This window comes from Pelecanus crispus, chromosome Z, assembly GCF_030463565.1.
Source record: "Pelecanus crispus isolate bPelCri1 chromosome Z, bPelCri1.pri, whole genome shotgun sequence".
Taxonomy (NCBI): domain Eukaryota; kingdom Metazoa; phylum Chordata; class Aves; order Pelecaniformes; family Pelecanidae; genus Pelecanus; species Pelecanus crispus.
Genome location: NC_134676.1, coordinates 66,764,544 through 66,882,922, shown reverse-complemented (window position 1 = coordinate 66,882,922; position 118,379 = coordinate 66,764,544). Strand labels below are relative to the sequence as shown.

The 118,379-nt window shown below is 39.2% G+C and overlaps 2 protein-coding genes across 4 annotated transcripts; one reads left to right on the top strand and one right to left on the bottom strand.

Annotated features, from left to right (window-relative positions):
• Positions 1–6,533: 6,533 nt before the first annotated feature.
• SNX24 (sorting nexin 24) lies at positions 6,534–101,834 on the top strand. 2 transcript variants are annotated; one of them, XM_075726819.1, is made up of 7 exons: positions 6,534–6,602; positions 54,708–54,791; positions 62,102–62,206; positions 94,476–94,570; positions 95,708–95,740; positions 96,659–96,723; positions 101,718–101,834. In XM_075726819.1, the coding sequence occupies exons 1-7, from the start codon at positions 6,543–6,545 to the stop codon at positions 101,786–101,788; spliced, it is 513 nt and encodes a 170-aa protein (XP_075582934.1). In that variant the 5' UTR covers positions 6,534–6,542; the 3' UTR covers positions 101,789–101,834. The 2 variants fall into 2 exon arrangements, with proteins under 2 accessions (XP_075582934.1, XP_075582935.1); XM_075726820.1 differs by lacking the exon at positions 54,708–54,791.
• Positions 101,835–104,540: 2,706 nt separating this feature from the next.
• PPIC (peptidylprolyl isomerase C) lies at positions 104,541–113,192 on the bottom strand. Of its 2 annotated transcripts, none has more exons than XM_075726312.1 (5): positions 113,025–113,192; positions 108,750–108,863; positions 108,166–108,259; positions 106,329–106,513; positions 104,541–104,924 (listed from the first exon to the last, which is right to left on the bottom strand). In XM_075726312.1, exons 1-5 carry the CDS (start codon positions 113,190–113,192, stop codon positions 104,796–104,798), a joined length of 690 nt encoding a protein of 229 aa, XP_075582427.1. In that variant the 3' UTR covers positions 104,541–104,795. The 2 variants fall into 2 exon arrangements, with proteins under 2 accessions (XP_075582427.1, XP_075582428.1); XM_075726313.1 differs by lacking the exon at positions 113,025–113,192 and adding an exon at positions 110,117–110,174 and having other exon boundaries at positions 108,750–109,176.
• Between the last annotated feature and the right edge of the window lie 5,187 nt (positions 113,193–118,379).

Genomic DNA, 118,379 nt, shown 5'->3' with positions numbered 1-118,379 from the left:
CTTCAGTGGTCTCAGGATACAAAAACAAAAAAAAAAATTTGCAGTAATTCTGGTAATCAGGGAGGAAGAAAAGTAGGTAATGCAGCTGAGGCAAAGCTAGTTGTAAGGGCTAGCATTCTGCTTGGATTTTCTTGAGTAGAAAATACATTCGCAGGGACTGGTTTTATCTTCTGTAAGAAATCAGAGCAGCTAAACGTTTTTTTCTGAAATACACAATATACACATAGAAATATACAATATACACAATAGGAGGTGCTGCTTTGTCATTTTAATGACATACTGAGCTTGTCAATGGAATGTATTAATACTAATGGCAGGTATTAACAAACTTTAGACAAATGTTAATCATACAAAATACAAGAGAAGCTGTTGCTTTCAGCTAATTGTAAGACTGCAGGATAAGCCCTTGAATTTGTATTGTTCGTGGTCAAGCATAAAGAAACACCCAATACTGTTTCTGAACAGAATGGGAACCTAAAGTCAGCCAGATCATGCACTCTGATTTATGCAACAAAATTAGTATAAAACTTTCCAGATTAGCATCTCCTGTTGTTTCTGTACAGAGTTCTGTTGACTCAGTATTTCTAGGAATTTTCAAGGAAACTACTAGAGAAATTTATTTTTAAAAAATTATCAAGCATCTTTTTAAATGGTGAAATGTTAAAACCTTAAGCTTGTAACACCTCATGTATCCGTGTTTGTTAAGTCATTTAGATTGTGACTGCTTTTTGAAAAGCTCACCTATGCAACAGGTTTATGATGAAGAAATTGATCTAGGCATAACACTCTACTAAGTGTTAAGATATACTTGACTTTGGCTTGCTTGGTGCTAATGACAATTGTCCAACAGCTCAACGTTAAACTTCAGATTTGTTCCAGTGAGAATGAAAGTGGGTGCTTCCAGAATTAAAAGACTCAATTTGGACATGCAGAGCTCAAAATGGGTAAATACATACTTTCATGATCTTTTTTCCATGATCTTTCTTCTTCAAGTGTTTTATCCAACTTTCTTAGCTCTTGATCTTTTTTTTTTTGCTTCTATCAGGATTAGAATTCAGTTGAATTACGCATGAGATTTCTTTTCTCTGTGATGAGAGAATGAGAAATAGCTTTCACCTTAGTCTCCTAGCAGGGATTAGTGTGACTCTGTCTACATGAGACAACTGAAAATTAGTTGTGTAGGTTTTTTTTTTTTTCTTAAAACCAGAAGCCTGTTGGAGAACAGAAGGATAATAGCATTTCTGGAGTCCAGTGTCACAGAAGGTTGCTAATACAAAAAAATTCTAGTCTATTTTTGCATCACAGGTTAATTTGAACAGAAGACCCAGATCAGCTGTCATATTTGGCTAGCATAAAACTCCTGTTGTTTCAGGAATCTGTTAATTTATTTTGCGTGTATTCTCCTACATTATGAAAATTGAAGGTTTGCTTATCATCTTTCCTAGTATGATTAACATCCATATCAGCAGACGTTTCTCAAACCAAGTGAATGGAGGTGTTGCCAAATTATTTTCTCTGTGGAGCTCACTGCAGGATCTTGTACGAAATTTAAGTGTACACTCCAAGCCAGTGTACCTCTGAAGAATCACTAGCATGAACAAAATGAATGTTTGCAAAATGCTGAACTACATTTGGAATGCTGTATAAAAGACAAGGTGCTACTGAAGTCTAGTTTACTTTTTAGGTTAAAATAAACTCTGTGGATGTTTACAACAATTTTAAATCATCCCTGTTCTTGTATCCATCATGTCCAAGGTGCATTTTGAATTAAACATATATGATTTGATGTGGCTCAAATTGAAGACATTGTTACCTTTTTCTTAAACTGATGTTCAGTCTACAGTAAGTCTCTTATTCTTTAGTCACTGAGCCTTTTAAAATGGAATATTCTGCTTCCCTATCAATTATTCCTTCTTTTACCTCTCCTTTCCCTCTGAAGGCCTCATACGGGATTTTGTGTTTTGGCATTTCTGGAGTTCATGCCCCAAATATGTCAGTTTCTTTTAAATTCTGGTGGAGATGAGCTGCTGGCTAGTATATCCTGTGCATTTAAGTGAACAGCCAACATCCACTAAAATTACGTTTACAGTGAAATGATTGTCTTAAAGAAAAACAAAAGGAAAAGAAAACTTACATGTCCTTCCACTTTAGAGTAGAACAGGCTGTGTAATAATTTGAATCTCTGGTAAAAATATGAGTCCATTACAACTATGTGAGGAAAAAGAAGTTCCATATTAAAACATGTAAGGAGCTAAACTTTCAGGTTGTTCAAAATGTTACTTGTTACCTGCTAAGGGGATTCATCCTTTTTTCAAAATTTGTGTCTTCCCTAGTTGAATGGGGGGTGAGCTTGTGAATAAGTAAAATAACTTTTTTCTTCACTGCTAAAACACTACTTTTTTTTTCCAGATCAGTGAGGAAAGGACTAACATAGGGAAGGGATATAAAATAATCCAAATCTGTTTTCTGTCATGAGGAAAGAGGGTCTCAGGAGAGTATGCAAGGCAGTTTAGGCAGAACCCTTCTAGCAGGATATCTGTATGAAAACTAAAAGAAATATGCAATGAAAATAGAAGTGTGAGAAAAGGCTTGAGATAAACCATGTGTCTGTGTTTTAGAGAGATCAAGATAAGAGCACAAAGAAGGAAGATAGCACAAATCATGAGAAAGAAAATGCTTTATCTTAGCCTCACATCCAACGTGGAACTTCCAGGGGAGGTCCCAGCAGGGTAGAGGAGCACTGCATTGTATGGAAACCTGCAGTTACCTTACGTCACACTAAAACATGGATTTTTCCTCCCTTGCCCCACCCACCCACGTGCACACACACTCCTGCTGTTCAGAAAGCTACCTACTTTCCAGCTCCAAAAGTTGTGGCTGTTAGGAGAAGTACTGAGGGTTTTATTTGATTCTGTGAACTCATGTAGATAACTGACTGACCTTTCTGGAGTTACGATTCTGGCTGTCTTCTTTCCAAGTGGTCTCACTGGATGATGAAAGTGCTTTGTGATGTTTTAGAAACAGCTACACCACTTAAAAAAAAAAAAAAAAGCAGCTAAATCTTTAGAGGAGTGAGGATGATGTGAACCCCTTGAAAAGCAAATGCTGTTTTACTCAAAGTTTTATCAAGTATGTTAAATTTTGCCACTATTTACTTAGGAGACCAGTATCTGTAGGAATAGGGTGGGGATGCAAGTTTCCTTAAAACCAGTCTTTCTGGTAGCAACTGAGAAATCAGCAAACTGAGGTTGTGATCTTACTGAGGACTCTCTCTTTTTCTAATGTGGCCTCTTGTTTTGATGTGTACTTTACTTATCACTTTGATTAGAATTTCTGTATGCATTTCTTTGCCTACTTCTATTCTGGAAATGAGCCATTCAGGAAGTCCTTGAATCACGACGGTTAGTAGAAACTGATCTTTCAGAGTTGCCTGTGTTCATTCCTTTTTGTCTCCCATGAATCATTCTAGCATGATGAATGCTGAATCTCCTCCACAGGAGGAATTGCAGAGTGACAAGTGTGGAAAAAACAGAAGTGGCCAACAAAGGCCTTTTTTTGTTTTGTTTTCAAAAATATATTTCATTTTTATATAATCTGAAAGTTTGATTGTAAAAATGCCACATTCTTATTCAATTATTTAAGTGTGGCATACATCACCAATTGGACCTGATTCTAACCAGTGATGATTCATAGTTTCTGTAATCATGGAAGGTTAAGCTAGAGTCTAACAGTAGGTAACAGTTAAAACTGGAGTATATTTATTAATTTAATTTACATTTTGGATGACGTTAACTTCAGAATATAACCCAAGATACTGATACCTGTAACAAAAACCAGCATTGAAGACCAACATCTACAGTTCCTAGAGGACCTTTTGGGGCCTGCTCAACTGATGAATTTGAAGGCAGCCTATGTAATTGTTACCTGTAAAGCTCAACCCTTTTACAGTTTTGCTTTTACGATTACTAACATTATTTTAATACATGTTATACTGGTTCAAATCAAGCTACATTTAAAATATATTCTCCTTGCTTTGTTTTTTACAGGAATCATTGTATCATTTGTGCAATTAGCTTTCAAAAACAAGAATCCTGGATGGTTTTCAACGCATGTTGATAGCATTTTATGAATTAATGTTTCTTAAGTTTTTGCTCCTCAGTGTATGAGACAGAAGGACAATCCTTGGCCAGTCAGCCATGTGGAGAAATCCTGTTTTTTTCTTTAGACATAACTTTAAAGATTAGCCAACTAATGATGATATACTGTGCAAATTAAGTATTTAACATTCCAAAACATATTGACGTATTTGAATTCAGCTCACCATGTAATCTTCCTTGTTCCTCTTGGCTGATGCACAGTCAAAAGTTCCATTATGTACTATTGAATTTGAAACCAGATTAATGCCTCAAACTTTTCTTTGTTAACAAGTTATATGATATTAGGGAGAAAAGTAGCTTTTTGAAATAATTGGTTATTAGATTGCAAACAACCACAAACAGTGCCCCTATGAAACTCTTCTACTGGCTTCTCATCAGCATAAATGCATTACGGCATAAATGCTGTCATTAGAATTGTCCATCCATTTTGTATTAGTGGAAGAACAGAAACTAAGCTTAAAGACTGGAGTCTTCACCAGAAACTAACAATAATTGATAGCATGATAATTATTGTCTAGCATGCCGACATTTCCCAGACTGATTAGACTGTTATTATATGGCCTGCCTTTCCTTGGGATGATTATAATGTCTTTATCAGAGTACACTTTGGGGGAAACTGGGATTCCTTATTCACTCCCTACAGTCATCGCTGTGTTCCAAGGACATGGTCCCTACAGCGAGAGCACACGGGGACTGGAAACCTGTTTGCTCTTGTCACCACCATGGACCAGCACTGGGACTGTCCTGCTGCTCGTCAGCAGTTGAAGACACTGGCACAGGAGCAGCATTGTGCAGAAATGAATGCCCGAGGACTACCTTGCTTTTATTTCTGGTCATTTTTTATTATGTATGGTTGTTAACTTTGCTTTAGTTTAGCAAAGTGAACTACTGTTACTTTGCTTTAGTCCTCTTGGTTTTAGTCAAAAGCTTTCTATTTTGTATCGAATTCTTCAGGTCACAGGTCTTTGCTTAGAGCAAAATATAATTAAATTTGGCTGGCAGTAAAACAAAGAGAAATGCAGGGAAAAAGAGCTTGTAACATTTTTTTCCCCTGATGTTACTAGTCTAGAAAGAAGCAAATTAGTTTTCAGAAGACATTTCAAAAAGCTGATCTTAGAAGCACTGAGATAGCATAACCACAGAGGTCAGATGAAAGTAATCATTTGTTTTCTGTCCATTTTTGAGGTATGTTTTTATACTTGACTGCTTACGCAAAATCAAACCCTGCATATGCTTGAATTTATAATGGTAGTTAGTCTTTAAAAAGATCAGCCACAGATGCTGAAGTTGCACATCTTAACCGTTTAGTTTCCGAGACTCTCCAGTATTCATAAAACATTACAAGCTGAGTTTTAAGGTACTGCCATCTAATACAGCTGCCATTTGTTGTCATTTTGCAGTGCTTCCAAATGGAGTGAAGTTTGGGGTTAGCAAAACTCGGTGAGGTTGGGAGAGTTACCCTGTGCAACAGCATTGCCTACTAAATGCATCTAACATTCCACCTTCTGTTTCTGCCTCTATTACTTTTTAAGTCATCAACACAGCTGCTTATTTTGGGGAGTAAGAGTTTCATTTAATTTCCCCAATGACTAGAACTCATCTGCACTTCTTTGAAATTTGGTTTGCTCCACTAAATAATGAAGTACAAGGCGGCTTCTCAGAATAGCCACAATTCAGGCAACTTTCCTCAGTGCTGAACGTTCTTATTCCTTCATTTCGTAATCGGTTCACAACAGGTATTGTGAAAGGCACTGTATTTGTACACCTGTCGGGAATTTGTTGACCAAGCAAGCACAGGAAGTGGTTTGAGCCACAGTGTTTGTTTAGGACTGGAGCAATTCATCCCTTTGGAAGTTACCTTCTTTCCCCCCAGTTTTTCTGTGCTCTGACGCAACACCGCTGCCCTGGCATACTGACGCAGGTGCTCTCAAGCTTTGTTTTTACAAATACGGTCTTTTCGGAGGAACCTGCGCTCTTCTCACCTCACAGCCCGCTCCCCAGAGCTGGCCACCTGACGGCGGCACGGCAACTCCGCGGGCCTGCGGGCAGCCCCGTCCCTGACGCGGGGTAAGGCCCCGTCCCTTCGCCCCGCCGGCACCGCTCCCCCGCCCGCCTCTGCAGCGGCTTCCCCCGCGAAGGCGCCGCGATCGCCTCCTCCCTGGCCGCCCCCGGCCGCGCCCGCCGCCGGCCGGGGTAAGGTGAGGGGGGGGGGGGGAGGGGCAGCCGCGCCTCGCCGGCCGAAGTCCAACGGCCGGGCCGCCCGCCCCGCCCCGCCCGCCGTCACGTGCGCGGCGTCACGTGCCGGGTGCAGATGGCGGCGGCGGCGCCGCTCGCCGGGAGCCCGCGGCCCTGAGGGGGGAGCCGGCGACCCCGGCCCGGCCCGCCATGGAGGTGTACATCCCCTCCTTCCGCTACGAGGAGAGCGAGCTGGAGCGGGGTTACACGGTGAGGGGCGGCGGGGCGGGAGACCCCCGCGCCTCGGGGCGGGGGCGATGTGGCGGGGGCCAGGCCGCCGTGCAGGTGCCGGCCTGAGGGTCCCGGGGGCGGGGCGGGGCGGGGCTGCCGTGCCCTGCCCTGAGCCGGCCCCGCGGCGCAGGAGGGGCGGCCTCGGCCCGCCGGGCCTCTCATCCCCCACGCGAGCTTCGCGCCGTGGAGCGGGAGCGGGAGCGGCCATTAGAGCTGCATTACAGCGTGGCCGGCGGGTGGGGAGAGGTGGTGCTTCCTCCCCGCTCGGCCCGGCTGAGAGAGGCGCGGCTGGGCGCTGGGTCCGGGTCTGGGCTCCCCAGCGCAGAGACTGGGGTGAGTCCAGTGCAGGGCCAACAGGGTGAAGGGACTTGGGGCGTCTCTCGCGTGAGGAAAGGCTGCGAGCAACTTGGGACTGTTGGGCCTGGAGAAGAGGCGCCTCAGGGGATCTCACCGCTGTGTACAGATCATCTGAAGGGAGGGAATGAAAGAGAGGGAGCCACACTCTTCTCTGTGGTGCCTGGTGACAGGGCAAGTGGTGATGGGCACACATCAAAATACAGGGAGTACCGCTAAAAACATAAGACAAAACCGTTTTGTTACCATGAGGGTGTTCAAGCACAGGAAGTTGTTGGAGGTTGTAGCGAGGTGGGTGTTGGTCTCTTCTCCCAAGTAGTTAGCGATAGGACGAGAGGAAATGGGCTCAAGCTGCGCCAGGGGAGGTTTAGGTTGGAAATTAGGAAAAATTTCTTCATGGAAAGGGTAGTCAAGCATTGGAAGAGGCTGCCCAGAGAGGTGGTGGAGTCCCCATCCCTGGAAGTGTTCAAAAAACGGGTAGATGTGGCACTTTGGGACATAGTTTAGTCTAGTCTACCCTTGATTGGTTTAGTGTGGACTCGGTAGTGTAGGTTAATGGTTGGACTGGATGATCTTAAAGGTCTTTTCCAACCTAAATGATTCTATGATGCTATGATTCTAACAGGTTGCCCAGAGGACCCTGAAGTCTACATCCTTGGAGGTTCTCAAAACCTGACTGGACATGGTCCTGGGCAGCCTGCTGTAGCTGACCCTGCTTGAGCAGAAGAGTTAGTCTACACAATTTACAGAGGTCCTTTCCAACCTCGGTGGTTTCCTCGTCCCATGGAGCTGTTGGGCTGTAACACTTTGCCACATGTTGCTGGGTGGACACGGGATGCTCTGGGCCAAAGCCCAAGGCGTTTGAATGAAGGTGGATATTCAAAGCTAGCTTCTATTATTAAATGTATTCATTCATAGTTCTGAGCTATTAAGAAATACCAGGAAAAAATCTAATCCTGTAGAATTGCCAGAAGATTGATCCATATAGGCATAGTTGCATGAAGCAAGTGCATTTGTCCCTTGCATCTACCTGATGCTAATGCTGTATATTCTTTGGTCCTCAGTACTGGCAAGTATTTACAAGCCTTGTAAACCACTTTAGATGCATTAATATTTCTTCCTCTTAGTTGAACTTAAATGCAAGTGGTCCCCTACCACATGTCTGCGTGATTTTGGGGAATGAAACCAGCTTTAAAATATTCTGATTGAGTGTGGTTACAATAGCACAGACTGATCCCAACATGTCCCAGTTGGGCAAGTTAGTTGAAGAGGCAGAGTGATTTCTGAGATGTGCGTATCACACAAATAGGATTTTTCATAGCAATATATATTTTTAGTATTTATTTTTAGTGTATTTTTATTTCTCTAATAGTAATTCTGTCAGTGAATCCTGCTATCTAGAGGGTTTGGTTTTTTAAATTTTATAAATGTTAAGCTGTGTAGCCTTCAAAGAAATCAGAAATGAAACTGTATCTTTCCAGAAGTCTTTCAAGAAAATGATCTTGAAAGTGAAAATGTTTGATTACAGCACTGTTCATTATTAGTGCTGTTCCTCTCAGGTCACTGGTGATGAGTCAAACTCATGCATCTGAAACTTGCTCTAGCTCAGTAGAGTTTGGTACTTGTTCCTGCGTAATTACTTTGCCTCTTCAACTGGGGGGTCTATACCACGTCCCATACAAAAATTATCATGCTTTATGCTATCAGATGCACCAGTTCAAGGATTTCCCTGACCATGAAGTCATAGCTAAAGCTCCTCTGGGTCAGGCATGCGTGTGGGAGAGGATATGGAAGTCTGTTCTGATAATAACATGGTGTATTTCCTTTAGGTTTTAAAGAGCTTATGGACTATGCATAAGCAATGCTTATTGTACTGTAATTGTCAATTTGTTATATTGCTAAATAATTTGCTTAAGTGTTGTTCCAAGCATAGAAATTCATGACTGATGCAAATGAGTACACTATAAACTCTCCCTCCAGCAAAACTGAGGTTAATGAGAGCTTACCATTGCTGTGCACTAGCTAGGCGGATACTGTGTAGGCAGAGATATTTACCTAAGAAGAAACAGTAGCATAAGAATTATTTTGCATTGGGCTAAAAGGTGTTTTCACTTGGATGGTTGGAGCTTGTGAGTGTTTCTGTGTCCAGACCACATCAGCTCTCATTCTTTTGGGCCTCATTATGTGGAGGTTAACAGTCAGAAGCTGTGGGTTTGGTAGATACTGCTATAAAATATGGGGATTGCACCGTGTTGAAGACTTTGTGATTAAGTAGATGTTTCACCGGTCCTGTCCTACCTGAATCTGATGAATTAGAAAAGTTGCGATAAGCGGAGGAAGTGACACTGTGAAGTATTGAATCTCTTTGAAATATAACCTTCAGATTAAAGGGGATGGGTTCAATCCTGGACTAGTACAGTGTATCTGACTGAAGTATTTTTTTTTCTGTGAAATTATATAGGTAATTCAATTTCAGTTATTTTGCATCATCAGGCATATGTATGGTATTAACATTTAAAACAGTATGGTGATGAAGGTCAAAGAAAGTGTACCTGCCCACCACCTCCGATGAACACAACTGGCAAACTTGGTAACAACAGACAAGGAAAAGGCTGAGGTACTCAACAACTTTGCTGCCTCAGTCTTCACTGGCAGTCTCTCTTCCCACACCTCTCAAGTGAATAGACAGCAAGACCGGGACTAGGGGAGCAGGGTCCCTCCCACTGTGAGAGAAGATCAGGTTCATAACTACCTGAGGAACCTGAACCTACATAAGTCTATGTATGGGACCTGACAAGATGCATCGCAGAGTCCTGAGGGAATTGGCTGATGTAGTTGCCAAGCCACTCTCCATGATATTTGAAAAGTCATGGCAGTCAGGTGAAGTCCGTGCTGACTGGAAAAAGAGGAATGTTGTGCCCGTTTTTAAAAAGGGAAGAAAGGAGGACCCTGGGAACTACTGCCCTGTCAGCCTCACCTCTGTGCCTGGGAAGATCGTGGAACAGATCCTCCTAGAAGCTCTGCTCAAGCACATGGAGGACAGGGAGGTGATTCGAGACAGCCAGCACAGCTTCACCAAGGGCAAGTCTTGCCTGACCAGCCTAGTGACCTTCTATGGTAGAGTGATTATATCAGTGGAGAAGGGAAGAGCTACGGATGTCATCTATCTGGACTTCTCTAAGGCCTTTGACATGGTCCCCCACAATGTCCTTCTCTCTAAATTGGGGAGATACGGATTTGATGGGTAGACTGTTCAGTGGATAAGGAGTTGGTTGGATGGTCACATCCAGAGCGTAGTGGTCAACGGCTCAATGCCTGGATGGAGATCGTGACGAGTGGTGTCCCTCAGGGGTCCATACTGGGACCAGTAGTGTTTAATGTCTTCATCAGTGTCATAGACAGTGAGATCAAGTGCACCCTCAGCAGGTTTGTGGATGACACCAAGCTGAGTGGTGCGGTTGACACTCCTGGGGGATGGGATGCTAGCCAGAGGGACCTGGACAAGCTGGAGAGGTGGGCCTGTGTGAACCTCATGAGGTTCAACAAGGCCAAGTGCAAGGTCCTGCACCTGGGATGGGGCAACCCCCAATATCAATACAGGCTGGGGGATGAAGGGATTGAGAGCAGCCCTGCAGAGAAGGATTTGGGGGTACTGGTGGATGAAAAGCTGGCCATGAGCCAGCAATGTGCTCTTGCAGCCCAGAAAACCAATCGAATCCTGGGCTGCATCCAAAGAAGCGTGGCCAGCAGGTCGAGGGAGGTGATTCTGCCCCCCTACTCTGCTCTGGTGAGACCTCACCTGGAGCACTGCGTCCAGCTCTGGGGCCCTCAGCACAAGAAAGACATGGACCTGTTGGAGCGGGTCCAGAGGAGGGCCACAAAAATGATCCGAGGGCTGGAGCACCTCTCCTACGAGGACAGGCTGAGAGAGTTGGGATTGTACAGCCTGGAGAAGAGAAGGCTGCGGGGAGACCTTGTTGCGACCTTTCAATACTTAAAGGGGGCCTGTAGGAAAGATGGAGGGAGACTTTTTATCAAGGCGTGTAGTGACAGGACAAGAGGCAACTGTTCTAAACTGAAAGAGGGTAGATTTAGATCGGACATAAGGAAGATATTTTTTACAATGAGGGTGGTGAAGCACTGGAATGGGTTGCCCAGAGAGGTAGTGGATGCCCTATCCCTAGACACATTCAAGGTCGGGTTGGATGGAGCTCTGAGCAACCTGATGTGGTTGAAGATGTCCCTGCTCACTGCAGGGGGGTTGGGCTAGAAGACTTTTAAAGGTCCCTTCTAACCCAAACCATTCTATGAGTCTATGATTGTGTGATCACAGGAATACTACTATAGACAGTTGATCTTTTACTATTCTCTTTCCCACAAGTGCTAACTTGCTCAGAATTAAAATGTTTTCTTGGATTAGCTGAAACAAGGAACTACCAGAGATGATGTGATTAATAGCAGAAAGGGATGATAGAGCTTGGGGTAGATAGCAGATTGCTCGCATGCTGGCTCCCCACCAGCCCACTAACGTGCCAGGGGGTTATAGAGGGTGTCTGCTGCACTGTGACTGTCAGGGGCCATTGCAGAGAAACAGGGCTGAAGAAGGGCTTTTGAGAAGTGTGGTGATGGTTGTCCTACTTTTTTTTGCTATAAACAGTGATGGTGGTGACCTCCTGCATGAAATGAGAGTCTGGAAGGAGATTCGTTCCTCTCTGTAGTGGCTCTGCATGGCTGCCAAAACACACTTTCCCGATATCTCTGGATTTCTGGTTCCTTACCTTTAGCAGAAGAGAATCCAGTTCCTCTTGGATTCACCCAACCACTGTGTATTCTCACTGCCTGGAAAGGAAAGACACAAAAAGAGTGTTTGTCCTTTTCTTTAAGGAAGCTTATTACCAACTTACTGGTTTGTTTTCAGCTTGCTTTTTCTGAAACCTGTTGTTTCAGATTACTTTCTTTTTCTCCTTGGTATGCCTAGGCAGCACTGGAAAAGTGTAATGGGCAGGGACCCGTCAACCACCAGCCAGCTGTAGAAGCAGAATGGAGTTCTGGGGAGAGGGTGGAAGTGACTTGCCACAGAAACTGGAAACTTCTCCCTAGCTTCAAAGGGAAAACTACAGAGAAATTAAGAAATAGAAGGGGTGGCATCTTGGCCAGTGAAAGGTCAGTTTAGGGAAAGAAAAGATTAGAAAGAAAAATGAGGGAAAAGTCTATAATGCTAAACTTGAGAGAGGGCTCCGTCAACAAAGTAAATGGGAAACTCGCTCCTTTCAGTCTTTGTTTCAGGAGCTCAGCTTTACTCTAAAGCACTATTCCTCTGATACAAAACCTTGAAAGCCTTTTTTCTACCACCACCACCCCGCCAAAAAAAATACAGAGTAAACTTGCACTTGTTCCAGTTCTGTTTGGGGTATACAGAAAATGGTGAAACACAAAATAAAGAAAATGTCTATTTTCCTTGTGGACAATTAGATTTCATTGTCAGTTTAAATTGATGACACTAGCTTCCAAACTATTGAGCCTGTGCTAATAAATGCAACAGTTGTTCATAATTTGGCAGTGAATGACCTTTAAATGTAGACGCTTACTAAGGATGTCCCTAGGGAACAATTCAACTTCGAAATGACACCCATGTGTTCTTGTTATCATTTAAATATGCTTCCTTTGTCAATAACAGAATAATAAATACTAGTTAGATTTCTAAAGTTGATTCAGATGCTAGGAAACTTACTGAATAAATTAGTGTACATTTGATTTATATTGACCAAAAAAATTTTACAGTGGTATATTGCAGGTCAAGGTGACATACATTTAAATGTGTTGTAGAGCAGAGGGCATACTTGACTGACACATGTGCTTACTACGTTTTTAATTAACACTTCCAATACTACTCCCCAGATTGCTCCTGGAGTTGCAAATGCTGTAAAAGTAAGATATGACAGGTAAGATCCAAAAGTACTGTGAAGTTTTTGAAAGTCCATAGACTTCACCTCCATAGAAGAAGCATTTTAATTACTAGGCTATACTCTTGTTTATGGAAGTATAAAACTACAAGGACTTAAAGTTTGGTATAGCTTATGCATTTCAGCATTCTTTACTGTTAAAGTACATGTGCATAGAATCAAAAAGGGAAGTTGTTAGATGTTCTTCCATATGAAGCCTAAAAGTAAGTCACAATAGCAAGTGATAAATGTGAAAGATAAAGGGGGAATATTGATACGTATTGTAGTTGTAAAGCATAGAGGAAGTAATTATGTGAATGAGTTTATATAAAAACAGTTTGAAGTATTACTATTCTAACCCTTTCACTGAGTCTGTGGACTGTGTGAACTTGGTAGTTTTCTGTGTGCCTTGAGTATGAAATTTGCCAGTATGAAGACTTCTTGCTTACTAGTCTGGCTTGTACAAGCTCACCAAGTGTTATGTTCTGTCACAAGTCCTATTGAAATCAGTGACAGACCAGTCACTCCAAGTTAAAGGAAGTTAAACACAAATATTAGATCTATTAGATGAATTAGCCTTTTTTTTATTGTCTTAGTGTCTGCATGGAGAATTTTTAGACGTCCTGGTATCTCCACAAGGGAGTCAGAGTAAGTCTGTACAGGTACTTTTCTCTCTGACATGGGAAGATGAAGAGGGTAAAGATAATTTGAGAGATGCCAATGATTCTGTAATGTCAGAAAAATGCTGTATGAGACCATTGTTTTTTTCAGTTCCAGTGAAGGGGCATGTATTAGTGTGGAAGAAATAGACCTGATAATTTAGGCCAAAGATTGCTGTTATTGAAAATACTTCTTTTTTTGTTAACTTGTGCATTTATCAGCAGTGATGATTAAATTTCTTTCCTCCAGTCAGTTTTCCTATTGACAGACTTTAAGTCAGTGATACAAAACTGACCTCTTGGTATGCAACAGGAACTTGAAGGGTATAAAGTAAGACTCAGAGAATTTTGCAGTGCACATAAAGGCAGTTAAGGCAGAAACTGGAAAAAGGTAGAACCAAAGTGAAAAACTGACTGAATGTATAAATAACAATCAGTTAAAGCTCTTTCCTTTTATGTGGGTTTAATCTGCTTCGGGGTGTAGACAGATTAGACAGAGACATATAGCTCCAGTGATATCTAATTGCTGTGCAATTGCTCAACTCCCCCCTGATTCACAGTCATGAAATCCTAGTGGAAAGGGCCATGTAAGATTTCTCTGAGCAAGGAATCACTTTTGATGTATTCCTGAGGGGGGCGGGGAGGCGTTCAGCAGTAAGATAAAGAAGCAGCAGCGTGATTACCTATATCAGTGTAACTTCTGGGAGACCAAAAGTTGACACATTCTGTCAGTAAACCATAACTGCAAAACATTTGTTACCCAGTTCTGTCCTAAGATCTACTGATTTGTGGTTTTGATGAGGAAGTTACATTTTCAGAAAGATAGGGGGTAGCAGAGCATTCAAACATGCATCACAAAAAAGATCTATTTGAATTCCATTGAATCTTTGAGAGGTAGTAGTGGCAAAACTTTGTTAATAATATAACACTACCAATGGAATTATTTAATTAGAGGGATTCATGCTTAACTGCTCCTGCTGGTGTTTTCTGTCTGTATAGCATCAAGTTGTGACACTTGTAAAATCTTGTCAACAAAGATAGTGTTAAGCATATGCGCATTCTTTACTTCCCAGGAGCGAGATCACACGAGGCTTTGACACGCAACTTGAGGGAAGATGTAATAGATCTCTCCATTTTTTTATTACTGTAACACACATTTTAATTGGTCTTTGAACTTTTTAATTCCTGATGTAATTCATTCCAGGTTTAATTGATAATTAGTCATTATTGTCATCCCATTTATGAAGTTATCTTGGAATTTCAGTATATGGTATCATTTTTATGTTAGTTGACTGGTGAGTCCTGAAGAAGCTGAAGATGTGTTTTTCATATACAGCAGTGACGAGGTCATTAAATTAGTTAAGTTAGTATTGCAGGAGCAGTTTTAGAAAGCTGTCTTTTTAGTAATAGGTATTTTGAGAATAACTGGAAACTTTAAATGACGTTTCTTCAAACCGCTACAATTCAAAATTATCCATTGGAAAATACCACCAAATATCCACCCATTTACAGATTTTAATTTTTGCAGTCTTTGCGAAGAATGTTATCTGTGCTGCTAATTTACATGAATGCATTCTTCTTGGTCTTAGGTGTCTCTCTTTTCAAGTTCCTTTGTGAATTTTTTATATGGAGGAATTTAAAGGATTGCTTGTGTGGAGGCTGAATATATGTAAATCTCAGTGGTTCATGTAATGATTATGTTTGAATTCACAAGAAATAGGAAAGAAATTGATGGGACTTTGTACTGCAGCTTAGTGACCTAATTGTGTTTCTTACTCAATAGGCCACTGAGGACAAAGTTTAGTCACTCTTGACCCAGCTCTGGCAGTGAGGAGAACATAGAGAAGACAGGCTTGCGTGGCAGAACGCTTGGTGGTAGAATTTCAGTGCTACATTTGAGTACAGTGGAAATACTTGTGTTAAGTATGCATCATGGAAGTGTGCTAATGGAGTCTTTCCAGCTACTGCATTTTGAATACTCTTACTGTAAGCGACTCTTATTTCTCCTGTTTACAAGAATAATATGAGGACTTTTATCAACTTTCATTTTCAGTTTTCTATAAGCCTGAACTTTCTGTGGCTTGATGAAGGCTAAAATAGCATTTTTCAGAACATTCTGGAAGAGAATTTTGATGACAAAGCAGAAGTGTCATCATTCCCTTTGAAAGTGGCATTGTATTTTTAATGGGAAAGAGAAGGAGAAGTGTATGTGGTCTGTTAACAAACTATTTATTGTTAGATGTCCTGATGATAAAGATATCATAGCTAGAACATGGATACTTTCTTTCTGGGAACAGTTTTGGTTTTTTGTTTTTTTTTTTTTTAATTATTTCAACCTATATGTTACAAGCATTTCACATTTCATAAACCAATAAACATTGTGTCATTGGTTTTTTTTAAAGAAAGCATTTGGGGCACAACAGTAGTGCCTGGATACTTTTAGGCATTGAAATAAGATGGGAGAGAACAAGCATACCATGGGAAAGGAGCACCATCTCCATTCCAGGTTCTAAACAAAGTATGTTTCTTCTCATTCTTCCTCTGCTGGTGCAGTGAGAGCTCCACCTCCTGTTGAAAACAACTTTCAGCTCTAAAAACATATAAATAGGAAGTCTGAGAAGGTGCTTTTGGATATTGAAGCTGCCACCAGGGTAGCTACAGTAAGTAATTTATAAGAAATGACAGCCAAACCTCCACTGCATCTTCTATTTAGTATATTATTTATTTGTATGTCACAGTGTTTGTGGGTCCCAGTTAAGAACAGGGCCTCTAAGTGACAGGTGTTGAATTGTACGTGATACACAGAGTTTAAAAAATCGCTGTTGAAAGAGGTTGCCTACACTTGGTAGCAGTTGTTTGCCTGATGAGATGCTGTGAAAAGTAATTTCTATCCAAAATGGTGTTGCTATTGTTTGACTACTTAATTCTTTAATATAGTGAAAATGGTATAAAACTTCTGTGAAAGTCTTTCCTCTCACTAGCCTACCTGGAAAACTGTGAGATAAGAATTCTGATCTCCATTATTTTATTTTTTATATTCCTTGTCTTCTCCTGTAATTGATTCACTTTTTAAAAATGGATTCCCTTTTTATACCAGGGCAGAAGGTATTCATGTGCTGCAGTGTCTTCAAATTGGAAAATAATGAAATCTAAAGCTTTCATATCATCTTTTACGTAAGAACAAACAAAGAATCTTGATTATGTGGTGAAACAATCAATTGTTCAGCAGCAAGTTTGTATTGATTACAGTGAACTGCTTTTATGAAAAGCAACCATATGTACTTCAGGTAACTGCCTTTACTTCTGGTCTTGCACAGGGTTCTGTTTCTTTGCATATAGATTCCTTTCTGTACTCTTTACGTAGTAATCAAGCTCTTTCCAGGAATAGGACTCCCTGGTTATGCATCTTCCTTCCAGTCAAGCTGTGATGGTAATTACAATCTAACTTTCTTGTTCTTTTGAGATGTGGAAACATAAGGAACGTGTCTTCATTTTTATCATAAATTAATGGACTAATAGATTTATAGTAACATAATGGACTAATAGATTTATAGTAATGTCAGGGAATGTTGTAAAAATATTTACTTTGCTTGAAAGATATGAAGAAATGGATATTCAGGAAAAAAATGCAAAACGGATTTGGAGCTGAATGCTATGCCATTATAGAATCAGAAAATATATTAGCCTATTGCTTTTCTGATTTCTCCCAAATTCTGAGAAAAATTATGTCCCACGATGACATACACTACATGAAACTCCAAACCACTCCGTTCTTAAAAATAAGTTAGAGAACATTTAAAAGCTAGGTTTTAATTAAAGATCCATTCTCCATCTAAAAGCCAAAGACCTAGCTTCCATTTTATGTTGTAGTGAGGGAGCATAAAAAGTCAGCAAATACGGAAAACATCTATTTTTGGTATTAAACAGAAAATGTCAGAGGCCTTTCCTTTTGCTGAGCACTCAGAATGTGGATGCAAATGTATGATCAGTAGGAGCACAATCTTTGCACTGTTTCCTCTGCGTGTTTTAAAAATTCCTGTTTGACACAGGGATTACAAAACTCAAGTAGATTCTGAAGTACGGCTGAGTATGCTCTTTTGTTTTAATTTCCTTTCCATATTTCTCCTCTATATCAAAAAATGTTCCTTTGGTGGTGTGGGTTTTACCTTCCCTTGGCAGAAGTGTTACTATGTCAGACTTCCATGTTTTGCCATAAATTCTTAGTGCCATTTGGGAAGAGGGAAAGAATATTTTTAGACATGTTTTGAAACAACTTGGTAAGAACTTATTGGGAGTGTTATTGAGGGTAGGAATTGTCTTCTCTCATGTAAGACAATCCTTATGTTGGCCTTAATTAGAGACAAAGTAGGGTAAGTTCAGCACTTTCAGCTAAGAAGTCCTTTAATATTTTCTCTTTACCTTTTGGTGCCTACTTGCCTCTATGACTACATCATGGGAACAGAAACAGTTTTAAGATACTTGATAGAATAATTTTTTCTCTATGTGCATTTAGTTTTCATATTTTAATTTTTCCTTTACTACTAGAGGGTTTGTATCTAATTGCAGCTTCAGAAAACCTCTAGACGTAATTTTAAGGCTGAAAAGACCTGGTACCATCTGTGTAATACACAACTCTAAAAGCCTGATTTGTGCCTAGACAATGGGAGAAGGAAGGGAGTTTTTTCTGAAAGGTGAATGTTCTCTAAACTAAGAAAAGATGACTATAAGTTAGTTCCTTAAACCATGAAAGCCATTGCTTTTTCTTTTGCCTTTTTTTTTTTTAAGTGTGAATGTTACAAATGTAATTTCTCTCTTTAAATTCAGTGGCCGGGATAATACTACTAAAGCAAAACTTTCTTTAACTGCATAGGTGTTTAAATAATACATTTTGTGAACTGATACAGAAAATGCAGTTACTTTAGTTTTGAAGTGTATTTGGTGTCTGGGAAAGAACTGGCAACATGCTGCACATTCAAAACTGGTTTTTGCTACTTGCCAACTAAATTGTCAAAAATTGCTGATTTGAAAGGAGGTAAAAACCTGCTTAAAGTAATCACAGATATAAGTGTTATCTGTTAAGGGCTAAGAACTTAATGCCTCATTTCTCAAATAAGTTTTCACAATAACGAGATAGCTGTGTCACACTCCTAAGTGAAAAGCTCATGAACTTGCCTGCATGGTTATTTCCAACCTCTACTCTTCTAACAAGCTCCCAAAGTTGTTGCTGCTTATAAAAGTGGAAAATGGACCTGATAAAAATGTTTAGTCTGCAGGGCTGTGTTTTATTTATCATATCACAAAAGAACAATGTTTTGTTGCATCATGGTCAAAATAGAAGCGACCTTGCTTGTTCATGAGTGTTCAAAGCCTAGAGATAAGAGGCAAAATAATAGAGTACAATAGAAAGAGTGTAGTGTAATTATTTGTGGCTTGTCAAGTGAAGCCCTCTCAGGCCCCAAGTGATTCAAATCTGGGAACTCTGCACAATTCTGTACGCTAACCATAGCCACCATCAGAGAAATCTCACCCAGCTTCTCCGACAGTACTGAAATTGCATCAGTTTGTCATGCACTGAGCATGCCAGCTTCACACAATATCATTTGCTTGCAAATGGGCCTGGCCCCAACGCCCTGAGACACATTCTTTGGTATCTGACTCTTGGCCTGTGATTTGTCATGTCTCTAGTGCTATCGGCGTAAAGTAATTTTAATAGATTCTGATGGTTTGCTTGTGGAAGGTAAAGAATGCACTACAGATTGTGTCAGGTACCTTTCTATGGCATGTAGCATGGTAGAGGCTCTCATGATGGTGATAGCCAAACAAAGAGTATGGAGAAATGAGAACCCTATTTTGAGTGGTATTTAACGCTCCCCTTCTCAACACCCTGCTGTGGACATCCTTGCTAAGTCAGCAGGTTCAAGAACTTAGCAGCTCAACAAAGCAGTGTTGTTTGTGCTTAAGAGTCATCTATGGATGGAATATATAGCCAAAAATCAGTGGCTTTGTTTCTCCCTATTCAAAAGGAAAAGTGTGTAAGACATGTAAAAATGTTAATTAATTTCCAGGGACTAAACTGTGTGTATTTTTTCCTGATGTTTAACTCTGTATTAATTATTTGGAGTTTTAGTACTCTCTAAATAAAATCACTGGGTTTTTTAGCAAGTATGTTCTTTAATACTGTATTTTTTTTTAAAAAAAAAAAAAGCTTATACAACTTATACTGAAATTTATCTTGTATAAAATTACATAAATATGGTCTAGAATATAGTTTCCTGAAGAATTTCTTCCTAGATTTTAATTGCAATAGTTATTTGACAATTATTGGGTTACTAAATCTTTGTTTGGAATAGTTTTCTTGCATTATGAAGTAAGTATGTGGCATTTTTTTTACTCTTCCTTTGACACCACTGAGATGAGATTATTTTGCCATTGACAACTCTGATCTTTGCATCATTTTTTCAGCTGACTTCCTTAATTGATTACTACTTTGGTGTTGGAGCCTGCAGCATAGCTCTCCAGAATTCTGCTGACACCAATCGATTAATGTGAAGGTGTTAATGTTAGTGATTTCATCTAAGAGACATTCAAAACCACGTCACTAATCTGTTCTTAAAAACTGCCAGATCATTGACTCTTGTTATTTTGAACATGTTAGTTTGGGTTAACAAGGATTTCTCAGGAGAGCCAAAAAAAAAAATTTTAGTGAATCCTGTGGGAAGAGCAGATTTTTATTCAATTGTTGTACATTAGTGTAGCATACCTGCACATGCCTTAATATTTAACAGACTGTTTTAAAATATGTTCTTATTAATATTTATGGTATCTCTGAGGAATTTATAAAAATGCTTGAGCACGAACTATTTCTTTTTAGTTTTACCTAGGGAATTTCTGACAGCTGTGTAACTCTGAGCACCCCGCTAGCAAGTCTGTGCGAGTCTGCCACTTTCTCTCCCACTGTGGCTTCCACAGTTGCCTAGCAGTTTTGCATAGCTAAGCAAAATTTTGAAATGAGCCTGCGTTTTTTCCTTTTCTGTTCTAAATATGTTCAGAAAAATACTGTTGTGTTACACAGTTCCTCCGAGAAATTCTAGATTAGGATCAGAACTCACTGTTCAATATTGCACATAAAAAGAAAGAAGGAAAGTTTCTTTTTAAGCTTGATGTACACCAACTTTTGAAAGGAAGTTTTGCTTTTATTTCTTGGTGGAGTTTTTTGTAAGATGACTTCTTAAGACAGTGTAGATTTTTGTGATGTGCTTGCTTATGTGTATGTTATTTGTCCATCAGTAAAACAGCTCTGCCTTATTTTCTAGTTAACAAATGTGGTTGGTTGTGGAAAGTACAAGTTAGTCAAATCCAGTGAGCATGCTGTTAACACAAGTTTTGTCTGTACTGAAGGCAATCTAAATCAGTTGCCTCTAAGCAGGTATCAAAACCAACAAAGTACTGTGGTCAGTGTAATCTCCTTATATTCAGATAGAGCAGAACATAGATGCGCATGCACACATATGCGTTGGTACATAGGTGGGCACAGGTACACAGAAGCACATGAATATGTCAACAGTGGAAGGATTTGGGTTGTATTGCAGAAAGGTCTGTCTGAGGTCCCATATGAGTTGATGTTTTAATGACCTGGGTGATAGAATAAGAGTGTCCTTATTTAAATTTGCCGTCAACACCAAGGTGGAAGTGACTTTTGTACGCGCTGGAGAACAAGAGTAGAATTGAAAATAATTTTGGGGAATTGGAAAGATTATTTAAGAAAGGAAAAGGTAGTGCTAATTCAATAGGAACTGGTGCTAAGTGCTGTATTTATAAAAAATAATCAGTAGCACAGAGTAAGATCCAACAGATTAGGTAACACATATTCCTGAAACAATCTGGGGCTTATTGCGCATTGCAGGTTGGTGATGTCACTGATGTCATGCTGTTGCAGAAAAGGCAAATGCATGTTGGGGTTTCAAAAGATGAATGTAAAAAAGAGTTCAATGATGAGTGTATGCTAAGCATGGAGTACCATGTCCAATTTTAGGCACTGCATTCTAAGAAACATGTGAGCGTATGGGAAAGAGTGTCCACAGGAGAAGGCAGTGTAGGAGGGAATATGATGTGTTACACTGTTTTCTGGATCTCTGATCAGCGTGAAGAATGGAATACACCAGAGGCTGTTTAGATCGAAAAGAAAACACTGAGCAGGAACTTCATAACAATCCTCAGCAACAGTACAGGCTGCTGAAAAAAGAAAGGAGGCAGTCAGTCTGTGGACTGGAGATGCTGTGGTCCTATGCTGTGCAATTTCCTGTCCTATCCACCAGAAGTAAGAAAGACTAATTATGAAGTGGTGCTGAATAATAAAGATACTGCAGCACCAGAACACCCTTCAGGAGTAAGGTATGGAAACTCTGTTTGCACAAGGCTTAGAAATCTCTGTCAAGAGTAAGAAGTATAGTTGGTCCTGCCTGGAGGCAGCAGGGTGAGCCAGATAACTTCCAGAAATACAGAGCCAGAACAGACCTGAGTTCTTTCAGTCCTGGGAGATAATATGCAGAAAACTGATGTAAGCAAATTGGGCATTCTGAAGCCCAGCTGGCCATCTCCCAGCAAAGACTTCCTCAGGCTTCTTTTTGTGAGTCACCCTTGACATTCAGCAATTGTCCTTTGCATTATTTCAAAAGTTTTGACTGTATCCATCCCCTAATCTCTTATCACTTATAAATTCTGTGGCTTTCTAAAACAGTTGAGAGTTCACCCAAAGTAACTCTGTTCTGTTCTGCTGGGAACTGTAGGAGCATCTCATAGTGGAACAGTTGGTGAAACAATCATGAGTTTCTCCATCTCTGTCTCTGCATGCAGGAGAAGAAACGTTTGTTAGTTTGCTCAAGAGAGCCTTTTGCAGGGTCTTCCTGGGAAGTAATAATTCTTTCTGCTCCCAGCTTTAAATTTTGAAGTGACAGCAGTGCTTGGAGTGGGCTTGTTGCATCAGATTTTGTTGGGTTTTTTTCCTTTTTTAAACACTGCTAAAATTATTCAGTAAAGCATTTGTATTCACTCTGTATCTATCTTGTTTAGTACTTCAGAATTGGACCACCTGTATCTGTTTCCATAACTGTAAATGTACATAGCAACGAAGGGATGTGCAGAACATTAGGGACATCTCCCTTTATAAGCTATTCAAGAAACTGCAAAAATTCAGGACCACTCTTACCCCAGTACACCTCTTCCTATATATAATAGCTGCCAAAAAATGAAAGCTTTCTAAATGTTTAAATTGCTAGATGGGTAGCTTATTAAGAGGTGACTAGACTGGTGGTGTAGCTGTGAAGCAGAAAGCAGCACAAGGACAGGAGTGACAGGAGTCCTGATGAGAGCTCTGGGTCTCCAGCCCCAGTCCAGCCCTTTGCCCTCATCTGTCTGTTAACAAAGGAGACAGGCACACTTTTATAGGAGGGAAAAGCCATGCAGGAGCCTTTCCCAGAGTTAACACGTGAAGAGCACAGATGAGTTCCACCTCAATTCTGTCTCATCTGAAGAGGCGTGAAGGTAGACTGTACAAGTCTGGAAAGTTTGAAGGCTCTTCAAATTTACTAATGACAGAGATAACAGAACAAAGACCAAGTGGTTTGTGCTACTTACTGCCAAATATTTTCAGCAGCTGATCAAAGAATTGTATTTTTTAAAAGAGTATTTCAGGAGGATTTGTAGGGCAACTGTTGTTGTAAAGTAACATACCTTTATCTGCAGAACTTACTGTAGGTATCACCTAATCTTGTGTTTGGTTAATGAATTAGTGAAGCACATATTTTTAACTGTGGGATGAGCTGCTGCTTGTCAATGTGTGCTTTGGCGCTCAAAGATCAGTGTCATCTCCTTTTCCTGGTGTTTCTTGTGTGTTAACTGGTAATGCAGGCCTTGTCTCTTCCCTGATGCAGGAGGCATTATGTGATGACTGTCAGTGAAGTTCTTGTGTGCTTGTTCCCATGTGCTTTGTGTTGGGCACTGACGTGCTCCATTGCATCGCATACCGTATACTTTGCCAGAAGTCGCAGACAGAGCAAGGCAATACAATAGTGCTCTGCCATCCACCACTCCAGTCCTCTCTTGCACCTCTTAGCCAGAGACATCCACAGATAGTTTGTCTTCACTTAATTCATGACATATGTAATTCATTTATTGCTCATGTTTAGATGTAGCTTTTTGCCCTTAACACCAAGGAGATGATCAAAGAATCTTCTGCAGCTCCTGCAAGAGTAATACCTTAAAACACAAGGCTTGATGCAAAATACTGAGTGTACAGCAGTATGGTGATGTGCCTCTGTCCTGAACACTAAATATAAATATAAACCCCTTATTTTTCACTGCTGCCCTTGGTGTTAGCAGGATGTTTGATGCTTACTGATTTAAAAATCCCTAGTATGCAAGAATCATGGTCACTAACAAGGAATATGATTACAGTGAAAAATTTTTATTCCTCATGGCTCAGGCAGATAATTTCTCTATTTCTTAAGGTAGCAGGGTAGGGTTATGGTGGGCAGTGCGGTAAGTAGGCAACACGAGTCAACACTTGCTCAGTACCCAGTTACAAACCCATTTTTACCTTCTGCATTACAACAGTTCTTAATCTCCAGTTTGTAGATGGTAAAACATGATTCCATTTACAAATCGTGAGCAGACTTGCAGAAGAGCACTGGGGACTAATTTATCATTTCCCAGGGAAGGCAAGTTAGTAGGCAGGTAACCTGTCTAATGGGTGACATACGTTGACTGTCAGCCTTTTGGAGGCCTCAATGGTGGATCACCCAAGACCTGGAGACAGAAGATTTAACTTTGATTACTGACTAATGTCCAGGCCTCATGCATCATTTTAACCTGAGAGGTCAGTGCATGCACAGAATGCCCAGCCGCTAGCAGGGAGCAGAAGAGACAAGGTACCATGAGAAGGATCTAGGTGTGGAAAGTCACAAGTCAGCCAGATATGCTCTTACATGCATGCAGTTACAGCGTGGCTTTGCACTGCTGTACAGAGGTCAGGGCTTTGACACTAATACAGAGAAAGAGCTGTAGTTTTATTGGAGCAACCTACTGATCTAGTAGTCCATCTGGTACTGAAGCTGGCTTGGCAATAGCTTTGGCATTGCATTACTTTCTACTACCACAGAGAGGGAATTGGGGTTTCTAATAGACTTAGGGCCCTTCTCTTGGTGTAGACAGCTTGGAAACATAAAAAGTCCCCTTTCATAGAATCCTAGAATGGTTTGGGTTAGCTGGCCACGCTTCTTTTGATGCAGCCCAGGATATGGTTGGCTTTCTGGGCTGCAAGAGCACATTGCTGGCTCATGGCCAGCTTTTTATCCACCAGTACCCCCAAGTCCTTCTCCGCAGGGCTGCTCTCAATCCCTTCATCCCCCAGCCTGTATTGATATTGGGGGTTGCCCCATCCCAGGTGCAGGACCTTGCACTTGGCCTTGTTGAACCTCATGAGGTTCACATGGGCCCACCCCTCAAGCCTGTCAACGTCCCTCTGGATGGCATCCTGTCCCTCTAGTGAACCATCTGCAACACTCAGCTTGGTGTTTGGTTCAGTTCTGTGTTTAGATGGCACTTAGAAGGCCTAGGATCAAACATGACCAAGGCCGACCACAGCACTGCTAGAATGCTTGCACACTGAATAGTGTGAAGATCTTTAGAAATAAGTTTTTAATTATCTCTTGAGGCATTAGGCCCAAAGGGATTGATTAAGTTGCACATGGACAGCATTATTTCTTGAATTCTGTGAGTTTGGAGTGCTTGACTTTTAACCTCAGTGTTCTTTTGTTGTGGTTTTTTTGATGTAGTAATATCTATATTTATACTTTTACAGTGGATGTTGTAGTAGTCTGTATTTCAGTGAAAACAATAGCAAGGTTCACTGTATAGTTTTGAAAAGAACTAAAGCCGAGTTGCAGGCTCCTCTAAATGTTTTATAGCATGTCACTGTTTTTTTTCTTTTATTCTCCTTTGTGTAGCATTGTAAATATTTGAATATGGCTCCCAAAAATAAAATTTCTATAAAATGTTGAGCTCCTGTTGAAGGCTCTAGGGATTTGGTGTGCTAAGTTAGGACTGGTTGAATGCATTTTAAAAATATCTTTTGACTGTAATTGTTTGTTTCAAGAACTTTGACTAGTGGTCAGAAGTAAGAGGCAGGGCACAGTCCAGCCTGCTGGTGACCACTGAGAAGCACTGAGGTCCAGGTTTTGCCTCTGGGTTCCAGCTACTCCTGAGCAGCTGGGATGAGGAATGACTTTTGTAAGCTGCCAGTATGAGCACATATTGAGCAACAGTGGACTGACTTGGCTTAGATACAGCGGAAACTTGCAGTCACTACAGAATATTCATGTTAATTTGCAGGAATTTTGAAGCCAAAAGAGAAGGTTGGATTTCTGTTTCTATTGCTTAAGCTTTCTAAGCACAGATTTTCTTCAGGAGTGGGAATTACCACTGCCTTCTCTTACTAGTTTCTTGAAGTTAATCCTGGCTGAAATGAAGTCAGAGGCAAATGTTTGTTCTGTTTGGTCAGTCTCCTGCACACTTTATGTTGTAATCATATGCATATTATTAAAAAGCCCACTGGTCAAAGAAATGCACTTAGAATTCACGCTTAGCATAAGCTTTGCTGTTTTCTAGTTGTTGTTGATCCTAGCTGGGTACTGATTTCACATGTAAGTTTGTGTATGTGTGTCTAATATATGTTTTATAAAAAATAAGAGAACATTCAGCACTTCAAACAGCCAGCCATACTCTTATTAACCTGTGAGTGTACTCATATTAGTGTTAAGATCTTGAACTGATTCTCCTACATAAATTGTTTAAATTACTAAAATGGTGTATTAGGTGATAAAGTGTGTGTATTACAGAGCACATTATTGGTTACCTGGCTTATTAGTTAGTTGTGTATTAAAGCAGACAGTATTTAGACAAATAATTGGATACTTCTGTGACCTTGCTTTTTATGTATAAAATAAAAGAGTAAAAAGTATAGTCTGATTCATGGGGGCTTATTGTCATAATTGCTATTCATGTTTAATTGGGAAAGTACAGGAAGTATACATTTTTTTTCTCATTTAAAACTTCTAGTAGACTGAAGTTTGTTTCTCCTGGCTTTTTTTTAAGAAATTTTTTTGAAAAAAATTGAAACTCTTCATAATAATGTGGCTCTCAGGTATAGATACTGGTATATGGTAAGCATTCTTTACAAGCCATTCACTTGATTATTTTATTATTTACAATTACAAGAATAATGAATGTTTAAAAGTCCATAGAAAGCACTGGAGTATTTTTGCCTCTACTGAGTTATTAGTATTAGTCATTCTGCAACTTGAATACAGTATGCGTGCTCTTTATCTGAGGATTGTCCACGTAAGTTAGCTCAGGTTCATTCCTTGGAGTGATGGTTTTTGTCAGTTTGTATCTTTGCTGGGGTGCCTAGCAGACCAGTAGGGGTCACTCTGTGCATTGAATTTAGGAAATATGTAAGTAATTTTAATTGGTATGCCAGCACACTTGAAAATAATAAATCCTAGAAAAGAATTGTACTCATTATTTATTACGTTACTCTATTACCTTTGAGCTGGGAGTGTCTATACAAAACATATATAATAGTTAACATTTTATAAGCTGACTGCAAAGTGTGGATATGTCAGAGACTGGATGTCTAATGATGCGGTTTCAGGAGGGCCTGACTTTGAGAGAGTTTTCACAGTTTGCTGAAAAATGGAGTATGCTGAAAAGAAAGTGGTTCTGGCTGGAGCTGCTGCATTTCCATGCCCTAACACAATAAAAGAGTCTGGAAAGTCTGGTGAGGTCGGTGGGCCACGTAAATGCTTCAGTAATGTTTCCTTCCATTTCATTCAAAAAACAAACTTTAAGACCATTTTAACAAGTCTAGCAGAAATATACCAGGCATGTTTTTCCTTCTAAAATATGCATCTATTAAATGAAATAGATGGCTGATAATATCCTGCTCTTCTAAGTCAGTCGGTTAATCATGCAACTAGTCGATAATCAATGTGGTCACTTCAAACCAATATATAAGATCCATCTGTTTCCGGTTTTTCTGTAGTGGCAATGTTGTGAAATATCTCTTTCCCTCCTGCCCTCTCCTAAAATCTATGTCTTAGGATTTGAAATGTTTTCTATATAAGGTTGAAGAAGGATGAAAGGACATAAGCATCTTAATCCTTTCATAAATGGGGCATTTATCCAGTTTTAAACTAAATATGAAGACTGAGAGTTGTGGTTTGTAATACTTTCATTACTGAGATTTCTTGATGAGGATTGTATTGCGCATAATTAGATGGAACTAGCTATGCAGTTTATTTTCATATCCGTCCCGTGATATCCTCTTCCACACTTATTGCAGTAGTTTCTGTACATGTGTTATTCTGTGCCGCATTTGTGCCATCAGGAACTCATATGGATCTCAACCCTTATTTCAAAATATTTTTAAGCCATTGAGAAACTTCAGTGTAAGTGGTCTGTGGAGAAAGCCCTGTTTTCCAGAAAAAACACTCCAGTCTGGTGCCCTAGCTGAGATCCAGGACCTGAGAGCTCAGTTTCTGATTCAGGCAGGTCACAGTGATCTGATAGTTTGCTTCAGGAAGGCATGGAGAACCACGTGGAGTCAGGTGAAACTGAAACTGAAAGGTGAGATAGTAAGAGCATATTTGTAATACTATGGTCTTTGCTTCAGAGGCTCCTGTAAGGATAAAGTGATTCATTTCTGTAATACTGGTACAAGAGCAGATGGGAGCAGAAAGAAGTAATAGCAAGATAGTAGGCAGCAGTATTGCTTGTTTTTCTGTGCCTGCTGAGATTTGCTTAATTTGATTGATGAGCAGTATCTGAAAACTTGTGCTGATCACTTTGGCACACATTACACTCTGACAAGAGAACCAAACATCTGCACAAGTGTGTTCTCCCTTTTTTCAATGAATTGGTTGAAATTCTAGTTATATTGGTAATTTGTGCATTATAGTAAAGAATATGTTTGTTTCTTCCTTTCCTTAACTTTTGTCACTTTACTAAGAATTGTATATCGTGGGAGAGAGGGAATGATGGAGAAACAAGTGGTGGAGAAGAGTATCAGTCTTTTCCTTGTATTCTTATTATATAAAATTGATATTTTGCTTGATTAAGTCTTCTAAAAAGTGATACCTTACAAGCACAGAAATGTCTTCAAATGACTATGATATATTTTTGATTGGAAGAGAATAATGAATTTAGTAATCCTGTAACAAAAAGCTATGAGATCTTTTCAGCAAATGTTACTTCAGTTAAAATTACTTCAGCTTCAGTGTAGGTATTTTTTAGTGTAGCATGAGACTGCTTGCTTTTTCTTCTTCTAATGTTTGTTCTCTGCATCTCCAGTGAAGTCATTGTAGCTGAAGTGAATCACAGCTTTTCTTGATTCTCTCTGCCCCAGGTATACTGATTGTTCTGGTCATCTAAGCCTAAAATATTTTAACACCTTTATATGTAGCCCGTATTTCTTCAACACTGATCTTTGAGACAAAAGCTTGCTCTTCTTTTCATTGCAAATACACTATTATCTTCTATTATGCTTATCAAAACTCTAAAAGATTGAACATGTGAATATTTCCACCTCTTCAGTTGATGAGTATGTAGCAAAATTCTGCAGTGGCTCAAGTTAATGGTATGTTGCTAACATGGTAGCAACTGAGATTATTAGTTTCAGTTAGGTAATACTAGTAGTTACTGTAGCACATACTTCTTAACATGACCTACATATAATTTATTCTGATGGTTGCTGATAAATGAGTAGTGATAATTGGGAGTTGATAGTATGTTTTTTTAAAAGGGAATATTTGGTTAGAGCAAATGGTTGTCTTATTATTCAGTGATTAATTGTATTACTTTTTGCAATTTTTTCTTCAAAAAAGCTATCCATTCTGAGGTAGACTGAAATAAGTCTTTCCAAGAGAGTTCAGGGGTTTGATATGAATTAGGAAGATGACAAAATGTCACCATACTGAACTATACTTTCAAACAGCAACTTGGTGAATGAGATACCAGAGAAAAAAAAACCCTGAAATCCTTTTGCTTCTTCATCCATGGAGGAAACATACACTTGTCTCTCTTCAAAATATATCCAAAGAATGTTTTTTGAAGTATGTTGACAACATCACCAAATCTGTATGTTCAGACCAGATAAAGGGAACAAATTCCAGGACCTGAGAAGATAAAAATATTTTGTCACTTTATTGACTGAAACAATGTTTCTGTGGTTTTAAATGAACATGTGATTCTTTTTTTCTTTATGCACTGCTTTTCTGTACATGCATTATAAATTTTGGTTCTATTTAGGCTTTTTGTTCTTAAATCACAGATGTAGCAATTTACCTTTTTTTAAACTCAATCTCATTTTCAAGTATACTTGTACTTAACATTAAAAACTTTTAAAAAAGTAAAAATTAGTAAAAAAAACCCCAAACCCTCAACAGTTCACAGGCCCAAACAGTTAGTAATATAACTGAGGGCTGATAACAGTTGAGCCACCTAGGCAGGGTGAAAAGACTTGTTACAACATGCAGTAGTAAATGTCTTACTGGTTTTGGAAGTTACTGGTTGTACACTGGACTTTGTACAGAAGACAGATAGGTCATTTTGCCAAGGAGCAGAGTGAGAAGACTGAAGCTGGAGGAGGGAACAAAAAGTGACATACATGGAAGTGCACTGCAGGAGTTGTCACAGATCCTCAGTGTGGAACCCTTTTGAATGATGTGCCTTCAGTGCAAAGATGAGCCCCTGCTCAAAGGGGCCCTCTGAAGTGATGTGTATTCCAATGGAAAGATCTGGTTATGTGACACAGGTTGTAGTGTCTCATGCTTTGGGATTCAAGATAGTGGAGAGAGAACTGTAAATTACTGCAAATTACAAAGTCACAAATACTGTAAGTGTTTGTGCTTACAAATGCAACATGCATTTGTTTTTCTTAGTCTTTCAGCATGCCTTTTAAAAATGTTAGGTTCTTGGTTTATTGTAAACCTTTTATAAGACAACAGCCAGTGGCACTAAAATCTATACTTCTCCACTAACAAAGAAAGATACCTCTGATGCATAATGAATCCAAATATTAGTTTTTCTTTTGACTTTGACTTTAACTCCATTGAGTTTAACTGGGAAAACAGAAGAGTCATTGCTTCAGCTTAGTGTGCCTGTCTAGAAAGAACCTATGATACTGCTACAGGCATGCTTTGAGCAATGGCTTGGGCATCTACCCAGTTCATATATCCCTGTCATAAAGAGTCAGTTTCTGTTCTTTTGAAGTCAGATGCAGTGATGCAGGCTTTCTGTGAATTATTCACAGGGAAGAAAAAGTCTTCAGTCTCTTCTAAAATGGAAAGAAATGCCTGTGATATATGTTTTTCTGTCATGAAATGAAGAAATATTAAAATAATGCCCTAAATATGAGCAAGTAATTTAGATTATTGCATGCTGCAGTTAGGATCTGCTTTAGGAAAATAAAAGCTGAATCTAAAAGGAATTAAGAAGTAACATTATCAGATGTGAAAGTCATTTTATGTTATCTAAAGACTGAAAGAGCAAAGTGTGTTTATTATAATTTACTTTCAAATGCTGCATGTCCTCTATGTATCCATATGTCAGCAGCCTGTCGTATAGCCTCTGTTTCCAGTCCTCTTAGCTCCTGTTCTGTTCGTTACAGTGGAAATGTGTGGCTTCTCGCTTTTCCTAAGAGAACTCACTCCAAGGTATGTCCAGCAAAATTTGGGAACGATTAATACTGAGTATTCTATCCTTGATTTTCAGGGTGGCTCAAAATGGATTAACTTCATTGAATGAAGAGAGATGTTTCCTGTGCTTTGGATAGATACTTTGCACTTCAAATAAAGCAAACAGTTCTAGATCCAGGGTTAATTTAAAAGTAGGTTCACTTGGGTTTTTTGTTTTTTTCATAATTGGTTATGAATTGCTGCCATCATCAGTATCAGTGTCAAGGCTTTGAGCCCAGATATTTATGCATATCAGACAACTGAGATGAAGAGAATTTCCTGTTTTCTGTATAAGCACAAAGTACAAGAACCAGACTTGGAAAGGACAAAATGTAATTTGTCTGCAGCTTCTTGTCTAAAGATATTCTTCTTGATAATTTTGAGTTCTTATGAGTAAAAGCTTATGTAGTAAAGGATTTTGTGGCAGAAGTGCAGAAGACTTCTTTGTCTTTATTTTCTTTGTTTAAAAAAAAAGCCAGTGCTAAAATAAGTTTCTTAAACGTACATAAAATAGCATCCTATCTATACTGTCCATTGTCTGGAGTACTTCCTCTTCCCTTCCGACTAACTTCAAGAAGATTACAGAGAGTTTGCTTTTCAGACATTTGGCATCACATACATTGAATGTGTGACTGTTTTTTTTTCCTCTGTTATCCCCTTAGATCTTGTACATATTAAGTATGCATGGTTTTGTGTATGTGCAAACAAATGCTGACAGCTAACTGTAGTATCTGAGATGACACAGTTTCTGTTAGATGTATACCAAGCTAGCTGTGGAAAAATGTTTAAGATATATTTGAAAGCCATTTGGTAAGATTAAGTCCTTGGTTTCATTTTTCTGAATCATTGTAAATATTAGCTTCTTGGCTGAAATTTTCCATCACAAGTAATTAGTACACATTGAAATTCTTCTTAAGTTTCTGAGAGATCAATTCATCTGCTTCTGAGAAAAAAAGAACAATGGGGAAAAAAAGTGTTTTGCCAGGGTTAATAAAATAAATTCAGTCTTGTAACTGTTGTTCTGCTTCTTTTTTTTCTTTTGGAGTAGAAATTGGGAAGTTGTATTAGAGTGGTATTTTATTAGAGTGGGAAAAGTAATTGCTTTGTACCTGGAACTTGATCCAAACTTAGCCAGATGACCTCTGAAAATCTTGGTTTACCCCCGGGGGGGGGGGGGTTCTGTCTCAAAGCAAAATTATTCTAGATTTTTTTCAGCAAGTGCATTACAAGAACACCAAGAAAAGAACAAGACACTTCTACAAGTTATTCTTTTTGTCTGAAAGAAGTTTCAGTGAAACAACTGAAGTGAAAATAGCAAGCCTGCTGTCATCTTTTTCCTTCGTTAATAAGTTGTGTATAGGATAGTCCATGTTGTTTCTACTGAGAAATAGCAGAAGATGTAGTCTGCTTGCTTAAGGCATTATTCACTTGCCTTTGTCTGTTATTTTTAAAGCTTGGATTTCTCTAGTTATGTAGGACTTGGATTTAGTCAACTTCTGGTGTCATGCTGCTTGTCTAAGTCAAAGGATAGGAAATGCCTTCTCTGAGAACTGAGTCTTTTTTCTCTTTCCCCTTGAAATGGAAAGAATTTTCTGAGTGTCTGAGGTAGCCAGTAGTTTTGTTTTGAATCTGAAAATCGTGTTCAGTTATAAGTAGTTAACCTGAATATAAGACTTAACTTAGAAAGACTGAGCAACACTTGCCCATTGTGAAGATCTGCTTTTGGACCATCAGCATCTTTTCCCCCTCTGGACTTTTTTTTTTTTTTTGAAACAAAGACCTACTTGCTCCTGTCTACTGTAAGATTTGAAATGGAAAGCAAGTTCTTCTTAGGTCTGTGCTGTGATCAGTGTACCCCTAGAAGTTTCATGATTTCAAGTTACTCAGGTACTTCTTGTAACATGATGGCTTTTTTGAATCACTGCAGTTTACTTTGTGCTGCAACTGCTTTGAGTTTACCAGTTAGACTGCTAATGCAAGGATAGATTCTGTAAGGAATGGTTGTGTACTGTAATTATATCCTTACAGATTACTCTAGAAAATGAGTTTACACTGACATGGTTTTCTAGTTAAGATAACAAAAAGAAGAAAGCGATAAAAATAAGAAAATTAATATTTTAGCTGCAGGACAGTTTGTATGGAGAGCCTCTGCCCAAGAACTCTTCAGCATTTAAATCAATACAGTTTGAAAGACTCTCATGCAAGTTGATATAATAACCTCTGAAATACTAATGATCAGTTATCACTTCCATTGGGAAACTGTACCAGTCCCAAGCATAAAAACGGTCATTTAAAATGTCTTTACTAAGCAGCACAGAATTCTACAGAACTAAATCTCAAGTAGATCTGGCTCCCTAAATGGTAATTCCATCTTTTTTTAAAAGGTCAGCTCAATTAGATTTTGGCAAGATTGAGTCTTCAGTGTCTCCTAGTATATTCATCAGGACACATTGGCTGGTAGTTTGCAAGTGTTCACGAGCAAAACAAGTTAGTAATACATTGGTACCAGTACAAATAGATTGTCCTCATCACCGCATAGACAAAACACTCATGAGAACTCGACAATTCTTTAAGCACTAGTGGCATGATATAATGAAGTTGTATTCCATTAAGCACTTGTATACAAGGGAGCAAAATGTCATCACCTGAGTGTGGCTGCATTTCTGTGATACAACCTCATCTGTTCCGTCAACTAGTTTTGCTCTGATCAATAAGCAGTTTTCTGTGGCCTTTCACTACTGTCAGATGTCATTGAATGATGTAAATACACGTCAGAAACTAGAAACTTGACAGCTCACCTAGACTAAAGAGAGAAGTGTGGGAGGGGGTGTATTGCTGGGATAGACAGAAATGACAGCTGATGTCTGCTGTGTATAAATGATTTGATATTGCTACAGACAAGATTTTTCATTTTCCGTAAGCGTGCAACAAAATGAGCGTGGCTTGTACAAGTCAAATCATTCAAAAAGACTGAAGAGAAAAAAAAGGCCTTTTGTATTACAGGACAGCACTGAACACAATGTTTTAAACAGCCCACTTACAAGTTACCTCTTACTTTATTCTTGTCTTTTGATACTAAATCTTGGGTCCTACTTGCAGTTGAAATGAAGGAAGATTAAATACATACTGAAAATACTCTCCTGGGCAGCGTACAATGGGTAAATGTCTGCTCATACTAGCATACTTTTTCAAAGCATCAGAGAATTTACTTCTTCAATATTTCACCACAGAATCAAAAAATGGAGGGGTTTTGGTTGGTTGGGTTTTTTTTCAGCTGAAGCTTAAAAAAACCTTCAAAATTGACAATAGGGGAATAAAGAAGAAAGTAGTTATATTCCAAAGTGGGGAATTGTAGATGAAATGTACAATATTTTTCTCATTTGAATTTTTTTGCTTTTTTTGTACTTCATGATTCTAATGAGGATCAGCTGCCATAGGAGCTAGTACAAAGAGGAGAGAGCTTAGTACTAGTCAGTATGTCATTTATAGTTGCTGTATTATGGGTCTTACACAGTGGAACAGACTCTTGCTCCGATTTCACCAAGAGGAGCTTACAACACAAGTTCCAGATCACAATTTTCTGGGAGGAGAGGAAGTTTCTGTAATAGATGGTGGGGGCTAGATAAACATATAAGCTGTTTGAACATGAGCATGGTATTTGGCTTTTCGTCTTGAGGGTTGGTTTAATTCTTCCTATGCAGCATAGACATCTTATCTTTACCATATTTGCTACCGCATAAGAAGGAAAACATGGAAGTTGTGATTTTGCAGAGAGAGTAAATACATTAGTAAAATGAAATCTGTTTCTAAAAAATCAGTGGTTTTAGTAATCTAAAGTAACACCTGCTGATGTATTAACAGAGAGATCTGTACTCTAGCCTTCTTGTAATATCAACCTCTCTGATACCAGGTTCCCTTCCACCCTGCTGTCCCGTCCGCTGGCAAAACTGCTGAGAAGATAGGGGTGTTACCTTTGTGTGGTGGTGCGTGTGTGTGTATACCCGTATGTAATGAAGGTACCTATCTATCATTTCCAGTTGAGTCTTCGCTACCTTAATAATATTATCATGCTTTAATGTTCTTATCCATTACACTGAATTGTGATTTGTATGAAGTAAAAGCGCAAGAGCCCTCAGATTTGGTACTGTGTTTCTGCTGCAGCAGGCTTTGGGCGTGTGCCATGTGGCCACTGCTTACATACTAGAAACTTGGTCTTCACTGCTCGCTCACCATACTGCCCGTGTGTACCAGTATGTCTCAGCTGAAAGGCCTGGTCTTAGAGCAGGAGTCACATCACAATTCCCATTGACTTCTGGAGTCCTCGGTTTGGGCTCTCGGTATCAGATGGTGATTACTGTCACCTCTAAATCTCTAAGGGGTTTTCTACAGGGCTTTCAAGCAATAGTTGTCCTCAGCTGGAAAACTTAGACCAGGTTCCTTGAGAGAAGGGCATGAATCTTGGTGAAGAATAGTCAAGCAAAACCACTCTAAATTAACTATATTTTCTCAGACGTCAAGTCTTACGTGCACCTTTCCTTTACATTGTTAATTATTTGGCGTGAGTTACCTTTGTGTTGTATACAAGGAATGGCTAGGTGCTCATCTGCTGTTATACATTTGTAATGAGTGCAGTGGAGTAAAGTCAGTGATGCTAAGTCATTAATTGCTGCTCTGCTAGCATATTTGAATTAATTTACTGCGTATGATGAACTATTGTGATGAAAGGGAGGCTGCTGGAAAGCTCTGTGTAGGCTGGTGTTTATTTTAAATCAGAAAATTATTTTGAGCTGATTTCTAATTTGGCTTATGAACTCATCCAGAGCCACTATTGTTGCCTTGCAAATAAGAAACGTTGTCACTCTTTCTGATACATAAAATGACCAAAATTATTTTACAACAACATTAGTGTTTGTAGAATAGTTGTCACAAAAACAGTCGTCTCAAGGTGTAGCTGTTAAACAGAACTTTTGTTACTGACCTCATTGTGGCCAGGAAATTACCCACTTTTTTGTGGGGGAGAAAGGGAGATGATTGACTTGTGGGGTGGAGGAAATCATATCACACAAAAGGGAAATATTCTAGCTGCAGTCTTGTGTGTCTGGACTTGGATATCTTGAGAATGGTTATTGCAATTCTCTAGAAGCTAGCAAGAAGGCCATACTGCAATTTAGTGCTTTCCTGTGCTTTAGGATACTTTTTAGGTTTAAAATCATCTACTGAGTATTTTCTACCTGTTAATTATATTTTTTTTACCAAATCACCTTTATTTTACTTTGAATACTTGGTTGCTAGTACTACTGGCAAGTGAGATTACATATCTCATAGTCCAGTATAACCCTTCCAAATATTGTAACCTCCAGAATAAATTGAAATTCAGTGAATGATGAGGGTAAAATGCCGCTTTCCCGTTGTTCATGATCCCACTCTTGATATATTTTAAAAATTCTTTCTAGAACTATTTCTGCAACAGTTCTGAAATATACTTGCAATCCTAAATACCCTGCACAATGATATAAATATTAAAACTCACTTGTGATAACAAGGAGTTCTGTGGTTGCCCCAAACATATACTAATCAGCAATTTTCCATACCATTTTGTTTTTTCTCTCTGTGTCTTATATATATTAAACTAAACACATAGCCAGGGCTTTTTTTTTATTTACAGATTTTGCAGTGTTTCTGTCACTTCAACTTCTTGTTCCTTATTAAGACTTCAGAGATACAAACCAGTAGCTCAGTAATTGCTTTCTTGAATCTGCCTTTAATAATTACATTTAGTAAAGCTGTATCGAAAATTAGAAAGGCAGAGACTAATGGAAAACTAGATTTTTCACTGAATTAGAAAGCAAGACAATCCATATATTGACAACATTTCAAGTTGAAACAGATCAGGAAAACTGTTTTGGACTGTCTGTGCAAAGAGGCAAACACAGGCCTGATGTGCAATGGCATCTGCATTTTATACAAGCAGAGAAACTATAAGAGATTTCATGTAAATAGGTGTCTTGAGAGGGGACAGTACAAATCTGATTTGGAAGCAAGTCACTTGAGGTTTTTTTAGTCAGAGAACCTCTTTTTTCTTCGCATTAACAAAAAGTCTAGAAAGTACAACTTTTCACTGATTAAAATACCTTGAAATAGGAATTGAGGGAAAGAGGAAACATGCTTTAAGTTCTTATTTTAGGCTGGACCGTAATCTGCAGAAGAATGTTTATTGAGGTTGGTATGACAGCACTGTGAGCCAGCTTGTATGAAGGGGGTAGAAGAAGGAGGGTATTGGGTCATTGTTTAGTCATTACTGGGACTTTTCACCAAAAATTTAAGGCATTTAAATTCCCATTTTAAGAACAAGCAAAAACATGAAAACTATTTTCAGACTTCTATTCCTGATATGTTGAATATTTTAAATGTCTCTTATTGCAAGCATGCATTGTGGTGTGTGTTTGTTTGTTTATGAAGCGCAGTGTGTTCATTAATAAATGGATGCTTTGTGGTACCTTAAAATTAAAAACAAAACAAAACTTCAAAATGTCTACAGATCTTGTACCATGAATATATCATCTCGTAGTTAGGTATAGTTAATTGGATATAAAAGCTTGCACTCACGAGATTTGTATTTTAATCCAGGTTTATTTACTGTTTTGTCTCCACATAATTTCTCTTTTCATGTAGTAACTGAGCTGTTTTGCTGATAAAGATCATTTGGGTATCTTTGTGTCTTCTGTAGTGTTTTGAGGTTGGGCCTTGCTTCAGTTATCCTCTAAATAGACACTGTGCCTAACACAGGTTGTTTTAATACCTTCAGCATTTTTGGAGACCCTTATTTTTACCCAGCAGTACAGTCCCGCTTACATGTTACACATTTAATAATAGTTTGCTTTGACAGCATAATGCTTTCTTCTGCTGCTTTTTAGGACATATTCACAGAATTGGGCACATGTCTTGCCTGAGTCTTTGTGAGATTTGGATTGGTGTGCATCAATAGAGCATAGATCCTATGATTTTATGACGCCATGGCCCAATTTCAATAAATATGGAAAAAGAGAGTTTTGCTTATGTAAATTTATACAGTTTATTGAATATTAAATTCATTTTACTTTAAATTGCTACTGAATTTTTGGTTTTCCGTATGTTTCATTGAACATAGGTTGATGGTTTGAAAGCTTCTGAACATTGAAGAGCATTGATCTTCTCTTGCTAGAAGCTTCACCTTAACTCCTAATCACATAAGATAGAATTTAAATAGTAACTTTCCTTGTGTTATATACATGTATTAATCAGTATGCAATCTTAAGTGCATGATTAATACATGTTGGTAATCTGATAAGCTTCTTCATTAATCCAGCAACTTCTATGACATACAGAGAGCACCAGTTGTTGCTAGTTAGCTTTTGAACCTTTGTTGAGGCAGTGTGCTATACTGTTCAGTGATAACAATGAAGAAGACACTATGAGATCACCAGCAGTCTGAGAAATTTCACTCTTGTTTGTAGAACCCATAAAAGCTAATACTATCCTTGTTTGGAATGGAAATAATGAATGTATAAGAAAGCATTGCTGGAGTCACAGAGAAAACGGAGAGAACTGCAAAGGTGAGGCATGCTTGGGAGTTCCTCTTGGCTCTCTGGAATTGCCATTTGAGCAAACCAGCATTATTTCTAATTTAGGAAGGATATTGTCAATTGTGAATAAACTACTGTTTGAACAGTGAATTTTGGACCTGAGGTTTTTTTCCTGTACCTGGTGGGAAAGATGAAAGGCTCTTAAGAGAAATAGTGTGAAGCTAACAGAAATATCTATTGTCTCCCATCCCACCCACCTTCTTAAAAATACTGCAACAGGATCTTCACAGAAACAACAGGTTCAGGGTATCATTTGATAAATCAAAATAAATTTAACTTTTCAAGGTAGTTCCCCTGCAAAGCTGAAGGGTAACTTGCTGCTCAGTAACACAAAACTGTACACATTTGTGACAGAGGGAAAGTCGTGAATGTATATCCGGATCTTCTGTCTTGCAAAAAATGAGCACAGAAAAGGAAGGAATTGTTTTTGTCTTTTCACTTTTCCTCCTGACTTGGAAGGAGCTTCATAGGATCATGGAGTCATTTAGGTTGGCAGGGGCCCATGGAGGTCCAGGCACCCCCTGCCCCACCCCTGCTCAAAGCAGGGCCAACATAGATCAGCTTGCTCAGGGTCTTGTCCTATCATGTTTTGACTTTCTCCACTACCTCTCTGGGCCCCTGTTCAGTGTTTATCTAATGTGGACTTTCTTATGAAACTATTAAATAGGCCAGATTTGGCACTAGATCTGGTGTTAGTCTTATTTTTCTAGAAAAATTGAGTGAGGTTTGCATGTAGTAATTTTCCATTGGTTCTTTTAAAAAACGGATAGCAGGAGATTAAATAGAAAACATTGTTTTCAGTGCAAAGAAAGAGTGGGGAATAGGATTATACATTTTACAATAGTTATTTCTATTTCTCTGATTGGCAGAATTTTACAAGCTATTTATTTTGCAGATTGGTGTGGTGGCACATCTTGGAGGAAGACTTTTTTGAAACCAAACATATTGGGTAATATGTACATAAAGCAATAACTGTCCAAAAGCATTCAAGTCTTAGTTTTTTTCTGAAATTATTTTATAACTATTATCTTGTCACTGTAAACTACAGTAATACTTCATATCTTCCTTTAAGACCATTACAAATCCTGCCAGTCTTTACTGTCAGAAATGTCATGTTCAGTTTTAGTAGGGCGTTAAAATTTCATGTAGAATGAATGGTCAAGTTCTTACAAAGCTAACGTGTAATAGAGGAATAAGAAAATGTCACCTTTTCAACACTAGCAGCTTTTTACCTACCAGATTTTAATGTTTTGCTCTGTTTTGTGTGGTCTTAAAATATAATTAGAGGAGTTTGTTCTACTTAAAAATCCTCCACTGGTTTCATTCAGTATTTGTTAGTAATTGCAGTGATTAAGAAGTTTTGAGGAAAAATAACTTTTTTTCTTTTTATGTATTTCAAGAATACCTGAAGTATGAATACTTTGATGATTTTTCAGTTACGTAGTGTCAATGTACGCCAAAAACACTGGCTAGAGCAAAATTCTGCAGTGGTTTATGGTTTTGCAGGTTAATGTCTTTTTTAAGCCTTTTCTGCTCTTGTGAGGTAGAGGAGCAAAGAGATATTTTTCACTGAGAGTCTTTCCTCAGCTAGAAAAATCAATACAGCATTTTGAGGAATAGCTCTTCTAGTTCCTCCTCCACCTCTTTAATATACCCTGGAAGGAGGAGTGGAGAAATGTTGTATCTACGTGTAGAACAGTGGTCCCTGCAGCAATACAAATTCTCATGTTAAATTAGCTAGATGCCAACACCGGCAGTGCGTGGAGGACCTAACTTTAGGAGATATTTGGGCTTGTGTGTGCACTAGCCAGGTTTGGTGGTGGGTTTTCTGGGGTTTTTGGCATTTTCTTCCCCCCCCACATTTTACATGCAATCCTTTTTAAAAAGCCTTCCTGACAAAATCAGGAAGAAGCGAGTAAGTGTCGGGGTTAGTTTCTCATGCCCTGAAATAGGGACCTGTACAATAGGATGCGAGGTGGGATGTGTTTGCTGTCTGTGTGGGTGTAAGCACGTTGTACATCTCTGCTCTGTATCCGCTGGATCTCTGAGGCCTTGGGCTTTTAATCTCAGGCCTCTGAGTTGTGACCAAGTGGGATGTTCTAAGTAGGTTTGTCTAGGAAAAAGCATGAAATAAGTTGTTCGGTATTGCAGAAGCACTTGGGTTTTAGATCTGAAGTTTCCAAAGTGACCGTGATGTTACCATTTGCCTTAATCTCAAGGCCATACTTTCTGCACATATGGTTTTCCTGCCTTTTAAAATGTTTTTTTAGTTCTTACATGGAAGGAGTCCCTAAGGACATTGTCCTTTGCTTGTTTGTTCCCATGACACTGTCAGTCCCACAGGCTGAGGTGAGCGGACACCCAGTGGAGAAAAGTAGCATGTGACTGACCGCTGCAAGTAAGTATGTGCAGGGATGCAGGGTTGCATTCTGTGAAAAGCTTAAATGACACTACAAGTACTTAAGTTCACAACCATTGTTTTTTAATATTTTCCTCTTTTTCTACTTTTTACCCCTGAGCAGGCAACCGGGAATGAAGGGAAAGGAATATATCATCTGGATAGCTACTGCCCCAGACATAAAACCGGTGGACATGGAGCTTTTAGGTCCCTGGTATAGACTTCTAGACTAAGAGGCACCTGAGTTTTTATCAGCCAGCTGCCTCACCAGCAGTGGAGCGAGGGAGAGTGGTACCATGTGTTACCAATGGGTTTTCACAGCAGGCAGCAGCCGTGACATACATTTCTGATTCACACACGACAAAATTGTGTGTTCCCTTCAAGGTTGCAGGAGCTGGAGTACTTGAGACTAAAAGCACCTTCTCCTGTTCTTCCTTGGCCTGCTTATTTTAATGGTAACGCAGTATGGTCTTTTCAGGTGTTGTTCCCCTGTGCCATACCATAGATTCCTGTCCAGCGTCTCTCTTACAAAAACTTAAAAACCTCCTCCAATCTTTTTTCTGCTCCTTAACATGATAGTGGCTTCTGAATCATAGAAAAATATTCTGTAGGCCTGCAATTTGCCCTAACTTTGTGGAGGTGCCATAAACTTCCAGTCAGTGTGGCTGTGCTGTAAAAGTAACACCAGCAGTGCTGATGCCATTGGAAAACATACATTATGCACATACTCTGTGCAAAGTTTTGTTAGAGTTAGGCTTTTTTCCAGAAGTTCACGGGTTGGCCAAATTTGTCTCCCAGCTGTGTTTCTGGTCGTTGTGTCTGCATCTTGGGGGAAAGTGTGAAATGGTTTGGGTTTTGTTTTGGGTTGGGTTTGGGGTTTTTGATAAGTTTCTTTTGCGTGGGTAAAGTAAAATATATTTTTCTTTAAGAATGTGTTTGGACTGTCTCAGCTGTAACTTTCTAAAAATATTTTCTGTCTGAATCACATACCTGGTATGGAAAATCTAAGCCCAAAAATTAAAGGCTGGCAAAATTATAAGTAACTGAGAACAGTCTTGTAATGGAAAATATTAGATTATTCTAATTACTCCTAGCACTGCCATTAACTCCTATAATGTATTTTATTAAGGTAACTGCATCTCAGATTCTCTTGAAATGTTATTGAGATGTTAATTAAAAATAGCAGTAATGTGTGTGAGCTGCAGTATGAAACAGGAAGGTGAGGAATAAACTGATGCAAGGTGAATGTCCCTTCATTACCCCTTCAGATTTCTAACCTGTGAAAAACATATGTGGGTGAAAGAAAAGGTAAGTAGGGACAGAGGCTGTACAGGAAGATTGGCAGTTGGAGATAAGATTGCACCTTACACACATATAGGATAAGGTAAGTTGCATTTTCTCTGCCCTGTCAATACAGAAGTGGCACTTTCTGTAAATATGTAGAAGAATCAACTTTTGCTGCAACTAAGAACTTAAAGTAAACTAAGAAAAATTTACATTCCTTCTGCAGGGAGGCACTGGAGACCTACAATAATAGAGCTGTTGTAACAAAAAAATACTTGAAGAAGTTATTTATGGCAGTGTTTTGTGTGAATAAAAATGGCAAAAGTTTTTCTATTCAGTACTAAAGGTAAGAACCAGAAAAATGCCAAAATTTGATGAGGTTTGCATAGGGGAGTGAAGTTTTCACTAAGTTCATAATAAGGCAAAAAGAAAATTTGAAGCCTTAGAATGAGGGAAGAAGTGGTATCCGTGACAGTATCACATTGTATCTGTAATGACTTTTTGTTGCTCTCTGTCATTTTTTTCTTGATAGTACTTTCAGATTTGTCCAACTGAATTTAGGGGTTTAAGTCTGTATGTATTTAAATAGGGGACTTTGTTGGTATCTGCAGGTGACAAACATCCAGAGTTTTCTAGTAGAGTAAATGAAGATTTCTTTTACACCCAGGAACCAGGATGTGAAATGTGACTCTCAAAATTCAACTAAAAATGAGTATCTGGATATTGTTTCCTCACAGTGCTGTGTTTAGGAATCTACTAGCTTTTATTACTGAAGTGTTCAAGCCAAGCTAGTTCTTTGGTAGTCTGTGCTTGGTTGTGTCTCTAATTTTTTTTGTTCTTTGAGGAAGAGACAGTCACAGATTTTTAGACCGGTGAATGATACTTTTTGACTCTGATACTTCTAGTTAACATTTGAAGAGATTGGTGCATTGTGTTATCTTCAGTTCAAGCGACAGTCAGCAATTAAACATTTAGCACAGTTTTCAATCATCCGTTGCCTGTCTCTTTGTTTGCTGCATCCACGCTTTTATTTCCATGTTTCCAGCATCAGACTCAATTTATAACTTATTTAAAATCTTTCTGAAATGTGTTGGATACATAATACTTTATCTGGCTGAATACATGTGCAGGCATGTAATTACTCGATGTTTGCGTCACTATCTTCCAAGTGATTGAGAGGCCAGTTGCAAATTAACATAATTCTCACTGAATCAATTTTCATTGTCTTTGAAATGATAAATACTTAATTGTACAACCAGTGTTCTCTGATAGGTTATTCAATCTTGTATCGCAAAATTGCTAATAGGATACTTTGATTATATATATTATCCTGGATATTGGTTTGTATTAGTATTTCTACTGCCTTTGAACCTATACAATATGTTGACATAATTGCACTGGATGTAGTCTCCATAAGTGGTGTAGATGTTGCCTTTTCTCAAACATGGACGTTTGAAATTCTGTGCTGCCTTAGCTCTTCCACTAACGCCAATACAGTTCTGCCTGAAACATCTGTGATTCAGCTCCTTGCTGTGTTTTATACAGTAACCCTAAGGGATGCAAATTACGAAATATTTTTCTGTGTCCCCTGTGTTCTTCCCTTGTGTTCAAGTCAAATGCGAACCCTGCCTCCCTCTGAACTTCACACTCGTCCTGCTCCTCACTGTCTGCAGCTCCCGGGGACGTACCCGGGATAGAGCCAGTCTGGCCCCCTTGGCACTGAGCTTTCTAGACTTTGCCATGAGTTTTGCAGCTTGTGCTGCCCATGCTGCTGCTACTGTTATGCTGCCAGCAGTACCTGAACTACTTTAAATATGTCTCAGAAATATCTCTATTCACTGTGGCCACCAAGCCAACCACAACATAAATGCTCTGTTAGTCACAGCATGTAAATTCAGAAGCTTAAAAATTTAAAGCTTAATTTGGGCACAATATTTTATTATTTTTGGGCACTGTTTGTGATAGCTGCTCTTGTGTTTTCTTCAGTAGTTGTGCTGAGTTTGTCGCTTCCATTTTCTCCACCTTTGCTACATGTGAAGAACTGTCTGGTTTTCTGCAGTTGGATGTATCAATAACCACATCCGGGTAACCTGTTTCAGGTCTTCTCTCAGTCACAGCAGGCTTAGTCCAGTAAGAAATGAAACTGCCTTGTAGCTATTTGAGCTTATTTCTTTGTCCCACTTTGAATTACCATTCAAAAGAGATTAACCTTGCACGGGAAACCTTTTGTGAGCAGAATGGCATTCTTTGATAAATTGATACCATGAGTCGTCTTTTCAGAAACGAGTGCTGATGTTTGAAATAGTGCTGTCAGTTGTGTGTAAGAATAACGCAGATGGCAGGCAATAGTAGAGGTAATTGGTTACCATTTCAGAAGGCAGACCAATGCTGATTTAGTGAAAGTCTGGATGAGTTAACTCCTTGAAAGGACGTGCCTGAAAATCTTGCATGCATACTGACTGCTCATCTTCGTATTTAACAGAATAGCATTTGAATCCTCCATTTTGGGGCTGAAGACAGGCTAATCCCAATATTTAAATGTAGTATGTGAAGGATCTTTGCTAAGCTGCACAGACATTTAGAAAAGCAGCCTCCTTTAACTATGGCTCTTGAAAAATGATTTGGATGAACTACTTATGTTGACAGGTAAAGAGGAGCAGAGACTTCTCAGATGGATTACTGCAGAGACCCTAATAAGAAAAGATGCGGTGTGGATATAGAGGATTCCTTTCCCCTGGTATTTACTCACCATGAAGTAATGATTTTTAATAGCTTGGGTGTACTGTAACTTGACTAAATACTGTTGTGTTTCATGTTCATATGTGTTTAGTTAGTCACTAGCAGAGGAAAAGGCTAAATTCACATACTATTGTAGACATACCATAGAATAGGAGACAGTACAAAGCCAGCTCCTTTGAAGTGTAACGCTCATCACCCTGCTGCGTGTATACTTTTTTAATGTATTCTTTGACACCACTTGACATTTTTGTTTGTAAGCAAAACATCTGTGCTTTGGAGGTCTTAGGTGGCCCAGGTGTTCTCCAGACAGCAAATACAAGTGCAAACAAAGTAACACAGACTTAAAGTTTCTAGGAAAAAACTTAGTCTTGTGTCTAGCTTCTTGCAAAAAGGAGTTTCTTGCAACTAGTTGGCTGCAATAAGGGGGCACTTTCGTTGTGGTTAGGAGTTGCGTCCTGCCTTGAGAAGTGAGAGGACTCTACAGATAAAATAGCAAAGGGTTTTGTGACAAAATAGAAGAGTCCTTATGTTTCGTCAAACTTAGAATTCATCTGTTGCCTGTAAATACACTTTTGCCATCAGTTATTTTTTTCAATATTCAATTTTATCCCAATGCACTATTTGTATTGGGAAGTTCATCTTTTCCATAAAAAGGTTCATGATTGTTCTATTAGTAGAACACTTCTGATAAGAGACATTGAGAAGATCCAGTGGACAAATAGAGCAAAGCAGGCTATTTTTTTTTGTCTGTGTAACTGTAGGCATTAGCATGTGTTAGGAACTTTCTCCTTTTTCAGTAAAAGATCAACACATTTTTCCTCAAGTTTGATCCTAAGGAAGTTAACCAAATAGGTAACCACAATGACAATGAGATTTTAAAAGGGTGTCATCTGTGTAACAGTTGTGCTCTGCAGACCTAAAAAAGAAAAATATCAAAAGCAAGTAAGATCTCGTAGCTTCTTGGTTTGGTTACAAATTAGATTTCCATAGTCAGTGTTTCGCTGGCAAGGGAGAGGCTTTTTAGCTTGGAAAGCCAAGTAAGTTATTTTTCAGGAAATGACAGAGAAGTTCCTATGGGATTTTATGAACCATGTGTTTGGAAAAGATTGGTTTAAAGAGAGTTGAAAAAAATCAGAAAACTACTTACTCTTATATGTCAGCTACTCTTTCATTCAACAGTGACAGCTCCATAGAAGCCTCCCTCGAGCTTCCCATGTTGTAGGAAATAGAAAACTAACTGACTACGTTGCAGTATAAATTGTTTTACTACTTCTTCCTCTAAACCGTAAGAAATATGACATACACTTCTCAAAGGCCATCTTCAGAAAGAATACCCCCGAGTCCTATGCACGCCTTTTGTACATAATTCCTACCAACACTGCCATTTTATGAGTGGAGGAGGCCCATACTGCAAAAGAGTGTGGGAGAGGGAATATCCTTAATTGTTTTGTAGTATCAGTGGGAAAGACAGACTGCATGCTGAAAAGTTCTCGAAGAGACTGTAGTCTAGTTTAGGTAGGTACTGGTACCAGTAGCACTGGTATGTGTTAGTGAGGAGGCAGCTTTTTCAGTAAATAAATGGCTGAAGGTTACATAAAATTAGTAAGGAGACATTTGAAGTAGAAGCCACGTTTATAAGAACATGTGCTTGTGATTGTTCTTAGGTACACATCTTTTTTTAGTAATGAAGGTCCAAGTTAGATTGCAGTAACATGAGATTTAACAGAAGGAGTCAGTGAAACAACATACTTGTCCTCTCAGTGGGTTTATGTCACAGTAGAAAATGTATTTATTGTATTACAAAAACAGTAAGGCAGGAGAAGTCAGGTAACTGCTTCACACAGGCTGGAGCTATCAGGAATATTCTCTGGAAATCCTGCAGTGAACGTTTCACTTCTCTGGCATGGTCTTCCTCCTTCACAGACACTGGACAAAGCAACATCATAATTGCATAATGTCAGGCCTTGATTTCCATAGTTAATAAAACTATGTACACTTTTTCTTGTGCTATAACTTAATATTGTACATTGTAATTGGGACTAAGTGATGCAGTCTGATTGCATACAACAGACATGACAGTGCTTGGGGTGGGGGAAGGGGGCTGTTCGTGGGTCCAACACAAGATTTGAGCTGACTTTAGGTAAGACAAGTGCATCTTGTAATGGATAATGTAATGGTTCTGAATCTCTTTGGGGCCCTTCAGTAAAAGTAAACGCTTGTGTTGAGTAGAGCTGTACTGCGGGAGGTCAAAGCGCAGGCCCTAACAAGCGGTTGCCCAGATCAGCAGGGAGGTGGAGGTAGCTGTGGGCCCATTGCCTGCCTGTGAGGACCAGTGCTCTAGATGTCTGCACTAGCTGAGCTGCCTGTCTGCAACTCCTGCTTTCTGCCTGCTCTTGCAGCCATCAGGAAGAAGGGTTCAGCATGTGTGAAGACTGCTACTAGGAAGGACAGATGACTCTCAGCTCTGTGCCTGTTCATCCTCCCCCTCAACACCAATTACTCTCGGTTTCTTATTAGAATCTTTCGCTTCTTTTCCTTTGCTGTCTGTTACAGCCACTTTCATCCCTTCTTAGGGCCCCAGCAAAACCGAAAGGATCAAACAGAGCTCTTCAGGGCTTCTGCTGCTTTCTTTACTGTGCCCCAACTTGTTTCCCAGTTTTTCAGCAGGAAGGGGGCCCTTTCCCCACAGGAAGACTGTGCAGGGGCTTGTGTAAGGCCTGCTTGCATAGAGTGGGGAGAGCAATTGCCACAGGGAGCAGGCAAAGACGTGACTTTAAGCAACACATCTAAGGCACAGAAGGTATTAACTCTCAGCAAGTGGACATTCTGGGGATAACCCAAAGTAAACAGCGGGTGCAAGACAGGGGAGAACTAGAACTGAGGTGGATGTGGTTGGAGAGAAAAAGGGAGATTTCCCTCGCATCATGCCTCCATGACCCATGTTAGCCTCTCTCTGCACCCTTGAGGCTGCCCTGTGCCCACTGCAGAGCTGAGTTTTGCTGCCCCTCCTTCCAAAGGATGAAGTCAGAATAAGTTAATTTGTTTTCATTTGGGGGATAGCGAGATTCAGTTTTATCAAGGCTGCTATGAAGTTTGAGTTGGCTCTGAATACCGTCCCCGTCTCCGCCTCTGCTGTGGAGGGCATTCAGAAGTATGGAGCATTGCCATGAGGCACTTACACCCCTGAGATACCGAATTGCTGCTGCAGCTACATGCAGCTCTGGTTACCACCACCACCCAGCTGCTGTTACTGATTCTGTGGACTATCGTTTTCCCCCAGATCAGTTGGATGGGAATAGGTTTAAAGTCATCTTTTCATAACTATATGCCGTGGTCTTGTTCTAGTCATAGCACAACTGAGACAGAAAATGTGCCATTGTCTGAACAATAATGAAATACTAAACACATAGAAATCCTATTAGTGTTTCGTGGACCATAGCTGTCATTTCATTTGCTCTGGAATTCCTTCCATACGGCCATGACAAAGGTTTAAGGTTGAGTTTCTTGACACTCTGAATGCATTAGCTGTTCCTCAGACAAAGTGTGTCAAGCATATTGAATCATCTAAAGGGACGTATTTATTTCTGTAAGTAATATATTAAATAGAATTAGTGTTGGTAAGCTTGGTCTTGAGAGAGAAAAGCACAGTACTAGAATTTTGTTTGGTTTTCTTTCCTGGTTAATGTTAGACAAATGTATCTGTCTTTTGTAAACTTCTCTTTTTCTGCTTCTGGTTTTTTATGTCCCCTGAACAAGGCTGCCCCAAATCTCTTTCTCAACTGTAATTTTTCAGAAGTTTATATACTTTGCAGTTAATTTTTCCATGTATAAAATATACACGATAGTATAAATAAATAGGATAGTATTAGTTTACCATAAACTGTGTAGTTAATGTAGTGAATACAAAAGTGCCATCTGTGTGTTTCTCGTAATAGAAAACCAAGCTAAGAAGTTACTATTCTCGTTAGTTTTCCTCCCGTGTTTGTCATTCTTATCTGTGTTTTTTGTTAAACTGATCATTTAGGGGTTTGTTTTTGAGACAAAGTTACTGGACCTGCATATTTTCACATCAACTTATAGGATAAAAAATGTCCTTTTGTATCATAGAATCGTTTAGGTTGGAAAAGACCTTAAAGATCACCAAGTCCAACCATTAACATAACATTACCAAGTCCACCACTAAACCAACTAAGGGCAGAGTAGCAATTCTGTGTTTCCTGGCTTGGTGGCTGGATTATTTATAATGAAAGTAAAAACTAGGAATCATTAAGGTTGGAAAGGACCTCTAAGATCATCAGTCCAACCATCAACCCAACACCACCATGTGCACTAAACCGTGTCCCAAAGTGCCGTATCTACCCATTTTTTGAACACCTCCAGGGATGGTGACTCCACCACCTCTCTGGGCAGCCTCTTCCAATGCTTGACCACCCTTTCCGTAAAGAAATTTTTCCTAATTTCCAGCCTAAACCTCCCCTGGCGCAGCTTGAGGCCATTTCCTCTCGTCCTATCGCTAGCTACTTGGGAGAAGAGACCAACACCCACCTCACTACTACCTCCTTTCAGGTAGTTGTAGAGAGCGATAAGGTCTCCGCTCAGCCTCCCCTTCTCTAGGCTAAACAACCCCAATTCCCTCAGCCGCTCCTCATAAGGCCTGTGCTCCAGACCCTTCGCCAGCTTCGTTGCCCTTCTCTGGACATGCTCCAGTACCTCAATGTCCTTCTTGTATTGAGGGGTCCAAAACTGGACACAGTATTCCATGTGCGGCCTCACCAGTGCTGAGTACAGGGGGACAATCACCTCCCTGCTCCTGCTGGCCACACTAGTCCTGATACAAGCCAGGATGCTGTTGGCCTTCTTGGCCACCTGGGCACACTGCTGGCTCATGTTCAGCCAGCTGTCAAGCAACACCCCCAGCTCCTTTTTGGCCAGGCAGCTTTCCAGCCACTCTTCCCCAAGCCTGTAGCATTGCATGGGGTTGTTGTGACTGAAGTGCAGGACCTGGCACTTGGCCTTGTTGAACCTCATACAGTTGGCCTCAGCCCATCGATCCAGCCTGTCCAGGTCCCTCTGCAGGGCCATCCTACCCTCGAGCAGATCGACACTCCCACCCAACTTGGTGTCATCCAGTATAAGCATTTGACATAGTTAAGAACTGGGGGGCGGGCGGTATCAGTGTTATTTACCATGCAGTTCTTGATGTGCACTTAGAACAGTGGTCACTTACAGGAGGGCATGGGTGGTTCTTATATGTCTTATTGTTCCCATTTTTCTTCCATTTGTGCTTTCTCTCTTGGAAGTTCACAGTCATAGAGTACCAATTGTTTACCCATATGTAATCCTATTTAGTTATATGTAGTACTGTCTGGTTTCTGCAGCAAGAAGAGAAATGTAAGTATTCTTCTTGAAAACAGTGAAAAAGGATCATTCAGTTAGAGGTTAGCTAATGATCAGAAATGGGTAAATTGAGGAAAATGGCAAAATTAGGCATATTTGCTAACAATAAGAAATGAAGAAAATGGTTTCCAAGAACTGAATATAATCCATATCATTGGAACAAAGTGGAGGCAAATGAGAGAGGCAAAAAAGTGGTTTGCTTTTTTAAAAAAATCACATGTAAAGCTGTTTTGTAATTGGATCTTAGAGTTTTTACTATCTTATTAACGAAAACCTTAGGAATTCTTCTTTAAGAGTTTCCTTCACAGGTTTGATGGTTATAAATTGCAGTGGCAGTTCTGCAATTCTGCTAGGCAAAAGATCAACATCATTCATACTGATACCCAGTCCAAAGGTGTTTGTCCCATACATCATTTATGTGGGTTAAATTCTGTTGGAAGAATGCTTTTAATGGATAATGATCTTCTGGCTTTGTGCAAACATTGTTGATGACTGTTGTGGTAGTAAACACGAATGGTGAATCATCTTTAGTTTCAGACTACTCGTAAAGAGTTTTCTAATTGGTGTCTTCATATCTATGGTCCCTTGTGTCCTAGTCAGGATGAACTGCAAATCTTTCAGTGCGGTGTAATTTCTGGTATTTCAATGACTATGGGAAAAGTATTTTACTTGTCTTATTCAGTGATTAATTGTTGCATTTTTCACTTAACTAACTGTCACTTATAAAACGTCATACGTCTTTTCAGAGTTATCTGTTCATAGAACATGAACATTTTTACAAGAAAAGTAATTTCCTTGCAGTGTTGCATTTTTTTCCCCATAGTTCTTCCGTCTTTATTTTGGCACTTTCACCTATGTTCACCAGTTTCCTTACATTGTTTTTCTGTCAGGGCCTGCAATTGCTCAGTTAAATTTGTGTGAGATTTGTCTATAGCTATCTTGAATCCATGAAGAGATCCTGTCTCTCTCGTAAGCTAGTGTATCTTTCTGTCTTTCACACAAAGCCATGTCATTATACAAAATAGTGACACAGAAACTCACTTCTGTGCCTTTAGTTTGCTCTTGTGAATTGTGATCTGGTAAACAGTGAGGAGGCAAACCTGGAATTTACGCTGTCTGATGCAGTAATTTAATAATACGAAGTTCATAAGCACAATATGTGTTATTTCACTTACTTGCATTTCTGCTTTATAAGGTACTTTGTAAATCAATTTAATTTTTAGATTTGTATTAAACAAAAACATTTAAAGATTTTCTACTTATTTATTACAAATTGCTTTACATTTCTGAAATACAGGTGCCACAGTGGTAGATTAGAAATGCCATTTGCAGGGTTTGTTTTCAAATAGTAATTTTCAACTTCATGCATAGCCGATGTGTTGTCCAGCTTTGTAAATTTTAGATGGCTGCTAAAGCTGGACCCAAGGGCTCTGGACGGTAGGAGGCAAAGTTGAAGCCTCTATACTGGTACAAACAGTTGAGGGTGTAAAGGTAGCAGATTTGTGGCTTTCGAAATGACATCACTGTGCACGGGAAGCTGTGGTTCTTTCTTCTCATGTCTTCTGTGAAAGTGACTGGCAAATATATTCTTTAGTGTCATCTTGTTAGCAAAAATTATGCAAACAGTAATTAAAACTTCAGTAAGATTAAAAAGGAAGCTAAATAAATGCTGCATACTTTTTGGTGTTCTGAAGCCATTTCTGTAATTCCTTAACCAGTGATGAAACACAGAACAAAATAGATACATACTTTGACAAGAAGGTCCACAGAGGGATTTATATTTCCTTTCTTCCCCATATTCCAACTATTCTCCTTTATGAAATGACAGGTTTATAGACTTCAGAGGGCAAGACGTTTCTCTGAAGTTGCACATATATGACTAAAACTAAAATGGAACTACACAAGCCAAACCATGATTCATAAGAAAGTTACCTGTCAAGGGAGTGCTTGTAGCTGAGGCAGGAGCCCCTTAGACTCTTCCAAATTCCTTGGCAAACCCTGTAGCCAGCAAAGGTACTAAACAGTGGTGCAGAGGCTCTTAGCTGACTGAGGTGTAAGTGGGTGTTATAAGTTGCTTGTAATTGCTAGAGATTTAATATCAAGTTAATTCAAAACTGTTGCAACACCTTAACTAGTGACTCATGGTCACTTCTAACTTAACTAATTTCATACTCCGTTATCCATTCTTTTCACCAAGGTATCCTTGAAGCTCCTTCAATGCAGTGGCTTTCCTGTACAATCCAAAGTATTCTGTTCCTTGCAGAACTATTTCTTTCATACAGTGTGTAGAATATAAGATGTAAATAATGCTTTCCTCTCATATAATTAGGATGTTAAGTCTCAACTAAAGAAAAAAGCCTAGATTGATTTTTCTTTGCATGTGATTCTCTTTACAACTCTGAACTTACAACGTATTCCTAAGGGTGCCTTGGAGTTTTTTCACGTGTAGAGGAAAATTGTTTCATAGCCAATACCTGTTCTCCCAAAATAGTCTAAACAGATAGGGGGAAAAGAAAAAAAAAATCAATGCACCCAAATAAGGTTGTCTGCTTGCAGTGATTAAGACACAGAAATCGTCCTTTTCAAAGAGGTAGAATGTAGCACAAGTTATTTTGATGGATTACAATGATCTGAACTAATTTTGGTAATGTAAACATTGGTGTGAAATGACTGCAGTCCCATCCATACTTCATTCAGACAAAGGTAGATGGATTTCAGTCTGGATTAAATAAAATGCTGTCTGTTTCTAATGTGGTGTGGCTAACCAGTGAAAACCATAGCATTTTGACCTGATTGAAAGGCAGGTTCTAGTGGACAATAGAAAGTGTTTATCCAGCATGGTTTCTGTATGTTTGCTCTGATCAATGCTAGCTGGTCAGTTGTGACAGAAACCCCTTTTTTCTGCATTCAGGCATAAACACTGTTTAAAAATTTATTTCAGGTAACTTCTTATTTGGCCTAAGTCTTGGGTCTTGATGTAATCATCTGTCCTGAACATTGTCTGTCATTGTCCTGGAAATAATTATTTCCAGCATTTTCTGAGCAAAACAGAAAACAAAGAGCTCCTGGACAGGTCAGGCACCTTTTCTATATTGCTTTTCTGCTGATCTTGTCTTTATTTAATAGACTGTGTTTTCTTGAGTACTTCAAAATATTTCTCATCACTTGCCCTCAGAACCGACCCACTGACCTGAGAATCAAGAAAATGTCATGTTAGTGACTACTAATTAGTGGATCCAGAGAGCTGCTTCTCCTAGCCTTTCAACCTTACAGAGGCAGCAACAAAAGCTGTCACATGTATCATACAAAGAAAACAAGCATTTGCCATGTTTGGGTTTTTTTTTTCCTAGGGTATAGATAGTAGCACAAGCTCAGTTGAGACTACAGCTGAATTTGTAGGTTAGGAGGAAGTTAACCTATGATACAGTGTTTACATTTATTTCTCCTTTTCCATGCATAACATAGTGCATCTGTTATCCAGTTCTTACCAAACATGTGTGAGTGTTAGTATGCCATATTGTAAGAGGGAAAAAGAATTAATCTTTATTTCTTTTATATCTTTTTTTTTTGTTGTTCTTACCATCCTTTGTTTTAATCTTTTTCTTTTAAACTACTTCAAAATGTATTACATATTTCCGAAAGGGAATATTTTAATGCTTAGTTTTCAATGTACAGTATACAATTCCAGCTTTTCTTTTTGTATGTTTGTTGAACAAACTTGTTAACAGAAGATTCAGCCGTACTTCCCATTAATCATTGTACTTCTGCGCCTCATGAGTCATCATGGGTTTTTCGGGACCACCTACTGGAATGAACGTGCTAAAATGTGCAGTCACAGCCATGTCACAGAACTGTTTGTGCAAGTACATTAACCTCCTTTTTATCATTTATAATTTTCAGGTCTTTAAAATAGAGGTGCTAATGAGTGGAAGGAAACATTTTGTGGAGAAGAGGTATAGTGAATTCCATGCACTTCATAAAAAGGTAGTGATCTCTTTCTTTATAAGATGTAACTTTGTTTTGCCTTAGTTGTGATGTTTTCCTCTCTCTTGAAATTGTTACTATACATGGTTTATCTTAAATGCATCTTGTGATTCATGTCTCTGGAAATGAGTTCCCAACTAACTCAGTTTCTCCTCTATTTTTTGGAAAGGGACGATGATTTCTCAGATGTTACTAACTCTCCTTTTCTTTTTGATTATTATTTACATGCTGTATTACTAAAATGCTGTTTGTAGTATGTTTTTTTCTTCTTGTAAAATCACAAAATAAGACACATTCCTATAGCTAATAATTACATTTTGGGTTTTTATCCAATTAGGCAAATAATCTGTTAGTTCTATAAATTGCCTTGCTAACCTGCTATATGTAAAGCTGAGGAAACAACTTGTATACACCAGGAAACTAGACATGAAAAAGACCGAGTAGACCATCTCACTGTGCTGCTCTTCATACAATGAATGTGATATAAAATATTTGTTAAGCTTCTCTAATGAATCATATTACAATACATAGAAGGGAACTCAGTACTTTCAAGATTGGTTATCCAGTAATTGTTTTTTAAATTGGTTTGATCACTGTTAAAGGAGGAGTATGATTTCTCCTCTCCAGGCTGAACTGGATGTAGGAGAACTTGTGCAGCTGAAAGACAAGTTTTACATTATTTTCTGCCTATTTTCTGCCTTATGGAGGCCAAATATTGTGAAGGAGAATTCTGGAACCCATTGCCAGCAGTGGGGCTGCAATGAAGAGCTTCAGTCCTTCATTCCTAGGACCTGGTTCAACTGAACATTTGTTGGTTTGTAGCTCTCAGTGGCAGTAGAGTGTGTGCACACTCAACTGCTTTGACTGGTGCTGCTTGCCTTCAATGTGGAACAGCTTCCTCTGCAAATGGCAGAGAGGAGCATGGGCATTTACAGCTCCTGCCACTGCCGTGTCAGAGGAGCTTACCCACACCAGCATGTTTGCTGGTGGCCCTGAATCAGCTCAGGAATCATCTTACTCAGGGAAGAAGCATTATCCTGGTGGCAAAGAAGATGGATTTTGCCAGCCTTATGTGGTGTATTGGTACAAGCAAACTTGGGTCAACAAAAGGCACCTATTGACCCATCTGTGTGTTGGCCCTCAAAACTCCAAAGAACAAGAATATATTTTGCTTTACTGCACCATAATTAAGATGTGCTAGTATTTCTTGCCTTTTTGCTTCTTGCTGCAGTTGTGGTATCAGCTGCCACTTTTTAATACTAATTTTCTTGTTTATTGTTTTAATTCAGATATGTCTCAGATATTTTCCCCCTTGTGTTCACACTGAATATGATACCACATGAGCAACAGTGTCAGAATCAGTAGTACAACTCACTCACCCACTACCAAGCCTTGCAATACATGTGCTTTATTTTACATTTGAGAGTAATCCTCCAATTGAAAGTGAAGCAGGTGAGTAGAGATTATACAACTAAGTAAGTTAGGAAACATTAAGAGGGGAAGATCAGGAGTTATGTGCTTAAAACACACCCTAGCCAAGTAGACTGTCTCCTGTAGTTAGAATAGAATAAAATAGAATAGAATGTTTTCAGATGGAAGGGACCCACAATGGTCATCTAGTCCACCTGCCTGACTGACCCCTTCAGGGCTGACCAAAGGTTAATAACATGCTTTAAGGGCATTGTCTGAATGTGTCTCAAACACTGACAGGCATGGGGCATCAACCACCTCTCCAGGAAGCCTGTTCCAGTGTTTGATCACATTCTCAGTAAAGAAATGCTTCCTAATGTCCAATCTAAACCTCTCCTGACACAGCTTTGAGCCATTCCCACATGTCCTGTCACTCAATCCCAGATAGAAGAGTTCAGCACCTCCCTCTGCACTTCCCCTCCTCAGGAAGCTGTACAGAGCAGTGAGGTCACCCCTCAGCCTCCATTTCTCCAAACTAGATGTCCTGGTTTTGGCTTGAATAGAGTTAATTTTCTTCCTAGTAGCAGGCATAGTGCTGTGGTTTGGATTTAGTAGGAGAAGAATGTTGATAACACACTGATGGTTTAGTTGTTGTGAAGTACCGCTTGTGCTAGTCAAGGACTTTTCAGCTTCCTATGCTCTGCCAGGTGCACAAGAAACTGGGAGGGGGCACAGCCAGAATAGTTGATTCAAACTGACCAAAGGGCTATTCCATACCATATGACATCATGCTCAATATATAAACTGGGGGGAGTTGGCTGGGGGGCAGCAACTGCTGCTTGGGAACTGTCTGGGTATCGGTCAGCGGGTGGTGAGCAATTGCATTGTGCATCACTTGCTTTGTATATTATTATTATCATTACCATTTTACTTTATTTCAATTATTAAACTGTTCTTATCTCAGCCCAGGAGTTTTTCTCAGTCTTACTGCTCCGATTCTCTCCCCCATCCCATGGGGGTAGAGGGAGTGAGCGAGTGGCTGCAAGGTGCTTAGCTGCTGGCTGGGGCTAAACCACAACACTAGACAAACCCAGAGTGCTTAGCTGCTCCTCACAGGACATGCCTTCCAGCCTTTTCAGCGGCTTTGTTGCCACATTCAAGGACCTTCACGTCCTTAAATTGTGGGGGCCAGAACTGCACACAGTACTCAAGGCTGAATACAGCAGGATAATCACCTCTTTTGACTGGCTGGCTATGCTGTGTTTGATGCACCCCAGGATGTGGTTTGCCCTCTTGGCTGCCAGGGCAGAGTGCAGAGTCATATTGAGCCTGTTGTTGACTAGCACCCCCAGATCCCTTTCTGCAGGGCTGCTCTCCAGCCACTCCTCTCCCAATTTACACTTGTGCCCAGTGTTACTCTGTCCTATGTGCAGGATCTGCCATTTGGACTTGTTGAATTTCATGCCATTGATGATTTCACAATACTCCAATCTATCTAGATCCCTCTGCAAGGCCTCTTGTCCCATGAGAGAGTCAACAGCACCTCCCAGTTTGGTATCATCAGCAAACTTGCTAATGGTGCATTCAACTCCTGCATCTAGATCATTTATGAATATATTGAACAGAACTGGCCCTAGCATTGAACCCTGAGGAACGCTGCTGGTGACTGGTCACCAGCTAGATGTAGCCCCATTCGCTACAGCCCTCTGAGCCCTGCCGTTCAGTGAGTTCTTCACCTAGCGTACTGTCAACCTGCTCATCCCACAGTTGGACAACTTGTCCAGAAGGATGCTGTGAGGAACAGTATAAAAAACCTTACTAAAATCCAGAAAAAACTATATCCACCGCCTTCCCTTCATCCACTAGGCGGGTGACTTTATCATAGAAGAATATCAAATTAGTTAAATGGGACTTTCCCTTTGTGAACCCATGTTGACTGTGCCTGATGATTGCATTGTTCTTTAAATGCCTTTCAATAGTACCCAGTGTAATCTTCTCCATAATTTTTCTAGGAACTGAGGTTAGACTAACAGGTCTGTAGTTCCCTGTGTCTTGCCTCATACCCTTCTTGTAAATTGGAGTAACACTGGCTAGCTTCCAGTCAGCAGGGACCTCCCCAGACTCCCAAGACCTTTGGTAGATGATTGAGAGGGGTCCTGCCATAACATCCGCTAGCTCCTTCAGTATACTGGGATGAATCCCATCAGGCCCCATGGACTTGTGGGCATTCAGCTGATACAGCTGGTCCCTTACAATTTCAGTGTCCACAAATGGAAAGTCACTGTTCCCACACTCGTGGTCCTCCAACTCGGGCAACTGGGCAGCCCAAGGTCTATTACTGTTATTAAAGACTGAGGCTAAAACCACATTGAATGCCTCTGCTTTTTCCTCTTCCCTTTGTTATTGTCTAATTTCACTGTAATTTCTGGAATTGCACAATTACTCCACACACAAATCATGAATGACTGCAGTCTTGCTCTCAGATTTGTCTCCTTGTACACTGCTTCCTCTGCAGTAAATCCCTTTGCAGAGATTTCTCTTTAGGACACCAGAAAAAACATAAATGATGGTCCCTTTCTCTCTCTCTCCAGAAATAGGAGCAAAATAAACAAACCTGAAAACCAGGTATTCTAACCAGACACATTGCACCACTCTTCAATTTGTTTCATCTTACTCATCTGCTTGCTGTCTGTTTATATTACTCTGCAAACTTGATGGTGACTTTTTCCTATTTGTTCCATGTACAGATGCAAAGCACCTAGCATATTTTGGCAAGAATATACCTCTTAAGTCTTACTTTTTGAAGTTGTAGTAAAATTTTAGTAAACATCGTTGAACAGCTTGTGCTCTGAACCTTTCTTTGTGCTTTCAGTGTTGCAGAAATCCTGGAGAAAGCATTCTCTGGTAATAACAGTATGTGGTTTCATCCTTTCTTCTCTCTGTTTTGTGTTACAGCAGAAAATATCAATGCTCTTAAAAAACAGGGTGTGTACTTGAACAGTTTTTACAAGAGAAGAGTATTTTGAACTTGTATCTTGATTGTTCTTTGTGAACAATTTGTTCATATCCCATGACTCTATTTATACTCAGGTCCAGATACCAATTTGCTTTCAGTGTGCCAATAGGGTATTTCTTTTTGTTCCTCTCTTCCCCTTTAGTTTATAATGTAAGTTTCACTCTAAATTGCTGTGAGTACATGGCAATTGGAAAGGTATCTTTAGACTTACTGCATATTCAAGGTGACCTTAGTGCTGGAGATGTCTGTAGTGAGCAGGAGAAACAGCTGTAGAGAGTAACTGTGGTATAAAATAGGAATAGAGGCTGAAGTGGAGATTGTGCCTTTCGCTGGAGATTGTGCCTTTCGCTGGAGAAGGACATCCTCCACTGGCGTTGTATGGAGGAAGGAGGACTCCATTGTTCATATAGGACATTATTCATTCATCAGAATGCCAATTAATGTTTTGATTAACTTTTTTTTTTTTTTTAAACAAAGCCGTTTCCAAGAACGTGGCTGGATTTGTCTCCTTCCTGGGTTCAACCTTTCTTACATTCCAGTTGTGTAAAAAAGTAAAGCCCCACTTCCTGTGCAATCTGGCTGTAGTGGAAAAAGTTTAAAATCTTTTCAAGACTGCTGTACTACACCAGGAGTACAAATTATTCCCTTGACAGAAAACATGCACTGCTGGTGGCTCTTTTGAAATAGTTTGCATGGGCCATTATACTTTGACCTGGTTATGAACAACAAACCAATCCTTTCAGGCTATGCACCATTCACATTACAGTATTGTATTCAACTTTGAACAAAAGTTTTATTATTTTCATACAGAGAGTTTTTTAGAAAAAATTAAATTCTTTCTATGTATATAACAGTTAAAAATACAACCATTTATTCATATTTATTCCCTAATTCCTTTTTATACTTTTTTCCCTTTACATTTTTAAATATTGGTAGTTCTTTTTAAGCACCAGAATGCTAGAATGTGACAGTGTTACAACTACTGCAGTGATATCTGCAAAAATCTTAAGTTCTGTACATGTTTTGCAAGTTTTTTGTAACTTTAGAATAATTTGTGTACCCTCTAAATCATATTAACTTTTTGCACTTGGACAAATAATTCTTCACTTGAGAATTTGAGCCATCTTTTAGCCTTGCAGGAAATAGAGACTACAGTATGTCAAATAGGGATTAGGTCACTGTTATGGACAGGAAGGTATTATAGCCAATAATTGTCCTCAGATAAATATTTCTTGTGTAGAGACAGGTCTGAAGCAATACAGCTAACACATATGTAGATTTGCTTAATATGCTTTGACATTGTAATAGTTATTTGTTGCAATATATTATTGGATTGATGTAAGCATAAGAAAGCAGGCTTATAATTTATTCTTTGTACATCTGTATAGCATGTGCTCTATACCTACACACAGTACCTGTGCTTTAAGCAATTGTTTATTGGATGCTTTATATAACAGGGCCACAGAGCACAAAAGGACTGTTAATCATCAGCTGAGGTACCAGCCACAGAGTATTTATCTTGTAAGCAGCTAGGCCTTGGTGAATGCTTGTATTGTTTCAGATTTGTCTCCCCTCATCTGCAGCATTCTCCTCATTTGTTACTCATCTGCGGGTGCTGTCATAGTTTGCAACAGCTGTGGCTGTAGCTTCTTCAACATTCTTGACCAATTTAGAGAAAAAAAATGGGGTTTTATATTCTGGCTTTAAGATCAGTCAGTAAAAGTACGTGGGTTTGGGGGTTTGTTTTGGTGGGTTGTTTTTCTCACTTCATGTTTAATTGTATTTTAGCACTGTTAAGAAATAAGGAAGTTGCAAAATGTTTCCAGAGCAATTGAGGTTTCCTTGCTGCAGCTTCGTTACTTGTGATTGTAGAGACGTTGATATGTTGGCACTGCTTTTTCCTACAGTGACATCTCAGCAAGCTCAAAGATGAAATGTAAATTCTCAGTCTCCCACGGGTGTGCATGTCAAAGTCAATTTTGAGTTTCTTTCCTTGCATTCTTTGCCTTGGATTTACTCAGAGGCAATATCCAACAGAAAGAATATCTAATGTCACCTTCTATTAAAATGCAGTAGAGTATATTCCAGTTGTTATTTTTGTCTGTAGTTTTGAGGAAAATGTTAATATTTTTTGGTTTTGAAAAAATACGTTGCTTCAGCAAGAGGATTCTTAGTGTTGTCAGAATACATGTTTTTGTCTATCTACATACGCTCATGTGTATGCATATACACATTTCCGTATATATCTATAAAAGCTTTCCTGTGGGAATCTTTAGAGGAATAGTTAAGGAGCTCTCTTGGAAATATATTCAGTGGCAATCTTGCTATTTCTCTGTATAAGATAATAAACACAACTGTCAATCTATTGGTGCAATTTGAGAGCACAGATATTTTGCTCTCTTGATTGCTAGCTCTACAGAGAAATGGTTAGATCCCCTCCCTGTACTTCTCCCACCTGTTCATTGTTGTCTAAATCTAGCATTAGAAATTGTGGTGTTTTGTCACTGCACTTAGCAAGGTAATATCTGGGTACGTCATGGTGATGTTGTGAAGTATCATCCCAGGTTTACTAATGGGGAACTCATTTGAAGTATTCTCATGTAGTGGTTGCTGGTTTGTTTCATGGCTGTAAATCACAAGAAATTGTTAGTAGGGTTCTTCTTCACCGTCCAGGGCAGCTAGATGTGGAGATTTTTAACTGCAACCTGTAGGTATGAAGTCTGCTGTTATTTCAGTGAGCTGATGGTGAGTAATTTCATTGCTGTGGTGTTGTACTTTATGCGTGGTTATTTTACCTGTACTGCCTCATCTCTAACATAAATGTGTTTACTTTAAAGGGACACTATTATACTTTGTTTCTGTCTCTGTTTCTTTTCGTTTGCAGCTCAAGAAGTTCATAAGAACTCCAGAGATTCCTTCAAAGCACGTGAGAAACTGGGTCCCCAAGGTTCTGGAGCAGCGACGGCAAGGCTTGGAGTTGTACTTGCAGGTGAGTCTCTTCTTAGCACTGTGAAAATAAAAGCAGCATCCATTTTCACAGTGGTAGTATCCAAAGCATTTGAAGATACAGCAGGTAGAAGTGGGGTGTTTTACTGATAGGCAATTTTAGAGGTGGGAAATGAGCTGGATACTTACCAGCAGTGATGATTTCTCTTCACTTAGCAAGACTAGCAACTAGCAGCTAGAAATCCAGACTGTTTTGCATTTTTTTCCTGATTCTGGCAAAAGCTGCTGTCTGACTTTGGCAAACCTACTAGTACCTTGTTTTCCTGTGCCTAAAATGGGGAAAATAATGTTATTCTTTCCCAAGTTGTTCTGACTGTACCAATGAAAAGTGTTGCAGAAGAGATGCCAGGAGGCTTTGTTTAACTCACCTCCATTTAGGCAGACTAGGGAAGAATCAGGTCATCAAATTCATATCCCTCTACTGTACATGCTTGTATCTGAATTGTTCATCTAGTTGAAACAGACACCTGTCATCCCATATTCATCTCAGTCGGTTTGGAAACTTGCATATAAAGTCCCACATTCTACCTGTTTGGGTTCAGATTTTGCTACAGACTGTAAAAGGAGTCTTCAGGAATGACTCAGACATATAAACATCTAAATATACCAGTGATAAATCCCAGCCTTTTTTAATAAACAGAATTTCTACTTCTACCATGATTGCTTTAAAAATGCCCTGTGGTGTCATTTCCCAGACATTTCTGTGGTAACAAAGCCAGATTAAGGTGTTCTTCTAGATGTGTTCCCAGTTCACTGCACCTTCATCTGTACTGGTGCAAGTGCTGTTTTATTGAAGGGGATCATACTAATGATCTGAGTCAAAAGCTAATTGTTCTGAGAGGAAGGCAAGAGTGAGATTATTCTATTTTTACTCAGGTCAGAATAGTAAAAATAGTAAAAATTTCAGAGATCTGATTTATGTCATCATCCACAGTTGCAGTGGCACAACTGGAAGAATGGTGAACTGCAAGATAATGGACAGTGAGCTGCATTCATAGAAAATAGATGGTAACCTGCACCGCTCAGGAACCTCCCTGATTCTCAGGAAGGTTTGTAAAAGAAAACTGCTTAAGGAGGAGAATAGAATTATAGTGTGACAGGAGACAGTATTACTTCTGACATTAAACTTTTTAAAAGAAATTTAGAATAAGGAGAAAAACACAGCTCAGATTTTGTTTTGAGATATAGGGAGCATTTCAGGCAATATAGTTAATTTTTATTTTTTATTTTTGAATATTTAATTCGTATTGTTAAATTGAAAAATTTAATGCTTTTTTCCATCTTCCTCTATGATATTTATAGCATCTTTGGCATCTAAAAATGACATTTATTGTGTGGGTGAAAAAACGTTGCTGTTGGAGAGACTTTGGTTTTGAAAGGGAATAAGGCCTTTTTGGTTTTGATGGCTGTCAGCACAGCTTGCTCCATCATCAGTGTGTTCTTCTCTTACAGCCATTTGCTGTGAATTTTGTATTTTTTTCTGATTTTGATACAGCTGTCTTTTGGAGAGTATTGCTACTAAGGCACATGTACTAATTTCTCTTATGAGTCTGATTTTGTTAAAAAAGAAAGGTACAGGGGTAAATGGGTTAGCACTTTTTAATTGCTGATAAACTTTAAAAGGACATCTCCCCCTACTGGAAGAGTTAGTCAACTCTTGTTCTTGTACAGTCTTGTACATTTAATTAACTGTTCCCCTCTTCTATTGCCATTGGCTACCATAGGAACATGCAATGGTTTAGGCTGGAAGGGACTGCTGGACATCATCTGATTAAAACATGACAAGCCTCTAAGTTATATCCATACTAATGTGCATACTAAATTAAAACAAGAACAAAAATAATGAATATTCATGTCAAAGGCATTAATTTCTGTTTCTGCTAACAGAAAGCAGCACTAATCATCAGTGAAATTTTAACTTTTAAAATAATCAGAGTGTGATTTTAGACAATTAAAAGTTCATATTAAGGCACTTCAGTTATCAGAAGGTTTTTAATAGTGCCAAGCGTTTTCCAAGACACAGTGTAGGAACATGCTGCAATTTCAGAAGACGTGATCACTTTTTTAATTTAACACCATGTATATAAAATATTGCAAACATATTTTCAGGCAATATTAATGAGAATTAATCTGTAAGAGCAGTTTGGCTACTACCATCACTAGTCAGTGGCTGTACTAGTAGCCAGCCATCTGTGCAGCTGGTAAACTGTTATGGAGTCATGGCAGTCATTAACTGTCTTTTCAAAACCAGCTAGAATCTCATGCAGAGATTGAGCATTTACACAAATGTTACATTCACCTAATTTGTTTTATGCAATAAAATTCATAAATAAATAAAATATTCATTTAATAAATAAAATATTCATTTCTTATTATTGCACTTTGCACCTGAAAACCTGTACAGGCAAGAAGTAATATGACATGCAAATACAGACCTGTATCTGACATCGTCTAGTCATATTGGCTTCTTAATACATTTTTAATTAAGTAGTCTTCTATAGTTAAATGCAGCTAAAAATAATGATATGAAATTAGAATAGCAGAATCAGCCTGTATCAAGTAGTAAAGAAAGCAAGAAATTCCCCTGTCTGAGCCGCAAGCTGCTGCAGTTGCCAGTACCTTGTTACTTCTTTCTGACCTTTTCATGACGAAATGACCCTCTTAAATCCTTTCAGCACAGGTTGTTTGTTTCTTGGAGTGGATGGACAAGAGCTGAGAAACATTTCATTATATCTTTATGAAGAATAGCAAAATTATGACTAAGCCAAATATTATTAAATTGTGAGATACAAATAGTAATTTTCTTAAATTTATCAGTATCCACTGTCAGCTAATATTCATCAGATGGCTTATTTTTCTCTTGTTTTTAAAAGGTTCAGTAGGGATTTTTTCATGTTATAATAGACCAGTTTTCATGGAATTGTGAAAGAATGATTTATCTACATTATTTTTAAATGACTTTTGTATTTTACAAGTTTGGCCAGGATTTACAACTTTTGTTTTTAATACTGTGGTACAATTGACTAGTAAGCACTAGTATGTGTAGTAATTCAACTGCATGTATAATAACAACACAGAGCCCTTGTGAATACTGAGAACAATCAACTGACTGACAAGAGGAAAGAAGGATTAAGTTTAATTTATTAATGAGGAAACAGATGCAAAGATAAGTGAATGACAGAGTGTGGCCCCAAACATTCAAGCAAATTAGTATGAAGCAATAAGCTATTGCTCCTCTGCTGATGGTAACTGTCTCTGTGCATGATCTTAACCCACCATACACAGGACTTAAGTTGAGCTGGTTTAGTCTTCACTAAATAAGAAGACGCCTGTTACTGACAGTGGAAGAGGACTAAACCAGCTCTAATTACCTTGTGGTGGCTACCAACTAAGTTACCATAAATCAATTAGTGTGTGATACAAATTCTGACTTAATAGTTATTTATTTGTATATCTGAGCTTGTAGCTTGTAATACAGCACAGATGAGAATCCAGGTGGTTTTAATTTAAAATTTGTAAAATAATTCATTGGATTACACTATTGCTGACAAAAATCTCTCTGATAGTAGTATTAGACTGCACCAAGATTTGGACTTACCTATGATTTGTTTATGGTTACAAAATGTCTTTTCTTGGTATGTTTCCTGAAGAGTTCAGTGTTGAGAAGAAGTAGAAGATACAGATTTGAGGTAGCTAGTTGTGTAGGGAGCCTCTAATTTGAGGCTGCCAACTGGACCTGCATTGAAAGTCTGTGACTCTTGATAGTATGTTTGTGAGCCTGGAGAAATATGTTTGCTTGAATGTACCAGAAGGTAAAGGTAAGTGTGGAAGGTGATAGGGCAGACTGTTAATCAGCATTGTAGCTTCTGGATGTTTGGTTGGTTTTGGTTTGTTTGTTTTTTTTAATCCACTGTATAATCTTGGACTAACCATTCATCACAAAGCAATATAGAAATGTGGTCTGATTTGGAAGTGTATTTAAAGGAGATACAGATCACTAGAAATGCTCCCTTTGCACAATTATTGTTGTGTATGAGTTCAGTAAGTCATCTTGTGGATGGACCAACTGAACAGGTAGTTGGGGTTTTATTTTGGACATTGAAGACATTGTTGGGATTCCTAAGGGCAGCACTGAGGGACCTTATCTAATAGGTTATCGAAGTAGCTGCAGCTGTGTTGTCAATCTGATCAGTATTTGTTGCAAATAGATTTTATATGATGTACTCTTGGAGGAGCAGTTTTTATGGAGCTTATTTCCAGTGAATTGGTAATGGGGAAGAATTTGATCTAGCCACCTGCTCTCTACTGATTTGGAGTTAGGTCGTATCCTTGTCCCAGTAAGCTGACACTGGATGTTATTGCTGTCCAGTCTGTCTGCCCCAGGGACTTGCCCTTTGACAGGTCTGCCTTTTAAAGTTCAATGGAATAGATATTTTCTTACCCCCTTGGGCAGAAGAAATCTCATCATTTGCTGATATCATCAGTCCAACAAGATAGCAGGCATTGTTAACAGAATTCACTGTGAAGTGGCACCCACACCTCAGCATGAGATTGTGTAGCTGCTGCTAGTCTTCACTGAAATGATTTGGTTATGGAGAGAGATTTTGGAGGAGGCCGTATTTTTTATGAGCTTCAGGATACAAACTTGTTTCTTGTGGTCTGGGTGACCTGAAGAAATTCTTCTTGTGACTGGCAAGACTCTAATATAAAACAAAGGGCTGTAAGCCTTCTGAACTGCTCTGTATGTATGCAGGGTCTGTATGTACATATGTCTCTAACCAGAGTTAATATGTAGAGCTAATATTTCTCTCTTGGCTGAGGTCAAGAAAACATACTTGCCTTTTATTTACTCTTGAACTTTTTACAAAGAGAACAGTCCTGATTCCTGGAGATAAGATTGGTTAAAGTGCTGCTTGGCTGTGAGACTTGAAGACTTGATGAACTTCAACATTCCAGCAGTTTCAGTAATCCAAATCTTCAAAATGAATTATGGAGTTTATGAAACTAGACTAGAGATTTGTTTTCCATTTAAGGAAATAATCTGGAGATCTGAGAAGCACTTTGACCTATATTTCAGTATTCTTCAAAATGCAATTCTCTTTAAAAATATTTTAACTACCAATCCTTCCTGAAAAAGATAAATAAAACCATATCTGTTATGATTTTGCTCTTAAGAAAGTAGAGTCCAATCCTATACTTCTTAGCTGTCTTAGTTTCCAGCAGGGTGGAGTTAGGAAAACAGTGGATGGAGTGATGAATAATGTGTAGTTGCTTTATGAGTAAGTTCATCAGAAATACAGAGGAAAAAATAACCCATTATTATATTGCATTTTTTTATTCTTTTTTGGGGAACAGTTCAACAGCAACTGCAAAAAAATGAAGACAAATGAGCTATTTCTGCAGTTAGTGACTGCAGAAGGAAAACTATCTTACAGAAAAGTGTGTCATTTCTTCATGGGCTGTGATGATTTTCTTTAATTACTTCAGTAAGTGTTGATACTAAATTCCATGTGGTAAAGTTTAAATAAATAAATAAATGGCCCTTTCTGATCAGACAATGGGTATGAACAAATCAATAAATCTGGATGGAAAGATTAAAGAACCTTCCCTCACCCCAGAAAAACCCCTCAGATTTTAGTCACCAATACAAATTGTATTCTAAAGCTTTTGAACTATCGCCTTTTAAGTTGATCTAGTTGTGTGCCATTGCTTCATAAAAGTTTTAGATTCAATTAAAAAAATTAAAATACTGAACAGATCTTTTTGTTGATTTGGAAACTCTGTTCCAGAGCATTTCAGAGCTAATACAGTGTTTCATATTGCAACTGAGGATAAGAATCTTCTGTTTTCTTTGAGTGTCAGTCATTGCCCCTTTTCGCTATCATTCTGGGGAGTGAGATAATTTGATTTCGCAGGATTTTTTATCTAATTGTGAAGAAAAAGAGTTTTCCATCACCTAGTGGGAAGTTTCATTAATTCTTCACTGCTTAACTGATTCAATTTCTGTTGGCCTTTTGCTATTCTAACAAGGAGGAATGCGAACCCAGTCATGTATAACCTTGTCCATCCTCAAGAAGACTGGAGAGGTCTCTGCTCTAAGAAAAGCCATCTAGACTCCCGATGCCAATCTACAAGTACTCCACATTGTGCATTGGCTAGAGCTTTGTCTTTCAATAGCTGAATACTCCTCCTCTGTAACTGTAGCTGAAATACAGCTTCAGAGCTGTCTTGGCTGGAGTGGGATCAGAAAGTGAGGAAGACAAATCCTTGGTGATGCATGGGATTTTTCACTGTTTTCTCTTCTCTTTGTGGAGGATAAAATGTCCCACGGTAGTACATAAAAGTCAGCCTGAGCTTTGCTAGGCAGAACAAAAGCTAGAATTTCATATAAAGACAGGGAGATCTTGGTTTGTGGGTTGTTTGAAGCTGACGTAGTTCTCTAGGATCAGAAGCAATCTGTAAGTGCTTTCTAAATGGAACAGTTCTTGACATTCCATTATCAATATTAAAGAAGAAAAAAAAAAGTAATGTCTGTAGAGGTCGACATTTTTGAACCAGTGCTGTTGGAGCTGTTTAGAAATATTGAGATCTGTGTGTGTGATATGTGTACTTTTATGAGACATTAATTTGCTTTTGCCCAATAAAAGTAAATCAAGTTGGTTACTATTTAATTCTGGAAATGTAATGGCAAAATGATCTTAGAACTATTCAATGATCATTCAGCTGTTCAAATTTTATTTCCGTGCAGTTCACATTTGTCACATTTATCCACTCTGTCAATGTTAATATTAATTACAATTGTTCTTCCTTTATATTCTCAGAAATGCATTCTGTATCAAGCATTTAGTTATTCCTGTATACCTGTGTGTCTTTGCTGGAAGGTGTCGTGAATGCAAAATTTTAAATTGGTTCAAGGAAAGGCTGGAAAGTTTCACGGGAAGAGCAGTTTTCATCAAGCATAGAAGGTTCGCAAGCTGGAAATAACTTTCAAGGCTGCTAGAGTATTCAAGGAAAATGTCTCATGTTAGTCTTGCTCATTTATGCTCTCTCTTCCTTGGTATCCATTTATAGCCATTTTTGGAGATAGGATACTGTGCCAAATTGACCTTTGGTCTGAACCATTATGACCTTTCTTATATCATCCTTAAAGTAATTAAACACATACTTGTGTTTCAGCTTGTTATCAGATTTGATTAAACATTAATGCATTTTCATGAACTGAGCCCTGTATGTATCACAAACACTATTCTTAAAAGAAAAAAGATAGAATCATACAGTTAAGAAGGCATGGTTGAGTCATATTGATACAATGAAGAGGTATGCAGGTCAGATGCCACTGTGCAAAGCCTCTTGTAGAGGCTAATGCCTTTTAAGACCAAATGCTTGACACATGGGAGATAATTAGCTGTATATTTAAAAGCTGAACTCAGTGGAAGAAATTTTAAGCTATAAAACTTTTGTGCAAAATGTGGGCCTATTTTTGTTTTTCTCTACCTTATTCTGTGCATGCCTGACCTGTGGGGTTTTTCCTGCTAGGCTTCTATTTAACCATTCCCCATATCTGAGAGCAGGAGCTGGATAGAATTCATTTTGACTTCCTTGTGCCATTCATTAACCACCACAAAGATTTCTGCAGAAGCAATCCTTCCCTTTGTCCTATGTACACATTCACTGTTGGGATCTATTTCTAACTAATTTCAGACAAAATTGTGTTATTTGCAGAAAAAAAAATTCCCATCAAGTCCAGAACAGATGCTTATCTTCCTGATTGCTGTTTCTGGAAACCAGTTAGTTTTAAATGCAGGTGAATACATTGGGAAGAATGAGTCTAGCATTAGAAAGTTGCAAGTAAAAGTTGGATTCAGTGAAATAAGGTTTAACTGATGTTTTGCTGGAAAGTCTGTTGAATCACCTGCATCTATTAATCACATGGAAAATTCTTTCCATTATCCAAAATTATTCAGTGTCTTTCTTCTCTAACTCCATTTAGTCTGAAGTAATCAAGGTTGAACTGTACCTGTAAGGAGCTCTAAAAGCAATGGTATCATAAGTATAAAAAGACAAAATGTTCTTTGTCCTCATTAAAGATTGTGAGCAGAGTGTTAAATAATATTAATGGCTGGGATTGTCAGTACTTAACAGTACTTTCCTAGTACAAGTGATTTTATTGATCGATACAGTCTCAATGTAGCAGGGCAGATTATTTTACTGATTTTATCGAAACCTTAACTAAGTTTGTTAGTGTGTACCACATATCTTTAAATAGATCTAGATGATGATGTAGATTAAGAAAAGCAGACCACCATCCATCTTTTTTTGATCGGTTAATAACTTAAATCCATCATTGCTGCAACCAGCTCTTTTAAGATTCTGTTGTGCATACATGTTTCTTTGGTGGTACAGATACATAGCTGGTTGTAGATGGCTGTGGATTTTAAAGAAGCGTGCTTGACACATGCAGGATTGCATATTTGTTAAGAGGAGGTGGAAAGCAAGAGACAACAGGAAAGCAAAATAATCCTGTAGATAATTTAAAGGGGAGCAATTTATTAAGAGTGTCTGTTTGCAGAGGTGTTTCCTGCAGAAATATTCCAAGCATTTTTCAAGCATGCTTAGGAAAATTACCTGGTTTATGTATTAAGAGTTACATTTTTTGCTTTTCAAGTGGTGCTACGTTATGGTTTATGATTCATATTTTTTCCTTAATCTTCAATAATCTATTTGGTTTTGCTGTATAGAATTGTGCTGCATGAACTTCTCTCTTATTTCACTCTTACATGTTAGAGCTGATCAAAATAAATTTTACTCAGTTAAAAACAGAATTTACGTTAGAAGTCATGACAGGTTTAGAAACCATGTCTAAGTGCTCATTCTCTTTTCATTGTACTATATATCATAATGCTATTGTATCACATACCTTCGCCCAAGTTAAAATGAACATCAAACTGTACTAATTGTGCATTTACATACAATGAGAAACAGTCTCTGTCATGACCTGCATATGCTCACAATAACTGTAAGATATTTTAAGAAGCGGGAGAAGGAAATTAAGTTATTTGCCTGAGATGTTACAGCCTGTTAAAACAGAACTAGGGATATTAAAACTCCAGTGCTGGTGTACTACTATAGTCACTATAGTCTGCTGATGGCCAGTTGTTCTAATAGCCATGATTCCTTCTAGAGCAGTACAATGCGTGAGATTCTTATTTCATTTAGCCATGATGAAGGAAAAAATGGCCACCTTCCTTATCCTGAAGGAAAGTCCTCATTTGACATGTAGGCATTAAATTTTCATTAATAAATATTTATTTTGCTTGAGCTGCTTTGCAGGGGAAGTCACACAATTTTTGTCTCTTATTGTGAAGGAAAGGAGGAGGGAGCTGTAATTCTTGCAAAAGGTCTTTATTATCACCACCTGAAGTAGGCTAGAAAGACTGTTTCCCCCATCTTTTTAATCAATCTACAGCATTTTAAACACATTTTCATTTCCTACTCTGTGTTGTTTTGCATAAGCTAATTCTTATTTTTTGGTGTACAAATGACTTGCTTTTTTAAATTGGACTTTCAAGGCAAGTTAAGTCTTAAGTGCTTTTTCTTCAAAGTTAATCTGTTAAGTTACTTAATGAATTGCCAGTGAAGGCAAAAACTTATTTTCTAGTGAAAGAGTATTTTATTGTTGCATGTGTAGTGTAACACACTATGTTCTGGCTGTTCAGTAGCACTAAATTAGCATGTAGTTTAGACCTAGGTCTGCCAAATCATTGCCTTTATGCAATCTGATAGTATTCTCTTGCCTACACTCTTTGTGTGACTGAAGACCAATCATTAATATTCTTTACGCATTTATAAACTGCACATGAGGGTCCTGGAAAAAAGTTCATGAAGAAGTGAATAATTCTGTCTTTATAGCAGGATTTGAATTTGCACATAAGACACAAGCCATGTTTGGAGGTGAGAGGAAGAAAATGAAATATTGAATATATGCTGAGTAACTGAATACCATCCATTCTGTGCTTTGGATGAAGAACTGATTCTGAAGGGGAAAAGTAGTATAGGATTATGCAAGCAACATTAAATAAATCCTTATGCATAAGGAAGCTGAATTAAAATTTGATTGATGAACTTAACCTGCAATTCTTCACTTTGAAGTGTGCCATAATAACTTTAATGTTTTTATCTAATGTTTGCATCATTTAGCATAGACCATTCTGAAGGGGTGGGGGTGGGGGGGTGGAACCATCAAAAAACTGTGGAACTTATCACAAGGTTTTACTGGAAAGATACTGAATTAAATAAGGAGTAATTTTTGAGCTTCAGCTTTAGGGATGTTGCAAGGAAAAAGAGCACAGGAACCAAAAAATTCTCTGCAAGAAGGGCTGCTTAAGCAAGAGTAAGGGCTAGTCCATCGGTAGCTAAGAGGGGTGAGCAGAGGAGGAGATGACTATCTTCCTCAGATAGGTTGTGGGAAGGTGGTCAGTAAGCCTTCTCCTTTGGTACTGCAGTAAATTGGACTCGCCTGCAATAGATATAATTCCCTTGTGTGTATTCCCTTTTCTTGGCTTTTATGCAATCTTGCATGTCTCCTTTCTGAAGGATATGTTGAAGGATTTCAGAGTGAACTAAGGGGAGAAGGTCCTGTGCTCATGGGTAGCCTAGGAGAATAACAAATGCTTGTTATCTTCTGCTAACATTGTCTGTCTCCACACACATCAGCATTGTTTGCCTTTATTTTTCTTTTTACCTGCTTATTGTCTCTGTAATCCAAATATAGTATGGATTTATTTAAGTGTAAAAAAGATCATTTTACCGAAACTGTTGATTGTAGAATGTCTTGACTGAGACAGACTTGAATTTAAGTGCATGTACATTTACAAACAAATATGTATTACTGAATGATGCCTGAATTTACAATTGTGATACGGATTTTTCCTGTTGACTTTAAAAACAGGGACATTAAAATAAGAAACTTTCATAGACTTTTCTTGTTATGGTAAATACTATGAATTATATAGAAGAAAAATCTTTAAGAAGTGTTGATATAAAAATTGAGTTTTGTGATGCAGTTTCTGGTTTTTAATTTCTCATAACTATCGTTGTCTTTATCTAATATACTTTTTCTTCTGTAGATGAAAAAAGTTTGCAGCAACAAAGCGTGAAGTAGAAGTAGAACCTTTAATTTCATTAGGCACGTTGTAACTGGTGAAGATTAATGTATATATCTCTTGCTAATTCTTTTCAATTACTCAGTTCATATAAATTCCCAAACCTTGTTAATTATGCTGAAGTCAAGTGGTAATTTTTAACAGTATTTCCACAGCAAGGGAATTTTCCTGGTCTAACCTTGCCCTCCTGTAGAAACTCTCAGCAGATTAGGCATTCTGACTCTAGTCCATTCGTTTTCAGCACAAGCCTAATTGCTGCCGACTGCCTGCCACAGGTACCCTGGTTATCGTACATTTAAGGGATGCAGGTTCTTCTGAGAACAAATAAGGAAAGATTAATTGTTTGTTTTGTTTCATCCCAAGAGAAATGTGGGAGCTTAATCAAGAAAAATAATTTCTTCTGTTGATTTGGCTTATTTGTGAAAAGGGATAATTGTATAGAGGCAGGCATAGAGCTATGCATTTTGAAAGAAATTTTGCCATTTACCTGCTTGGGAAGCAAAGATACAGCAAAATGAATGTAACATAGCATTGGAATTGATGGGGATGGCTCACATTTCTCATAGTAAGTAATTTGGCTGCTGGGCTTTTATTTGAACCAATATTGCTAGGTGGTATTGTCATTTGTTTTGTCTGCTTCTTTGGAAATCTAATCAAGGAGACAATAGTAGGGGGAAAAACGCTTTTCCAAATTGTCCTTAATTGCTAGAGCACGAAGTGAGCTAAACACTCTGGTATTTCCAATTAAAGAACTTGTTTCCAGCAAGCACCATTAAATCTATCTTTCCCAATCTGATAAATAAGCTATCAAAGAGTGGAACAGATTAATTGGGAGCAATTAGTTCAAAGCCTAGTATAACAGTCAGAGTAAACCAACGTTACCAATGAATGCAAATTTTACGTAAAGCAGTAAGAAGCACTGATGCAACAAAATAGAGTTGAGAGTAACCACTAAGCACAAAGCAAAATTTTATCTGTGATACAGAAATTAGTCTTGTTTGTTTCTCCTTGCAACAAAAGCACTAAAAGCCATTTCTTTTCAAGACTACTGTTATGGGAATGTTAATTGTATTTGACACCTTTGCTATGTACATTTCTCCTTCAACATGCTGCAGGGAATAACAGACATGGCAAAATCATAGATCTACAATTCAGAGCCAATCACAAGATTTACTCCAGTTGCATCTAAAGCTCAAGAAAGCCCTGCTTATACTACAACATTTGTGTTTGCCACTGTCTGGTAGACATGGTAATCTCTAAGTGTGGTTTGCTTATGTTAATAACCAGTAGCCCCTGTTTTTGATAGACACTTAAGCCTAGCACATTGGATTTTGATTCCTCTTTAATACAGGTGGGTGTCCCTAATGGTATGTATCTAGACATTTTTGATGGGTGTTCCTTTCTTCCAGCTGTCTGTGCATGCCAAATGGTATTGACCCACATGGTGTAAGCATCATTCTGCACATGGGTCCTCTGAATATTTCACTTAATGACAAACCATAGGAAAAGTGCACGGATACTCCCCTGAAGTGCCAGCCTTTTGCCTTTTGAGAATGAGTGCATCAGCATGAGGAGAAAGCCTTTCTGTCACCTTAGATATTGAAATAAATGTATAGGCTTTGAGTTCATGTATGTTCAAAGAAAGTATTGCATGTTGGTTCAGTTGAAATATTTGTTGTATATATTTGGCTTTGGAGTAATGTGCTCCATCAAGAAGGCAGGAGAGGATACATGTAGTCTGTTACATGCTAAACAGACTAATTTCTAAGTCAGTTTTTCCAGAACTACCTTGGCTAGGTAAGTTGTATCACTGCTGTGCATGTTGGCATCACTCAAGTAAACTGACAGCACAAATATACCAGCTGCCACAGCTTTTAACACTTCTCTCTTAGAACAGCAGTTTGTGTGGTGCATCCCTGGGCTTTACAGCAGCTATGTCGCTGGAGTCTGCTTTTGCAGAATTACAGTTTTAAAATGGTTGGATAAAAACCTTATTTCTTATGCTGTTGCAACCCACTGGGTATGTCTATTCTAGGAAAATGAAAAGGTCAGTGATAACTTTCCCAATAAAACCTTCTGAGAAAATGTCATTCCAGTTATGTGTGTCTGACTGGGGAAGTTCATCCTCCATTCTTCAAGCGTCTTATTTTTTATTTCCAGAATATCATCATCAGTAGGGAAACACAGTATTCATAACTGTGATAGTATGGTGTCATATCAGCTCATGAACTGATGATAACAAGCTGTGCTGCAGCAGACGTAGCACTTGGAACACAGGTCATTTACAGTATTTTTCTTTATATCCTTGCTGGCAAGTCACTAGGAGATCACTAGTTGTATTCTGAGTAACTGTGGTTTTCTGAGCAGCTTCCCTGTAATGTTGGCTTCTGGAGAATGTTCAGAATATCCCCAAGAAATCATGAGCAAGTTAGACAAGTGAAACCTCTCCCAGTTTCTCCAGATGTCAGGGCATCCAGATCTCCAAGTGTGCTTTTCAGCATGGGATCCAGCTCTCACACCTGGTTTAGTAGGGAAGATCCTAATGTAACGTTTCAAAAGCACTTGTAGAGCAACAGGAAATTACAGAGGAGCAAGGACCATGCACAGGATTCACAATCATCAGTCTTGTAGCCACCAGCATTTAAGAAGCTGTCTCTACATGATCGCATCAGATGTTTTTCTGTGTATTTGGACTCATTCAAGGTCATGCAGTGATACATGCTAATAGTTTTGAACACCACAAGTTACCCAACTTTAAATGCTGGAATGATGAGGACATGCACTGCAAGAGTAAGTTACCATAGGACATTGGGGTCTCTTTGTAATATTGGAAATAAAGGTTAGTGGGGTTTGTGATTAATTTGTGCTCTAATGATGCAGGAGGCTGTTGATAACTGTGGTCCAGTGCAGATACTCAGGAACAGTATTATTAATGTAAAAGTACAGACAGCATTTCAGTGAAGAGGTCTAGCAGCCAGGCTTGGTATCTCAAAAAAACCTGGATGTGGCCAAAAAAAAAAGGAAGAATCCCAGTTGCTCTAGTTTGGTCAATTATTTTTGCCAAATTTTACGAAGTGGTGATGTTCACCAAGGAAGTCAGAGGGAAGTCCACCATCGGACCATTGATTGACGCTGAAATATAGAACACATGGAGAAGTAGGGCTTGTTAATGTGTGGACAGAAACATCTAAATTATCTGTAGTATATTTACCAGTTACAACCAGCATGTCATCATTTTTATATCTGTAGGTTGTCTCAACCACCGTGTTATCATTGTTATATCTTTCAACTGTATATGTCACTAGCATCTTCCCACCTTTTCTCGTTTTGGGGCTTTTTTCCCCAGAAATTTCATTTTGTGTCTTTGACTGATTTATTCAGTCTACATAAGAGTCATAGTGTTGTCTTCTGGTGATCATGTGTTGAAGGCCAGTCAACAGAGAATGTAAGTTTTTTTGTAGACTTCAGTTCTACCATAAATCCTTTCTGAACCCATATACTATATCCACATCCGCTTTGATTTTGTGGTAGCACTTCTCTAGACATACTTCCACTGATGGCATACTGTCTTTTATTTGCTTATGTCCTGGTTTTGGCTGGGATAGAGTTAATTTTCTTCCTAGCAGCAGGCATAGTGCTGTGTTTTGGATTTAGTAGGAGAAGAATGTTGATAACATGCTGATGTTTTTAGTTGTTGCTGAGTACTGCTTATGCTAGTCAAGGACTTTTTCAGCTTCCCATGCTCTGCCAGGCGCACAAGACACTGGGAGGGGGCACAGCCAGAATAGTTGATCCAAACTGACCAAAGGGCTATTCCATACCATATGACGTCATGCTCAGTATATAAACTGGGGGGGGGTGGCCAGGGAGCAGCGATCGCTGCTCGGGAACTGTCTGGGTATCGGTCGGCAGGTGGTGAGCAATTGCATTGTGCATCACTTGCTTCGTGTATCATTATTATTATTATCATTATGATACTGTTACTATTATCATTACTATTTTACTTTATTTCAATTATTAAACTGTTCTTATCTCAACCCAGGAGTGTTTCTCACTCTTACTCCTCTGATTCTCTCCCCCATCCCATCGGGGTAGGGGGAGTGAGCGAGCGGCTGCATGGTGCTTAGTTGCTGGCTGGGGCTAAACCACGACAGCTTATCATGGAGTCTAGGGTGTGATTAAACTCTCTGTACCACCGTATTATAGTACTGTTGTGTCCTTTCATTAAGGCACCAAGAAATGTGACTTAAAATAACAATTCAACCTTAGCTTCAGATGCCAAGGCTTACTTGTAGGGTAAACCAGATCCTTCAGGACAGAATAACCACTGGGAAGGAAGGGTGCAACACAGCCTTTTTGCAAATTATTCTTGCATGGGAAACCCAGAGACCAAATATTTGTGCCAAAAATGAGTAATAGAAGTAAAGAAGATTGCTGTCTAAAAATGCCAGAATATATGATTCATGAATTCATGATTCCGGGTTTCAACCTCATTTGTGGACTTTACTGGACAAAATTAAGTAGTTCTCTGGTTGCTGAGTAAGTAACATCAAGCAATTGCTAAGTGTGAAGATAACATCAAAAACATGAGATTTATAGAGAGCAGCTTGGCATTCTTGCAGTATTTTAATGTTATGATAATTTTTAACAGACATCCAGATAGCTATGTTACTTCTGTTAGGGGGCTAATTTGCAGTCTTGTTTCTCCTTTCCAGAGAAGTCATCCCTCTTTCAATAACAGGAGTGTGTAGAGTTTTAGCCAAATCAGAACATTATCTGCAGAACTGCTATGCTGTGATAAATGCAGCCCTCCGACTGATGCTGCTTGTCTGCCATCAGCACAGAAGAAGTAAATAAGCATTCACTGACCAAGTTAGGATGGTCTCTTTTCACAAGTAATTGTATTATTCCTCACCTTTATCAAGGACTTCCTTGCTAGTGAGTTTTGGGAGGGACAAGTGTCAAGGAACAGAACCATAATGAAGTACCTGCAATTGAGCAAGGATTACATTGCTCTGTTAATTCTGTAAAAACTTGTCAGTTTGCCACCCAAATAAATGCCTAGAGTGCGTAAAACATGGAGCAGAGTGACCTCTAGAAGAAAAATCAATGGCAATTCATATTTCATATGTCTATAATTGCTTGTGAGAGCATGGCAGCAGTTTGTTTATAGAGCAGCTCGTTCTACCAGAGATTGTTTCCTGACTTTTTCTTCTTTTCAGTGGTAATGCCTCTCATGGGCTGTGAATCACAGCCAGACACAGCAACAGACAAGTTTTATTGGTGGTGATTTTTTATTATTGTTTTCACATTACTGTCTTCAGAATTGCTGTACCGTGCTCTGTTTGAACCAGTGCACTAATCTATAGTCACAAGTAAATCGTGTTCACAACTGTTTCCTTGGAAGACTCCTGAAGCTGCTTTTTACCTTCTTTTTAGCAGGCAAGGCTTTACCCTCTGTGAAGTTACCCATTTGCTAGTATTTTAACCATCAAACTGAATCTATTGTGTGCCCTTCATTTTTAAGCAATTTGTCAGAAAGGCAAGGAATTCTCACAGTCTGCTAATTTAAAGACATAATTTTGAAAATATCTTTTTTCCCCCTGCTTTGCTTTGCTTTGTTTTTTCATATTTTTTAAGAAGCTGTTGTAAGATTTGTATCCCCACTGAGGACTGAGATGTCATAGGGATAGAGAAAATGCCGCTCACTTTATGGATTACTGTTAGGTCAACAAAACTTTGGCAGCATTGATTAACTTGACAGTGAGTACAGCAGTACATTTATCACTTATGGCTGTGCTGTAGAAAATCTAATAAGAGGCAAACAATTCCCTTTAGAGCAGTAACAGGTTCACTGTGGCTAACAGTGCATGCACTGGAAATTTCTGACTTTAAATTATACCCTTGCTGCTAGCTGGGTCATTGACTCAAAGCTACTGCACTTTCACTACTATGTTCTGTATTATTAATTTGATCAAAATTGTTTTGGCTTCTATAAATGTGATCAAACTGCATATGGGAGTTCATATAAACTCATAAGAATTTTTGAAGGCATGCAGAAGGAGTTTGATCCAATCTTTGTTATGTAGAAAGGGCAGCTGCCTGTTGTAACTACAAACGTTTGTGGTCTTACAAGTTTATAAAAGAAAAATTTTGAACTGTTGCTTACAAATCTGCCTCTAATTCACAGATTTAAATAAACCCCAAACCCAAACCTATCTTACATTTAATAAGTTTCATTGGTTGGTCAGAAGAACTTTTTTCGTATGTGCAAATGTGTGCTTCATTAATTACCAGTAATTACGTTAAAAATTCTGTACAAGTTGATTTATAGATATGTTCTTCCAGTTATCTTGGTTTTTGTAGGAATTATGAGAATTGAACAATGAACAAGAGATTTTCTGTCTCTCCAGTGTGTAAGTGCTGCTGCTTGACTGCAACTTAGTGTTTGGTTCTGATCTGATCATGAAATTATATTTTATTCAGTATTGCTTGGTTTCTCTTTAATAAATCTTTTCTGGAAGTCCATGACCAGTACATTGGGAAGTGTCTTTGCTTTGCAAATATAGAGAAAATAAGTAATTTTTTTTTTTTTTTTAAGTCTTGTGCTTGGTAGTTCTCTTAAATGGAAACCCTGTATAACATATTCTTTTACAGAAGTGTACGAAGCTTTTTTTTAGTTCAGATAACCAAAAGTAAGTGAAGGCTGCATGCCTGAATAATTGTGTTTCGAGGTACAAGCAGGAAAGAACAATGAAGAAAATGTGGTATTAAGTGCAGATCAGAACATACAGTGTGCAACTAAATTTGTGGCTTTGTCTTTGTGATAAAATCTGAAAAACTGCTGTTCAAATGAAATAGTAGTTAATTTTTTTTTTTTAATATTAGGATATATGGCTCACCAGAGTAGAGAGCCTTTGTGAGTAGCAACTGTTATTTCAAGTACTTTGTGTTATTTTAGGAAACTGTTTAAATTGGAGGTTTTGTTCTGCGGTATCTGTAAAAATGATGTCGTTTTCTTTGTTGGGAGAGAAGTATTCTACTTGAATCAATTGTCAGGAGGCTTAATGTAATAAGGCAGTTTGTGGTCTGACTAAAAGAAACACTGTGCAAAAGAAATTCCCATAGCAGTTTGTTTTTAACAGAAAAACTGAGTTCACCTGAAACATAAATTCATTGAAAACCAAGAGTTAATAAGGTAGAGCAGCTTTAGAAGGAAACAGAGTGGGTTGCTGTCCAAAGTATGTCTTGTAATTACTATGATTTAACCAAATATCTGTGTTAATAATAGTATAACTCTATCAACAGCATAACAGCAGATTCTTTGCAACAAATGATCAGGCAAGCTGACATAAGTACCCTTTGCGTAGTAAGACCACAAAAATATAATTAAAATAGTGCTTCCTGTTTCATTCTCCATTTTTTAATTTGCAGGATAAAAGTTGTGTTTCTCACTCTCTTAATGCATTTTAGAGGCAACAAGACACTATTCCACACTTTTTCCTGGGTTCATACAATAAAGGAGTTACCCTACTGCCTGCCTTACTGAACAGAGACCTGATATTGATTAACTATCACACTGGCATCAGAACTACTCTTAGGATTCAATTTTTTTGTTGTTTTGCATATTTTATTGATCAAAAGTGGTAAATGAGCATCAAGCGTGCAAGAAGACGATGAATTGTTTACTTGCATAAAATAACCTTTCAATAAGGGAAGATGCATTGCTCACACTTTTGGTGCTGTTCTGCTGCCCGAAGCAGATGGCATTCAGCTGCTATTGATTTGCTCCTATAGTTACAGAGCGGCATGTAACAAGGCATGCTCATTTCTCTGAAAGAGGTGAGGTTTTTTGCCAGGGTGGCGGGAGTGAAAACGGAAGGACAGGGGGTTTGGGGTTGGATTTTTTTGCAAGAAAAAACAGGGAAACCCTTGCAACTTCTGTTAGCAGCTCTGTGCAAACAGAAAGCAGGGTTTGTATGCTTGCAGAGAAAGGGAGTTACTTTGTCTAGTTCTAGCACTTCTGGAACATTAATTCCCACTGCAGCTGAATCCATGAGCAAGCAAGTACTTAAGATTGTAAAGAACATCCAAAATTTAGCATCACAGACTATACACCACACTTCTTAGCTGCTGTATTTTTTATTTATACATGTTTTTTCCTACTTGTGTAAAAACTGTCAACTCCGTAGCACGACAAAATCCTACTGCAATATGCTGGGCTTGATTCTGCAAACAGTTCATTTCACTGATGAGTAATGAATTTAAGAATTTGCTGTTGGATCTTTCCTGTGATGGGGTGGGTGTGAGACGAGGGGAAAAGAGACCTTTCTCTGAAAGTTTATTTGAAAGGATATTTAATGCAGAATTTTGGCATGAACAGGATCTTTAATTGTTTCACAGTTTTTCATGAAATGTAGATAGAAGAGGGTTTCAGTAAATAGAGCATAAGAAGGGTTGTTCTAAGACAAAAGATGTTAGGTAATTTAAAGTCTTATTTCTGGAAGAGCAGTATGGTAGGAGGTACTGAGAAGCGGGGTGCAGTCCTCGGTCAATCTGTTTTAACATAGAAATAACCCATCTGTCAAGATCCACAAGTGTGGTAGTATGAGGATTAACAAACTCAACCTCTTGATGACAAAACTGGACCATTTAAGTATTTTGACAACATGATTGTCATATATTAAAGTCTTCCTTGCCCACCTGACTGTTCTGTAGTGACTATTCCTGCTGGAAGTGCTTACTGTTGATTTTTGAACAGTCTTGAGCATCTTCCTGCTGTGATGTTGTTTGGGAAAATAATTTACTCAGTTATGACTGCCCTGCTATCCTCCATGTCATTTATATTGTCTTCCTTTTTAATGAAAATAATCCATGAATTATGACCCCTGACAAAATGTTCTCACAGCATAGTTAGTAGGTATTTATTTATCAAGAATTTAATTTAAACGGGTATATTAGTGTCTGTTAAAAAATGTCCTACTTCATCTGTTCAAACTTCTGTTCTCTAACATTGATTCCAACTTGCTCGTGTAATTTATGAAATGCTCTCTAAGCTTTTTTAATATCCATATGGTGAGATGTCGCTACATCTCAACCATTTGTTATTCTGCTTCTGTAGCATAAGCAGGCAAGAAGAGATTGTCTGAATCTGACTTTAACCTGTTGGTTTCAATCCAGAGTAGAAATTTCTTATGAATGTTTTTCAAAGAGAACAAACCTTGGTGAGTTTTTCAGAGAACAGATGCTTTTGAATCAATGGCTAATGCTGTCAGCACAGCATTTACTGCATTGTTCTAAGTTGATTTGGTCTTGCTCTCCTACGGGGCTAGGGAAATGTTTTAAACATAAGACTTATTACACACAGAAGTTAATTTAATGGGACCTGGAAAAGTGCATGTTTTTAAACAGGGTTTTCTCTGTTACAGTGGTTCTAGAATAAAACCAGTTGCTTTCACAAAGTAAAATAAATACATTTATATTATGGTTCTGTTCCTGTGGTGTCTGTTCATACTGTTAGGACTGACTCCGATTTTCCTCAGTGCCCCTGTCTCATTTCTGATGTGTTAGTGGTCAAAACTTACTTTGTGCTTCTTTGCCCTTGTGTAAGGAACCACCTCATTAACTATAGAATTAGGATATCAGAGTAAATTGTTAGTATATTAATAATTCAGAAAAGAAACAAACTAGATTTTTACCTTGATTTTGCTGCTAAAGGTAAGTAAATGTCTTGCAAATGCAACGTATTTTCTTGTTAAGCTGATTAAAATCTAATGTAAGTTTCAGAGTTTTTAAAATTAAGCTTACCAATTTCCATGCAGTTACTTTTCCAACACTGCAAAATTGCCTAGAGTCCTTATTCGACACCACATTTTTGCTGAAAGGGCTACCAACACTCTAAAAAAAAAAACTAAAACCTCCACTGTATAAATCTAAATATATTTGATCAGCTATGTTACCCCTTCTTTACCTCTGCAAAAATGACACAATGAGTTCATTAACCCCAGGTGCAGTGAATTCCCTGTGCTTTCTACATTCTCTTGTTTGGACTTTGGAGTGGGTACCTGCTGCTTAGTCTAATTAGTTTCAAAGGGAATGTCGAGTCATTTCTCAAGAGTTTACTCTGACCCAAAACCTCTGACAAGAAAATATCGGGGAGACAAAATAAGAACTTATTGTAGAGTTGAATAGCATTTTTGTTACAGTAGCTTGTGGAAACAATGCAGATGAGGAAATAATCTTCAGATGATTTCTAGATTTTTGATATGACATTTGCATGAAATTGTCATTCTTGTGGAGAGCAAGACTTTTTTCATAGCTAACATCCTCAGTCTTCATCAACCACTTGCTTCTTTCCATGTTCCCAGCAAAACCAGCAAAATGAGTTAGAGCTGTGGGACGTTTCTTACGAAGCAAAAAATAAGTGAAAATGCTGTTTCAAGGCTATTCTTAAATGTTTCAGTATTTTTCTGGGCTTTTTCTGTTCTTTTGAAGCTGTGTTATTTGACCAAAACCACATTATCTGACCAAAAAATCTAGTATCTAATCAAACATCTGTATCTACCAGAATAGTCTGTGACATTATCCAGATATTGGGGGAGGTTGGAATCAAGAGAAAGTTGGTCATGCTGCAAAGCTACTCTGTTTCTCTGCTGAGGTATCATTCTGTTGCATTTGGCTCTGAAGAATGGAATACAGCTTAGTTCTTTAATTGCTGCCTTTTCTTCAGGCTTGCTCATAGCTTTCCTCCTTATAAAAGGACTATTTGCAAGAATAGTAAATATAGTCAATAGAAAACACAGCAGTGTAGGAAAAAATAGTAAACATATCCTGTGCAGAAATAGGTGACAATTTTTTTCAAACTCCTCTCTGAAATGAAACATAATAACAGGGTAAAAAATAGTTTATATATATTTTAGTATGTCTAGAAAGTAAACATGAAAATACAAACACTGCAGCCATTCTGCAGCTAAAACTGTATTCTCTGTCAAACTGTTTTTAATGAAGTGTGAATTTCTTTAATATATCTCGTAGCCTGTCTACATAAAACTTCTAGTGAATTGAAATAACAGTCATTTCACTTTTACTTTACGTTCAGAAATGTATTTTCCTTCAGATAATTTGTATTCAGTACAGGTAAAACAAGGCAAGCAATATTTGGTTCCAAGTGATGTTTTAAGTTTTCTTAAAATATTTGTTGTGTTCCAGTAACTTTTTTCTGTTTTATCTTTGTTTTGTCTTAATATTATTTGGCTTTGGAAATCTTTAAGTAATGTGCGTATTTCTAAAATAAAACTTCTCAGAGTTGACAGCAAGGAAGAAATGTGGGATTATCACCCTGCACCACCCCTTTTCTTCACTGCCTGCAAATGGGGATGCTGGCTGCCCACTGGGTCAGCTTCCAGCTCGGTCCTCTGTCCCCGGCAGTCTTTCCACAAAGCAGAACAGAGCTCCCATGTACCCTTAGCAAATCTCCACCCTCACTAACGCTGGAGAGGAAGGAGGTAGAGGGGCTGTGGGTGCACAAAAGCTGACAAATTACCTTTCACCAGGGGGGTTTTGCTGGTGAGGACTGGCAGGTGGGAGCAGCATCTTCCAACCACCTGAAAGGCACAAAGGATGAATGAAATGGAGGGAGGAGAGAGTGAGATGGTGATCTCTCAGCCATACTCCATCTTCCTTCTCTGGGAGAGCCATCTGCTACCGCAGACTAGTACAATTAACCCTGTAACTCAGCTGGCATAGCATAAAAGAATAGTTGGAGCACATTATACCAGAGGTTCCTCTGGGAGAATAGCCTGCCTCTGGTAGTGCTCAAAAGCAGGTACATGAGGGAGAAAAGAGAGAACATGCTTTGATAATTCCTCCTTAATACACTGTCCATTTCCATGCATTTTCAGTTCAGTGAATTCCTCTTCCATCAATCTGTTCAGTCTCTCCTTAAACACATACAAATTTTTAGCATCTGCAATGCCCTGTGGCCTATGGTTCAACTACCTGTTCCACTAACAAGTCCCTCCTTCTGTCTAAAGCCCCTCCATTTTTATAATAATATAAAATTTCTAATAATTTATTGATTACTTTTCTAATAGTTTCTAATAAACTTTTGATTTGATTTTTTCAATTGCTGCTGGATAGCAAGCTTATCTTTTGAGGGATATATTGTAGCACCCACCATCTCACTCCTCTGATCACTAATGGTCAGTCTAAAGCCCATCACTGTTATTTTTTTCCAGTATGTGTCACTCTGGGCTGTGTTCTCCTAACCTCTCTTTCAGGACTTGTAACTATTTATTTACCTTTACAGGGATTATGGCCGCTGGGTTTGCCTTAAAGCCTTTGGTGGGGGTCTTTGTCAAAAGACTTTCAGAAATGAAAGTTGCTCTATCAACAGGGCCACATTTATCTGTGCTTCTTGATTGTTTCAGGGGTTGCAGTAAGTTTTGAAACAGGGTCTCGCTTAACAGCAGCCCTGTGATTCTTTTGCATCCAGACGTATTTATCCATGTGCCCATTAATTCTACTCCTTATTGTAGTTGTTCCTAACTTCCATGATATAGGCATAGTAGTTTATAAATCCCAGTTCTCTCATGCTACTCCTTTTTTTTTTAAATTATGTTTGTCATTTCTTTAGTCCTCCGGTTCTAAAGCAGCCATAAACAATATGGTGTACACTGATGTTAATTCAGAAAATTTGTCAGTGAGTTCCCTTAGGTCCTTTGGAGGAATACTGTGTGATCCTGCTGATTTGTTACTGTAACAAGCAAATACTCCTCTATGTATTTTATGAGCTCAATTAGAGACATCCTTTGATGAGGATCCAAGAAAAAAAAACAAACTAAAAGTATATACTGAGGGTTCAGAGTTTAAATCTGACAGTGATCAATGCTGATGGCTTAACGATGGCTGCTCATGGCTTGGATAGGCTGGGTAAAAAACTGGCTGGGTGGCCAGGCCCAAAGAGTTGTGGTGAATGGAGTTAAATCCAGTTGGTGGCTGGTCACAAGTGGTGTTCCCCAGGGCTCAGTATTGCGGCCAGTTCTGTTCAATGTCTTTATCAACGATCTGGATGAGGAGGTCGAGTGCACCCTCAGTAAGTTTGCAGATGACACCGAGTTGGGTAGGAGTGTCGATCTGCTGGAGGGTAGGATGGCCCTGCAGAGGGACCTGGACAGGCTGGATCGATGGGCCGAGGCCAACTGTATGAGGTTCAACAAGGCCAAGTGCCGGGTACTGCACTTGCACCACAACAACCCCATGCAGCGCTACAAGCTTGGGGAAGAGTGGCTGGAAAGCTGCCTGGCCGAAAAGCACCTGGGGGTGTTGCTTGACAGCTGGCTGAACATGAGCCAACAGTGTGCCCAGGTGGCCAAGAAGGCCAACAGCATCCTGGCTTGTATCAGGAATAGTGTGGCCAGCAGGAGCAGGGAAGTGATTGTCCCCCTGTACTCGGCACTGGTGAGGCTGCACCTGGAATACTGTGTCCAGTTTTGGGCCCCTCACTACAAGAAAGACATTGAAGTGCTGGAGCATGTCCAGAGAAGGGCAGCAAAGCTGGTGAAGAGTCTAGAAAAAACTTATGAGGAGCAGCTGAGGGAACTGGGGTTGTTTAGTCTGGAGAAGAGGAGGCTGAGGGGAGACCTCATTGCTCTCTACAGCTGCGTGACAGGAGGTTGTAGTGAGGTTGGTGTCAGTCTCTTCTCCCAAGTAACAAGCGATAGGATGAGAAGAAACAGCCTCAAGTTGCGCTGGGGAGGTTTAGATTGGATGTTAGGAAAGGTGTCTTCACCAAAAGGGTTGTCAAGCACTGGAACAGGCTGCCCATAGAAGTGGTTGAGCCCCCATCTGTGGAGGTGTTTAAAAGACGTGTAGATTGTTGCTTAGGGACATGGTTTAGTGGTGGACTTGGCAGCATTAGGTTAATGTTTGGACTGGATGATCTTAAAGGTCTTTTCCAACCTAAATGATTCTATGATTCTAAGAAAGGGTTATCACATAATAAGAAGACAGGAACATGCACTAAACACTGATATTTAAAGGTGTCATGGTTTAACCCCAGCCGGCAACTAAGCCACACACAGCCACTCGCTCACTTCCCTCTCAGTGGGAAGGGGGAGAGAATCAGAAGGGCAAAAGTGAGAAAACACGTGGGTTGAGATAAAGGCAGTTTAATAGGGAAAGCAAAAGCTGTGCACACAAGCAAGGCAAAACAAGGAATTCATTCACTACTTCCCATTGGCAGGCAGGTGTTCAGCCATCTCTGGGAAAGCCGGGCTCCATCATGCATAATGGTTACTTGGGAAGACAAATGCCATCACTCCGAACGTTCCCCCTTCCTTCTTCTTCCCCCAGCTTTATGTGCTGAGCATGATGTCATATGGTGTGGAATATCCCTTTGGTTAGTTGGGGTCAGCTGTCCCAGCTGTGTCCCCTCCCAATTTCTTGTGTACCCCCAGCCTACTCCCTGGTGGGGTGGGGTAAGAAGCAGAAAAGGCTTTGACTGTGTGTAAGCACTGCTCAGCAGTAACTAAAACGTCGCTGTGTTATCAACACTGTTTCCAGCACAAATCCAAAACATAGCCCCAACCTAGCAACTCTGAAGAAAATGAACTGCCCCAGCCAAAACCAGCACAAGAGGAACAGTTTTAGGACTGAAGAAACACTTGCAAATTTGGAAAATCTAGAACTGACATTTTCAGTATCAGCTTTATTTGCCTTAGAGTATATATTTATGATAGTCTTTAATTACCTGATCAGATACTGGTGTGGATTTTTGCTTCTTTTTCCCATCCAACCTCCTCCTCAGTGCACAAGGACCAGCACAGAAGGAGAGTGTTATCAGACTGTGTGAGAAACCAAAAAAACCTACTAGTTTCCAAACTTTGCAGGTGGTGTAGTTTGCAAACAGAATGTTGGGCTTTTTTTTTATTACAGTGTATTTGTGTTTAGTTCCTTTAAGCTTTCAGAAAAACAGTACTGCAAGTTTAAAGCTCTTGTGCTTTACCTATTGTATTGTGTATTGTAAATGTAGTTGCTTTTTTCCAAACCTTCTTCCCCTGTACTCGAGAAGACTTTTCCAAGCATAGCAACCTAATTTCTTTACCATCCTAGATGTGTATTTTCTGGATCTACTGATCGATATATATTATATTGTCTAAGGCATTCCTGCACCTGTTTATCAGCAGCATTATTGACATGGTCTTAATTATGTGTTAATTGTCCATTGTCTTAGTGGTCCATTGACTTTTAAAAACCACTTCAATTCAGCCATTTTAAAATCAACATTTATTTTGGTGTCTGTCTTTGTCATTAATGGATCTGCTTGCTCTTTGTACTACTACTTCCTGTTAGTTATTTTTAAAAGCCTTTCTTGTTCCTACTAACTTTTTTTAATATCATTAACTCATCCTGCCCTTCTGCTTCTTTTCCTTTTGCTCTGTTGATTTCTTAATTTCTCATCCAGCTTTGTCTTAACCTCCAATCCTTTCAGCAGTGTCTCAGGAAATGATATTGACTGCTTCCTTTCATTTTTGTTTTTCAAAGGAACTGTATACTATTGCACTTTAATCTTTCAAGGATTAGTCTCCTATTTTGCTGCAGAGAGATTCATTGTTTGCTCCCACTGTATTATGTTCCCAATTTTCCGAAAAAAAATACAATACTGTATTTTTCATATCACATGGGTTATAGTTGTACACTTGCCCTCAAGTCACTCCGCTCTGCACTTAGTAGTTAAATATTAGTTGGAACTGTAAATGTGTAATTAACTAGCTTTCTAATTAAAGTACTCACTACATTAAAACTTGGTAGTATTTTTAATCAAAATGAGTAAAGTGCTTTAAAGTTACCTTAGGTAAGGCAACTTTTACCTTAGGTAAAAAAGTTAATAGCTTATAGACACTGTCATGAATTTCTGCATATATATTTTCAGCAATGATCCAGCAGTCATTTAACCTATTGGGCTTTCCACTGTGTAGCTTGAGAATGCTGTGATAGATGGATTTGTCACTCAGGAGTTATCTGGTGAGTTTTAAGCACACTGGAAGTATAACAAATTGATCTGAAAGTTGGAATTTTTCTACTATTCTCCAGTCTTGAGGTTGAGAGGTGCAATTCCCCTGTGCACCTTTTTTTTTTTTTTAACTTTCATGACTTTACATTAACTTTCAGATAATAACTTACAGATCTTTGTTGGAAGTATTTTGGCGTATAATACCTACACTCAATATCTTGTTCCTTTTCAAGCTCCACTGTGTAGATGGCACTTTTACTGTTGACTTCCCTTTGATATGCAGCCTGGGAGTGTTAGCTAGCTGGTACTTCATATGGAGCATCACTTATGTGTCATTGTATGTGTGTTTGCATGCTTCTTGTATCTTTACACAGAGTTTTAAGCATGTTTGATAACACCCTGTTCTTACAAAGCTGCCCATCAGTGAATGTTTCTGGTAGTAATGAAAAGTGAAGAGTCCTTACTACGGCAACTTAAGTGACAACTTATTTAGAAATAATTCTTGTTGATAACCTGTAATGACATCCTCACTGAAGAAGTGAGTGAGTTTCTTCATAGTTCTTCACAATGGGTAATATAAAACATTATTGTATCTGCTCTTACTTTAAAAAAAGGAAAGCTTGCTCTTAGAAGCCTGGTGCCTTCGTCTACTTGGTTTTTAGTTAATATGTTCTTTTGGTAACCTTTTTATCATTTCATGGGACTGTGTAAAGCAGTTCAGGAAAAGCAGGTTAATAGAAGAATATAGACTGTAAAGTGTTCTAAAAGATGTGGGTTTTGGTCCCAGTGGAGACTGACACTCCAGCCTACTTACTGTAGCTGGAATGTATTGATTTTCTTCTCCCCCATTTTAGCTGCACCACTGAATTAGGTATTGTGAAGCATCTTTCCCTGTGAAGAGAGGAAAAACTGTCATGAACTTTTTCACCCTAGCAGTACAGCATTTCAAACTAAACCCGATTGAATAGAAAAGTCTGTAAGGACTCTTAAAAATCTTGTAACTCAGCTCCCCACTGTCATTTTTCCCCCTCCAATAGCTGTTCCAGCAACGTTGAGAAAGTATGATAGATGTTTATTAGAAAATAATTTTTACATCTTTTTTCATTAAAAACAACAACAACAATAATAATAAAAATCTGTGAAAACGATGCCTTCCTGTGGCATGATCTCCTAAGGTTAGCAAAGTGGTCTTGTTCAGGTTTTCAGCAAGATGTTCAGTTACTGTTATAATTGGCTGATGAGTAGGTTTGGACCTAACTAGAATGCCAGTGTTCGATTTCGCAGTGTCCTCTGTGAAGATATGTCACCATTTACCCTGGCTTTAGTGACAATTTTCTAAAAAGGAAACTCGTGGGAAATCATTATGCTGTTTATATGTCTCCCTTGTTGGAGAGCATTATCCTGTGATATTTTAGCACTGTTTTCCACTGCATGATGGCATCTAGCTAAGGTTAAGGCAGAACAAGTCCCTTTGCAATTTTGTGACTATATTTTACTTGCTGAAGGAGAAAAGATAACCGACAATTAAGTATTTCAGATGTCACTGAAAGAACATGTGCAACTGATCAATGACATCCTTAGGGAACATGATTTTATGAAACTGATAAGGTAGAAAAATTGGGATTTTTGTGATTTGTGTTACATAATAATAATTGCACCCGTTTGATGAAAAAGACATTTCTGCTGATGTAAACATCAGGCTTTCCCTTGTGGTTTTTTTTTTTCCTGAAGCACGGAGTAGTTCGTTAAAGTGTGACAGTAACAGATAAACACCCTTTACGATTTTCTAAGAAAATATGGTGCTTATACTCTTAGTTCAGCTGAAATCAATGAGTTTGAAAAATGTATTTCTGGAGTCACTTCCCAAATCACTTGCCAGAGGTTGTGTTAGGTGTTTTAGTTTGGGGGTTTTTTTATTTATTTTAGGAAGGAAATACATGTGCTGGTTTTTTTCTTAAATTAGTCTACTTAGCACTCTGGGGCCCATATTTGAAACTCATTGCTATGATCTTGGTAGAATTCAGATGTATTAGAAGTTCACATTACTAACAAACTTAATTGTGGGGTTTTATTTCTCTGAAAATATTTATCTTTAAGTTTCCAATTGTAGAGCAAACAAGGTAGTAGTCGTGTTTACAAGCGAATGTCATATATTCACTTGAACAAAGGCTACAGTTGAGCACATTACATCACAAATTATAAATGGTGATTTAGAGACTTTACCTGCTGGTTCCTCTTCTGCTCAGCTATTACTGAAAGACCATCAAGTTTACAGTCAGAAGTAAAAAAATCTGTTGTGTTGTGGGTTGTTACAGGTAAATTAAGCCAATTGTGATAACATTTATTTCTGATTTAAGAGTATTTTTTTTAACAACTTAAATAGGAAGTTGAGAATGCTTACATTTTTCTCTGGACATCCACTTTGGGCCACCACCAGAGGTAGAAAACGCAGGTAGGCAGACACACCTAATCTGGTGTGGCTGGCTTTTTTTTGTTGTTGTTGTTCCTAGTTTTTTTTCTCTTTCCCTTTGGCTTCTACCATGTATATCAAACATCTGGATTATGTGCTGGTCTTTTTTTGTATTGAAGCCAATGAAGGCAAGCCAGAAGATAATTTGCCCCCTTATAAGTATAATTAACTTGTACCTTCATTTATTTTTTAATTCCTTAAAATGTATGTCACATTACATTACATCAGTTGAAAAATCCTCCTTTGTTCAATGCAGTCATTCCTCCTTTCATAAAATTCTGGAAATGACAAAATTCCCAATCAACAGAAGCAGCATCCAAAGTACAATGCAGTGCAAAATTGCCTTTGCTTCTCTGCAAATTCTACACTTTCAAGTTTATTTATCACCAAAGCAGAGTTATTGACAGTTAACAAACTATGTGGATTAACACACTAAAACAGATGCTATTTGCTTACATCTTTTTGTGAAATACATTTGGTCAGGGCAGGGTTATCAGGGCTTGGGTTGACTTGATGCATGTCGTGAAAAAAAACTAAAAGAAATAGCATAAGATATTAATCTTGAGTGAGTGGAAATAGAAACAAATAGGTTTCTAAGAGCTGTCGGGAGGTTTCCTTTTACACAATGATGGATCCTTCTCTTCTTCCCTGACAATCACTGTTCTGTTCAGCAGCCTCAGCAGGCAGCTCAGCTTTTGGAAAAAGCTGTCAGTAGGTGTAAGTATAAGGTTGCACATAAGCATCAGATGCCCTTAAACATCTTTATACAACTTTTTGCAGTTCTTCATTGCATATAATTAGTAAGATGGTTTTATTTGAGCAAATCATAGGCATTATTATGCAGTTCACACACCCTTTGAATATGCATCCACCTCCACCCCTCCCTCTGTGCATAACCTGAATGCAGAACAGGATAAATTTTGCAGCAGCAGAGTGCTGATTTTGCAGTATGCAAATGAAGTGGCATTTTTTAATGCAGCATCTTCATATAGAGGTGAACTGAAAGGCTTAACACTTGCCAACATTTCAGACCATTAAAATCTAGAATAGAAAAGTTCAAAAGCTGCGTTTTTCCCTGTTCTTTTTTTCAAACTCATTAGTAAGGGCCTCAGCTGTTGAAGTGTAGACTCTGAAATCAGATTTGCAAATGTAACATAAAAAAAGAACCAGTTTTCAAATATCTTTGTTTTCAAATGTGTTTCTCTCTTTAAGTCTATGCACATCTTACATAATTTTTACACTAACTGGGGTTTCATTACACAAATAACCAAACCATTTACTATAAACCAGGTATAAAATCTAGATGACCTCTAGATGTCTCTTCCAACCTAATTTTTTTTGCGATCCTTTTACCCTTTACATACCATTGTGTCTCCCTAGTGATACTGTAATGTAAAAGAATACACACGCAGGAATAAGTTACTTCCTAAATGTAAACTGAGTAACATTTCTTCCCATCACCAGTCTTGTTTATTCTCTAGGTTTTGTTTCTCTTATCGTAGGGTGTGAAAATGAACAGGATGAACATGGCTAGCTTTACTTGTACAAGTCTATGATTCTATGATTCTAAGTCATTTTATTTATAAATCTAGTGAAGTTTCTTCCATGCATACATTCACTCTGGATCCAGGCCTTTATGAAGGAAAGCTCTTTAGGGAAGAGCTGGTGGCTTTCATTTGCATGTGAAGTACCAGTGTTATTAGAATATATGGCAGTATGAACAGTAAATAAATAGGGACTTAATCTTTCAGGTGAGACATTGGTTGAATTTACGAACTGTTTTGTTTGTCTCGTGCAAATTAAAGATCAGCAATTATTTTTGGTCTGCGTCTATGAAACTGTCAGAGATCTATTGTTTCCTTCAAAAGTCATTGTTTCATGATGAACCTAAGCATCTAATTTATTTGTTACATATTTTTAAGTGTACTTGTAATTAATTTACTGAAAATTGTAAATCATCTTATCAATGGAAAAACAAAGGAGGATGGAGTCTGGCTGTTATGTCATTGCTGTGGAAGAATGTGGCAGGTCTAGCCAGCAACTCTTTGGTCAGAGCTTTGTCCTTAGGAGTCACAGCACAAATGTGAGGAGTACATTGTAAGCTGATCTGTCAAGTCAAGCAAAGATTTTCCCTTGTTAGCATTTACCAAGGCATGCATTAATAAAATTGCACGAAAAGTGGAGACTTCCTTTTTCTACTGATGTGCCAGACAGGAGTCTTCTGTGAGGTGAATGCAAAAGCACTGAGCTGTAGCTGCTTTATTTTATGTTTTAAATAACCAGAATTTTATTCACAAATGAGTGTGCCAATAACTTAATTCCAGAATCAGACATCTCTGCTTGAGAGGCATCTATCTAGCTTAGCACCAGTGATGGCAGGTGAAAAAGAATGTGGTAGGATAAGCTGAATGTATTTATATGTGATTCATTAAGAACTGTGGTTTTCCTATTGAAATGAAGCACTCCAAAATAGGTGTAAAAAAATGGAGAAGGGTTGAAAAGTGTTGCAAATGGGAAATGTTTTGGTAGCTTGAATAAAAGCGTGCGATATCTAAAACATTAAAAACCCTTGAGTTACTGTTTTGCTTTTGGATTTTTTCTTTTGCAGACGGTCATTTTAGAAAATGAAGAGCTCCCTAAAATATTTCTTGATTTCCTGAACGTTCGCCATGTACCTACCTTGCCAAAAGCAGAAAGCTGTGGGTAAGCTCTCATTTACTGAAAAATACATAGAGGCCAAAAGGTCCGTATCCACTCAGTGCTGATGCAATGCCATTGACTTTAAATGGTCTTGCAGCCATCTCTAACACTGTAAAATAAATGGGCATTAGGTTCATGTTAAGTATGTTTATATATCCCCCAAAGGTGGTAAAATAAATGCAGCCTGTTCAAAGACAGAAGTGAGGTTTAATGTAATATTCTTGGAAAGCAAAGAAGAGTTTAGATGAGAAAAATATGATTTTCTCATAGATCTTGAGGCATTTACTGAAATAAATTTTGTAAGATATTCATAAACACTCACTAAAGTTGCATAGAAAGCTTTTGCATGTGTTTTATGCTCATAGTATCTGGACAAAATAGAAGTTTATTCTGTGATCGTTTTATGATCTCCCTCTGTGTGTTTGAAAATGAGGTCTTTCACCTTTCTGAAGACATCTTCCCCAGTGACTCCATTGCCCTTCTCCTGGGAAAGGTTCTTGATCAGGGTGGGAGAAGGAAATCTTAGTATGATTATGATGAGTGTAATGACCACAGGAATACCCAAAAAAGTATAACTGGAAGCTCTGCTACCATCTGCAGCTGTAAGGTTTGTAAGGAGAATAATTTCTTTTGCTGTGCAAGCTGACGTAGTTGGAAAGTCCAGCAATGTTACCAGAACTTGCTTCCCAGAAAGCTGTGTGGTCCTTTTCCACTTTGGGGGAGGCTGTGTGGATCTGCAGTGGAGAGAAGGCGAGTTGAAAAAAGTGGAGATAATTTTGAGGCCCTCTTACACTTGGTGTCCGTGGCCCAGGGTCTCCAGAGTGATTCAGAGGCTAACAGACTTGTAATTTTCACTTGTAGTTAATGACATCAGCCAATACCCTCAGTGGGACTGTACCCCATCACTTCATAGATAGATAGATATGCATGTGAATCTGTTAGAGTAAAATGGATGCTGTCATTTCCAAGCAGTGGTCGTTGTAAAATGGTATGATCTCCACATGCATTTTATCACACTGCTTTATGCATTTGCTGACCAGAAAAAGGTTGCTCCCTTTGATGGTTTTTAAAGGATTTGTTTGGTTTTTTTATTGTAGAGTTAATTTTGTTGTAATCAGTTTCCTCTCACTTTACTTGCAGCTCTTTTGATGAAACAGAATCTGAAGAATCAAGGTGAGCTCAATTTCTACTCTTTCTAGGACAGCAGATTAATAAACTACTTGAAATTATTGGCATTTACTGTATTTGTTCCTTGAAGTTGACACAATAGTAGTAACTTAGCATTAAAATTAGATGTGTTTGTTAAATGTTATGGCTAGTTTCATCAGCTGTACTAGATCCATCCATTTGTAGTGTGAATTGTGCATCCTTAAGCTTGTATTGAGAAATTCCTGACAGAACCCTAATAGACTAGTTCTAGCTCTGAAATATTTCTGGGAATGTTTTTTACCCATTGAGGTGTATTTTTTGTAGCAAGAAGATTTAGCAGAAGAATTAGATGTTTGGGTTCTCCCCTATGCATTTGATAGAGCTTTGTATGTATCTGGTTGCACTCCTTGGCATGTGTATGTACAGAGCAGAGCAGAGAGGGCTGGCACTGGCTGGGGGAGGATGTCTGTACTGTGACCAGGGTGGGATACAGCCCTGTGAGGGGCTTCCAAGGACTTTCACCCCATGGGTGAGATGTACAGCAGCTGCTTTGGGGGCTGGAAGAACGTGGTGTAATTTCAAGTCTGTTTGGGGGCCTGAAGAGCCTGTAGACCGTGGAGTATGGTTGTAGGTGATCCTGTAGCCTGCATTACACCAAGTACCAGGGAGCAGGAGGTCTCAAAGCCAGCTGCAAGCTGGCCCTCCTGGATGCAGCCCCTTCACTTCCAACTGCACATTGACGGTTTCACTGTGTGGCTGAGGAGCAGTGAGCTTTCCTCCCAGGATATGGAGCCTGCTCAAATTTTTGGGCAGCGCTGTTGTGCAGAAGCACACTGGCATGGCTTCTGCGCAGCTCGACCACCTCACTTTATCAAAGCTAGTTTGTAGAATATTCTGTTTGCTGTCCCTTGATACTGACATCCCTGTTCTTGACCTTTCCAGCAAACTGTCCCACCAGCCTGTGCTGCTGTTCCTAAGGGATCCATATGTCTTGCCTAAAGCCAACGGTAATCAAACCTGTCATCTGTTAACAGCACTTTACTGATCTGACCCTGCACCGCATAAACCACATTATTATTAATACTGGCCTAGTCAAATGACACTGGTCCAAAATCTAATAACCTGCCAATAAAACGATAGTTCTTGTGTAAGAAACCATTAAAACACTAAATGGGGTGGGTGATTTATAAAAGAGTGGAATTTTCTCCCCCAGTTGTTCTCTCAGACAAACCTACTGAGAATTCAAATCAAAAGATGAAGAACATTGCCTTTCTTTTCTTGTTGTTGACCCTTTGGGCTGTTTTGCCTGAAGGATTTGAACTTAGAGGCGCAGTCCTTTGTAAGTGCTTTTTCCCTAAACACCAGTCGATCTATTGTGAGCATGTTTGTATTTTCATTTGGATTATTACTATTTCTTATCATTTATAACCTCTAGAGCTCTTTGGAGGGGGTGGTAAATGGATGTCAACTTTAAGTATAATTGATGTTTCACAGGACATTTACGTTGGCATTCATCTCTTAATACATGGTTCAAAAGAGTGTTTGAAATAGCTTGTTATAAACCCTTTTTTTAAATAAAAAGTTCTTCACATTATTAATTCAGAGAACTTACCCTCTGTCATCAATTAAATGTGTACAGGGAAAAAAAAAATACCATTTTTAGTAGTGTGTTCCTTCTAGTTTTGTCATTTTACTTGTTTGAACTGTTGCTTCTACTAAATTTTGTATTAAAAATGTAATACACTTTCAAGGGAGAATTTTCTCCCAGAGCTGCAGATTAAGATTTATTTTTTTAATGTGGCATTTTGTTTGATTTTACAAAATACTGTGTTGAAATCAAGAGTCAGGTTCTTGAGCTTCCTTGAAAATCACGAAATTTTTAAGAGTAAATTTACGAAAGAACACTTCTTTGTTTGTAGTTTCTTAGCCAATGAAGTGTACTTCCTTGAGATTTTCTCAAGATATATATAAATACCTGAAGGGAGGGTGTATAGAAGACAAAGAAAGCCAGGGTCGTTTTAGTGGTGCCCAGTGGCAGGACAAGAACATCAGGAACATCAGGAAACACTTTATCACTCTGAGGGTGACTGAGCACTGGTAGAGGTTGCCCAGAATGGCGGTGGAGCCTCCATCCTTGGAGATACTCAGAAGCTGTCTGGACGTAGTCCTGGGCAACTGGTTCTAGGTGTCCATGCTTGAGCAGGGGGCTGGACCAGATGACCACCAGTCTTCTCTTCCAGCTGCAACCATTCTGTGATTCTGTTGGTTTTCAAGCTGTTTTTCAAAACCATAGGGACTAGGCTCATGTATTTTGAGAGGGTTAAGTATCTCTCTTGCAGGTAATGTCCGCTCTAGCTAGTAGCATGGCCCAACAGTATTGACCCTATGGAGTCCTACTGAACTTAAAGTTGTCATTCTACAGTGAAACAGCAGGTGCAGCGGTCCTGTGTGACCAAGGTCCACACTGGAACACACATTACAGGGTTATTTAGTTTTTACTTTGACTTAGCAATAGTCTGGTCATGTGGACTGAATGCCCATTTGAGGCTGGAGTGATGATCCGAAGCACCGTAAGGGGAGATGGTCTCTTCACAAGGTCACTCCTGACCAAAGTGACAACAGTAATGCAGAAGCACCCACAGTTACCTCTGTCTAAAAGCTGGTCCAGATGCTGCCTATACTAATATTTAGTGAGGCACATTGCATGTCTTAATCTTACTGTTTAATGCTCCTCTTCATTGCAAACTTGGATTCCTGGGGAGCAGGGAGTAAATTATGACCATCATTTAATTCCATACCATTCCTGAGAGAGAAAATGGATTTCATATACAGTTATCCTGAAAAATGAAGGCAGTGCTTAATGTTTCCAGCCTATATATAAGGTTTTGCTGTAAGCCTTCTATGCAAGATTTTGCAGTTCTGTGATGGTATTTATCTGCCTTCCCTAAAGTGTACTCCCAGCAAGGCTAAGCTCCCTTTTCTTGAAAACATTACGAACTTTATAATGAATTTTGCAACTACTCTTTTAAGTAGTGCTTTACTTGGATTAAGATAAAAGCCTCTTCTAATGCATACGTTTAAATAATAAGTAGGCTACATTAATGACATCTGAAACAAAGGACTTTTCAGGCTTTTGCCAGGGCATTTTTTGGCCTTGATACACAATATTTAGAATTTCATATGGCAGGTGAATATTCTTTGTATTTGAAGACCCTAAAACATCAAATTCCTTTGCAAGTTATTCTTTAGCTTAATGAATTAAAACACAAATTAGAATGTGAGTTGTAGTTCAAAAAAGGAAGAAGAAAACCAAATCATAAGTCTAGAGGCTGTACTAGTTGACTCAAGTCCAGTTAGAAAGAAACAAAGTTTTTACACAACTACCATTGCCTTAATTTTTCTTCTTGGTTTTTAGTTTGCAGCACAGAGAAAAATATAGGTGAGCTTTCTAAAATTTTCTGTCTCAGATCAGTTCTTACTTTGATAGACTCTGATTGCTTTGTAAAAAGCAGCCAAGGCTGTTCAAACTATGACCAAAAGTTAAGTGTCCATTAGCAAATAACTGTTCGTTGTATGTACTCTTTGAAGAAGGTGAACTATTACAGTTGTTTGGATCAGAAGTGGAGTTAGTCTTTCCTGGATATAGGAATGCCTGTGTTAACATCTTCCCATAAAATAAGAAAGTGTGTATTTGTGGGTTTTTAATTAAATAGATAGTTGTTTCTGGGACACAATACTCAAAAGAACAATTTTTTTTTTCCCTCATTGCACTGTTTTTATAAAATATAGTCTTGCCATTATTCTAATGACTGGACTTTAAGCATTGTTGAGTTGCCAGACAAATTCCCAAAAATAAGATTCATAGTTACAAACCTCATTGATTTTCAGACTCCCTTTTTCATGATGTATCTAACACAGGCTGAGTGCATGAGCACATCACTTGTGTAAGGTGGCCACTTCTTTTTGAGGGGGTGGGGAAAAAAAATTATATACTATTTTGAAGAAAAATGAAGGAAAAATCTAAAATGCTGTAAATTGAAAATGATACCTCAGAAACTAAAAAATGGAATCTCAGATTTACTGTCCCTTGGTTGAAAATTGTTCTGACGATTCTGACAGGACAAGGAGCAATGGTTTTAAACTAAAGAATAGATTTAGACTGGATATAAGGAAGAAATTTTTGACAATGAGGGTGGTGAAGCACTGGAACAGGTTGCCCAGAGAGGTAGTGGAGGCCCCATCCCTAGAAACCTTCAAGGTCAGGTTGGACGGGGCTCTGAGCAACCTGATCTAGTTGAAGCTGTCCCTGTTCACTGCAGGGGGGTTGGGCTAGGTGATCTCTAAAGGTCCCTTCCAACCCAAAGCATTCTATGATTCTGTGATTCTTTGAGCCATGTTAGTATTACAGATCCGCAAGACTGTGCTTCGGTGTATTTATACATTTAACTTAAATTAATATGCTTGATTTTTTTAAGCAACAAAGTCTCACAGTAAATCTGATGCTGTAAAGTTGTATCTTTTTTAATCAATACTCATTTTCCTACATATACTGTATGTTATAGAAGAAGCAGTAAAAACTGGGTTCTGGAACTGCAGCATTTAATTTAGAATTTAGAAGGAAATTTAGAAGGAAAGTATCAGATTGCCCTTGCAAGTGTATTTTTTAATAACATTAATGACAAGAGCGTAGGGTATTCTACAAGGCTGATTTGGGATAGCTGAGCTTGCAGGACTTGAGGAATCATTATTGGAATAAAAATATTAACAAGTAATTTATAATGATGAGTTAATATGAGAATTTGGGAAGAATTATACATGTATTGTTTACGGTGGAGGTTCTAGTTCCTTAAAACATCCTCAAATATCTCTATTTGTAACATCTTTAATACACTGGAATCACCTTATTAATACCTATAACACCTTTAAGCCAATGAGGATCTTTTTTTTTCTTACCAAGTCCAAATCTACTTTTCGCTCATTATTTTTACCTCCAAAATCATTTTAGCAAAAGAATTAGGGGCAAAGCCTGATTCCCACACATAGTAGGTGATCTAATTTATCAAGTGTCTAATGATTTTTATAAAAGTCACATGTCTGCTTTCTGAATATCCTGTAGGCTGATAGGTGAAGGAAAGACTTGATTAGTGTGGAAAGTTCTGTATCAGAAATAGTCTGTTCTTCTAGGCAAACCCATTTCCTAGTGTACTAGCAATTTTAAGATAGTAAGATGTGATCAGAAATTCTTACTCTTAATGCCCAGTAATTTAAGTGAACCCTTCATTACAAACACAGGAGTTGGTGCATTTGAAAAATACTTTCACTCCAGTTAACGTACATCCTGCCATTCCTCTGTGTGGATCTGTTACTGTGTTCTATCAGGTAATTCTTTCGTGCTAAATTTAACATGAATATTAAGTGCCAGTTTCCTCTACATCTGTGGTAAGAACATAGTGGGTTTTTTTCTTTCAGGTATTACAGGATGACTTTTTGTAATACGTGACATTTTATGTTGATTAGACAGCCTGAAATTTTCCTGCCTCAAATAATCATCTCTGATCGTACAGGCATCCTCAAGTCTTCTCAGTCCAAACATTGCTGTAAACCACAATGGAAAAACAGCTTTGAAGTATTCCCAGTAGCAATCTTGGAATTCCTTCAAGTATATTGAGATTTTGTTAGAAATTGAATTGCCAGTGTAATCCATCTTCCTTGTGAGAAAAGATTCAGATAAAGAGCTGGAGCCTAGCAGCATTAAGTATTAGAACACCCCTTTAAATCAATAAGCTACAAATCTGGCAGCGCATTCATGCAATGCCCAGTGCTACACTAAAGTGGCTTTAGTGCTGAAACAGCATTACTAATAGCACATCCCGAACACGGATAAACAGTTGAGTGATGCAGTAACCTAAATTATACAAGACCTTACCTGGTAAAGTTTCACAAAAACATGTATACTTTACTGACATAGATAAGAAAGCAAGGTTTTTTTCTTTTTTTTCAGATGACTTTCCAAATGTAGTTATAGAAGGCATTCTACATGGAATATTTTATCCTCATTTACTGCCCAGGTAGAAGTGATGCGTGGCTAGAAGAAGCTGAAGCAAGTCTCCAAGTCATGTTTAATGGAATTAATAGGAATAAAATTCTGTGATGTGAAAATTACACTCAGAAGCAAGAGACTCAACTTCAGTTTAAGTTCAAGCATTACATCTTTTTACATAAAATCAGTGTCACTACAACTGCTGCTTTTAAAAAAAGAAGATATGGAAACAACAGTATTGAAGTTATTTATACCTTCTACATATTGACATGCTCTAGCTATTTAACACTAAAAGCTGAAAGTCATACACTGAATTACACTAACCTTTGAAAAGAATTGAAAGCTTTACTAATTATTTCTATAATTTCTATCATAAATTACACTAAACCTTTTTGCACCAGGATTTTTCCCAGCACATTACCCATTGCTGGCAGTGGATGGATTGAAAGTGCTGGCACTGAAGAGAGTGTATGAGAAATTGCCAAAAAAAAAAAAAAAAAAATTAAAGCAAGAAGAAATTGAAAGCAACTTAAAGTATTTTGTTCATTTTTTTCTTAAATTATTTTGAATCTGCTCCTTAATATCAGGTTGCAAAAGAGCCAATGCAGGTGTATGGAGAGTTTCCATTGGAACACATGCTTCCACATTCTGAAATGCATAGCGCTCTCTCAGGAAATTTTCTAGATTTCAGTTGGAATTATTTTATCTACCAGGAGATTTTTACATGGCATTTATGCATCTCCATTCGGTTATGACATCTAATCTGCATGTGTGTTTACTCTTCACATCAACTTGCAGACTGTATTCCATATCTTAACATTTTATGACACAGAGCATACAACTCTGTGGTAAGCTAAAGCAAGAATATGATTAAGTAGTAAAATGACAAAACTAAAACTGCTACATATATATACATATATGCTTATATATATGTATTTGTTCAGATTTAACTGGAAATTTGTATGTGTGCTACTGGGTATTACAAAATAAATTACTAAAACATGAATGTACTGCTGCAGTGTATTTTTTTGTGTGTTTCTATTCAAACAAGACACTTCTCTGAGTTTGTGTCATCAGAGATGGGTCGCACAGATAGCTCTAGATGAAGCATGAGAAAATACCTGGGTGTCCGCTCATTTAAAACTCAGTGCCATGCTATCTGAACATGGTAGGCTTCTAAAAGTGTATGTTTTGTGGGAAAAAATTCAGTGCAATTGAACAGCCAGTAAGTCATCAGGCTCATCAGAGGATGGGTGGGATTGCACAAAAGCGGTAATGGCAAAGCTAGACACGAACAGAAGTCTGATCCTGGATACGCATGGGCTGCCTCCTGCTGACTACTAAATCTGTTTTAAAGCTGCTTGGGGATGGTGAAAAGCTGGGACTTGTATAAAAGGCAGGCCTGTGACTGCAGCACTTGTTCAGGTAGCAGAACCGTCTACGCAGTCTGCAGGATCAACCTCCAGGAAAGCTTTCAGCTACTAGCAGAAAGCTATTTGGGCGAGGGAGTCCGAGGCATTCTTGCTTGTACTTCCTAACACTGCTTCCCAGTGCTGCTTTTCAGAGAATTTTATTTTCAACAGTTAGTAGAAGGAAAAATAAACAGCGGTGAAATGGAAGTCTGATTGCCTAGTACTAGGCAAATTTATAGGCCCGCCACAAGTTCTCCTCTAGCTCTGTTTTAAAGAGGGCAGTAATCCTTTCACAGGTCTGAAAAAAAGTGTCGGTATTTACCCCCAGGAGAGGCGCCAGGACTGTGGATGGTGAACAAGCAGAAGCTCGCCTGCAACTACAAATGACATGTCAGGAGGACCCGAGGTAAACCCCTGGCCAGAGCATTTTCCGGTGTCCTTGCGAGGGGGGTGCCAGTAGGTATCTACAAGCTCTGTGCTGTTGTACTCACTCTTCCCCGGCACCGCTCCAAGTCTGGAGACCTCACGTGGGCTCCAGGACACTAGTCACTACAAAGAGAAGTGGCCTGCTGCCTGCTGTGCAGGTGGATGAATCCTTCATCAGATCTTGGCATTGGCTCTCCTAGCTTGAGTTCTAAACACTGGAAACTCAAGTTTCTCTTTCCTGTGGAGTATGATGTGACTCACTGAAGAACCTAACAAACAAACACAGCTGTCTCTAAGTGGTACCCTATGCTGACCTTGTTTAAAAGCTACAAGTTGTCAGCTTAAGAGTTATTTAAGAAGCATTACAAAAATAATGAACCTGAAGTTGCATCTCTGACATACAGCAATACTGCAAGAAAAAGCATTTGAGCTTTATCATAAATAACATTAGCTAGATGTTATAAAATTCACTGTGCTGGAAAAAAGAATTCTGTTTTAATCAGTTTCTAACTGATGATCTTACTGAACAATAGACAAAGCTGCTCTTTCTTGATTACAGGATTGTATCTGAATACTGTGTTTTTTTGAAAGACAGCAGGGACTTCATCCTGACACATTAAGATTAGGGAAATTTACCATCCCTGCTCTAACCTTACAACCTTATTTCCTGGAAAGCAGCACCCCCTGAGTATTTTGCAGCATCAACTGAGGTGAGAAAAAAGGCCTTTGCAGGGGGAAATAAAAAAAGCTCTTCAGTAAGTATTTATTTGAAATCGAAGTTTATTTATTCAAAACACTTCTGTTTTTTATTTTTTTTCCATTTTTAAAAATGCTGATACTGTTACAGAAAATAGTGTTTTCAGTTGAAAAGGCGGAAACAAATAATGCAAAGATTTCCACAGAGAACAAAATTACTGTACTTCAAACCTTGAAAGAATAGAAGTACTTCTAAAATTTTTCATGACAGACTTCTTCTGCAAGATCTAGGACTTAGTGGGATACGTCTTGAATTTCAAGGAGCGACAGCTCCATCAAGGTGTTATAGAAATGGTCATATCTTTAATATATTTGGCAAATGATACATACCATCTAAATATAGCCTCATGTTTTGAGGGGAAAACTCAATGTATAGTTGAGATCGGTCAAAAACAGGTCTTAAAGAAAAGTGATTAAGTTTTACTTTCCATTCTGTCTGTTGGTCTCACCAGTCACCTACTTCAACTACAAATGGTTCTTTTACAGCTATTTTGCCACTGTTCACAATCACACAGTCTTCAAGGGGCCGGTCATGTTCATCCGTCTGCTGGAGTTCTATCGAGTGTACCACAGACTGTTAAAAAAAAAAAAAAGTTCAGTTTAGCCAAGGAAGGTCCAGTGGCTCAAGTCTGGGACCAGGTGCTCCTAGCATTACTATTTATTAAGCAACTTCTGAACAAAGACCTTTACCCTGTTGAATTCCCACATGCTTTTTTTTTTTTTTTTTTCTACACGTTAGCAGTTATGCCACTCTGCAACCCACACACAGTTGACAGAAGCATACAGAAGGCTGCCTGCCCTTCTATAAAAACTTTCAGCCAGCAAAAATACTGTGAAGGGGCAACTGAAAATACCCTTTCAGCTGATCGACCTAGCACATGCAGGGTTTATCTGTAGCCTATGAGCAGAAAGTGAATCCAAAGATCATGAAGGATGAGCAGTAAATATTTTTCTGATCGTATAGCATAACTGTGCTTGAAGAAAGCTGATGATTGCTTTTACCTTTAGTCTAAGACACACACACTCTCACGCTTTAAGTGTGGTACCATGCCCTCCAGCCAGACAGGTACAGGTAAACTACCAGCCTCACACCAGGCAACTAATTAAAGTAGTATTTCTGAAGGATAAAACTTGGTTAGGAATATTGACTACCTGGCTTTGGATATTTGTCTACTAATCTAACTAAACTGAAACTTAGTCTAAGTCTCTCCTCAAAAATTTTCAGCTACTACTGTAGCTCATGAGAATTTAATTCCATATGAATGCAGGAATGGGGGCCAAGTGCTCTGATGAGGTTTTCAAACTCCTCAAAGAACTGGTCAGTGCAGCAGTTCATGTTTACCCCATTCCTTTCAAAACACAGATTAAATGGAATAATTTAAGATGAAAACCAGACTACTAAAAGTATAATCAGTTGGAAGTACCATTTTTAAACTTAAATTCTATTTGGCCTTTAATCAGCTTTGCAGCTGTGTGCAGTTTGACAGAATGAACTAGATTTTTTTTTCTTTTTAAACAGATCTGAATATATGTGTTTGTATACTTTATATTCACATGCTTCTAAAAACCGTAACAGTGAAAGTGTTATCCATAACTAACACATGCTACAAAATTAGATTTTAGCTTGTAGAAATACAATTATTTCATGGCTAACAGCATTAGTGTAAGGGGGACCTGAACTTACTCCACCTGTAATCTGCAAACGTGTCAGTGTTGATTTCAGTGGTTAGTGGTCTGAAACAAGAGCTGTGAAAGCCAAAGGCATGATTTAAGTTTCCATTTCTGCAGTCACCATTTGCTATTTGAGTTCTACATCATCCAGCTCCAGGCTCTTCACAATTGTTTCCTACTGTGTACGTATTAGATAAACACTCAACTGTTTCGAACCACAATAGTGTAAGTTACGCTAACACAGATATAACGTGGCAGAATTTGTCCAGATTTTCTTGGATTAATCTTGCCACTACTTTTAGCTTACCATTCCATCAAGGACTTTGCCAAATACTACATGTTTTCCATCTAACCAGGAAGGCTTTGTCACACTGATGAAGAACTGGGATCCGTTGGTGTCTGGGCCAGAATTAGCCATGCTAACCCATCCAATTCCATAGTGTTTGAGCTTGAAGTTCTCATCTGGAAATCTTTTTCCATAGATGCTTCTTCCTATGACAAAAAATAAGAAAAAAAAATAAGATTCTTTTTAGAAAAAATGAAATGAAAAAAACCCTCTGTTCAAAAATGGGAAAAACGAAGTGTAAATTCAGGACTTGCTGTGCTTACTGAAACAATAAATCTTCAACAGCACTGTTCAATCATCAGTGATTCCGCAAGTAAAAGCATTTTGTGTGTAAATAAAAAGATAAGCTAAAACACCACATTTAAGGAGAGAATATTTAAAGCTGATGATGCTTCATCCTTTGAATTTAACAAGCAAGCAGAGTACCTTCAAAGGTCCTGCTTACATACACCACTGAACAATAGTATACTTCATCCTGTTCAACAAATTTAAATTACATAATTATGGCCACTAAAAATAAGGTTGCCATGTTTTGTGACATTTTTAGTCTTTAGTTTTACCACTTTTCCTCCTAATAAGAAATTGCTTTAAACATGTTTATAAATACCTGAAGACCAAATGGAAGTTAGCCTAAAAGACTTGGTGTGGATTTGTACGATCATTACATAAGGATTTTGATGTTTCTAAAATAGTTCAGAAGAGAAAACATTTGAGTCATGTTTAAACCACCATCACTTTGAAAAGAGAAGGCTGTCTCTCATTCTTTATTTGTACAGTGCCTAGCACAATGGGGACACTGCTCGCCAGATACTATCCCAATACACAGTATTAGCAGGCAAACAAATACTGCCAACCTTTAATGCTAAAACTGTGTCTTTGGTACGTTAGCCATTGTTCACTGCAAGGAAAAGGAACTTGTGTTTTCCATTCTGTCCTAGTGGGGAAATCACTAACATTGTACGCAGACAGTTCAAATCATAGCATGTGAAGAATGCACGTGTAAAGGAAGAGAAGAAATCAGAAGCCAGAATGCATGCAATGCAAGAGATGCTGCACTGGGATTGCACTCCTTAGTGGACTGAACTGGTCTTCTGGAGGCTCAGGAGGGAGAAGTGATACACACAGCCAGAACTCACACCACCATTACGGTTTTAAATTTAGTAAGAGAAAAAAGGGACATGATCCCCATTTTCTAATTTCCCTACCCATTCTGAAATTCCCTCTCATAGCACATTTCAGAAGGTTCCACAGAACTGGCTGAGCTGAGGGCAGAGAGGACAGCCTACTCCTTCCCTACCTGCCTTCCCTCTACGCGCTTTCACTGTTTCATCACGGATTAGTTTTCTGCTGGATGACTTGAATTGGTTCACGTATACATGTAATCAGTGAGTGCCTCAGGGAAGGAGCGCTGTCACAAAGCCAGAGCAGGGGAAGGGTGGAGACATCCATCTTTTGGAGACAGTATGTTGTAGGAGCAGCTCAGCTGGTCACGTGGCTCCAGCCCACCACGCAAAGCCATGCTTCTTGAATGAGGACAAGTCACAGACAGAAAAGAGCTATCTGCAAAAATTGAGGACAAAGGAAGCTCTACACATACTTGTCATCAGGTAATCCAAATAACTGCAGCTTATATTCCAAGATGCTTAGAAAAGTACTAGATGCTCTAAAACAAATGTTTGTTTTGTTTTTTTTTTCATTTATGGGAGCTGAAAGAATGAGGGAATATGCTGTTTTGCCCATCTTTTCAGCAGACATTTGAAGAAAGGAAAGGAAACCTGGAAGATACTAAGCATGTTACCTCCTGATCCATCTCCAGCTGTAAAGTCTCCTCCTTGAATCATGAAGTCTTTGATCACACGATGAAATTTACTTCCTTTGTATCCATATCCTCTCTAAGAAAATGAAATAATTCTTTAAATGAATAAAACACCCAGTTCTATAGAGTCATATGGAAATAGGCATATGGTGAATGGACATATTTCACAGAATCTACCACCACCAGAGACAAATACTGGCAAGAAACAAATTAAACTGAGATGCAGGTGAATGCAGCTGGGCTGCACTGCCACAAAGCAGGTATTATTCTGGTGATCACAGCAATTGTCTTTCTTTGACTGGTATCTGACCACAGTACCTCTACGTGCTAGATCTGCATCGCTGAGACAGATTGAGATGGTCATATCCAACATCTCATAAGTACATGTTGTGAACCAAGCCCCAAGGACCTGAGAAGACACACACCAGCGCACAGCCTTGGGGATGACACTCTTGCACAGGCTCCACTGAGTTAAGATTGACAGTTCACCATTGAAACAGCATTAAACAAATATTTACTTCCCAATCCGAACTTCAGTACACAGTGGAAGAAAACTGCGAACATACTTCTCCAGTTGCCAGCACAATGAAGTTCTCCACAGTCTTTGGGACAACTTTTCCAAACAATCCAATTACAATTCTGCCAACATCTTTGTCTCCAATCTTCACATCAAAGAACACCTGAACATTTTTGTGAAGAGAAAAAAGTGATACAAACATGAACGCAACAAAAAGGCCAAGCTTTTGAAAGCATAAGGTGGTAAGAAACTGCTTCTGGCTGGTCTATATTAATAGTATCCTTCAATTCTTAAGGGTGCTGTTTAAGAAAAATCCTTTCAGAGCTACCAAGATCAGATTATGCAGAAACCTGTTTGAGAACTGGTGACTATACGTTTCGATTCTTACTGCTTTTAAGGGCTCAGTGAGACTGCTGTATCACAAGTTTGAAGGTAGTGTTCAAGAAGATTATTCCCAGACATGCAGGTCTTTAAAGCTGTACAGAAAAGATGAAACATGAAAGTAAGGAAAAACGACGACGCTACTGCAGTGCAGGGAACAATAAGAAGGAACTATAGTACTGACACTCCCCACAAATGATAGTTTGCTACCCACTCATAATCACCACTATTCTAGGCATTAGTATGTATGTGATTAAGTATATGCAAAAGCCTAAATTTCATTAAATTGACAAACAGTGGGAGGAAAATCGTACAGCTCAAGGAAGGAGTTGCTTTCCTAAATATGAAACCTGATAGACAAATAACCAGGCTACATTATTCAGCTGATTGCCTAAATGCTTCAACGTAGATGTTGCTAAAAAGCAACTTCAAAAAGGCAAATGAGTTACAAAGCATTTTAATATCGTTCAGAACATATGAATGCATATTTGAATGTGCAAAAATGTTCCAACAATTACTGAAAACAGGAACAGCTGTCAGGAAATGAGGCATTTTGAAGTTCTGAAAAAGTTACATAAAGACTATTACAACTTCTAGGAAACAGCAATGTGTATTCCTATGATGTGGTATTTGCTGTTCCTTGTGGCACTCGACCAAATATTACTTGTCTGCAACGCTAAGAAATTAGTCCAATAATGATAATAAATGACCACAGTCTCTCCAATGTGAATGTCTCTTTCACGCTCTCCTTCTAAATGTTTCTACCATTTCTTGATCTTCCATGTGGTTTTGACTGTTGAACTTTTGGCTAACGCTATAAAAGCTCTATAAAGAAAATAAAATTCCTTTTGATACACCTCATTCATTTCCTTGGCACTTGGCACTAAATAACATACTTTCTTAGATGTGTGGCTCCCAAAGTATTAACAGCACACTTTCACTAACTTCTTAACATTTTTACAAACATACCTCTCTGAATTTTGCTGCCAGGGTTATCTAGGTAAGGGGTATTGCCTGCCTGTTTTCTAAACGCACCTTATTTTGCCTGGAAATGTTGTCCTAGTAGAAGGACTGCCTGAAATATATAAGCATATATAAGCATATATAAGTAACACAACTGAGGCTACCAGTGACCCCAGAGAACAGTAACATCAAACACTTTCACAACGCACACGGAGACAAGTCCATCATATATTATATGATATAATGATATATAACCCAACCCAAAGGCTTCGTTCATGGCAGACCTGCTTGCCTAAGCTGCAAACCCAGTACTTCCAAAAAGCATTGCTTTGGCTTATTCTGCATTTGTGAACAAACAGTAAATTCCTGGCTTCGTATTAGCACTCCACAGACCTGTGCTACACGCTTTGTAACTTTTGGACAGCTCTGTGCTTCCTAATTATGCACCACATAACGTGTCTGTGCATACTTCTGGCCAGGAAATCAGATACGGAAATATCTGGTAGCCCCAGATGCCATTCTTGCGTAAAGAAGCCATGTTCTCGTAAGCATATTTCCTCAGGTTCTCTGGAAAGTCAGTAAGCATGTAGACACTAGTGAGCTGGTCAACACAGCAGTCTCAAAAAACATCTGGCCAGATTCTTCACCAAAAACTCTTAAAGAAAATAAATGCTGTACATTTTCAGTCTTATTTATATTTATATAAATATTTAATCTTATTTACAATTTGCAGTATTTCAAGACTGAAATGAAAAAGAGTGCACCAGTAAGAGTGGCTGTTTCTCACAAACATGTTCATATATAATTTACGCACGATGGTGTATATCAAAATGAAAAAACAGCCAAGAGTATTCAGTTGGGGGGGGTGGGGAGTTGACTGTGAAACAAAGATCTCACGACTCCTAGAGACCAGGTAATATAATGACAAATGAACTCCAACAAATGCAAAATACTGCATGTGGAAGAGGATTATACAACCACAACAAGGGGTCCTAAGTTGGCTACTACTCAGAAAAGACATCCAGAGTCACTGTGAGCAGTTTGATGAAAAGCTTGGCTCTGGGCTTGTGAAGGTCAGAGAAGGCAAATGAATGTTAGAAATAATTAAAAATGGATAAGGACACGACATGGACATAATTATGCCATGGTATACACCTGTACTGTGCATTCACACCCCACGTGCCACATGTAATTCTGGCTTCTCTATCGCAGAATGATAAAACCAACCTAGAAAATGTGGAGAAAAGAGGGGCACAGATGCCTAAAGATCTGGAATACCTTTTATTTGAAGAAAGATTAAATCAACCTATGCAAGCTGGAAGAGAGAAAACTGATATGATGTGATGAGTTCTGTAAAGTTACGACTGGCCTGGACAAGCAAAATTGGCAGCTGCAATTCTCTACGTCCCACAACGTAAGAATCAGGAAAGGGCATAAAATTAAATCCCAGGCAGAAGGTCTGAAGAAGCAAAGTACTTTATGCATAATTAAACTGGAATACATTGCCAGAAGGTGATTTGGAAGCCAAAGTGTATGAGATTTACCCCCCCCCCCAAAAAAAATCAAATTCATGGACTAGAAGTCCATGGCATTGAAACTGTAGGCAGCCATAGACAATGGTGGCAATGAAGTTCGGAGACAAAGGTACCGCCTGTGGCTCAGGAAGCCGAGGCCATGCCAGAGGAAGCAGCTCTGGCCCTGCCTTGCCCTGTCACGCTTTGACGGGCGCAGGCATCCTTCACCAGGGGCACGGCACTCGCTTTTGGGTGCAGGTGGCAAGGTACTTGGGGGCAGAAACATCTAATCCCTACTTTATCCAAAGCCGGACTAGACATCCCACCTCCTTTGCACCAGCAAAAGCTTTTTGGAAAGAGATGCAGGTGCGTTGCAATAGCCAGGGGAAACCACATCGCGCTGGCAGGCGGCACGGCCCGCAACTCCGTCTGTTGGCCAACGCCATCTGCAAGTACCGCAGGAGCCTCGGCCCAAAGCCCGCCTGGCCCGTGACGGGGGCCCGCGACGCCGAGCCGCGCCGACCCCGGTCCGCAGCTCCGTCTGAGGCACCACGATGCCATCAGGGTTGGTAAAGAATCACAGAATCATAGAATGCTTCGGGTTGGAAGGGACCTTGAGAGATCAACGAGCCCAACCCCCCTGCAGTGAGCAGGGATTGAACCCGTGACCTTGGCGTTATCAGCGCCATGTTCTAACCAACTGAGGTGCCCGAGCCTGTCGCGGGCAGGAAGGATGGAGGGAGCGGGAAACAAGGGGGCAATAAAATGACAGCTCCCAACACCGAGAGTTTCAGCCAAGACCGGGGGGGGGGGGGGCCAAAAAACAGGCGCAGCGCAACTGAGCCGCGGAGCGGTGAAAACCCCAGCGCTCGGCGCAGTGCGGGCACCACCACGCAGCCCAAAACGGCCCGTGGCGACAGCAGAGGCCGCAGAAGCAGGGATGCAATTCGGAATTTTAAAGTTACCCTTTCCGTAAGCCGGAGGCGGGCTTAGCTTAACTGCAAGTCTGAAGTGTGCCAGCGCCTACAGGAAGGGGGTATGCCCAAAGGGGTTGAAAAAGGAAAACCAAGCCGAAACGCTCGTGAAACGGGAAAGTTGAGGCATTTGGCCAAGCGCGCCCCAAACCCGACTCCCGGCAAGGGCCTCCCTTCTGCCCGCAACCCGGCCCGGGAAGGAGCGAGCCGTCAGGGCCCGGCTTCCCGCTACCGGAGCGGGGCAGGGCAGGGGCAGGGGCAGGGCAGGGGCAGGGGCAGGGGCAGGGGCAGGGGCAGGGGCAGGGGCAGGGGCAGGCAGCCGGCCCCCGCCCTGCCAGCAGCCGCCGGCACCGGCCGCGGAGCTGCCGGGAGAAACGGGGCCCGCCGAAGGAGACGCCGCGGCCCCCTCACCACCCACCCACCCCCCCCCCGACTCCAGGCCGGCGAGGCTCCCCGGTCGGCGGGGCCGCCCCGGCCGCGGGCGAGAGTCACCTTGGCTGTCACGCTGGGTCCCCTCTTCTTGAAGGCCTCAGCCGCCGGGGCCAGGAAGCAAAGGCAAGCGACAGCGCCCAGGACCGCCGCCGGCCCCCCGCGGCCCATGGCGCTGAGGCGAGCGCTGCGGCGCCTGCGCCCGCCGCCGGCCGGCTCCTCCCGCGCCATGTGGCGGGGGGGCCGGCGGGGCGGTCACCCATCCGAGCGGCGGCCGGCGCTGGCCCTGCTGCACTTGGCAGGGTGGATGGGAGGGGCGAGGCGCTGCGGGAGCCTGCGTGGGCTGAGGGCCGCGGGGAGAGAGGCGGCGGCGGCCGCTGCCTACGCGCTCCGCCGCTCCCTTCCGAACGCGGTTTTCCTGCTTCTTGGGTACGGGGGGCTGCCAGGGTGAGCCCCGGACGGAAGGCTGGGTTTGGGGGGTTACAAATGCCGGGGGGTGGGTCACGGTGCCTGTTCCTTGTGGGGGCGGGAGGCTGCGTGGCCTCCCCGGGGACTCGGCCTCGCCAGGCGCGTCTGGAGTTGCTGGTAAGGGGCTCAGCACCCCGCCTGGGGCGGCAGCCAGGCCCCGCAAGTGGGTGAAGTAGCCGAAATAGCAGATGTTCAGGGGATTTTCAGAGTGGGTCGCTGATCTTTCATCTTCGGGGTATTCAGCGTGCTGAGGAGAAGCAGGAGGCCTGGCTCTTGTGACGCTCGTAGTTTCCTTTACCTCGGCAGTAGAGGTTCACGGCTTGGCACCCGAGCAGCACCCCGGCCTTGAACAGCAAGGAACCGCGCCAAAAGAATTTCATCGAACGCAAATGTCTTTCCCAAGCCATCGCCTACCAAGATAGGGAAGAGGGATCTCGGTCTAGCAAATTAGCTTTGACGCTGACCCCCGCTACCTTCTCAAAAATCGTTTGCATTCAGGACATGTTGCAAATCGTGGTGCTGCTGCAGTCCCTAGAAAATTTGCGAGTTCTAGGACACAGTGAAATCTGTGGCTTCCCAAGTGCCAGCAAACGAAAGAAAAATAATTAGTAGACACAGATACACTGCAAGCAGGAGGCTGGCAGTGACTCAGGATTAAACTCGGCAGCGCTGTGTTTCTGGGTATTTGGCATAGCACCTATGTAGAGAGTTTGGTGCTGATTGCAAAGCCAGCCCAGAGCTCGGGTGGGGTGCCTGAGGGAGAATAAGCTCTGCACTGCCACATCCACACCTTCATTGCCGCCAAGCCTCTCCGCGTGAGACTGTACCTCAGTTAGCAAGTAGTAGACGCAATAGTTGGTGCTGAAAAGTTGGTATCTGCAGTGTGTGCTTTTCAGGCGGCCTGTCCAGCTGACCAAATGCCCACTAGCAGTTGAAGAGTGCCGGGCATGCTCCTGGAACACATCTGGTTTACTTTCATCTGACAGGAATCTAGTTTGTGCGTGGCAAGACCTCTCTGCCTTGAGAACCAAAGCACAGTAAGTGGGGGTGTTGGAAAGATTAAAAATTCAAAGATGAAAGATTCAAAAGTGCAGTCCTGATCCAAACTGAAAGGTACCATAGACATACCCTAATGCATACCTTTGACTATAGATTGGTCATAGTCTGTTTTTTGCAGGGGATGTCACTTTGCTGCTGCTTTCCATTCTGCCCCACATGCTGCCTACAGTAGTGCATCTGAGTGCAGTGAGATTTCTCATCAGGTGACTGTAGTAAAAACTGATGTCCCAGGCACAGCAGAGAGCGGTGGTTACTGATTCCACATGACATAGCACATGAGCAGAAACGCCAAATGATCATCTTGCTTAATTGATGACTGGCACAAATAGATCCTCTTTCCTCAAGAGGTGTCAAATATCTGCAGTTGTAGCTCCTCAGTCAAAGAACCAGCTGGACTAATCTAGGACTTAACGTTGGCACCTGACTTTTGTGCTGGCATTTTGTGAATCTGAGTGAGGACTTTACCAAAGCCCTGCCTGTGGGGACTTACTGTCAGCACTGGGGGCTCTGGAGCTTCAGGGCATGGTTCAAGACATTTACCCAGTTCTCCTGTAGCTAATTAGTTCTGTTCATCTTAGTGCGGAAACAAAGCTAGTTCATGTGTGTATAGGTGGTTAAAGTACTTATTTGATCCCGTTGTTAGTGGTTGCTATATTTCCTATGCACATTCTTCTTTAAATATCAAAGCAGGCCCAAAACTTTACTCTGTCTCATGCTAGATTCTTCAATATGTCCGTGCACTTTCAGGGAGTATGTGAGTATGAGAGTTTACTCAGTGTAAACTAGGTATGTATTTATTTTCTTTGCCATTTTGATAAGGTACTGAGAATTTAAAATTATGATTCAGCTGCCTTCCTTGCGTTGCGTCACCGCATAATAATGGTGTTGGACTAGCTCTGGAGTTAAGATTTACTGCAGAAATATAACAAAATCCAAAGATGCACTGATGTGTTACAGTAGTTGGGTATAAACTTTAAAAGGACTGTATTATTGTACAAATATGTTAGAAAATAGTTAGGGACTTTAACTAAATACTTGCAGAAACCTTTTGCAGCCCACATATGTACCTAATCACATAAATCTCAATAGTTAAAATCTAGAAGGTGAAAACTTACCATTTCCATTTCTCTTTATCACTACAGTCTACCTTTATTATGTCTACCTGTTCAGTATTCGTCTGCTCTGAAGCTGTAGTCATTACGCTTACACTACACCAGAAATGTTACAGACTGTGGGATGTTCAGAGGAATATGATGAAAATGGAACAAGGTTCCTCTTGGACCATATATGAGGGCATGTTAAAATTATTCAGCATTGTGAAGGTAGTATTTTTAGGTTTGGGGTGAGTGGGAAGAGACCTGTGTGGGACAGAGCATTTTTGATACTGCAGATGCATGCGAGTCACGAGGTGCACGTTGACAGAAAGGTGGGAAAAGGTGAAGCCATAACTAATTCTAAGTTTTGAATCTGAAAGAAGACAGATACTGGCTGATGAGACTGTATTTTCTCAGAGCAGTTCAGTCAGAACAGTACACTGATTCAAATCATGAGGTGTAGAGGAACAAGCAATGAGCTGGGAAGACAAGGAAAGATGGTCTGGCTAGGCAACTCCTTAATTTAATACTCCTTAATACAGAAGGGCCTATTCAGTGTAGGTATGCTGAATGATACTATGCACAGTGCTCCCCAGAGTTCCCTTTCACTGTCTCTCAATAAAAATGTTGGTGTTTGCAAGGATGACTTCCCTGTTTATTGAAGTGTAAATATGTTTCATCCATGTACAAGAGGGCAGTATGAGGCAGGAAGAATGAAATGAGTGGTTAATAGCACTGAAGAGATTTAAAAACAGCAAGATGAGACAGGATCTGGTTTACATTATCATGGAAAGTTTATGCCCATTGGTGATGCTGCTAAATAATTTTTGGAGGAAGATAAAACAATATTTAAAAAGGAAATCTCTAAAAGAGGCAGAAACTTAATATGTTCAATGAAAACTTAATTTTATGCGGAAAATCTCTTCCTGACGCCGAAAGAAGTACATGTTCTTTCTGCAGGAATTTGATATCATGACTATCAAACTGAAAGTACACAAAAGCCAGACAAGCAGTAGGCTTTGTACTAACTGTGAAAAGAAAGAAATCCTTACAATAAAACTAGGGAAGAGTATGTAAAAATCTGTTACGACCTCTGTTTTTCTGCTTTAACTATCTTGAAGGTTTTGGAGGTGTCTGCACACTCTTTACGGAGACAAACTGAGTACAGTCTGCTGAGAACTACACTGAATTCACTGTGCCTTTGTACAGGGACAGTTTCCCTGTATTAAAAAAAAAGTGCAAAATCAGGAGAAGGTCTACAACAGAAGACCATTCTTTCCCGTTCCATCCTCCCTAGCCATGAACAATTTGTTCACCTCTTCAGTGCAGCTGATTTGACGACTGTTATCATTTCTCCCCTCAGTTTTCTTTTCTGTAGACTAAACAACTCCAATTCCTTCAGTCTTTCCACATGGGTCAAATATTAGAGTAGGCATCATCTGGCTGTGTAGTTTTTAGTTGAAATTTTAGCTTTATCCTTAAATGTGAGTAGAAGTTAGATAAGCACATTTGTAATTTCTTGCTTTTTTTTTCTTTTTTAAGTTAGGCAAGTGATGTGAGGCTATTGTGACAAAAATTACATAACCCGTTAAAAGAATATGTTCAAACTATCTTGTGTTTGCAGTATGGTGCACAGGACATTTTGCATTTTAGAGCTAGCAGATGTGTTATTTTGATGCTTGTTGTCTTTTGAACTAATCAAGCCTTTGAAAGAATAATTTGCCACTGTTTGACAGTCTTCAGTTTAAGTAATAGTATCTGTAATGAGGTGTTTCATTGCTTCGGATGGGCTCTTTCCAATTTAAAATGGGTACAGAAGAGAGATCTATTAAGCGTATAGCATCTGACAGATTTTGATTTCTAGTAGTACTAGCATTGGCAGTAATTCTGGCACTTCTTTTCAGCACTATGGCATTTTAGTAAGCTATGATTTATTGTACTGATATAGAAATATTTCATAGCCAAACTGCTCTAGTATATCATGTTATACAGGTAAAAAGAATTCTGGGCATGACATACGTAATAATAATGCTTTATGGTGCTGTAGGCATTTTCATCAATGTTAACTGCTTGACAGCTGCCAGGATAAAACTTGGAGTAAGCACTGTGTTCTGTAAGGCTGCTGTAACTGAGCTTTTATTTTTATTTCCTCACTTTGAAATGGGTTTTTGATTCTCAAACCTGAATCACTGGAAAGTGTGTCATCTTTCCCAGGCTTGATCTTTGTCCATATTGTTTCACAATGCCATTGTGTTACTTGTCTTGGGTTTTTAATGTATCACTGGCAGAGTAAAGTCATGTGTTTAAAACCAAACTCTAATCCCATAAAGACTAAGAAACGACACCACTTCATCTTGTATGTTGTCTGAATTATAAAATGGTTAAAAGCTATAAAATATCAGGGCCACTGTGATTGCATATAATTCTAAGAGACCACAGTTAGAAAAAACAACTTAAGCTCCACAAATTGTAAGTCACTATATATGGCCTTCATGAATAATGAAGAAAGAGGTTTATGGAGAGTTTTGTTTGTGTTTTTTTGTCTTTTCCTTTATGTGACTTCAGAAAGATGGAGTGTATCATATGTGCTGTCTGTTCTATTAAATCACTTGCACAATGGCTTAGACTTCTCCTGTCATCTGGTGCACTTATGCAAAATAAATGTGTCCTATGCTCCGGATAAGTGTCTTCCTTTTGGTGAATAGTTTTTAAGCTTTTTAAATTTTATATCCAAACACAATCTGAAGTGTCACCCTTTCCACTCTAATGGTCAAAGCATTTATTTAGGTGATACCAG

Bases quoted from the DNA above. Each gene is read 5' to 3' on its own strand.
- PPIC (XM_075726312.1), bottom strand. From the start codon at position 113,192: ATGGCGCGGGAGGAGCCGGCCGGCGGCGGGCGCAGGCGCCGCAGCGCT. The intron at 108,260-108,749 runs GTATGTTCGCAG...TCATTTTCTTAG, and splicing joins TTGTGCTGGCAACTGGAGAA to AGAGGATATGGATACAAAGG. The intron at 106,514-108,165 runs GTAACATGCTTA...TTTTTGTCATAG, and splicing joins AGCTGGAGATGGATCAGGAG to GAAGAAGCATCTATGGAAAA.
- SNX24 (XM_075726819.1), top strand. From the start codon at position 6,543: ATGGAGGTGTACATCCCCTCCTTCCGCTACGAGGAGAGCGAGCTGGAG. The intron at 62,207-94,475 runs GTGAGTCTCTTC...TTTCTTTTGCAG, and splicing joins GCTTGGAGTTGTACTTGCAG to ACGGTCATTTTAGAAAATGA. The intron at 95,741-96,658 runs GTGAGCTCAATT...TGACCTTTCCAG, and splicing joins ACAGAATCTGAAGAATCAAG to CAAACTGTCCCACCAGCCTG.